This window comes from Boleophthalmus pectinirostris, unplaced genomic scaffold, assembly GCF_026225935.1.
Source record: "Boleophthalmus pectinirostris isolate CB_2022bp ecotype Guang Dong unplaced genomic scaffold, ASM2622593v1 HiC_scaffold_19, whole genome shotgun sequence".
Taxonomy (NCBI): domain Eukaryota; kingdom Metazoa; phylum Chordata; class Actinopteri; order Gobiiformes; family Gobiidae; genus Boleophthalmus; species Boleophthalmus pectinirostris.
In genome coordinates, this window is record NW_026571140.1 from 23,615,949 (window position 1) to 23,756,490 (window position 140,542).

Consider the following 140,542-nt stretch of genomic DNA (forward strand, 5'->3'; position numbering starts at 1 on the left):
ACTGTTTGCAACCCAAAATTAAGAATATTTGCATTTTCTATTTTGTGTTGTGACATTTCATGAATTAATTTTGTACCTTCCAAATGATTATTATTAGAAAAACAACCACTGACATCAATAACCATAAAGGCCACTTGGATCTCCTCATTTCAGCAGGTCTCACACAATAATAAATGTAGTGGAGTAGAAAATGCAAATACCTGCTCTAAAATGTAGTGAAGTAAAAGTTAAATGTACTTAATTAAAGAACAGATACCTAAAATGTATACTTCATTACTTTTACTTTGTTGCGGTTCACTGCCATGTTTCAGACCCACAATTGCATGCATTTTGTATTCCTTTAACAATTGCCCATAAGCTTTCTTACTCAAATGTATTGTTGTAGAAGGTCATAAAAATAAAGCATTCAAAACCATACATTTATGGCTGCCTACTCCGCTCAGTGTGAGAGTAAATCTGCTGCAGACTTAGCCCTTTTTGCATGAGCCACAGCGATGAATACATTTAGCAGATAATGAGCACTATACTCATGGTGAACGCTGTTACTGTGCACCATACCACAGCCTCTTCAATCAGCCTGGGTGCAGAGGTAATGCCGACTAAAAACACATATGCTGTACAGAATAAAGCATAGTTTCTAATTGAGCAAAAGTGCAGGGTTAAGATAATTGTGTTCTTATTTACTGGAGGGGAAGCCCACAGGAACACAGCCTGAGCCATCACTGGAGCAGAGTCGGCCCAAAAGTAATTAGACTTCTCCCTGAGAGACTCCACATTAATTGGAATTATTCAAGGGTGTCATTTGAGTACCAGGTCAACACTGGAGCTGAGGAAAAGACAGTCAAAATGACTACAGACATAAGTCCAAGTCAGGATTCAGGAAAACTACAGTCATGCAACAATAATTGGTTGTAAGAAAGTTGATGGAGTAAAACTTGTCCTGCAGTCTTTTTAAAATGGTTTATGATAATCACTGTCAAGAGCAGAGAAAAGGGCAAACTGAGTCCAAAAGTAATTTTCTGCGTCTTCTGTAAAGCCTAAAGAGCTATTAAGGCATTTTAATCCAGTCTTTCCCTCCAGGGTGAACCCAGTTAACTTTAAGAAGGAATACAAAGTGACATTTATTTTATAACAATGCAGTTATATAAAATGAAAGTAAACAGCCCTCTAGTAGTTCAGAGCCTCTCCTTGACAGCTGACTGGTTCACCTTTTGGACACAACAGAAGGGTTCTGTAGTGTGACTCATTTCTTTGACACAGTCCTGAAACCTGGTTTTAGCATTCTGCAGTAACTAAAGGTGAATAGTTAGGCTTTCCTCTTTTTCAGTTTCATTTAGTGTGGTGATATCTGGCTGATGGGCCCCAATAGGTTTTGGTCCTGGTTGTACAAAAGTTATAAATACATTAAACGCACCAACTTAAGAAATAAATTTTGGTGTGGAATTATGGATATATGCCACAGTGGCAATTCATGAATGCTTTCAATACTGTAAATAGTTCACAGAGTAGCCAAACTATTCATTTGTTTATAGATGCAATTATGAAAAGAGTTATGACTCTGCATGGTGAGAGCATTTACCTCCAAACTAGAAGAGACTCATTACAGTTCAATAAAACTGCTTGGTCTCAGAGTCTCTTTTGTTATGACACAACGTCACCATTAGCAACAGTGGCAGAGACATGCTGGCTCAGTGACAGTGTGAGGGTGAGGGATGGCTTTGATACCAGCTCTGACATTAGTTTCTGTTTTGCTTTGACATAAATTGCCTCTTTGATGCTTTTTCAAAGTCTCTGTCTTCTTTATCTATATGTCTAGACATATAGACATGGTGAGTTCACTGTCTGTTAAATGCTGTGGTCGTCCATCCTGAGCTGATCCCACATCGCTTAATCACATTTTATTTGTAGACTATAACCTACAATGGAAATCATGTTTATACATGTCAGTGTTTACCTATTTGAAGAACAGGGAACAGATTTGTATATTTGACATGTCTGATAAAATTAGCTCCCACCATCAGACAGCTGAGGGCCACATGATGGATAGGAAGCCTGATGCCGTGTCAGTCATTTACAGTATTCCAGTATTGTGTGTGACTATATGTGCACACTGTTAACCTGTGGGCCTGTGTGTGGCTGAGGCAGCACTTTGTTGTGACAGATCTCAGTAACAACAACATGGAGGTTTGACAGGAGGCACTTAGCACTATAGTCTGCAGCAGTGACTTTAAAGCTCAGCCACATTCAATGCTTTCAGAAGCCAAAGTGTTGTTCATTACATTAACCTATGTGGCAAAGAGCTAATACTTATAGTCCAGTCCACTTTGCTAATGCTGGAGTCTACACTAAGTCCTGCAGAGATACAAACAGTCTGACATGAGCGATGGTTGAATAAAACATGTTTGGAGACTGGAGACCTTTTTGCAGCTCTTAGACAATTATGGTGTCACCTCGCTCGTGTAGTGATGCTTGGTCACTTGAGCTCTGGCTTTTCTCTAAAGGTCTGTGCAACATTTTACACACTCACAATGAGTGTGCTCATGTTTGTAGAGGACATTTTGGGTTTGAAAATGAAAACACAATACATTGGTGGTATGAGTGCTTTTTTTAACTGGAGTGATTTAACAGTAATTAACATGTGTTAACTGTGTTCAGCGCTGCAATACCAAGGCTGTTGATGTGAAGGTCTTCATAGTTTTCATTCACCTTCACGTGAGGCACTCTTTTGAAATTGACAAGATAAAAATATCTTTACCAACACCAACTCTTTCAAAGGCATGCACAATGATTTGAGGCTACAGATTCTTAAAACGTGACATACGTATGCCAGTGGAGCTGCTGTCTAGCTTGTTCTTGTTGACAGTGTAATTTAAGTAGTCTAAAAGTGCTATATCAAATATCTGAACTTTTTCTACCCCTTTTTTATGCCAAGTCACAGATTCATTTTTCCAGTGAGGGATATGACTGAAAATGCTCTGTAAGCAGGTACAGCACAGCCCCATATAAAACCCCAATCAAACTGCTCATTAATACATTGGGCCTATTCACACTCAAGCTAACGTACAGTACTGAACAAGATGGCAGATGGTGACCTCGTGCAGACAGTGCAGTTTTGTAACTTTATGCAAACAATAATTAAACAATTTTACACGAGCACAGTCCCTTCTGCTCTCCATGGCTGCAGTACAGTATGAAGGCATTACATCAAAGTGATGGAGGCAGCTTTAGAGAAGAGCTGAAGATCAGCAGATGTTAAAGCTTACTTTAACATTTTTCACTGAATTGAAAAATTGGGATCCTTTAATAAGAAAGATATTTATACCATTCATTTTAGTTGAGTAATTAGTTGTTTTTTAATCACACTTTTTACTTTCAAGTCACAAAAGCATATACATGGAAAAAAAATGGCTTCTTGGACCATCAGAATATATTTGTCTTTATTTAAATATCATCTGTATCACTACTAAACTACATACACATATGCATTTATTCTTAATTTTATTTAAAATCTAATTCAAAACACTAATCTGATTTTTTTTTTACTTTTAGTGAATTCTCTTTAAAAATGTCAAGGTTTTTGACTGCATCTGACTATTAATAATCACAGTCAGAGTTTTTATTTTGGGTGCTGTTAATTGAACACTGATCTGTCATATTGGTTTTACAGGTCCTATTCAGTGTCATTTATACAGGCTTGGGTCTGACCCAAGCTGGGTAATTGTACAGACAGAACGTTACTGACCCACAAGGGAAATTAGCTCACAGTAGCTCATGCATTACAGTATAAATATAATATGTAAAAATACATCTAGACTATACACTGAAAAAACGGTCCGAGAGGGGTTGCTCAAATTGCAAAAACAAATTTGACAACAATAACATCACTTTTTTACGTTTCTCTGTCAAGCATGTTTAAATCTTACAAACATCGCTTGATTGTGGCCGATGTGAGACCTGCATGTTTTAATCAGGTTGAGGAAACATGACTTTATTATAATCTCTGGTGAGGCTCCTCCCTCTGGAATTCTCCTCCCCAAAACTTTTGGAGGGAAAATTCAAATGTAACAGGACAAAGGACAGTTAGATGAGCAGAGGACATGCAGTGTGGAGCAGAAAGATTATGAGAGCTGATCTGGAGGTAAGACTTTTCAAAGATTTTATTATGTGCTTCTCCGGCCTAGAATGTCGTCATTGTTAAAACATGTTTGTGGTGTTTTATTTGAAATTAGAGTTAATGTAAGGACAGCGTCAAACAAATTGTTTTTGACTGTCCATCTACAAGAGTGTGACACTTGTACTAAGATTTGAATGTGTTGCTTCCAGAGTCGTCTACAAAGAGTGACATCCAGAGCTCTGCTGAAGCTGTGGGGAAGTTCATGAATGTTATAGTTGATGTGTCAGAAAAAAGAAAGATGTTTGAGAACCAACAAAACACAGACCACAGATGAACAAAGTAAGTAAACCAACTAAAATTATTTTAAAATTTTTCAAAATGAACTTCCTATTGAAACTGTTATCGTACTTGTACAAGGTGATGTGGCATTAGGAAGACTTTATACCAAATGCCCTACCTCTTACTGTGTTTAAGAAAAGCAGCACATGGTGAGTTTTGTTTCTGCAGATACAGTTTTAATGTTCTTGTGATTCTGTTCTGGTCCATTATTGTAGTAATAATTGCTATAAGTGTATTTAAACATGTACAACAGAGTAGATCATCAGAATGTGATCATCATGTGTTATTCATGTGTCTACAGGCAGAGACCAGAGCTTCTTCACTGGAATAAATCTTCACACTGTCCAGCTCCAAACTGTGTGTCTCTGTCCCTGTGCTCTCTTTGTGTTTGATTCTGTTTAAGACAATACAGAACTGTGGAAAACTAAAGACTGTTTTTGTATTCTTTTACAGAATTAGATCAATTAAATTACATTATACATACTTACATTTCATGATAAGGTACCATAAGATAAATATGCATATTCAGCATGATTTGTTCAAATTTCATCAACATGAAAAAGTGATGTTCATGTTCCGAGAAAAATATGTGTAGAGGGGTTCGAAAAAAGTTTCAAAGCCTAAACATAATTTTATTGCGTGCAACCGCTGTCCATAACTTTTTTACGCAAATCCAGCAACCTTTTTTTTTCAGTGTACTTTTATGTAAAGGTGAGTTTTTGTACAGTTGTATGTGACCTTTATGTATATGGATGAGCTATACTTCACATAGAGTAAAAGTATAGCATGTAAGAATGTTGCAGTAGCTGTGACTGGGCAGTAGTGAAGCAGCAGGTGGCTGGGAGATGTCTCCATGACCACAGTGCTGTCTCTCACTCCTGACAAGCAGCAGCTGTACCAGGAAGTTAAGAGACTGTTGACGTTAATATTATTTGTAGTGAATTTTTCATGTTTCTGAAGATTCTGAAAATTAAAGGAAGAAAATTGGCTCTGATGTTACTGTGAAACTTGGCAGGAAAACTGCAGTGCTTGCTTCTGCTGTTGATGCCTTTATTTTTCTTGCTAAGGATTCTTGAAACACTAAGAAAAATGTCATCCTGCAGAGTAGAGAGGCGCACGGTCCCCAGGGAAGCTAAGAGGGCAGGTAAATAGGTTAGCGAGCACATGCAATGATTTAGGCTCGCACTAAAAAGTCAATTCACTCAAAAGCAATTAATTTCCAAGGGGAGAGAGTGCAAGAAGGGGTGGTAAAAAAATAGATGTAAGGGTTGTTCTGTGGAGAGACTATTGAAAAACAGGTTTCCTCTGAATGAATTCTGGGGGGGAGGGTATTTCTGCAAAGTCCAAAGCCATTCAAGCCTGACAAGTTGTTTATATTTAGACCAAGAGACAGACAGGCTGACACAAAGAAAGGGTATGTGCTGGAAATGCACATTGACTCATATGTGTAAGCAATATTCAAATTTAGACAAGACATTTTTAACATCATTAATATGACTCAAAATACTGTAAAAAAGACAAATTAGTTGCACTGAGACATACATTGGAAGGAGTCATGATTTGAGCTGAAAAGTGTGAATAGATTTTATATGCGTTCCCTATGGCGCAGCAGCATGAATGGCAATGACAAATTAACATACATTAAATTCAGAACTGTTGGCGCAGGAAGGAAAAAAACATAAAATATACTTCAAAATCTGTACTCAAGAAGTTTACAAGGAAAATGTGTATATTAAACTGTTCACTAAAGCAACCTGGAGAATTCCCATGCATGTCACTGTTAAATGAGACATAGAGTGCTGTGTCATTCTTTAATATAAAAGTAGCACCCCAAATAAAAACAAAAAAACATAAAAAAATTAAGCACCCTACAAAATTGATTGGGGTCCATGATCAACCTGCCTCCTATGAAGCAAAACCACTATCTTAGCTTTACTTAAAGTGGAACTAAACACTAGATTGAGAACTAGAACACTAATTGGGCAGGACCTGGAGGATTAAAGGGGAGAGTGAGGGGGGAGGAGAGGCAAGATCCAGAGGTATATGGAACAGTGTGATTGGTCCATGCTTCAAACTCTACCTCTGCAGCCGGGTGTTTGTAAGCAAAAACACGGGGCTGTAATCAGGGCAGTCCTGAGTGATGTCACGTACTACTTGAAATTACAATAGCAGCAGCATATATGACCAGAAAGCTATAAACTTACCTAGTTTGCACTGAAATTACCAAAAAACTATACTATTAAAACTCCATGCACACAGTTTAGTGGCAAAAAGATTGATTTAGAGTTTAGTTCCACTTTAAATGTGCCTTTGCAGATATGAATCCCTTTCTTTGCTGAAGCTGACACAGCATCCCTTTGAGTCATTGTGATGGCCGGCACAAGCAGGGCTAAGCCTGGCTTTGGCTCCCTAACCTCCTAATCCTGCTCACAGAGAAAGACCCTTGACTAAAATCTTCATGTCAGATCTAATCCCACTGCTGCTGTCTTTCCTCTTCTCAAAGTCGACCCATTTAGTAACATGTGGGGAAGATTCTGCAGCATCGTATGTTTAGCAGATGAATATTTTCAGTTAGAACATGATTAAAACAAAGTCAAGTAAACATGATTATAGTTAGAGTGGAGGAAGTAACTACAACTTTCAAAGATTAAGTACTTCCGAGTCTGAGTTTCTTCATCATTATACTTTCCCGTGACATTAAGTTTGTTTTATTTTGTTGTTTCTCACTACATCAACTAAATATACAGCAAAACTCACACTACAGACCCAAGTAGAAATCCCATCATCCTCTCAGACTCTCCGCACTGCAGACAAAGTGTCCTTTATATGCAGCTCAGAGTGTGTCCTCATTAACATACCAAAGACATATGAGCTCGACCTGTGCAACTCTAATCCCACACTGCACAGGTGAAGGAACAAGGCCCATACACAACTTCAACACCACCCATGTACAATTTATACACCCATGTAACTAAACCTAATTAGCCTTCACAATGCATGAAGAAAGACTTAATTCAAAAAGAATAACTACTTTAGTAAGAATGATCAGGCTTAGTAACTACTGAATTAATAGCCTAAATCATTATTGTTATCACTTAAATTTTTATAATCCAGTTTTGACCCAGTTCTAATTTTTTACAGATTATGGCAAAGTTAATAAAATAGTTGTGACTAGCCCAGGATGAAAAACCAAGAGAAAGGTTCAGATAATCTAGCTACATCATTTTAACATTTCTTGGGCCAGTCCAAATTCTATGAAAAATAGGTAAATGCTATTCCTGATATGCTATTCACTTGTCACGATTATTTATGCTGACTAAATGTAAAAATGAAAATACAGTTAATTATGAGTCGATTTATTACAACCTTTCTTGTGTCCACTGCGCTCATAGCCTAATCCAGGACAGCCCTTGCTCTCCTGAGGCAGGCCAGGTATAAATCCATGCTCCTCTCTGCAGCATCCTGACCTGGAAAACCTGTTTTCTGGAAAGATGACAATGCCTCTTCCCTGTGCTTCTGACTGAGCCCATGTTTAATCCTCTTTCTCCTCTTCCACCTCTTCTTCCTCTCTTTTAGCTGTCACTCTGCTTCCCTCTGACCGATAACTACCCGTCCTCACCTCTGTCTAATTGTGTCTCTTAAGCTCAAGTTTGTCATAACGTATTGATGCGTGCAGCGGTGGCGGTTATAGGCACAGACAGCTGACTGGTCTGACAGCATGATGGGTGCCAAGTGGGTGCCTCAAAAGCCTGGGCTGGTGGATTGGTTTTGATTCCTGTCCATAATGAGGCTGAGAGAGAGTACGTCCTGTGTCGCTGTGGTGGAGGTGGACTGTTTGTGCAGCAGTCTTTATGTGAGCAGAGGATGAAATTGGAAATAACCTGCTGTCACAAGATGATTAGCAACAGCTTGAAAGCTGTATGTCATTTACGAAGCAAGGAGAAAAGGTATATGGCTAATTGTTTAAATTCAGTGATCCTATATTACGCAAACTTTACTCTTAAGAGCTTTAAGGCATGTTAAAATGTTTAGTTCAGCAGAGGTCAGCAATTCCAAGGCTAAAATCATCTAAATTATTCTAGTAAAGGTGTATGGAGTTCAAAAATACAGTTCAGCACTTCCTGTATTACCACATGACATCACAACTCCAGGTATTTTTTTGGTGAGGAGACAACATTATAACATAGATTAAAAAAAATAGTGCAATATGAGCCCTTTAAGGTAAACTTTTTTTTGTCCCCAAAGGTAAAGTTGTCCTTTGTATTTGAGCTATTCTTCAATAAGACCTGTCAAGACAAGCAATGCTGCAGTCAGGGACCCATCTCCAGATCTCAAGAAGGACCTCGGTTTGGAGTTCTTTAGCTGAAGGAGGCCTATTGTGAATATGTCAGATACACGGGGAAACCCAGAGTATCCAGAGGAAACCCACCATGGCAGAGCATGCAGGTCACACAAAAAGCTAGAATCCACAAATTGAACATGAGACCATCTTGCTGAGACAGGAGTGTTTGCCACAGAGACATGCCCTCTTTGCTGCAGCTCAATCTCATTCCACAATTACAATTCTGCCTGCACTGAATATCATTATTGTAACAGCCAAACCTGTTTCGTGCAGTGTAGGCTATGGCTGAAATGTTTGTGGCGTCTCTCGAAAACTCAGTAAAGATTGCCTCCACACTGCAACACCCGAGTGCACCTTGTCCCTCTACTTATAGAGGTTGAGTAATTACATATGAAATTAAAAATATCATGCAGTGGCAGGAGCAACAGAGAAAAAATATAACCAAAATCTCTCAGGTAATTTTTTGATGCTCTAACAAAATGTTTAAAGGGCACATATTATGCTTTTTTTCTTATTTATGTTATAATGTTGTTTCCTCCTCAAAAACATACCTGGAGTTGTGTTTTGTTTTACTCACACATGTTAAACACACAAACCCTGCAAATTTGATCAAAGTTCTTCCCTCAAAAAGTAAACACTCTTTTCTACCTTGTGATGTCATGTGGTAACACAGGAAGAGCTCCACTGTGTTTTTAAACTCCTCACACCTTCACTAGAATCATTTTGATCATTTTAACCCTGTAATTGCCAGTCTCTACTAAACGAAAGGTAAAGGGTAAAGGGGTTCACTTGAAAACTACAACCATGTGACATCACAAGAGGAATAAAGCATTTTGAGCAGTGGAGATGTAAAGACAGACTAATAAAGCAGGGTTATCAAATATGTGTGAATGAAACAATACACAACTCCAGGTATGTTTTTATAACAGCATTATAACATGGCTTAAAAGAGTCTATTTTCTGTAATATAGGTCCTTTAATATATGAGAATAAGGTCTGTTCGTCCCAAATATTTTCTTGCTAATATTTAAAGCAAGGCTAGGAAGACTTCCCATATCTCCTGTCTGTCTCCTGCCCATCTGTCCTCTCTCTTTCTCATTCTGCTAAACTTCAGCAACTGATTATTCCAGACCTCCTCTTCCCAGCCATCTCCAGAGTCAGGATCCTTCATAATGTGCTCAGTGCCGTTCCCTGCACACACTCACACACCCCCTGTCTCTGCAGAAAGCACAGGAAAATAACTTCAGCATCTTGCAAAAGTTTAGACCTTGAAAGCCCCTCACCTCCAAGAGCACAAACTCTGTGAGATCCTGACACTGGGTTCACTCAGGCTGACTCATGGTTTACCGCTGCTGCGATGGAACAGTTGTATATGAACATTTTAGGGGAAACAAGTGCAAGTACTTTCTATCTGGTTCAAATGGCAAAAACAGATAAGCCATAAGTGTAAACACAGCAATTTAATGCTATTTCCAACATAAAACTTTCCAGGCTTGTACCTCGTGCAGAGGATACCCTGACTGTACCTGTGTTCACATTTGAATAAAAGACACATTGAGAAAGTACTGGCAGCTGAAGTGGCCAAGTTGTTCCATGGAATTTATGATGGGGCCCTGTACTGAATAAATGTATGACTACAGTGACCACATAGTCCATATATAGTTTGGAAAAAGTGACCAAAACTTGTTTAACTTGTTGTTAAAAAAAACTTTAAGGAGAAGTAGTAACTCACTAGAAGTTTACTAGATTCTGGTTCACATGCTGATTGTTGTGTATGGATTATATAATCTACATATATTTAGTCAAGAATCTTTTGCATTATATTGTAGGGGTAAAGGAAATGTACACAAACACAACAAAAAATAGGTACTGAAGCTTAAAATGAAATCATTAAAGTCATTTCTTTTTGAGTTATTTTTGCAAACTACAACTTTATAGAAAACTTTCAGGAACACAAATAATGCCTTAATCTTGAGATTAATGGAGGAAGTATGTCAAACTGAGTCAGCAATCAATCTGGGTTATTTAGATAAAAATCAATCAATCAACTATAATAATGCATCATAATTTATTGTTGTTTTATTAGAGAAAGTCCAATTGCAAAACTTGTGTAGAGTCAGCACTTCTTGTGGTTAATACTGAGGGTCACTCATATGAAAATCAATTTTCACTAATCTACATATCACTATCAAATCACTCTGACAAGTTCATCAATTTTTATTACGACTGCACCAACTGTATTTATTCTTCTCGTTAATTAGCTTTATTGAAGTACAAATTGTGGCGTTTTAGTCTCTGTACAGCACACAGTGTGAATAGAAAAAGCTTTTGGGATTGAAAAGCTCACAGATAAAAGTGAACAATAGAATCCCTCAATGCAATTAAGCAGCAGAAGTAAAAGGCTTTGGCAGAGGCAGTGTGAGAGGCTGCAGCTCATTCTGGCTCGTCTATAACGACTTTAGTCCTGAGATAAGACTTGGTTTCTCCTCCTCTCGTGGTCTCTCCTGGACTCCACAAAGTGAGGGGGCATCACACACTTCATTCTCGTGCTGCTGCTGTGAACCCAGTGTGCATGATATTAAGAACACCACCTCCCTCAGCCTGTCAGAATGCACCGTCTTCTCAAAACAGCAGGCGTCCAGTCGTAGAAAATAAAATCGATTTTACAAGCTGTTCCGCATGAATGGAAGGATATACGGACTCGTTCATCCCATGTATCTCATTGTTATTTTGCTGATAGTGCTGCAGCATGTGTGTCCAGTTTGACAATAAAAATCGATTGTAATAGATGAAATGATATGGGACTGTCATATTAAAAGTGTTTTGTACTAAAATATTATTTTTTACATGTTGTTCATTGTGGAGCTAGAGAACGATATTGAAAGTGCTTTAATAATACACAGGTCCATTGACTCCCTGTTTAAAACTGCAGATCTACAGCCCCCACTTCTTCGTAGTGGCATCTTCCCTGCAGGTTTTCATTTAATTTTAAAGTCTACATGTTCATACGTTTAGACAGATTTTTGTGTGATGTTTTTTTTTTTTTTTTTTTTTTTTTTTATCAGGCCTTGAATGTAGGTTAATACAGGATTGTAGAGATGGGTACCTGGGTGCATTCATTGAAGGATGGGTTAAACGCATCAGACACATTTCTCTACAAGGACATTTAAGTCTACCTTCAACCTGCATTAATCAATCAAAACATAACTTTGAGTAAACAAATAGTGAGGGAACACCACTATAATAGGGTTAAAAGTACAGTTGATTTTATATACTCTGTCCACTTTAACTTTATGGCAGTTTTACACTAAAGCAACAAGTAGTCAAGCCAGTTTTGTCTCTCTTACTTTAACTCAAACATTGGATCAGCTGGCCATGTCATATAGTCACTTTAATTCTTTTGGCCATGCTCCCTGCAGGTCTGCCTTTGAAAGCTTAGCAGTTACCTTACAACGATTATGATAAATAAGCACAGCATACAAATTCTAAGTGAAAATTTTACTTCCCATGGCAGATTTGTCAATTTGCGATTGCTCTTGTCACAGTGGCTCGTCATGGTGCATTTGTCTTCCTTTCTTTCTCACTCTGAGCATGACATGCCTCACGCCGAGCGACAGATGCAGAGAGCTGATTCATGTGATGGGCTGAACAGAAGCCTGCTCGCCGTAAAACATTATATCAAGTGCTTTAGAGTAGTTAGTCACTCAGACGCTACAAGCAGCTGTTACGAGGACAGAGAGGATGATGGGACTTTTAAATGAAGGTACACTCACTTCAGAATGTAATGCTGGTCATGTCTTGCAGGTTTGATTTGTCTGGAATTCATTTTTTTCCTCAAGACTTAATTCTTTTGCTAAATTAATTGGAAATTAATAGCAACAATAACACATTAATAACCTACAATTTACATGACGCTTTATTTGCAGCTGATACAGTAAGCCTAACCTAACAGTAACCTAACAGTAAGCATGATCTGTCTGAAGCTAGTTAGAAGATCTTTATTTTAACGTAATCTGACCATAAAAAACTGACTTAGTTAGAATGATAACAGTGTTAACAAGTGAGTTATTTTGTGCTGGTAAACAAGTCCCTTTCCTATAAAATTACAGTCACAAACTAGCACTGGTGCACTAGCTCAGACAGACAGATTCAGTAACTTTATTGCTTGGGGAAAGAAGGAAAACTTTGAACTCTAGAGGCCAAAGTGACAATGGAGAGGGGAAAACGCTTGCTCTAAGTCACTTCTTGCACTATCTTGCTATGACTCACATTGTATTAAATGTTGAAAAATAAAATTTTATACAAATATTTGGATCCAACTCCTGTGGATTTATCTGATCTATATTCCGTTATACTCAATATTACACAACAAAAGCTATTATTACGCTGTAAAAAAGGAAAAAAGACAAATAAATCAGCACGAATTTGAAACAGTGAACTCAAAAGTGTCATTTGCATCTATATTTATTTGTTTGTCTGTGTGTTTGTATAATATATTTGCCAGGGGCTCTGCTTGACTGCGTGCATGAGGAAGAACAGTTCATCATCTTCTGTTTTTGGATTGTCTCTTCAGTGACAGCCTGCCATATACAAGCCACCCAAAACAGCTTTGTTCTTGCTTTTTTTCTGATGTGCCGTGACATAGAAATTTGTATTTCCCCAGATGCACAAAACATTACATCATAGACACAAAGAGCACAATCGGAGTTGGTTGACTAAGCCCATTATATTGCTCCAGTCAGCACTAAAACTTCTATTAGTGAATGCAGCATCTCTGACTGTATCCATGTGCTGTAGTGCTGATAACAAACTGAAACCACACAATAAGGATGCCAACAACTCTGGATCTGCTCTGGAAAATGTAAAATAGATTATAGTTTTCAGTCTAGTAGAACTGACAGGTTTACTGTGTAATTTTTCTGGTGGAGGGTCTGCTGTCTGCTTGTCACCATGGATGTTGTTATTATGTTATTATTATTTTCCTGGAATATTCTGTAGTAATTGGTTACACTTTATAATAACTACACTTTAATTGACCTTTAAGTGTGAAAAAATGTTTAATTTATAATGAGTTTATTAAAAGGTCCAGTGTGTAACTTTCTGGTGGAGGGTCTGCCACCTGCTTGTCCACATGGAAATGTTATGGCTTTTTCTAGAATGTTCCACAGTATGGCATTAAACTGATCTATTTCCATGGAGACAAGCCCACAATGCCTCCAGGTCAGATCTGTGGAAAGGTGTATCCATCAATTTTCTTCCACGTATCCAGTGCCAGGTCATGGGGACAGCAGTCTAAGCAGAGACTCCCAGACTTCCTCACCCCAGACACTTCCTCCAGCTTCTTTGGGAGGATCCTTAGGGGTTCCCAGGCCAGCCGAGAGACATAGTCCCTCCAGCGTGTCCTGGGTCTTCCCTGGGGCCTCCTTCCTACCTACCGAGGGAGGTGCCCAGGAGGCATCTGGAACAGACATGGAGGAGCAGCGGCTCTACTCCGAGTTCCTCCCGTGTGACTGAGCTCCTCACCCCATCTCTAAGGGAGCGTACATCCACTCTGCGGAGGAAACTCATTTCAGTCGCTTGTATCCATGATCTGGTTCTGTGGAAATATGAGCTCACTCACTGTAGGCATACATGTTTTTCCTGGTAAAACATTTGTAACTGAATAAATGCAACACAGATAATTAAAGCCATACAGTGAAACCTTTCTGGCAAACAATGGTAAGCAATAAGATCTCCATGGACACAAGCTTGTGGCAGACCCCCTTCTCCTTTAAGAATGATTAAGGCTTTGTAACTACTTAATTAAAGAGTTAGAGTCAGGACTTTTTTCATTATCTTTCTTCATGCTTTTTAAGGCCAATTCGGTGTAGTTATTAAACCAACGTATCTCATAGAATATCTGAGCAATTTATGTACTAAATGTCATAAAATTAATGGACCTATCTCCTCTATGAGCTTAAAAAAAAAAAAAAAAAAAAAGAAATTAAATGCATCAAACATAAAGCATTCATGTACAGGTGAAAAAAATCAACACATTTACAACTTGGCTTAGAAATCTCTTAAACCACAAAAGAGATGAGAGTGCAGCCGCTACATTTTTCAGCTGCTGTCATGAACGCGCGGCCATTCATCACAACAGCTAAAGGACGTTCTTTGTTGAAGTGTAGAGTCCTAATACCCTTCAGTTAGAGGAGGATTAAGGTGCAGTGCCAGCGTGTGTGTGCGTGTGTCGGGGTGTGTGTGTCTGTGTGTGTGTCTGTGTGTAAGGTAAGAGGTACTGCTCAATCCAGGAAGGTCCACACCGGAACAAAACCCCACCTGGTCACACACAGGCTCCTGGGTGGTCATGAGAGGCTGGTGAATGGGGTCAGATGAAGGATTGGTAAACACTGGAATGACCCTTGGTTTTGTTAGTCTCCTACTTGGCTCTGTATTACCAGAGTATTGAATATCCTTTTGCGTTAGTGAAAAGGATGTGAGCTGAATGGAAGGTGATATGTTGCTTGGTATGTTTGCCTGTTACCAAGATAACCTAACAATGTTTATACTTAGTTCTCAGATCTTGTCTCTGGATCCAAGAATTTTAACATTTATCATGTCAAGTCCTACCCAAGTGGCCAGGCTGTGTGTGCTGCTGGGGGAAAGGAGCGTTTCAAAACAAAACTGCCTTTTGAGAGCTGAGGACTGGACTGATGACCTGTGCGAGACTGATTTTGATGATGTGGAAAGAACAATACAACTGTGAAGGGGAGAATAGTGGAAAATGTTGTGTTTCTTTGTTGTTATACATTTAAGTATTTGAATTTTTATCTTTATTTTTTACAATTTTGAATCCTCACCGTTTTTGTTCTTAATTTTTGTTTTGTTTTGATTACTGTTTCTATTGCTGACATAGACTATTTTCTGTTCAGTTTTATGTAGGTCTTAGTACTATATGATTGCAGGAGCAATCCAATGCCTTGGTGGAGGTCTCAGTGAAACATAATACCGGAAAAGAACATCACAAATCACTCAGCCCTCAGTGACCATAGAAATGAACTTACATTCATACCTATAGCAGCCGTGCAGTGAATTGAAGTGCTTGAACCTCAGCACATTTGAGTGAATAAGTGCCCACACTGCAGTACTACAGAGGCCAGTGTATGATCTAATTCTCACTGTGCCATTGATTGAAATTTAGATTTCTTTTAATGTGGGCTCTTGGTTTATGAAATATCGATCTTTTATATAATAAGGTGAAGAATAGTTTGAGGAATGGCTGAAGGGGTGCTTTTCGACACTTAATCTTGATGGTGGGCTGAAGTGTAAATCAATGAATAATCACTTCACCACAAACGATGTTGCTGAGACGTAGAGTTGAAAGCAGCTAAAATTCCCTGTGCTTATCAGCCTCTGCCGCTCCCTCATCCATGTCAACATAATAGTTTTTGTAGCAGCAAGCAGACAAGAATATAATAGATAGTGGACTGTCTTCTACATCTGCTGCCAGTTGAATAGCGACAGGTTGATTTATGGCACTTTGAGGAGCAGAATAATGAATTAATTAGCTGGAGAAAATACACTTCTCAAGGTCACTGTCCGCCGATCCTTTCTGCAGTCACCAAGAGCAAATCTGATGAGGACAATAACAGTCTGAAGATGACTGGTCCTGCCTGACATCAGCTCATCGTTGTGTGGGCTCTGAGACAAACTGTGCGGAACATGGGAAATGACACCCACTGATAACTGTTGTCTGCATACAGGCTATGTATTATATTATATTATATAATTGCATGTGCTGTCTATCAGTTTTGGAGACCATCCATGAAATTCATTGGCAAGATTAGTTTGGAAGTAATTTCGTTTTACTCAAACTCACACTTGGATGTGGAGTTTTGATAAACAGCTATCGTATGTTTGGCCAAATTTGACTGGGAGCTGGCACTCTGAAATAAGCGCCTATATGAGACCAGAATGATAGAAATAATTAAAGGTCCTATATTACATAAAATTTCATGTGATGTTATAATGCTGTTACCTCATCAAAAACATACCTGGAGTTGTGTTTGATTCACACATGTTTAAGTAACTCTTTATTATTAGTCTGTGTACATCTCCAAAATTCAAAATGCTCTTGTGATGTCATGTAGAGGTAGTTTTCAAGTTATCTTTAAAAACCCAGTGGAGCACTTCCTGTATTCCCACATGACATCACAAGGTGGAACAGAGTGTTTAGTCTGGCTGAAAGAAGAACTCATCTTAAATATGCAGGGTTTGTGTGTTAATGTTTGAATGAAACAAAACACAACTCGGGTATGTTTTTGATGAGTAAACAACATTATAATAGATCAGAAAATAATATAATATGGCCCTTTTAAGTATGCAATTGCAAGGTCTGCTAAAGAATACTCATGCTTATTTTTAGATATTGAATTACGATTTAAAAAAGGCTACCAGAGAGCACCCATGTTTTATGTTCATTTAGTCTGAATATAAGTGAGGTGGATGTCGCATGCCTTCCTCTTATAGCCAGTCTCTGTACATTAACCGCAGACGCAGCAGGTGAAGAAACCCCAATGATCAGTGGCAGGAAACTAAAAATGTGCATTGATCAATGAAAAGCTCCAAACCTGTTCCTGCAGAGGCCATTAAAGCTGTGATCAAAAGAGCGAATCAGGGTTTACAGCAGCAGCCCGTGAGCCCAGGCGTCATTAACGAAACTACTGAGCGCGCTCAGTGAGGAGCACCTGTAGTGACCCAGCAGGACGCACACAGAAACTATCAGCAGCAGTATCCACTGTTCAATCCCATTAGTAGCATACAGAGCACTGATGGCTGTAGTGGCAAACAATATTGTTGCTATATCATTCAAAATTGTAACGCAGTTTTCAGCATTTTATCAAGTTCACTTTCTTTAAAGGTGTACTCTCTTTTCTTTTGCAGGGTCCACTACCTGCTTTTTCTGGTGATGTTATGTTACTTTGGAATGTTCAACAGAATGGCATTAAACCTATAATATATATCTCCGTGCAGATAAGCAATCGAACCCACTAAACCAAGTTACTGGTATGGTCTCTGGAGAAGATGTTTATTGTTTACCTTTATAAATAAAACACCTGTGTTGAATAAGTATCATATAGATATGTTTAATGTATTCATTTTTTTTATATATTTAGAACTGAATAATGCATTTATCTAGGGACTTGCCCTAAGATATAGACACTTTATAATACAATGGCAGCATCAGATTATCACTCGTCTATCTATGTTTGTTGAATCTGTCCACCGGGGCCCCTGAGAGCCTGACTTTATATTCAGTATCTGTCCTCATAAAATAAACAATAAATAAGTAACAGATAGGCCTGAACATGAAAATGTTTTTCTCTGCATGTGTCAATCTTTTCAAATGACCACCTTACAGAATGTTAAAGGCAAGTTACATTTTGTATCCACTTTAATAGACTTACAAAGATGCTGTGTAGGTAGTTGGTTGTGACAGAGGAGGTCAAGGTGGAGTAGGGCCTTCCTCAAGGGTCATTGCTGAGGGATGAGGCTGACAGATGAGACATGGAGCCCAGGAACTCTGCAGGTATGGTGTGCTAAGGAGAGGAATAAAGAGTAGTTGCTAAAGGACAGAATATATGTGTGTGAATGAGAGACCTCAGTGCAGTGGTGAGGGTACAGAAGGAAAGGTACTGGGGGGGTCAATGGTCCAGAGCAAGAGTGAGTGTGGCAAAGAGGTAATGAGGCTAGTGAATGTAGGTTGGAATGGGTGAAGAAAAGTCTATAGTGCAATAGAGAGAATAGGTGTGTAAGACAGACAGTAGTAAGACCAGTTTTGTAATAGAGACCGTAGCTAAAGGGAACATGAAAGATAGTCCATGAGGGCTTATTGTGCAACGGATAAGAAATCATTCATTTTTGAACCAAAGACACATTTGAGTGAGCTTTTAAATGTCAGCTATTTCAATTTTCTGGACCAGCCGACATCATGTCCCAAAAAGTCACACCATATAAATTGTATATTAGATCTTGGAAATCTTACATCTTCCCTTGACATTGAGAGGGAACTGTAATGGCCCCCACAATATAATTATCTGCATGTTCTGGCATCAAAGTGGTTATAGATTCAGTAAGTGGCCATTATGTGAGACATGTGAGTGTCAGGTTTCTTCTGCTATAAGTGGAGCTTGGGGCAATTTATGAGTGGTGATGCAGTATATGATCAATATTGTATGAGAATACTGCCTATAGTTTTGCAGGGCATGGAGCTCTTGTGATGCGTTCCCTGTCACCTTGCACCAGTGTGTTTTATTGTGTTCCTTTGCCACTTTTACTCATGTAACTCATTTGTCTTGTCTATTTAATTCTTGCAGTACATTTTTCAATGATCTGGCTCACTGCGTAGAGCTCATGCCATGTTTTGGGGAGAGTTTAGGTTGGATTTATGCTTTTGCAATTATGAATACCCCAATAAATAAAGAATCTTTCATAGAGCCTGAATTATATTACATACAAAATATTGTAAGTACGACTTTAATACTTGATGGAAGTTTTACATTTCAGACACTTTGTGTATTACATATGAAATAGACAGTGAAAATCATCTTAAAGTTGTGTTATAGAAGCATACAAATTTTCCAAAACCAGTGTAGATTACATGACCAGTGGTGGAATTTTTAGGTATCTGTTAGGGATGTAACAATAACCGAAATATCATGATATCATATAGCCAAAGTTCTCACGATAATATCATGGACCCTCACAATATATCAAACTAGAAAAGCACTCAGAGAGCGCAGACCTCCGCCAAGGACTACCCCTATTTTTTATATAAATTGCAATAAAATCAGTCTTCTGGATCAGATCCGGATCAGCCTTTGGAATATTAAAGAGGATCCCATTGTCCATCCCTGAGTCAAATTTCATGGGGTTTGGTCAATAATTAACCGAGATATTGAGAAACAAAATTTTTGGCCCCATTTACCACAATGTTAACTAAAATTTCAAAGTGATCCAGAATCCAGGATTTCGTTCGGATCACCCTCAAAATGAAATCAGTTCTTCCTTTTCACATTTCCAACAAATCCAGAAAATTTAATCAAAATCGGTCCATAACTTTTTGAGTTATGTTGCTAACAGACAAACAAACAAACAGACAAACGCCGGCAAAAACATAACCTCCTTGGCGGAGGTAATTACAAATTCCTTTGCTTTTGCTGAGTTATATCGCAGCATAACTAAAAAAAAAAAAAAAAAAGACAGAGAGAACTACATAGACCACGACCCTTTGCTCCATTTCAGTGTAGACCGCATGAAGAAATTACAGTTGTAAGCACTTTCAAGTCTTAGTTCTTCGGATTAAGTCTTGTCCAGGCGTTTTAAGAGGAAAAAGTGGCATATTAACAGTGGGTACTTAAATACTTTTACTTAAGTATAATTTTTTTCATGTGATACTTACTCTGATACTAGTTTTACTTGCATCTGTACTTTTACTTAAGTAACAAAATTGAGTACTTCCTCCGCTACTGTACATACCCAGCTGTAAATAAATACATTGGTCTGGCTCTGGCTCACAGCAGAAGTGTGACCAACAGTTTCACAGATGGTGGTTATGATTGCTATTTCAGGCATGTTCACACCTTATAACACTTATCATGTATCACAGGGGGCCTATTTACAGCACAGGCACAGTGTTTTTCCATCCGCTGCATACAGTTGTGAGGTTAAAAAAGCTGTTTTGACACTGCTGATGTTGTACCAGAACTACAAAGCACAGAGTCAAGGGAGCGCACAGGTGGAGGCAGAAACTTTAGAAAAACATGTTTGTGAGCAATGCCGTGTTTGTCAGCTCTCCTGGCTGAGAGCAGGATGCACCAGGCTCTCGAGAGCTTTTAGGAAACATGTCTTCAATCAAAAGAGGAAGTATAAATGTAAGGCCTGACGACAGCATGGAGAGAGGACACGTTCAAAACAACACTGTTCCAACACAGCAATAAGTGCTATGATTTGAACAGATTGAATTTTGTTGAGAGTTCACATTCAATAGATATCTAAAATAAACAGAATTATTCTATCTACACACTATTGAATAAACCAAAAAGGCAAACAGCACACAGATCTTGCGCTCTCAAACTTCCTAGTTGGTTTGATTCTATTATATTGACGTTAGCTTGGGCCAAATGGAAAGCAACACATTTCAGTTTCAACCAGTACAGCAAATGAATGACCAGTTATTTGTTTGTCCCTTTTCTGACCCCTAGTAACAGGAGTTAGCAGGCACTGAAATATTTCTTTTTTATATCCAGCAGCAAGCGGAGGTTGTGGTGGTCTTAATTGCATGGGCAAGTGTTTGACTCTTCACTGTGGCTTGACTTTTACTGAAATCTTACCACTAAAATAAATAAATAAATAAATGTCTTTCAATGTTCAGCAAAGCAGACACAAATAAATGTGCAACAAATATGTAATTTCATGTGTCAAAGTGAATTGAATTAATTAATTAGATTAGATTAAAATACAATGTGAAGAAAAATGTGTGTTAAGATTTCATATGGAGCAGCCAGGTTTTAACAACCTCTTAAACATTATAAGGAAGTGACTGCTCAGACTGTAACTATGGGCTCTCCATAACCTTTACCTGATCTATAAACAAAACCTTATAGAGGAAATGAGGTTAAATGTTGGCTTACTAACCTTTCCTTCACCCATGCCCGTCTCTCTTTCTCTGCTAAGGAACGACATTGAATTTGATTGTGCAGTAAAACAGCATATGGTCAGCTTCTGTTATAACGCAAGAGGAGTCTCCATATCTGAGGTGTGCGCTGAAAAGGCAGAATAAAATCTGAGTCAGTTCCTGGCTATAAACCTTCATCCAAGGGCATCATCAGAGTAGCTCACTGATTTATAATAGACCCTGGTGCTCAGGTGATGGGGATATTAGCACATGAACTTTCAAAAGGGCTGTTTTCATCTGTAGTCACTAGTGTGTTGTGAAAAAAGGAAAAAAAATCTTATTATTATTCATGTGGATTCAGCCCTGCAACTCCACAATACATGAACCTCTAGAGACGGCAGAGTACATGATCCAGTTAATATAAAGTAAATGATGGCAGCTATTTTAAGTGAATAAAATAAGGTCAGAGTTATTTAAAGCTGCTGCATCGTGGACTCCTGTTGAACAACACACAAGGCAGTGTCTACAACTGGCTGATAGCTGGAGGATGCCATGTGGTGATTTGTGTAGAAGTAAAGGTTAGTTGTGCTTTGTATCTATCAATAACCAAGAGAGGAAAGGCTGACGTGAACAGTAATGGAGTAGCCATTGGTCTTGAATTTTAAATCAGATTTAGCTTCAGCAGCACTATCAAAACAGACAACTTATACACAGTGAAATTAAAATACTAACTTAATTTAACAAATGTTCTTAAAACACACACAATTGTTTGATGATCTTGCCTGATCTTGGTCTTTTCCTCTTGTCTTTTTTTTTTTTTTGGACTTAAGTCTTTGATTTGGACTGCCAATACAAATAGATATTACAGGTCTGTTGTGGTAAGCTCTGTCCGTCTTGACTCGAAATCGCTTAGGAGGAGGAGGAACTGTCAGCAGAGTATTGGCAGCTGACTGGATCAAGTGTATCTTGTTTTTGCCACACACAAGAACAAGCTTAGCATGTAGTTGTTCAGCTATATTAAAAATGATAACAAAATGTCAACAAAAAAAGAATGAATACCTTCCATTTTTTTTATGATTTAAATGATTTTTTCAAACCAGCATCAATAGACCCCAAAAGAGGGAGCCTCATAAGATGAGTCTGAAGTCTGAATAGAAACAGCAATAAAAAAAAAACATCAAGTAAAGCTGCCTTGGCTTTAATGCTCCTTATTCATGAACCCTGACACCTGATTGCTGGTGACACATCCTGGTTAAAGTAAGATGAACAGAGTCTTAGAGGTGCACTATGTAACTTTTCTGATGGAGGGTCTGCTACCTACTTGCATCCAGTGAGGTTAATGCTTTGCCCTAAATGTTCCTCGGTATGGCATTTAAGTTCTTGCATTCATAAAATGAAAGTGTTTTCCTTTTTCAAAGAGCACTTGGAAAAACATGCACATGCAACATTTTATTGTGAGCGATCTTGCCTCTCCACAGATCTGGCCTGTAGCATGACCCTAGTGTTGTCACCTACATCTCAAAGAAGGTATGTTTAATGTCATACTACGGAACATTGCAGGGAAAGCAATGACATTACATGGTGGCGAACACTATGTAACAGAAAGGTTACATGGTACATCTTCAATAATCACAGCAGGATGCAGACCATAGAATTTTTTGTTTTGGTTGGTTGCTTGATTTAAAATTGCACTCCAGAGCCGACTCCCCCTTGTACTTCAATAGCCAATGACTCAACTGAACTCTACTTGAAATGAAATGAAACTTGGACTAACTTTGAAATCTAATGGCTTCACATGGATGTTAGGGAATAAGATTGGAGGATTGAGGTGTTTACAGCTACTATAAACAGTGGGCTTCTGGCACTGCTAGTGACATGGTGTGAAAAGCACTTCTCTGAGTCACTCACACTTCCTGCTGTGACCAGTCGATGCAAAAAAGACCCCATTTTAACAGATTTGGCTTTTATGTTCTTTATTAAAAATCACATCTAAACCAATGCCAGCAGCCCCTCCGTCTCTCCTTCTTCTCCCTGTCCCTCGCTAGGAGCGCCTTTGAAGTGCAAATCAGACGCCACTGATGTAAAAGTGAAGTGCAGCCTGTACACCAGAGAGCGTTTACAGCGATGGGGCAAGTATGACAAGTACAGGCACGTAGTGAGTGTGCCTTCTTTAAACCAAATGTGTAGGTCAATGACACACTGACCTGGAGTGTGTGAGAGACTGAGGGCACTTTAAAACAAGCTGCTCGGGAAGATTTATGGAGAAGCCACACAAGAGGTTTTTACTAAAGCTGTTTTGGTTACGTACTTTGGTGGATCTATTTTGACAGAAATTGTCAAGTTTTCCGACTGGAGTTTTCCCTTTTTCGCTGCCAACGTAGCTTCCTCTGGGTCTTCTGGTTTTGGTTCAACTTCAGCCCAAAGGATACTAAGATCATACTCCAATATGGTATTCCTTGCCAGAATCTGCACATGTAGAGAAAAGACAAAATGTGTATAAACAAGTATTCTCTAATAACTTGGAAAAAATAACACATTTTTTAAGGGCCCATATTAGGCTATTTTTAGGTCTGTGCTACCGTATAATGTATCCTCATCAACATGATGTCACTATCATTTGGAAAATTTCAGCCCTATAATCCCCAATCTTTACTAAACTAAAGGTAAAAAGGTTACTGCTACCACTACATGAGGTGGAACAGAGCATATTGAGCTTTGGAGATCCAGACTAATAATGCAGGGATACTTAAACATGTGTGGATGAAACAAAACACAACTTCAGGTATGTTTTTGATGAGGTACCTAACATTATGGCATGTTTTAAAGATCACAAGAGTTAATTTTGCACAATATAGGATGTTTAAGGAACAGTTTCTGCACACACTTGCAGCCTTACAATATGTCTTAAGTGGATGTTTAATTCCTTTCATAAAACTTTTATAACTACTTGTTCCTTATATTTATACAATCCAGAGCAAAGTTATGTATTGGTGCTGCTGCTTCAACAACACCACAGAGAGTACTTTTTGCAATACATATTTTTATCTCTATATGCTTGTCGCTTGCTTTAAGAACAACTGTAAACATGCAGAGGTCTAAATATAGCCTAGTGGTTATACAAGAATTATGAAAGGATTTGATTGTAACTGAATAGGCTGTTTCTAGGAGCTATATTTTATCAGCGTTGTTTGGTTTGGTGCATGGTTTATTGGAAAAATGACTTAAAGGGCCCATATTACTCTATTTTCTGATCTATGTTATAATGTTGTTTCCTCATCAAAAACATACCTGGAGTCGTGTTTTGTTTCATTCACTCATGTTTAACACACAAACCCTGCATATTTAGGCTGAGTTCTTCCCTCAAACACTTTATTCCACTTTATGTAGTGATACAGGAAGTGTGCCACTATGTTTTTAAACTCCATACACCTTCATTAAAATCATTTGGATAATTTCTTTCCTGGAATTTCTACTGAACTAAAGGGAAAAGGTGGCTTTTAACTTGAAAACTACCATGAGATCACAAGGTAGTACAGAGAATTTTTAGAGATGTAGACAGACTATTAAATCAGGATTACTCAAACTTGTGGATGAAACAAAACAGAACTCCAGGTATGTTTTTGAGGAATTAGCAACATTATAACATTACTAAAATAAATTCCCTTGTGGCTCAATAAAGTTTGTCTAAGTCTAAAAGCCCATGAGTCAATTTAGCATAATATAGAACCTTTTACATAGCTACTGTGCTTTAACTGTTGATATTACTAAAAGCAAAAACACTAGAAAGAAATGGTTACACTGTGTGCGTGGGAATAAATGATCCGACTTAGGGAATTTAGTATGGAAGAAAAAATATGAAACATTTTCACCATAGAATCCCTGGTTTTGTTCAAGCACTATGAACTAAGACTTTACCAAGCTTACTTTGTATGGTAATTGTGCTTTAAAAGTGCATTGCGTGACTTTTCTAGTGGAGAGTCCATCACCTGCTTGTCTTCATGGAGATGCTATTGCTTTGTCTAGAATGTTCCATGGTAGTGATTAAAACTATCTTTCTCAAGAAATACAACTATAAGCTACAGGTCAGATCTGTGGAGAGGCAACCCTATTCACAGAGAGAATTATTGTATTTTTGAGTAAGTAAGTTTTTATTTATATAGACCTTTTCACAGACATATGTCACAAAGACACTTTACAGAGCATTATTCATTCACTCCATACTTGGTGGTGGTAAGCTACTATTGTAGCCACAGCTGCCCAGGGGCAGACTGACCAAAGCACAGCTGCCAGTCTGTGCCATCGGACCATCTGACCACCAACATCACTCACGCACACACCACTTTCATATTAGGCAATGTGGGTGAAGTGCCTTACCTAAGGACAGAACATCAGTTTTTGCAACTGGTGCCACATTGTGGCACCTCATTTTCCCATCAAAGTACTACCCAGGCCCGGCCTTGCTTAGCTTCCAAGATCTGATTGGATCAGGCTTTGACAAGCCAGTATGGCCACATAAAACCCATAATGGATAAATACTAGATGTATGTGTTTAATGTCATTCCATGGAACTTTCCAGACAAAGCAATAACATGGAGACAAGCAGGTGACGAACCCTCCACCAGAAAAGTTGTGAAAACCATCTTTGAAAACATTACAGGCAAATAAGAGATGATCAGGTATTATAGATTCATATTAACTAAATTTGTTCAATTAAATGCATTTTCCATGAGCTATATGTCTCTGACAAACATTGAAATATTATCACCTTAAGAGCTTTAAAAGTGGACACTATTTGCTTTCCTGCTGATTTAGTGAAATTGCAGTTATCCATCAATCGCCATTTGACAGGAATTCATACACCAAGTCAAGACAAACAAAGACAAATGGTTCAGATAGTCAGTTACAATGATTTGGAGGTTGTGGCTCTAAAGTCTTGTCAATTTGTTCAATGCAAGGTAATAAAAGAAAGAAACACGTTGTAAAAGCACTGCACCCTCTTTTCACAGCTTCAAAAGTGGTGGAAATTAATCATTTTTATACGTGGCTAAAGCAAGAAACTCTGAAAAATACTTTAATGCACAAATGTCCCTGTTTATTTCTCAAGTGGCAGAAGAGCTGGGGGTTAGTGTCTCAGCCAAGGACAATTTTGCATATTACCATCAAACAGCGCAGATTTAGAGAAGCCATTTCATCCTGTGCACACCAGAGCCATACAAAAACCTATTATTAAAAATGTGCATCGATGTTTGCAATTACAGTCTAATAGGGAGAGGCTAGGAAGGGCAGCAGGTATAATCACTCGTTAAGTAAGTCACAAGTCCAATGATTCAGCATTGTGACTTGCAAAAGAATGGGAGGATGACATTTTGTGACAGGGCCATACGCACTCATGTGCTTGGTTGAGAGGGCTGAATTCACACATGAATGAATAGCACTTAGAGAAAATTGTCCTTGTAAATGGACAGAAATTCTGTTCATCTCCAGTCAAAGTCTCTTTTCAAATGATGGCACCCTGATATCGGTCTGGTTATGCTTCTACGATTTGACTGTATATATAAATGGACATAGCTAACCCATAAGCCGTCCTGTTCCAAATTGGAAGTGAACAATTGACTTTACATAAAAAAAAAAAAACTCTCACTCCTCTTTCTGTAACTGCAATGAGCCTTGTCATTTTGGTCATCAAATGTTCATATTAACCCACTCTACATGATCTCGGCTTTAATTTCACTATTTTGTTTGTAACTAAATTCCTAATATAGATCTCGGCTCCAAATTTGCTCCTATAACTACAGCCTCGTGAGCTTCATTTGACTGGAGCCAAACGCTATGGGTGACATCGCACTCCCTTAGTCCACTTATACACTTTTATACAGTCTATGGATCTAACCTTTAACTAAAAAGGGACCAAACACATAATCTCTGCCCACAGCCACATTTGAAGAAGCTGCTAAACTGTGCGGTGCCCATGGACTAAAGAAGAGAGTGAGGGGGGAGGAGGGGGATTACTCTGTAATTGGTCTAACAGATATCCATACTTCAAACTCTGCTTTAATGGTGATGTTTGTACTGAATGTCTCTTGAGCAAATAGTCAGATTTAGGGTTTGGTCCCAGTCTGATTTCTAATGTAGAGTTGGTTTGGTTCTGTTCTAATCCTGCTCTAGTTCTGGTCTAGTCAAAATTTTGATGGTGGTGTTTTAGTAGTGATTGTGTAAGCATCTATCAGCACACCCTTATACTTCACTAAATCCACTTTTCACCACATAATGGCCCAAAATCACATCTCCTCCCCTTTCAAAACAAATTGATTGCAAATTATCACATGTAGCGCTTTACACTTTTAAGGCACTCAGAGCTCTTTACATGAAAGAACCACTCACCCATTCACACACACATTCATACACTAATGTACACAGTCACTGGGGGCAAGATGGGTTAAGGACACAATGACAGCGTTCATGTGGGACCTGGAATCGCACCACCAACCTGTAGGTCAGTGGATCGACCCGCCAACCTCCATCATCAGTGGGCACTCTAATAACTTGCTACTGCACAACCTTCATTTGAACTGTATGAGATATGTGAGGTAATGTGCTTTTGACAGTACTACAGCAATAACTTGAAAGAGTTTAAAAAATGTTTAAAAAAAAATTGCTATCCACTGATTATTGTTGGTTCATGGGTAAGGCTACCTTCTCCATCGCTATGTTATTTATATTGGTTTGCTCAAACTTGAAAGCCTCATCCTTGAATTACCTCTAGTTTTTGAGTGGGCATAGCAACAGTGACAGTACAGTAGCAGGGTTCAAACTATTACTATTACTTTGACACACAAATCTGATCTAACATGTTTTATCATGTCCTTGAACCAAACTCATATTGTCCATTTCCTCTTCAAAACCCATGCGAGCTCACTGATATCGTTCTAACCCAGCCTCTCCTCAAACTCAGCTGCCACCGCTGCCTCTTGCATCAGCTCCTTTCTCATCTCCTCACAGGCTTGCACTGTTCTTCCTCCCTGACTGGCAAATTAAATACACTCCCAGTGTATTAGCTATGCTCCATTGTTAGGATTTTGGTTTCATCCATTTTCTGAGCTCATTTACTCTGCAAATTTGAAATGCAACTTCCTGTTCTAGGTTAATTAATGCTGTGTGCACTCCAGGCTCCAAACATGTTTATGGGTGTTTTTGAAGAGGAGATTAGTTTGTGTCATGTTACTGAAATCAAAAGCGGACACCAAATGAATACTGGTCTGCACTGACAATATATTAGTGTTCATGATACTGCAGGGGGTTTACATTAATTTATAAGTGCACTGTTTCACTTTTATGGTGGACAATCGGCCATCTGCTTGTCTCCATGGAGTGGCTATTGATTTTCCTGGCAGCTGTCTCCATAGTCACAAAGAATTGACACCACCAGGCCATTTACAGGTCAGATCTGTGGAGAGGTTACCTGGCTAAGTATTTTGAGCAGTAAAGACACCTGTATTTCAATAAATGCAGGATTGATAAATTTAATTCCATTTATGAAATATTCCATGCAAGTGGCAGATGCTCCCTCAGAAAAGTTACATATGGCATCTTTAAGCAATTTTACATATTACAGATTCACTGTCAATGCTGTTAAAATGATTCACTAACCACCATCCAGGGTTGTTTGTTGTAACACTCACTAAGTGTGGGGCTTCTAACGTTTGTGAATCAGGTAAGGGGTCATTCCATCTCAATTCACCCAAAAGAATATATACACTGAATGGATATTTGGCATGTCTTAAGATGGGGGTAAGCCAACTTCTAAGTAAATTTGTGTGAAAATAAAAAAGAAAAACCCCTCCAGATTTTTTTTATGTTGTAGTAGGCATATAGGGCTAAATTTTTTTTATTGTGTCATTGAGGTCGGACTTGTCCCTTATAGTCAGTTTCAAGGTCAAATTATACATCAAAAAGCAATTAATCTCAAAAGTACTAAAATGCAAAAATAGAAATTTGCATTCCTTACGATTTCCCCTTTCCAGAGATACTTTGTTTTTTGATATCGGACCAGTAGATGCTGAGTAAATACAATTTAAAATTCGGTGACCAGGCAAAAAAAGTGAAAAAATTAAACTGCTATATCTCAGGAACCGATCATATTTTCTAGCTAAGATTTACCTATGTACTAAGTTTCATCAAAATTTGACAAAGTAGGGTTTAACTCACTGGATGAACTGAGGTGGACTGACCCTAAGGTGGACCACCATATTTCCGTAATGTCCACAATAATTCTTTTGACAGTATTCACTTCCAAGAACCACAACCTCAGAATGCAGTGAAATATGAACTATATTTATTGCATGAAGATAATTATGTCCTTGGCGATTTAGATCATGTTTTTAACCTTAACCGTTTATTTCACATACTAAACAATCTCGATTATTTTATAGATTTTTTGGACATAGTTTCTAGTTGTAGGTAATGTTTGAGTAGTGCGCACACAGAAAATGACTATTACATATACATATCTGAAGCGTGTTCAGTCAGTCACTTAAATTTATAATTTACTGATTTTAAAATGTGAATTCCTTTGCTGGAGGCTTGTATAAATGCATGTTATTGAAAACCTCAATGCTGACCCCAGAAGACAGTCAGGGATGGGATTATTCAAATGGTGCAGAGTGAGAGGGACCATACTGTGAATGAGGTTTGAGCCGGCCGACTCTGACTGTGCCGCCTGGAGGAGGGAGGTTTACTGTTTATTGTTTACTGAGGTGGTTCAAGGTTATCCATGTCAAAACACAATATTAAAATGTATGCTTCTGTCTCATTGTGAGGCTGACACTCACTGACTGTTAAACCAGGGGCTCCAAACATGACGTGCTCCTCAAAGTAACCTGGGATCACCTGTTTAAAGTGTAACTGATGCTTCAGAATTTCAAACAACAAACTATTTAAATGCTGGTAACATAATTTCTTATTTCACCTAATTTCATTTAAATCTTGGTCCCTACTCAACTACCTCACTCTTCTAAACAAGCTTCTAGAAAAAGCTTAATCATTTGGAAACCTTGTGGCTATATAGTACCTGGTATTGCAGTGTAATTCACTAGTGTAAGGTTCAATGAGAGAATTTAAACCTGAAATATGAGACCTTGTTTGAGCCCATGCATGTCTGAAAAGTATAGATTCTTTCCAATGCAAATTTATCCATTTATTCTTTTAGAATTACAGAGTTCTATCTGCGTTCTACATGCTCTGAAGTATTACGGTTTAAAGCTTTGACCGCTCGTGGAGCACAGTGGAAACGGAAAATGGATTTTTGCTCATAAAGAAATTCACCAAACCCAATGAAAGTATACAATGTGCTTTACAGGTTATATAGAAATAAAACTGAAAATATATTTGACAAATTAATAACACAGCATTTGAAACAACAAAAAATACATTTTTAATAATGTTTCATAAGACATTGCTCTGTTTACTGTTTAGAGTTGGTTCAAGATCATCGGTGTCATACAGTAACACTAGACGGTCCATCTCATTTATTATTCATACAGTGCACACTATAGAAGAAACCCTACCTTTATTTATTGTTTCATATATTCGTTTCATAGTGTTTTCCCTTAGGACATTTCTATATTAGTATTGTGGTTTTATTTGGGTTGCTATGACCTTTTTACCTTAACACAAGCAGAGGCCATGGCAAAGTAGTGACAAAAGTAAAATGCCTATAGCTTCTTTTAAGCTTCTGCAGTGGTGTGTCTCGCTTCCTTCTAAAATGTTTTCGGGGGTAAAACTATTTTGTTTCTATCCTGCAGCCGTATGTAATAACTAATGGTTATGCCAGAGAAAGTTGCAGGGGGTCCTCTTTGTGCTGGGTTGCATAATGTAACAGCAGCCTGAAAGGAAACGAGAAAGTTAAGATAATGCTTCAGGTTGTTGAGCGGGCATTTAGGGTGCAACATCACTACATATAACTTTTCTTATGCTTTTATATAATATTTTCTCAAATACATAAAGCAGTTTGACCATCTATATTGGCAACTAAGTATTGATAGTTTTCAGATGCTATAATATCATGATACCATACTTCCAGAGAGGCAAGACAAAGTTTTCCCAATAGATTACATTGTACTTTGCCATGAAATATCTAAAATTCACAAATGTTAAACCTGATCATTTCTACTTGACCTCACTGTGTTACTGTGATGGAGATTTAGATTGTGGAAAGATTTCTCTCAGTCTGTCTTTGTGTAAATGAATGTGATTTCTACCTGGGACCCAGACCAGTCATTAACATGTTTAACGGCTCAGCAGACACAACTGTCTCCACCCTCAGAAAACTGTGTCTTACCTGTCCTCAAATGTTTGCTAACACTTTGACACTGCTTTGATATGTATGTAACTTGCATTTCTGTATAAATACTCAGAGGTCAAATGCTCTGGGGGAGAGACTCAGAGCTCAGATGCTCTGGAGGAGATCTTCTGGGCGAGATGCTGGGGGGGAGATACTGAGGAGATGGAGAGAAGGAATGACTGGAGACTCTGGGGAGGCTGTTGGTCTGTGGCCAGGGCAGGCCTAGGCCCTGTCCATATCTGCTGTAACAATAAGAATAAACTTTTGTCTGTATTCCAAAAGCTCACTGGGCTTCGCAGCTGGATTCATTATTTAAGAGAAACATAATTTTTTCCTCAGCATTATTCATTTTTGCTGCCCCCCATCTGCATTAAAGATGCAATGTGTAGCTTTTCTGGTGGAGGATCCACCACCCGCTTGTCTCCGTGAAGATATTTTTTTTTCTGGACTGTCCTGATATGGCTTTTGACATATCCAGCTTGCATTTACCCAATAACATGGGTTTTTATTGATCTAAAAATGAATTCTTACTGTGAGTCGGCTCGCCTCTTCACAGATGTAACTTGACCCTGTGATGTCACCTGTTGTCCCCGTAGGATAAATAAGTGTAATGCCATAGTGTGGAACATTTCAGGCGATATCTCTATAAAGAGAAGCAGAAAAGTTACACAATGCACCTTTAAATATTATTAACCTATAGAAAGTTGTGATGTCAGCTGAAATCCAGCAATGGTAATGGGCAACTCTTAGTTTATCCTGGTTTGGCATTCTGCACACACACTCCGATTTGGATTTAACTGGGATTAAACCTGGACTAGAACAGAACCAAACCAAATCTACATCAGGAGGACTCGACAGTGCTCAAACCAAGATCAGACTAGGACAAGTGCGATCGTAATGAGTTCTTATTCGTTTTACATTATTCTTTTGATCTCTTTAAAGGTCATGAGTGGATCTGGTAAAGGATAACCAATGCCAGTTGCTACAGCCATGCCTTTGCCCAGCTACAGGAGGAATGAGATGGAGAGAATATTAAAGGTTAAAGCTTATTATGTTTTTTTTTTTTTTTGTTTTTTTTCTGATCTGTTATAGTTATTTCTCTTATACTGTTGTTTCCTCATCAAAAACATATCTGTTGTGTTTTGTTTCACTCACACAAGTTTAACACATAAACCCTGTATATTTTGGCTTAGTTCTTTTCTCAAACACAAAACACTCTTGATGTCATGTAGTGATACAGGAAGTGCTCCACTATGTTTTTAAACTCCATACACCATCACTAGCATCATCTGGATAATTTTAGTGCTGGAACTGATAATTTAATTTCTGATCATTCCTGAATTAAAGATAAAATTTAGCTGTTAACTTGAAAACTGTCACTACTGTAAATGACATCACAAGGTGGAACAGGACATTTTCAGCTTTGGAAAGGCAGACAGACTAATAATAAAGGATTACTCAAATGTGAATGAAACAAAACACTACTCCAGGTATGTTTATGATTGAGTAACAACATTTTAACATGACTAAAAGCTCACAGGAGTAAATTCTGCATAATAGGAAGTTTAAAACAAAAGAAGACTGTGCAGTAGTTTCTGTATCTTTGTTATCACTGTTCTCTTTTACATTTTTTCACAGTAACAGTCATGCCTGTTCAAACCCAAGAAAAAAACAAAGCTACGCTGATGTATCTATGACAAGTGACAACCAAATCAAAAATGAACATTCACAAAGCCAATTACGTTAACACGACTATACCAACCTGCTGTACATTGTGGCACTCAACTTTGCCATACACAACTACACAGAGACCTTACATAACACATTATAATTAGCAGAATAGAACCCTCTCAGTCTGAATGTAATTGTACACTGCATTCAAATGTAACAGTAATTGGCTTGGTGGTGTTCAGGTTGTGTTTACCTGCAGCTCCACAAGGACTAATTAAAGTGTATATGCTACATGTTGTGTTTCTTTGTTTCATCATGTATTTCATCCCACTTTGTCATGTTATTGATCAGAGCAGAGATTGTAGTTGCGTTTCCGTTCCCCCTCTGCGCCCTTGGAGACTTTTCCTTGTGATGAAGGTCACTATTAATAACGATGAGAGAAGTCACATGATACTGCTATATTACTGCTTTGTGCATTAACATACAGAAAATATACTTGTTTTTCTGCCTCCTGGTCTGACTGTAACAAATATTCAAAGCAATATAGACTCATTTGCATGTACATTTGCCTTTCAGCGATCGTGACTGAAAAACTGTAATCTTATTTAATTTGATTTCATATGAAACTGGTGAGAAAATCGGAAATGCTTTAGGGAATTGTAAATAAATTACCTCATATATAAGAATAAATGCTAAGATTCCATGCAAGAATAATTTAGCAAATGGCAATATGTGAAAAATGAAGTTACACTGTCCATGTGTACCCTTTACAAATCGCTGGTCTTGTAAAGCAATTGAAAGTGTCTAGCTGAGTTAATTGAAAGTGATCCAATCTCCCATGAGAAATTTGTGCTTCCTCGCAGCACCCAGCGAGAGTTCACGTTGTTGGGTCAGCCCACTTTCACATGTTATAGGTGAATTTCCACCATAAATGAAAAGATTGCAGCACATTCAGAGGGTCAGACAGAGAACAAGCTCCTTCTGTGGGCGGTAAATCCCTGAGCCTTGGCTAACAGCAATGCTCTCTTTATGGGCAAAATGTCTGTCTATAATTTGGATCAGTCAATTGATTTCCTCTGAAAATGTCAAAAGAAAGGGTTAGAAAAGAAATTTAAAAGAAAAAATGAAGACTTTGATTTGGGCAAAATATAGGCTTAGTTAGCGCATAGTGTGTGTTAATTAATGACTGTTGTCTCCGTTGGGGAGGGACATTGGCAGTGCCATTGTCTCAGTGCAGTTGTAGTGATGATTACAGGATAACCCCAATTAATCAAAGACCACAGAGAAGACCACTTTCAACAAGGCCAATTCACATTTGTACCTCCCTCCTTCACAAACTATTCATAATGCATGATCATGTCAGGAGAAGCAATTTAGTTTGAGAGCAAGGAACACACCACAAAGACTTTGTGGTAACATGGTAACAGTACAATGTTGTTGTGTTTTATTCATCATTATCATTAAGTTTTATGAGCAATGGCTGGTTACATTCATTTTTGCAGTTGTAACAATTCACAATTAGTGATCCAATCATAAAAGTAGTATTGGTGATTTTTACATTCCAGAAAGTGTACTTGTAGTCATACCATAGACTGTATGAAGAAGTGGACAAAGGGACTGTGACGTCACCTATGCTCTATGCTCATGCTGAGCTCATGAGGGCAGCAGCAGGAGAAAATCTGGAGTCGAGTTCCATATTCAGAAGACACATTTATTTATGGACATAATAGTGAAATAAATAATGAAATAAAAACACCAGGATCATGTAGAGCAGGTTAATACAAACATGACAATGCTCACTGCAGCAGTTACAGAGAGAGGGGTGACAGCACTGTTGGAGGTGTAAGCGCCCCCATGCACACTTGCTATTTGGAACGCGGCGGCCATTTATACACAGTCTATGAGTCATGCAGGAATTTAATTTTTTCTTCCTATATTCAACCTGAAGATATGCTTACTAATGCACTAATGTCACCAGTCAAAATGTCAAGAAGCAACTGAACATGCTTTTCTCAGGACGATGTGAGCCTGTTTCCTGTTTCTACACCTACCACCAACAGACTAATTAAAATTTGTTTATGCCACTGTAACAATAGTACAAGAGAGTTCAAAATAAAAGTCTTCAGCTCCTAAAAGTGATCTGACTGATTTATTTGACAGGAAGCAAGACAGGTGCTGGATCCCATGAAGATCATAAAACAAGTCATAGCAACCTCAAAGTGTCCCCTATATACTGGCTCCCATTCAAAGGAAATCAATAAAAGTTTCAGCGCACAAGCTGGACTGCACCGCATGTCAATAAAATGTGCATATGGCATCACAGTCCTCCTCATGTTATCAGGACATCTCAAAGTAAACACAAGGACAAATAGAGTGTCAACAATCCAGGCTTATTTCTCAGCTCTACTCATAGATCATGGAGCAGCACTTAACAAGCTAATCTGTGATTCGCCATTGGCCAGGGCTCGGGGTGGCCGTCTGCTGCCAAGATATCATTTACTCATTATAATTTCAATCTGCTTTAATTGTACTCGCCTCGACACTGTGCACAGTTTGATGTCTGGCGAGCGCACAACATTTGAACTCAGCAGAGGCATTAGGCCAAGATTTGATAAGGATGATAATGAAATCTGGTCCTCTGAATGCTCAATAGATGATAATTTTAGATTTTTATTTGGTAATGAAATTGAGTACATAAGGTCACAAGCCAGGATATTCTATAGGTCATTCTACATTTTATTTTTTTAAAGTAATGTTTGGTTGGATTGGACAGTTTAAAGGTCCTATATTACACAAAATATATTCCTGTGAGCTTTAAGACATGTTATAATGCTGTTACATCCTCAAAAACGTACATACAACTGGAGCTGTATTTCGTTTCATTCATTCATTCACAAATATTTGAGCAACCCTCTGTCTACATCTGCAAACCTCAAAATGCTGTTCCATTTTGAGATGAATCACGAATCACTAGTTTTCAAGTTAAAAGTGTATTTTCACATTTAGTTTTGCAGAAAAGAGTTTAAAAACACAGTCAACCACTTTCTGTATTACCACATGGCATGGCAACACAAAGTGGAGTGTTTTCTGTTAAGCCTACATATACAGGGTTTGTGTGTTATACATGTGTGAATGAAACAAAACACAACTGCACATATGTTTTTAATGAGGAAACAAAATTATAACATACTGTAGATCAGAAAATCGCATAACACGGGCTCTTTAATCATGACATGGAGATAAAGAGAGAAAGAGAAATAAACTGCATATTGGACAACTACTACTGTGCAGCTATGTTGCATTAAAAAGAATATAGGCTGGGTGTCTGGCATAAACCCAACTGTGTGAAGAAAATATGTGCAAATCACTGCACTATTAGGAAGAAAAGGTATGAGCCAAAAATGAAAGTTAAATTAGGTTGTGAAGCCTAGTGGTGCTTAAATATTTCAAGTGAGTGATTGATAAGACTTTATGATAAAGCGACACAGGGTAATTAGAAGAAATGCAGACTCAGTGAATGATAAATTTCATAACTAAAAGCCCTGTTCATTTGCATATTCTTAAATTACATCTTCTCTTTCATCAAAGTGAGCATCTAAAGGCCATTATCTACAAGAGGTGCAAAGCCATTCAGTAGGCTACACTCTTGAATTTGGAAGAGGGATTAAGGAGAAAAGACGCCAGAGTGTTTTTGTTATCACCAGTGTAGTGGCAAATAGAAAAAACAAGTTAGATGAGAAGAAAATAAGTTTCTGTGGCCATGGCAGGTGTGTTAGCGGAGATGAATGAGTAGCATGGTCCAGCACTGATCATAGCCCTAAGTGTTAGCAACTACAACAAAAAGAGAGCATTCATATACTAAGGTTATATGGGGTAACTCTCTCAATCTTTGATAAGCTAAACAAATAACTGATTTACATAAGAGCCTGCCTTGAATAAAAAGAGAATTTGCCAATTCTCAATTTTGGTTTGGCTTTGTTAGGATATGTAATCAAACCATCTGAAGGAGAAATAGAGAGCCATTGCAAACAGGATTCATTTTGCTTTGTTCAAAGCCGTTCAGTGGAACCACCTGCCCTATTTTCTCCATCCCCACCTATAAATGATCACATGTAAAATGATTATTATATTATTGCATTTGTGAAATTATCCCTGTAAAAAGGAAAAAATTATTTTATTCATTATGCGTCTCCGGAAGCCCGCTGAGCTGAGCTGCTTGTGCTGACTGGCAGATTGGCTGACAAAGGCTATTATTATCAAATAATCATCTGGAGGATTTGATGCAAAAAACACGGTCAAAACAAACAGAAAATGTTGACAAAATCTGATTGAAACATTATGTATTTTGTGCAGACCACCCATATCCCTTATTGTCCAAAGATCCAAACATTATATGGATTGTTACATTTTTCCCCGTTATTGCCTAATTAGTCACAGGAGCAAGTACAGAGCAATGATGTTTTTTATCAAAGCCTATGCCCGTGCCTACGTCCCTTTAGTCATAAACATTTTAATCTCGTGGCTCTGAAAAGAAAAGATAAACTTAAAAACGTTTAACGATAACATTTCAAACTTATGACTAATTTGCAAATATGCGTTTTGAGTCACCGCCTACTTGTGCAACGGAGGTAAAGACGCATGGTTTGTTTGTTTGGCCGCAGATAAGTGATGTGTCAAGTCCCACTTTTGATGGCTAACCTGTGCGCGCCAGGGACGCCCGGAGCAGCGGCGGTGTGCAGTCAGTCAGTCCGCGCTCCTCTCCCATTGGTTGGCTCTAGATGCTCTCTATCTCCCGTGTTTCTCCGTCTTCATTCGCGAGTGGACTCATCTAAGGTGCACTACTACACTATGGAGCTACACGCGGACTCTTCACCTGTAGATGGACAAAGATGAAGCTACATTTTTCTTTCCAAATGCGCTTTTAAAGTTTAGCCTTGCATCGTTTCATCTTTGTGAGGAGATAACTTGCAGCCAGATCCGGGGCTCGCTTTACGCGCTTCTCTCGCCGTCTCCTCGGGTTTAAAAGCGGGATACTGCAGCCTGCATGGAGGGATATTGGCATGGCTTGCACCAGGAGAACCAAAACTTTGGTGTCCACTTGCGTGATCCTGAGTGGCATGACCAACATCGTTTGCTTGCTGTATGTCGGATGGGTTACTAATTACATTGCTAACATTTACATCAAAGTGCCCATGCCTTTGCCGGATAGAAAGTTTGAGGGGGACAAACGAGGAGACACGCTTCGGATTATTGAAAGACTGGACCGGCTGGAGAACGTGGTGAACCAGCATATTCAAGGTATAAACCACACATGAATTGATAATATATCCATGTCGCTTAAATGAGCATTGCATGTTGTGTAGCCTGCGCTGGAAAATGTTCAACCATGCTTCACTTTGTGCACTGTTTCTCTTGTTCATTTGTTCATCTTTCTTTATACCATTGATAAAATGCTAATTAATCTTTAAAAGGGGGTAATTTTACTCCTCTACTGAAAAGACAGTCTGAATGATTGAACGATTAAACGCAGACCATGCTTAGTCTTCACACAAGGAAGAGGTCAGACTCGTATCATCTAACATTTCTGCTCCAGGGAGATAAAGATGACATTACTCTTTTGGTCTACTCCTTTTGTGGCGTCCATAAAAGCAGTCATTTCCTCATATTCTGAGATATAATTGCACCTTATTGTGCACTTTCCAACAACTAAAACCTTTTTTTAATATCTTAATCAATATCTGAATAAAAGTGTCATAACAAAATTATGTGCCTGCAGGACTTGTATCTTGAGGCTAAGTTAATTAATCTGAAAAATTGTATTTGAAAAAAAAATCTGTCACTTGCTTTGTAAGAATGCTTGGAATTTTCTCTCTCCCAAATTCTATTTGAACCCTCACATAACTTCTAGCATTCAGTTTCTTTTATGCTTGATCACACTCAGTTAATTTGCTTCCACTGTGTGTTTCTAAAGGAGCTATTCTCGTCATTACTCTGAGGACAGAGGAGGGAGGGAGAGGAGGGAGTCGGGGGTCATTTTGGGCTGGTCCTGGTTTGAAATGGCACAGCGCTGGTGCAGAAATGAAGCGCACACAGGGAGCTATACACAGGCTGTCTGAAGCAGTGGGCTGTGCGCTAAGCCTGGGTAAACATTCCTCCTGGAGGGAAGTCTCCATTTCACTTTGGCACCTAATACCTTCTCCGTAAGGGGCGGAGCATCGTCCAGGTGCCTCTGCCTGTAGGGAACACGCAGTCCCACATCAGAGACTACGGATATTTTCCATTCTTGGGTTCACAAATCAACGTTATCAACGATATGTCCAGTGTGAGCATGTTGGTTTTATGTTTAGTTTTTTTGCTTTAAACTTTTATGATGATGATGATGACGACAGTTTGACAATGTGGGTTACATTGTTGACAGCTCTTGCTCTTGGTTTAAAAAAGAGTGGAGGTTATCCTAGAGTTGTCACGAATACTGAAATTTCAAACTCGATTTCAGTACTAAGGAGTAGAATCGATAGTATTGATTCTGATATCACAATGAAAAAAAAAAACAACATAGTCAAAATGTCATTTAACATTTAAATAATACATTTTATATTATTGTATGGTCTTATATCTGTGTAATCCCGCAGTCATCCAGGTATGTTCCATAGTGGGCCATGGCCGTTAACTAGTCTGGTGTATGTTTTCTGGATCTGATACAACTCAAGATCATTCTAAGGCAATTCAGGAAAGGTCTATTTCTGTCCTGTGGATGTGACTTTTTTAGTAGCGATACCAGCTCAAATAAGTATCAGGTTTCAGTTCCAGTTTTAGTATTGAATCTCTTTTCAATACATTCTGATTTTCAGTACTAACAACAACAACAGGGCAAGAGCATGTTTTTTTTTTCTTCTTTTTTTTGCTAATATTGTATTTTCCTAAGAAATATCTGAAATTGTTGTAATGTAATGAAAATGTTGAACTTTGTCATTTTATTTGTGACATTGACGCAGTCTGGTGTATAAAATTCTCCATATTAACAGTAGTGATTTTACTTGCCCACTACATCTCCATTAAATATTATAGACCTATAGAAGGTTGAGCTGCCAAACTCAGCAAACAGGGATGCATAAAACTAAAAAAGAGGGAGATCACTCACTGGATCTTAATATTGAAAATGTATCACAGCAGACAGCTCAATCAGTGCGGATAATTTATGGCATTGGAGTATAGCTGGACTGGGGGCACGTAGTGTATTTACATCCAGTATGTCAAATTGCATTAGGTCCTATGGCAGATCAGAATCATATAAACAGTATTTACATTTATTTATTATCCAATGAACCGTGGCACATGAAACATCCTTTGTGACAGCTTCAGAGTGCTTTTGTGGTTTCGCTTCATGATTCTGCAGCAAGGAATATAATCAGACGATATAGAAAAACAATATAGCATCATTTGTATTAGCTATTCTGTTAAAAAACATAAACAATTATATTTTAAATTAACTTTTTTGTAAAATGGGAAATTATAATTTTTGTTAGACACATGGCAAAACCACTGGATGGGTGTAGTTGCTAATGTAAGCAAATGTAGATTTTGAGCTTTCAGTCCTGAGATTGAAAGTCCTAAATTATACCAAACTGACTCTTGTGATCTTTGAGCCATGTTATTATGCTGTTACCTCATCAAAAACATACTCGGAGTTGTGTTTTGTTTCATTCATTCATGTTTGTGTAACCCTGCATTATTGGTCTATCCGCATTTCTAAAGCTTAAAACACTTTGTTCCACTTTGTGATGTCATGAAATTGTAGTTTTCAAGTTAACAGATTCCTTTTACCTTTAGTTCTGTAGACATTGGCAATTCCAGGGTGTAAATCATCTATGCCAGTCTTCTAATGAAGGTATATGGAGTTTAAAAACACAGTGGACCACATGACATCACTAGGTGGAACAGAATGTTTTTAGTGTGAGAGAAGAGCTCAGCCTAAATATGCAGCGGTTGTGTGTTAAACATGGGTGAATGAAACAAAACTCTGGGTATGTTTCTGATAAGGAAACAACATTATAACATAGATCAGAAAATAGCACAACATTGGGCCTTTAACAACTCTTGCTTCTTGGTATATTAATTTGTGAAAAAAAAAAAAATATATATATATATATAAAAGCCATTTGATGGATCCAGAATGGCACTGTCTGCTTCAATATCTGTGCTGGCCGCTCTGCTTGACATGAGATGGCAAAATTTGTGATGTATGAAATTGTTATATACTTTTCATTTCACAAAATATATCAAAACATCCAGTTTCTTATCCCCCACGGTAAGATAACATTGCATAAAATCATTGATATTGTCTAAATATACTCGTGCAAATGCGTTTTCGTACAATAGAGAAGTCCATTTACTGCCTCTAAGTGGCCAGAGGCATCAACAGACACTGAGCTGCAGGCAAAGTCACTGTCATGATGAGTGCTCTTGTTTCAGTATTATGCTTCCTACATTATACTCATAGTCAAGCACTCTTAAAGCCTCATATCTATACAGGATAAGACCACATGAGGTCAAACTAAGCTCCCACATATCAAGGCAGATCTGCACTGTCTGTAATGGAGGAGATGAGACAGAAATACACTGGACACTGTTACTATGTGATGTGGAGTTAAGTGGTCTGTTACCAGGACAATCAACATGGCAACACAGTGGGAGCTGGCTGAACCGGACTAAGTACTGACAGTGAGCCCATGAGGATTCAGTGAAAGCATTGGACAGAGCAGGTTCACACTCGCCCACAAACGTACAGTACTCCTCTTTTCAAGTATGGGTGTCAAGTTTCCAAAAGTCTGAGCATAAAACTGTGAAAGTAGTGTGTATTGTGAAAAACATATAAGGGGTAAGATGGCTTTTCAATCTATGAATTTGGGACTGGTCTTGATCAGCATTTTATATAAAAAAGAATATTGAATTATATTTTGATTGGGGATGATAGTGGTGCATAAGATGTGTTCATTCTAGTGCTGCTTTGTGCAAACACAGAATGGAGCTTGTTACACAATTTTATTTGTAGACAAGCTTTATTGATCTGCAAGGGAAATTACTTGGACGAAGTAGCTCAAATACAATATAAAAATATATTCTTCATAACAAAGAGCAACGGTGATTATGATAGAAACACATAGAAAACTGAATTGAATCTGAATATTTGCACAAGCTGTTTTGATTTGTGATTGAATTTGTGGCTTCTTTTAATCAGGCCTGTCTTTCTCAAGTGTCTTCTCTAGGACAATAATGTGATCAGGTGGGATACAAAGTGGAAACAGTTCCTAGATAATGACTTTAATCATAGCATCACAGCCACACCAAACCACTATTGTTGACTATTGGAAAAGCCTTTTGGGAGTTGTTGCTTTCTCTACCGCAGCAGAAGGATAATGGATTACATTGGTAGTCTTCCCCTGTAAAAGTCAGGTGGTCACTATTGGCCTTTAAGGTTAGTGCAGTGTGAGAGATTTCTTTGCTAAACATCAATCTAAAAAAGAGACAAAAATGAACAAAATATGGCATTACAGTGTAGACACAAGAGTCATATGAGAACCCTTTTAAAGCAGTGTATAATGGCCCAAGCATGTGGTTTTAAAGCTTACAACATCACATCTGAGCATTGTGATCAGCAGTAATCCCTTCTCATTGACCTCTGACAGTGAGTATTATGGGATTGCTGTGTTGCCTGATTGAGCGGACCATAAGGCCTCACAAAGCTAGTCATTAACAAATTGCTGATTTGGCTGTAAATGGTTGTGACAGTTCCCAAGATGGCTGCAAGCAAATCCACTTGTCAAGTCGATTCAACAGCTTCAGTAAATCAGCATTTCTGGTGATGCTCAGAGGACAGATACAGTCAACTCTTTATCTTCTGTAATTTCCCTGCATGATAACCAACGCAACATAGAAAGCTCAGAGAGAAAGAATGTTACGCATCTGTGCTTGTGCGTATTTGCAGGCTTGTGTGTTCCAACTGTCAACAATGTGACACCTATTTTTCAATAATCTGATGAATTTTGATGTTGTTTTGTCAGGCTGAGTAATGTGACAAAAATATTTATCACTTTATTTTTTCAAATCAATCAAATAATTTTAATTTATTTTGTTGAATTTAAAATGCTAATTTCCTGAACATAAAAAAAAACAAACAATTAATCAGTACAAAAACAAAACAAAATTATGAATTGTTTTGCTTCAGACTCCAAACCACATGCCTTTACTGACTGTTGACTTCTCTATTAAAGGCCCTGTATTACGCAAAATTGACTCTTGTGAGCTTTAAGCCATGTTATAATGTTGTTACATCAAAAAAAAAAAAAAAAAAAAAAAAAAAAAACATACCTGGAGGTGTAATTTGTTTGATTCACACATATTTGAGTTATTAATCTGTCTACATCTCCAAAGCTCAAAATGCTCTGTTCCACCTTTTTTGCCAACTCTAGGGCAGAGAACAGAGTGTTTTCAGTTTCAGAGAAGAACTCTAATGTTTTGTGTTTGTGTGATAAACCTGTGAGTGAAACAAAACAAAACTCCAGGTCTGTTTTTGATGAGTAAAAACAACATTATAACATATGGTAGATCAGAAAATAACATAATATGGGCCCTTTAAAAAAAGGTAGCTGCACTGCATTATTGTTATATATTAAGAATGTTGTCGTTTTAGCTTGTTCCTAGGTTGTTTTAGCTTCACTTTAGTCAAGTACGACCAATTATTTCTGAGGTGGTACCTGTGTTGAACATTTGAGAAACGCTGGTCTATTGCAAATGTTCATGGACATTTTAATTGTCCTCTGTAAATGCTTCTGCAATTGTTTCATTTGGCAGCTGTGTGTGCTCATTACCTCAGCAGGTATGGAGAAATGCTTTTGGCCCAGTGACTGAAAACTACTTTTTTGGATGCCTACATGACAGACAAGGACTACTACTTCATGTTTTAAAAGAGGGGTAATGGCTGAGTAAATGATGAGAGTATTAAAGTGCAGAGCCGTAGAAGCAGGTGTGCGGGCAGGTGAAGATCATGTGGTCTGGGAGTCTGGGAGAACACAAGGCGCCTGCTGCATCTCAAATAACAGGGCAAGTCCAAACGAGTGGGTCAGTGACTGCATGCTGCTAAACTAAGCATTATTACATAGTCAGGAAAGGAGCATACACACTTGTAGCTTGAAGACACTAACACTACAACTCTTCTAACATCTGGACTCCTTTTCTTACAAAACTTTAAACTTAACTGGACAAAGGACCATGCTGACATCTTGATAGACTAATAAAAACATATAGCCTATTCAGGATGATCCTTGATGGAAATGTTACTGCTTTGCCTTAAATGTAACACTGATATAGTTGATTTAATGACATCTGTTTTCATTGGTCAGAATTACCTGCATTCTTATTGTAAGTGGACTCGCCTCTTCACAGATCTATATCTGTATTGTGAAACTTTCTGGGCAAAGCATACCACCCCCATGGAGACACTTAGGTGATGGACCCTTTACCAGAAAAGTTACATTGTACATCTTTAATGTAGCGATATGTATTACATTGCATTTTATATACAACATATTTGCTGTTGATGTATACAATTAATCATATACATTAAAATTCACCCTGAATATAGTCTGACAATTTGGAGTCTGGAGCTAATTAAAATGCACATTTACACATAATACCCAATGAAGCAGAGGATTTACTGCAGCCTCAGTGAAGCAGCCATCTGTAAGTTTATTGTACCAGTGGATGACAGCTGTGAAACCTGTTCCCCCCTCCCTGCTCCCCTCACCTGGCCTTTGTTCAGGCTCACCTGTGCTCTCTGCTCTCCTCTCTTCTTCTGTAGGGCCAAAGCTGGCACACTATCAGACTGCAGCAGAGTAGATAGCATCTAGTGGTGTTATGTGAGAATATAACAGGGGCAGTTCAGACAGTCAAATTACAGAGGGTAGCTTTAAAGAGACAGTATTAAGCAAAATCTTTTTTTTAGTGCACTACTATGTTATAACATTGTTCCCTCTTTCACTTTTGAGTATTTTAGCAATCTCTTGCAGGCCCTATTCAAGCCCCCCTCACGGTTAGCTGTAAGATTCTGTGTAATGCACAGCTCACAAGCCTATGTCGCTCATTCTCCCTTACAACAATTCTCCGTAAATATACAAAAGCATGACACACATCAACATGACAAACCTGATGAGATGTGCAGCAGTTTCATTAGCAGGATGCATGCTGATTGTGTTGTGATGAAATTCTGAAGGGGGAGTGACTTAATGCATGGAGCAAAGTAAGGGGTGACTCAAAGTGTCAAAAACAAAAGTGAAAGTTATAAAACATGTTAATATGTTGTTTTCGGTGAATATAGCAGTAAAAGGTAACATGGTGATCTAAATATGTTATATGTTAGCAGCTAATACACCAATACCCCCTCTTTAAATGATGAAGAATGTTTTCAAATGTATATAAATTCAGAGTTTTAATGTATAAAAAACTCAACATAATTTCAAAGCCTGTTACAACAATTATGCAAAACAAAAATTCAAAGGAACCAGAAGATCTAAAACATCTGAGTTAGCTCCTACAACAAACAACTGCTTTAATCCTTTGGCACTGACAGCCTACAGTTTGTGCTTCAATGTCATTTGTTAACCTGTGTTTTTTCTGCTATTTCTTGCTTTCCTTCCAACAGAATTAAACTCTAATTTGACAACCAGGTCTGCCTTGGTACTTTAAAGGTCCTATTTTACGCAGAATTAAAGAAATTATGTTAATTAATTATTTATTTATTATGTTGTTATAATGTTGTTACCTCCTCAAAAACAAGCCCAAAGTTGTGTTTTGTTTCATTCACACATGTTTGAATCTGTCTACATCGCCAAAGCTCAAAATGCTCTGTTCCACCTTGTGATGTTATTAAGCCAACCTTTAATTCAGTAGACACTGGCAATTCCAGGGCTGAATTTATCCAAATAATTATAGAGAAAGTGTATGGAGTTTAAAATAGAGGGGAGAGCTTGGTGCATTGCCACATGACATCACAAAACATCACAAAACAAGTGTTTCCTGTTTGAGAGAAGAACTCAACCTAAATATAGAGACTTTGTGTGTTAAACATGTGAATGAAACAAAACACAGCTCCAGGTATAATTGTGATGAGGAAATAACATTAAAACATAGATCAGAAAATATCATAGTACGGTCCCTTTAAGGTTTATGTATAATTTCATGTGCAAAGATAAGAAAATATATCAGATAAGGGAGCATGGCCTCTGATAGAACATGAATTAACTAAAGGAGCTTTGCATTCTTTACAACATAAAAATGAAATGAATGCCAATGTGCTCTTTATAAACACTATTGGATTTATTACAAGTCTGATTCATCTGTCAGCATTTGCAGCCCATGGAGCAGATACAAAGCAGGGGACATTCTGAGTGGTAAGTCTGATAAATCAAGAACTTATTGAAATACAAGCCTATAAATGCACTGGAGAATGTTTAGTAATGAAAACAATTAATTATTCTGACTCTAGAGGGCAGAATCAGCACGAAGAGAATAAATTAGCAAAAAGCCTATAATTGTTGAAGATCGTCCCTCGACAATTCATAATATGTAGATCAATCGATGACGTGTTTTGCTTTCTACTGGTGGTAATTTGTAGGATTAGAGAAGAAAGAAGATTTGGCGACAAAGAGGCAGGAAAGAAATATGTTTTTTGGCTCGAGTACTAAGGAGTGCCTGTGAAAACTAAAGCAAACTATACTAAAAAGAAAGGGAACTTAAAAGCTTGTCACTGCTTTCATACAATTTACATTCCTGAATACACTGATTCACTTAATATATATATTTTTATATATACTTAAAGGGGCACATGTACCTTTTCAGTTTGGGGTCTGTCACCTTCTTGTTTCTATGGATGTGTCATTGCTCTGCCTGGATTGCTCCACAACATTAAACAGATCTACCTTACATTTATTGAATTACAGGTGGTTTTATCACCCCAAAATAACAAGAAAAACAGGCATTCTGACTGCGAGTGGGGTGGTCTCTCTGCAGAGCTGACCAGCAGCTTGGCCTGGTTTGATGTCCATGATGATAGGAAGGTTTAACCATACCGTAAAGCACACTATGAAGAAAAGCAGGTGGTGGACCATCTAACAGAAGAGTTACACAATGCACCTTTGAGCTTTAAACTACTTCTGTGTTGTTGCAAGATTGGGAAAACATCTCAACATAGGGTGCCTGTCTCTCTGCAGTTAAGATTTACCTTGTGTTTTTATAGAACTACCTCACAGAAAAACTGAAAAACATGTGAATTGTCTTTTCATCTTTCATTGTGCCTTCTGTTGTTTATGCTCCTGTGAACTGAATTCTGATTTTTAAAACATACATTGCAAGTCTTAACACATCTGTAATGCCTGTCAGAAAAAAAAAAGTTATTCGAATGCATTTTGAAGTGTCTGTTAAATAGAAAAAGTTCTGTGCATGTATTCTGTGAGTGGTGCCAACTGGAAGACACAGGTGTGAGTCCTCAGTGAGAGCCTCTTCAGTTTGTCACAGACACAGTGGAAAAGTTTGTCTCATTGTAAAAGTTGCGCTGCAGAAATCAGTTGGAGTCTTCATTTCTCTGTTGTTTGCTTTGCCGATCCCTAAAGCCCCTCTTGTTTAGTTTTGTAAGCGGTTCTCTCCCCAAAATGACTCTGGCTTTCAGCTAAACTAAATAGATCCTATTTGCTCTCAATATATTTATATCCCAGTTTCTAATTGAAGCAGCTATTAGGGAATAGTTTCAAATGCCTTGTTGTTCCCCATAAGACCTATACACATTTTTCCATAAGAGCTAGAGTAATGTGTCTGTTGGTTAAACATAGCCCCAGAAGCTCTGTTGATAGATACTGATCACTGCAGAGGAGAACTGCAGGTTTTAGGATCTCCCTCTCCAGTCTGGCCATCACAAACTCCTCTTACACTTGAACATTTTGGTGTTTCCATGGCACTTCAACCTAGAAAATTGAACATAGGAAAGAAATGATGATTTGCTGAATGACTACTTCACCTATCCACCTGAAAGTAACTTAGTCATGACATTTTATCTGATCAGTGAGCAGTGTTCATATGGGATTTATCACTAAATATTCATTGAGCTGATCGGTGGTTACAGCACGGGGAGCAAAGATCGGCAAATGCACTAGTGTTTTGGATCCTGGTAATTAGTAAATACTGCATATCAAAAACTAGTTATTTGTACTGAATTTGTCTGGTGATGGGCCTGCTTCTTACTTGACCCCATGGAGATGTCATTGCTAATATTCCACTGTATGGCATTATACTTATCTTACATTTAGTTTTTAATGATTGAAAAATACATTGAAAAGCCCGCATTCTTAAGCCCACCACACACTACAGGATACTTTCCTGATTTAGGCCTCAATTTGCTTCTCCCTGAGTTCAGGGAGGCGTGACATGACTTTGGATCTTCATATGTGATGTTTAATCTGCCGCTTTTCTCTTCTCTGATATGAGTTGCTCTGTCATATCATAACCACAAAACACCAGTGCCAATTTTCCAATCAATAAAACAGAGCATCAGCACAAGATACAGAAACTCAGGAAATGGCAAAAATAATTAGGTGATTTGATTACTTACCTCTAGTAAAGTTGTAAATTTAAACTGCAGCATTCTCATCCATATTATCCAATGGGATGTGTTCTCTGCAAATAATGACACCCAGTCCACAAAACAGCGCCATTGATACAGTTTGAGATGTTGTTTTAAAGTAAAAAGGTAATCTCATATGATTCTCTTTGTGTCTGTGGTATTCACTGTTTGTTGCATGTTTAAAAATCGTTGAAAACTGAAAAAAAATGTGTATGTGAGGGACTTTACTGTGAGTAGGCTCGCTTCCTCACAAATCCAACTTGTAACTTGGCCTATAACCTGCTTGTCTCCTTGTAAATACAGTACATACATTTAATCCTGTACTGTGGAACATTTCAGGTCAAGCTGTTTGCAGTATAACATCTCCATGATGACAAGCGAGTGATGAACACTTGAGAAAATGTACAAAGTGCACCTTTAATTATTCCATGATTATGTAAGCTTCTTTTATTTTGTACTTCGAGATTTCTGTACAAAGCCTTCTAAGAGCATTACAGTGCACCGTGAACATCTCATCTCAAACTCACCATTCCCCATTAACAGGCACTTTTTGTTCATAACTGAATTATATATAGTCTGTCTATTGTCCAAACCGGACCATTCAAACACTTACTATCCACTTAACAGTTCCATGCAGACAATGTGCTGCCTGTGCCACTGTACAATTTGTCAGCACCTTTTCTGTTGTCTCATTTGTCTGTGCTCTGTCTTATTTATAATTAATGGCACTAAGAGAAGGATGTGCGCCTCGGACACACCCAGACCATTATGCACAAAGTGTTTTCACTGCCCTGGGTTTAAAACTACAAAACACTGATTTTTCAACTGTTCCATGTCAGTTTTTCTCTTCTGTATTTTACTACTGCCAAGAATGTTTTGTATTTGATTTGGTGACTTTGTTGTTGTTGTTGTGGTGGTGGTATTGTCATAAAACTTGAAAGGAGTTCAGAATACTTGAATCATTTAGATAATTACTAATTAATCGACAAAGATTTTTAAGTCACTCTTGTTGATTTGAATACTATAAAGACAGAGATATGAACTGAAAAATTACAAAATGTTTCAGAACATGTTTATAGATGTCTAAAATACAAGATTTGACATTTTTATTACCAGTATTTCGTTGTTTGCAGAGAAATTCCATTAGCTAAGTAAGTGTGCTGGATTTTCAGTTTGATCATTAAAACACCTCAATTTGATCCTTATAATTATTAAGTTGTAGTCATGTAGAAGATCATGGAAATAGAAAGACTGGCATTTGTCTCTGAACTAAGACATTGTACTTTTAAGCCTAAATTTGTGTATTGTATTCATTTTATTATTTTTATCAAGCAGGGACTTTTATTCAGTTCCCGGTATGGTGGATTTGTTTCCTTGAGCCACTCTCTCCTCTGCATGGTCGGTGTCCCTATACCCAGTCTTGTAAATTTCATGAAGTTTGTATGTGACTGAATTTTAAAAATAAGGATCCTGCAGGTTTACAAGGTGAGGGCTGTCCATTCCCCCTTCATCTGAAATAAATTCACCTTAGTTACCCTCTTATGTGACTTGTCCAAATGGGAATGTATTTTAATCTCACCTGCTTTGCCTTCATCATCTGTCTGATTGTGGTTTATCATTTGGGAAGGCTGAGACGGATTACTGGGTGAAACCAGACAAGCAGAGGTGAATTACTGTCCCCCTGAATCCGAATTCATCAAAGCAAACTATAATTGAGATCTGGCAGTGCGGTGGTTCAGGCTCTGTTTCAAAGGCCTCAGAGCTGTAGTACACGTCGCTCTTGCAGCGCATATGAAAGTATCCTCAGAGTTCGTGTGTGTTACTGTGGTCCTCGTGCGGTTCATTATAATTATGCAGTCTGCTAGCTTTATCCCGTCGCCTGCAGTCTGGACCATGTAGCGCTTTAATTTGGAAAAGGCCTTCACTCATTGATCGTGATTTTAATTTTACACCAAAAGGACCAGCTTCACAGTGTCTAGAAGTAAGTTTGCTCCAAGACCTTTTTGAAAAAATTTTGCTTGCAGTGAAAAATATACTATAGCTTTGGCAGGGATAATGCACAACACTTTTATTACATTAAAATACCTGTAGGACAAAACAAATTTGTTTTACCCATGGCTGATGTAACTGATCCTCACATAGTTAATTTACTTTATGCGATAATCATTCATGGATTATAAATTGTCTCCTGCTAATTCAATGTTCATAATTGTCTCACATTGTCTCTACCTTAGCTGCTGTTATGTCTCTGATCGACTCTACTCTTCTTTTTATGAACCTTATCCTTTTTTACTTGTTCTTCTGCCGCCTCTGTGTAATACATTATGAACCTCACAGCTGTGACAGAGAGGCCGAGCTGCTCAGGGCCAGAGAAAATGGCACTTAAGGGACACTGTTCTTAAATCCTCTTGATTCCTGCTGTGAACAGCCACATTAATAATGTACAAAATGTGCTCCTTTTGTTTAACGCTCCATTTTTCACAGCACAGCCTTGAATTTAGTCACAATCTATTCCCTTCTCTTGCATGCACGCATTTGGTGCATATGTTTTGAGCAGGCGTGAAAATATTGTTAAGAAATAATGCTTTAATAAATACAGAATTATATTTTGTAGTAAAAGAAAGACCCAAGGATAACCTCATTGACAAAAAAAATCTGATTATCTGGTGCAAACATTCAATCAAAGAGGCTTTTGAAATCATGCAGGAAATAGTCAACAGAGACACAGGAATATTCATCCTCATGCATGACTTGTTATTTTTTTAAATCTTTTTTACTCTCAAGACTCAACAGCGCAGTGGCTAACTACTCAAAGATAACTTTATTTAAATATTGTATATTTATGCAGCTATTTGTATATTTTATTATTCTGCTGTTTAATTATATTTTTATTGTGTGAAATTGTTGAATTTATTTCACTGTGTGCAGCCATTTTTTAAATGCCCCTTGTTTGTAAAATGTGCTATATAGAAATAAAGTGGACTGGAAGCCTACATTAGGATTAAAATAGACTCAACTTAGAACCAAATAATGCACCCTGAAAAAGAAAACAGTAGTTGTGCCCACATTGTCAGAGACTGTAGATCCCTCTGTATGTGTGAGTGTGCATGTGTGTAAAGGGCTACAGACACTTGTTAGATTCTTGTCAGGTTTGTTCTCCTGACCAGATCTTACATATTCTGCATTTGTCTTGCAGTGAAAAATACACTCTGAAATCACCCCTATGTCTCTCGCGCTCCAGCTCCAATATTAAATCTGCTCTAAACACAAACAGCTTTTGTCAGTATGTTTTTTGTTGGAACAAAACTAGTTCCATGGACAATTTGTACAAAAACCTCAGCAATGCTTTTACCAAATAGTTTGAATGGATTTCTTGACCAAGGTCTCCACAGAGAAGTCGAATGTGCATACAATACATATTGTGTGTGCACTCATTTATGCATAAATTGTAGTTCACCTTGATAAACAACACACATATAGCTATTACTTGGATATGCAAGTGTGCCATGCTGTTTCTGTAGCAATATTTTCAAACCCAGAGTGATAGACTCTATGGTCATTTTCCATTACCAGGGCGCTGATCCATGTGCTTTGGTCTTTTCTGCGAGACCTGCCTCTTTTAATATTGAGGTGTTTTATGGTCCAGTTGAGATGTAAATCACTATGGTGAAAACCTAAAATCATACGCATGAAATGAAGAGGTAGTAAAAGTATTTTATTTGCTGGCACTTAAATCACTCACCCTTCTAGCTCATAGCCAGACAGGCCTGGAGCGGGCAAACACAATACATGGTTTATATATGATATTAGCTGATGTGCACACATCTAGGGCCAGAGTCAGATTTGTCTGGTTAATGAGTAATATTCATTGTTTTTAAGCATGTGTAAACTTTTGATTGGAATGAACCCAATAAAGCATGTGTGCAGATTTGTGAGCTGGACACAATGATGCAAAACAAGCATCTATCTAATAAAAAAAGGTTCTCTAGCACCCTCTAAAAGTTTTATTTTGAAAAATTCATTTTAAAAAATCAAATTACAGAGAGCGTATTTGTGATGGAGAACAATTTGACTAAGTCTTGTCTTTCTAGATTTGACTTTTAAGAAAGGCGAATAAAGGGTGGAAAATCAGTATCCATAATTATTATTATGGACACTAACCCTTGTTTTTTCATTAATAAAGTAATGGCCATATGAAGGACTATTTTAAAACCCTGATTTGATGATTAGTTTGCCCAGGGTAGGGGCTAAAGAGGTTTTTAAGGTAATTCTGTGTTGTTAAGTTCATGGACAACCTCCTGTTCCACATAGTTGGAGGACCTGAGCTTGGGTGAACTGCTGTGAATCAGCATCACACAATACTTATTATTCAAACAGCATTTAATAACAAGTTCAGATTAAACCCTAAATGAACATTCATGTTTAGTTGCTTCACAGATGGAAAGCTAATGGTACACTGAAATGGTAAACTGCAATTATGTATCAATTATAGTCTAGGAGAAAAGGCGGGAGAAGAAATAGTTTAACACCACAACAACGTGTTTTGAAGATAACATGATGATGCATCACACCAAAATATTGCACAAGCTATTTAATGTATAGGGATAGGGAGCTATTGGAGCATGAGCTCCTCTACTGTTGGGATTCTCCTCAGGTCCCGGGGTCTCCTGAAGAGCAGGGGGCTTCGCAGGAGCAGAATGAGTGAGCTCCACAGGCTGTAGGTCACACAGGACTACAGTGGAGGTTACCTCAAGGAGGACAGTCTCTGTGAGGAAGTCTGAAGTCACATTGAGGGTAAGCACATCTGCTTTGGGTTCCTTTGTTGATTCCTCTGAGGCTTCTTGAATGATGTCCTCAGGAGGAGGAAGAGCAGGAACAACAGAGTCCAGGGCTGTGCTGGGGTCTTCATGCTCCTCAGTTTCACGAGGGAAGAGCGCACAGATCTCTTCCACAGTGAGGTCAGTGATGGCTTCCAGCAGGTTGAGGCAGAAGGACTCTACATGCTCCTCCAGTTATTCATGGTGAAACATTTAGAAGAGGAGGTCTGGCTTCCTCTTCCTCTTTTCCAACAGTTCAAAGTCCCACAGCTAGACATGGAAGAACCTCTTGGCGCACTCCTGCGCTGCCCTGGTCATGTGGTCATTTATGAGTGCAGAGAACAGCAGGCCCTCCTGCTTCTGTCTTAAGAGGTGCTGGACCATCGCAATCTGAGCGACACCAGCAAGCAAACACACTTTAGTGTTCACTGGTCAACTTTTTTTCTAAAAAATGCAAAAAGAGTGATACTTATGCTGACTTTATATGAGGGTGATGTTGAAAAGACGATTGTGTTAAATACCTCACTTTACTAGTCAGCATATTTTGTTTGAAAATGTGCTCTAAAAACAGAAATGGTATCTTACCCTGATTGGTCAATAGAGACCCTTGATTTGCGCAAAAGAATCCACCACAAAAGCAGTAACAACAATGAAAACAGAGACCTTAAAGTGTCCGCACACGACTGAGCTCAGCTCACAAATGACTGTATCTAATGCAGTACACTGCAGTGCAAGAACATTTGAGAGTGAAAATATGGATAATTGACTGCTTTTAACAGTTTTTTTATATTCATATATTATTAATATAAACTATTAGACATATGTGATGTGCATAATATCCGCATTGAACAGTTAAACACCTTTTTAAATCTCACTGTTCATTATTAAAGTGCATTGATCCACATTTTTATAGACCATTTTTAAGTATAGATGTGAACCAGCATCGCATTGCACTGTACATGAAGAGATATGGATTCTGTTTTAAATCATCCCTCGCCTACATTCCTTACATGTTGTTACAAAAATACACTGTGTGACTTTTTAATAGGCTTGTTTGTTGAAGAGTAACTAAAATAAAAAGTTACAGTTTAATAGCATAATTATTCATGGTTACAAAAGTAATCCAGTAAGTAAAAAAAGTATAATCTCAAAATGTTTACAAGTCTACAACAACATAAATCAGAGCATGAAAAAAGTATGCAGATATTAGCCATAATATAATGATTACTGAGCTCATTAAAAGTATATCTCCTGATTACTGCATTATGTTTCTTTTGGGGTGTACACAACACAGCATACTATGTTATGTTATGTATTATGTTATGTCAGGAAGTTGCTGAGGACCTCACAGTTGCCTTATCGTCTGTGCATAGCTGGCTCAAGGATTCGTGCCTTCTGTTAAACACCAAAAAAACTGTCTGTATGTACTTCTCAAAACGTCACACCGATTTGAAGCAATCAAACGTTTTTCTTAATGGAGTTGAACTTGATCTGGTCTCAGAATTTAAATACCTTGGAGTAATTCTAGATTCAACACTATCTTTCAAAAGTCATGTTAAAAAGTATCCTAGGTTATCCAATTTAACATTCAGAACTTCCGTCATATCAGGAATAACTTAAACATGAATGCTGCAAAAACTTATTTCTATTCAATGATTATCTCTCACATCGATTACTGCTTAACTACTTGGTCTCTTGCCTGCCCCACAACACTTAAAACCATTGAAAACCTCTATAAAAGAGGTCTAAAAATACTTGACAAAAAACCCATTTCCCACCACCACTGTCACATACTGAAAAAGCACAGGCTTCTGGATTTTAGCAACATGGTCAAACTCAAAAGGACTTGTCTAATTTATAAGGTTCTACACTCCTTGGCACCACCACCATTAAATAATTACATTAAATGTAAAGACATTTCAATAAGAACCACACGAGCCACCACCAGGGGTGACTTGGTCCTACCCCAGAGACGGACCACCTTTGGTCAGAATGTTTTATCTGTATAAGGTGGAAATCTGTGGAACAGTCTTCCACTGAACCTGAAAGAATGCCCTACATACAGCTCTTTTAAAGCTCAAACAAAAACTTGGTTATGGCCAAATCAAACATGTACACATGTATAACTGCACTGTGATTTTAATTGTTTTTCTATGTGCAATGAATGGGAACTGTGCAATAATGGGAACTGTGCAATGAATGGGACTATATAATGAGTGGAGTGTGCAATATTTTAGTGTCTGGCCCCCTGTGACCCTTGCCCTTGGGACAACGGATGGAAATTAGCCTTAGGCTACAATCCGGTGTGTTTACATTCATGCTGTCATGTTTGTTCATTAACATGCTCTGTCCCAATCAAATAAATAAATAAGTAAAATGTTTAAAGGGCATTTGCTGGAATAATGATGGACCAGCTTGCAACTTGCAGCCTCTTCTCACTTCACCTCTTTCAAACTATTTGAATGAAAAAAAGAGGGAAAACATAAGCTGGTAAAAACACATTTATGTTGAACATTCTTGGCCAACATGAGATTCAGTATTAAAATGGCATTTTGTTGTAGGCCTTTACAAAAAAAGATTCCTAAAATCTTTCACCTTCCCGTTTGCAGTCAGTTGAGCGAGAAGGTCTGGTTGTTTAATGTTTTGCCTCTCTTCACTCACATTTGTTCATTGATTTTTATCTGTCAACACAAAAAAATGACCTTTTCCACTTTAAACATCACCTTTATCACACATCCAAATATTAAGCCCTCTGCAATCTCCACACAGCCCTGGTCTAATTCTTCACTCCGCCTTTATTAAATGATTTATAGTGAGCGCGCACTGCTGAATCCAGTCACAATGTGCAGCGGTCGGTGCCTGAAGCAGTGCATCCCCTGACTGTCTGATTCTCTACACAACCGCACACCATCAAATATTCAAAAATGGCTCCAAATGCAAATGTTCAGAGTATAAATAGAAAAGCATGTGTTAACCAGACTTCCATATAATGTGAAATTTCAGTGATAATGTATGTTGTATAAAATGAAGCTCACACTTCAAAGTGTGTTTGCACAAGGAAGTCTCATGAGGAGGTGGAGTGTGGAGAACAGTTGGTGGAACTTTTTATAGTTTGTATGCTGTATGGTACAGTAGCAGGGAGGAAGCATCCTTTTTTATTGATCTGAATTATATTTGGTTTACTGTAATTAAGCATAGGTCCCATATAGTGCATAAAAATCCAGCTTATCAAATTTCCTACAGTAATAATTCAGTACAAATTGTGTAGCCAGAGCTGCCCCGATAGGTGTGGTTGTTATTCTGCATTGCCAAAACCACAAAGCAGTACGACTGTGAGTATTGACAGCTATGCATTTGTCTGTCATGGAAGAAAGAACAGTAACTTTTTATTGACTTTTCTGGTGGCGCCTGGATAAACAGCAATCAGACTTGACAACAGAAAGTTTTTCCTCTTATGAACCTACAGTATATATAAAACATAAACTATTCACCTAAACTCCCCTCTTTAGTCTCAGCTCAGAAGTTCCGTCTGAGACTTGAGTTACGATATCTTCTCTTTCATATAAAGCTTTGGGATCTGCTGACAGAACATGAAATGTGACAGGGCCTCTGGCGCTGCTTTGTACAGAGGCCACAGGCTGCCATCACTGTCCCTCCTCCTCCCTCACCCGAGTGCCAGACCCCTACTATATGTGCTGCACCAGGACATCTGCTCAGCACTGATAACTCTCACTTTTATGCAGACTTTTGGAATAATTATAAATGCATAAAAGCACAGATAAGCATAATTCCCCTTTATTCAGTGTATACTTTTTTGCAACTTATGCTTTTCATACCATAAGGCATCATCTCAGAAAATAAGGAATGAAGAAATTATGTTGACACCTTTAACTTTTACATCCAAATTTAAATAATAAGAATTATAATATATTAAATGATAATAATAGCGCCTGGAGAAACCCCACACAGACATGGTGAGAAACTGAAAAGCCCAACAGTGTGCAGGAGTTAAACCCAGAACAGTGTCATGTGAGGCAGGATAGTCTCTTAGCAATTATTATTAGCAGGTACAATTGTGCAGAAATCGTGTCCATATCAGTCTTAACCATGAAGGAATGGTCGTCTTCAATAACTGCATAAGTGCTCAAATTTATGTATAAACTGACTGCCTCCTCAACCTCAAAACAAGTTTGATGGGAAACCACTTTTTCCAGTGAAATGTCATTAACCTTGGTTCCATAAAATCCTCAAATTGACTCGGAGCAAAAACAGCCTGAGGTGGTCTGACTCCTCAGAAGCAGCTGGCTACAGTGCCACCTCCCTCTTTATAGTCTGGGCCAAAAGGAGAGATGCAGGCCATTAATGAGGCATCTGCAGCAATTCTATAAAGCTTGTATGATTTAAACAAGGAAAAAGAAACATCAAAATATCCATTGGCTTTCACTCTCTCTGAAAAAGACCTCATTTAAAAAGAGAAAACACTGAGTAGGTCAAAAGGCTGGAGAGCAGGTGCTTTGTTGCAGTTGATGTTTACTCATCTGAGGCGCACTAAGTGGTTTGGTGGATCACAGCTTGAGGGTAAGGTGCATTTGAAGAGCACATCCAAGATTATCTCATTGAGAAATAGTGAATATAGTTCATAGAAGACAGCCTTTAAGTGCGGTGTGTTGCTAGCTGGAGTCTTAGCATTCTCCAAGAGCTTGTTCAAGGGAGAAGTAAAGGCCTTTAAAGGTGCACTGTGCAACTTTTCTGGTGGAGGGTCCGTCACCTCCTTCTCTCCATGGAGATGGCATTACACTTATTTATCTCTATGGAGACAGCAGGTGACACCACAGGGTCAAGTTACATACAGATTTGTGCAGAGGCGAGCCCACTCACAGACATGTTATTAAGTAAATGCAAGATGGATACGTTTATGCCGAGAAATCGACTGATGTTTCTTGGCCGATGCTGATATCAGAGAATCCAGAGCAACCGATGGCCAGTTTGCAGTTACTGTATCTCTTCACAGTAAGTATTCAAATAAAGCTCTATGGGTATTTTTAGGCTGACAAAATATCGGCCACTTTTGGAGATTTAAGGCCGATAGCCGATATGGTAAAACAGTGTTTCCCAAACTTTTTTTCAAGGGACCCATATTTTAAAAGTCACAAATCTTCACAACCTAAATTAATGGACATTATTTGTACATCACAAAATAAAGGTGGATTTGAACATTACTAAACATGAGGATATTTTATTGTTGACTGAGTGATCGTGTCTCTTTGAACTTTGTATTACTCAAGTTTTAATCAATGAAAAACAGCAATTAAACCAGCAATAAAAGGTAGCCATAAGTTGCCTATTTTTTTTTCCAATATTCAATTGAACCAGCAATATTGGAACAAAATAGTTAATAAAATGATTACAAAAAGATTAGAAATTATACAAAACATTTCTAATGAGAGAGGTGAGGCTGTCTGTGTTTTTGTAGCGCGTTCCAGTCCGGGATGCAGGAGGAGAGCGCAACACGCATATCAGGTGACCCCCCAAAAAATCTCTTGTGACCCACCAGAGGTTCGCGACCCAATCTTTGGGAAACAGTGCACTAAAAAGACCAAATATCAGCCCAATATGTTGACTAACCTATACGGGTCTCTATGCCATACCAGGACATTCCAGATAAAACAAAAACATCCCCATGGAGACTAGCACCTCCACTAGAAAAGTTACACAGTGCAGCTTTAAAGTGTAAAACTCAAGATATGACTTCAGCATTATTTCTCTGGAGCAAACAACTTTAGTCTGCTCAGCAACACTCTTATAGGGATGGGCACATTTAAACTGAGAAAAGCTCATGTTAAAGCTAAATACAGCTCTTTCTGTTTGTTCTGCCCGGTGCTTTTAAGTGTTACCAATCATAGAGGGTTACAGTGGGCTATGTGCGTCATCACCATCAATGCTCGCCAATGCTTTCTCCCAGTTACTGCACCATCTCAGTTATTGATGTGTGAAGTGTCGTAGAGAACATACAAGAATAAAAACTGTTAAAAGACCTACAAAAAACATTGTAGAGCTTTCTTTTAGTGTCCCAGAGGCAGTTTTGTAACCTGTAAAACTAAACTACAAAATGTGCAATTTCCACACATTTTCAGAGCACTGTTTATCCCTGTGCCGATGTGATAAAAGGATGTGAAAATAAAAAACCTCGGGTGAGATGAAGAAACCTCTGTGGACTCATTAAAAGATCTCCCCAATAAAGAAAGGGCAAATACAAAACAAGGACACAAGCTACACTGGAGACACCTGTAGTCATCAAAGAGTATACTCGAAAATTATTAATAATGATCATTTTATCTGCAATAACTTATTTATTGGAAAACATAAACAAAACACTATTTTTGCACATCTTTCAGTATGGCCATGGAGATGTTATTCCTGTTTCAAAATATGGTGTTAAACCTTTTAATCTTCATGGAGATCAACCCTTCCAAGTTACAGGTCAGATCTGTGAAAAGGCAACCCCGTTCCCAGTCAGAATGCCTGTTTTTCTAGGTATTTGTGTGCTATAAAACCACCTGTAATTGAATTCGTGTAAGGTAGAACGGTTCAGTGTAATACTGTGGAAGCAGATTTACAAGTCAAAATCAAAAAGGAAATGGAAACTACTAGATATAGAGCCAATATTTGTACTTTCAGTCAGTTAACTGTGAAGAGGGTACAACAAAATGTGACTGAACAGTTCTTTTAGTTTGTAGATATATTTGTTGCAATTACAAATCATACTTTGGAGAAAATGTATCAAATCAGTCATGCATATTTGCTTAAAAAACTCACATTGGTCAATCTGTGGAAACCACATCAAACCTCCAAGAATAAATCTGGTCTTGAGAAGGTTTGGGTTTAGTTGGAATGGATCAGAAATTAGCCATGGATGTTAAACAAAGGCTTCTGTTACTGTATTGTATATTTACATTTGGATACAATCTAGCTTTACAAAAGGATTATTTATTGTAACTGATGAAAGGCCATGTGCATTTGTAGTTAACATTTTGAATTAGCTTATTATAGGAATAAACTTGGACTCTATTATAATGCAGCCCTATGTAAACAAGGATGGAAAGAAAAGAAAGTGGACATCACTGTTGCATTATGGGACTGACAGCAGGACCACTGTTGCTCTGGCATGCAGCTCTTATTTTACAGCGTCATTCACAGGTCAGTGCGCGTCTGCCGACCTCAAATGGAGACGTACTGATTGATTCGGTTGTCTTGAGCTGTCTAGTGGACTTGCAGATTTCAGATATGGATCGTGGGTTACCTCTAGGGATGGTCTATTTTTTTGTCAGTCTACAGCAGCTGAAACACCAGCATTTGTCTCACTTTTCTCACTTTTAACTTTCTTACTTGAGTGTTTTTGCTCTGTCTTTGCCATAGATTGGACATTAGAGTGCAGAGACAGAGGTACTGACTGAGGAAAAGAAAGGCAGAGAGAGAGAGATGTTGATGTTCTTTTTGTTGATGGCCAGGGTTAGTTGCCCAACAGCAGCAGGGCACCACGTGTCTGTTAAACGTATTGACTAGGTTAACATGGTTTTGACGTGTCAGATACAAGGAGGAGAGTACATTTCATGAAAGCTGAAGTTTGATACATCTAATTGCAATGTTTATAGTGTAGGCCTATCACAATAATTACTGTATCGACTGGAACAATATATGAAATCTGTAACAATATATTTTGATGTATTCAGATCAGTATTAATTGTGGGTACTTTTTCATAGCAAAATTGGAAAGATTTTCAATATTTTTGTTGTAATATTCTAAGATTTAAGCTGTAGGGCGTTGAATAAGTGACTTCTATAGCTGATTATTCGGTTACCGTAATTTCCGGACTATAAATCTCTACTTTTTTCTCACACTTTGAACCCTGTGGCTTATACAGCAATGCAGCTAATACATGGATGGATTCACATTGTCCATTCATATATACGGTCTATGACTTGGTAACACAGCAAATACACAGAGCCTAAGAGCAGAAAGCGCCGCTGTCTGTGCGGTTAATGTGCGATTAGAACCTGAAGGTGCAGAGTTTGCTAGGGATGTTATCAACGCACTAAAACAGTTTATCACCGTGTGATAAAAGAAGTTATGATGCTAATTGAACATTAGTGAGGGGGATATATCTTATCTGTATGCGTTAAATGGGTGCGTAGATGATGAGAAGAAATGTCTCAAACTTAACCAGACATCCACTCATACCTGAGTGACACAACTACTGTGACACTGACATGATACAGACAGGACAGTGGCTCTTTCTGCAGGAGACATTGTGCAGTAGAGCCCAGAGAGAGACGGGTGATGCGCTGAGGAAGATGCTAGTTTGATTGTGTTTTGAACAGTTATTTTGCACTTCATGCACACACCCTCCTCATGGAAAATACACAAAGAAATTCAGATGATGCAGCTTTTAAATTAACGGCAATTGATGTGGCTGTTGAAGAAGGAAACAGAACTGCTGCATGTGAGCTCGGCATCAATGAGTTGATGGTGAGACGTTGGCGACGGCAACTGACTCAATGCAAAATGCTTTTAGAGGCAATAAAAGCAGATCACCCAAACTTGAAAACGTTCTTGAAGACGTGGACACCTGCGGCTTATATTCAGGTGCAGCCTATATATGTACAATTTTAAAATATTGTTAAAATTTAGTTGATGGAGCTTATATTAAGGTGCAGTCAATAGTCCGGAAATTACAGTATTTATTTATTACAGGTCATGCCTTTTAATGATAATGTATATTTAAAATTTAGATTATTTTGCTTTATTTAAATTTTATCAGCAGCATAAAATAGTTTCGGTATTATCATTTATCGCAGAATATCTCTATAGCGATATATCGTGCTTCAAAATTTGTTACCGTGACGGTCCTATTATAGTGTAAAAATATTGTAAAATGCATGCACTGAAAGCGGGTCATCTGTGTAGCTTCGAAGTTCTTAAAAACAAGCTTCAAAACAAGTGGGTCTAACATGCTTTTGTATTTCAGGCTCATTAGATGCTAGACAAAATTGTAGTCCAAATTAAGCTTCATTATAGCATCAGTAAGAAAGGACGAATAAGACAAGTTGTGATATTTTACAACAAAACAAACCATTTTAGTTAACCAAAAGAGGATCTGCTGTAATTGTTTAGTAAATCAGCAATGGCAACATTAGAAAGAACGCCCCTAATTAAAAGCTTCACTGTCCTGGTTCCTGCTCCATATTTTATTATCATGAATTATTTTGTCTACATTAGTGCCTTGCATTGTAGTCTAAAGAAGCTAAAAAGTGGAGGTGTGCATTATTAATAGAGCTGACAAAGAAGTGGGGTTTTCTGTGTTTTTGAAATGCCCATTCACAAGGCAGCTGTATAAGAGTTTGTATCACGCTTCACAAACAAAAAGCTGCTGTACGTGTTTTGCCTTGAGATGTTTGGAAAGAAATGGGAAAAATGCCAAATCTGTGCAGTTGGGAGTTTGCTGGATTAAATAGTGATTTTGTAATTAATGTATAAAAACAATTACAAAACCTACAATAAATAAAAATAACTAGTTACTATAGAAAAGATGACAAACCTTTGACAATAAAAGGTGCCATATTACACAAAACTGACTCTTGTGACCTTTAAGCCATGTTAGAATACTGTTACTTCCTCAAAAACACGCTGAAAGTTGTGTTTAGTTTCATTCACACATGTTTGAATAATTATTATTAGTCTGTCTACATCTACAAAGCTCAGAATGCTCTGGAACTGCTGTTCTCAAATTACAAGGTGGAACACCTTGTAATTTGAGAACAGCAGTAGTTTTCAAGTTAAGAGCTACTTTTTATACATTTAGTTCAGTAGAAATAGGCAATTCCAGCGCTGAAATCATCCAGTTTAAAATCACAATGCCGCACATCTTACCACACGACATCACAAGGTTGAACAGAGTATTTTTGTTTGGCAGAAGAACTCAGCCTAAATATGCAGGGTTTGTGTGTTAAACGTGTGAATGAAACAAAACACAACTCCAACACATTAATAGCGTAATGTGTGCCCTTTAAATCAAAATCAAATATTATACCTTTGTAAAAGGACTTGTAAAAGTCTAACTCTTACAGTAATTGCTTAGAAAATTTATAGCAATAGCGCTTCATTTAGAAAATTTATAGCAATAGGACTTCATTTAGCTATCAAATTCAAAGCCATCAGTTATGTTGTATTAAAGCGTTAAAAATCTAAACGTTTGAATTGTGGTGGTCATTGAATTACTGGAGTTGTGCCTTGTTGATTGCTGCATTGAGAAGCAGATCAATTCAGTAATCACAACCACTCAAATTGCAGTTTTGATGGTATTAGGCAGACATCAAGTGAAGTTTATCTGTTCCTGTTTTCAGATGCTCATTCACAGGGAGGCACGCTTTATAAACAATGGAAACTTCTCTTGCCTTGAGATGTTTGGACGAGAGTGGGAAAACTGCCAGGTTTGAGCACTGTGAAGTTTTCTGAAACAAAGCTGCCGATTTTGTGATTATGAATAAAAGCGATTTGTGTAAAATATGACTGTGACCAAGTGTATGCAGATGCACACATCACAATAACTACTATATTCACAGCCCAAACAACAACAACTTAATCAAACCCTTGCCTGCTCATTTCCTATTCATAGCAGTGTAAAGGGGGTGAATGGTGCATTTTTCACTGAACTCAAGTGTTTGCTGGGAGGAGAGCCACAGGCCCCATGAGGTGAAATGCTTTATGAAAAGAGGTGCTACAAAGCCCAGTGGTAAAGTGACCTGCGCCCTTTTTACATCCACATTCCCGAGTGCGAAATCAAGGATCTCTTCATCTGAATAATTGACTTATGCTGGAGAACAGATCAACCAAAGCCATAATCAAAAGCAAAACACAAAAACCAGTTGGGGAATAAGAATGGAGTATTTTCAGATGGAAAAAGAATGTTGAATGAGTGTTTTATTATTCAAAGCTCAGCCCTTGATCTGTTTCAATAAAAAGAACAGATATAGTGCCACTGCTACTTACCATGACAGCAGCCAGTACACACAAGTGATTGTTGTAACTTGCCTAACCAAGCATTGATGTAATATTCATTTCTGTGTCAAATGCATTCACATGTTCCCCTATAACACAGAAGTCTCTGTTGAGCGGCATATTGAATATTAATATATATCTGATATTCTAGTGGGGCATTTAATTGTCTGTAATATGATGATTTTGACCTAGAACGTATCATAATGTTTTTATTATTATGTACTTTTAATCATATGAAGCTATTCAGTAGTCATGTAAATAATAATAAATAATAATAATAATAATAATAATAATGATAATAATAATATCGGTTAATATTAGGTATTGGCAGATACTTAAAGTAGTACTATATATAGTATATAGTATCTGTATCGGAACTGAAAAATCTGGATCAGTGCATGCCCAGTCATGTAGCTTGTGATATCACACAATAAAGCATACTTTAAATTGTTGCACATGCATACATTAGGAAGTAGGTTGTGGGTTCAGTCCACAACCCAAGAGTACAAATGTACACCCACGTTTATATTGCTACTGTAATCTCACAAGATGTGAGATGTAGGCGCAAATGAACTCAAACTGCAATTAGATGAAAATTAGATGAAAACTAATGAAAATAGGGTTATTTCTTTTCACTAGAGCTTCAAAAATATTTATTCAGTCATTCACAATGCCACTGTAGAAATGATTATGTGGAAACACAGGTGCCCAATTTTAATTAAATATCGACTGCCATGTTTTTGTTACTATGGCAGCCTAGAAAAGAACAAAAGATAACCTACTTCTACACTGATGGCTGCCCTTTGTTACATGTGCTTTTGTATAATTTGATTGCAGATGCTCACACCAAGAATAATTGTCATCTGTTTTCCATTAAAACACCTCTACCACTTGCTACACTTAGTTCAATTTCAGAGTGTTTGTTGACTCACTGTACAAATCTATGGCTCCTGTCTTCTTGTCACAACTGTTCCACTTCCATGTGTGCACACCAGCTCAGTGTTGCGATGCAGTGACTCCTCATCTGATCACTCTGCATGATCTGCACCGCTCTAGCCCTTAGCAGTGCTGAAAGAAGTCTACCAATAAAAGAGAGCATCAATAAGGTTAAAGTCATTTTGGAGAGGACCAACAGCAAGCTTAACCCAGTAACATCTTGTGCGATTGCCTCTGGAGTTTTGTACATGGACATTACTGTGCTTGTCAATGAACACAGCCAGATACAAACCGATACTACACCACCACGATCATTGTGAAGTATGGTAAAAGATTTGTTTTGGTTTTCAGGCTTTTTGCAATTGATGGATATAATGTCTTACAACACTGAATGAGAAACTGAGTCCATTTTTTTCTTTTTCTATATGAAGATATCTGAAGATATCTAAGATATATGAAGCAAGATATATGGAATTATTTAGTTATTTAATTTTTCTTTGCTACATAATTCCATACATCTGTCTTTTGTATGTGTATCAAATGTATAAAGTAAATATAAAGAACTGAACGAGAGGATGAGTTCAAACTTTTGACTAGTATGTAGTTGACGAAAAGGGGATAAATGCTCTCAAAACTATTCACTAGGGCTGAGCAATTAATGAAATTTGAAGATTCTGTCATTTCAAATAGCTTTTTTTTGTAAGTCAGTGCTTTATAGCCAGTCCTCTGCCAGTGAAAGCATGTAGAGCAGAGTTCAGGCTTTGGAGGAAAAAAAGGGGTGATCATTTGTGTTAAATGGTACTGATTAAAAGTCTCTTGTTTATGTTCATGAAATCAATACTGAAAGCCATTTTAATCAGACGCTCACACAAAGCCAGACTTACTTTTGTTCATCCCCAAGGTGAATTTTTTTTTTGCTACAGACATGCAACTCAAAAATAAAGTTTAAAATTGTTTTTTTTTTTTTTTTTTTTTAAGATAAAAATTAAAATAGACCTATTATACAAAATTGAGGACTTTTAACCATGCTATAGTATAGTATATCAGTTTACCCTCAACATTTACTACAAAACAAGAAATGAAATTGAATTGAGATTAATCAATATTAGTGATTGTGATTCGATACTATTCAGTATTTACGATCTGACCATGTATATCTGACCCAAACTCCATTTTTAATTATAGTATGTGCTGATTAAATTGGCTTTTTCATTTCCTTTGTAGGTTCAGATAACCTTCTCTCAATAACACGTTCTTTTTGGGGTGAAGTGATTAAATACCACTGTTTATTTCCATAACCTTGTCATTTTTACTTTTTTTTTTTTTTTTTTTCTTCCTGTGATCTGGTTCAAATATTTAATTTCACTTCATATAACAGCGTACAGCCCCAGTGTCAGGATGCGTGTAATAGGTACTGGCTCTGGAAAGACGGCTGCCCTAGAGATTGATTAAAGTCATTGCTTTTGTGTGTATTTCTCCACATGCTTTGGGCATGGCCATTTATTTCAGGCTTCAGGTGAACATTTTGAAATATCTATGATTTATATCCAATATTTAAGAGATTTCTGTGTAAAGGCAGTGCTCCCAGTCTGTGGTTTATGAAGAAAGGAAAATGGTGTAAAATGCAGGGCATGGCTACAGTATTAGTCGACAAAGAGTAAGAGGATGCGGACTCATAACATTTTTTTGCACTTTTTGAAGATGAAGATTGAAAATAAAACCCTTCAGACCAGCCAGAGTTTTACAGAGCATGACAGAGCACAAAAATAAGAATTTATTTATTTGTTTCATCCTATTATTTATATTATTGGCCAGGAAAGTTAAAGTGCCCATATTACGTGATTTTATGGTCTATGTTATAATGTTTCTTCATCACAGACAGTTTTGTTTTGATGCATATTTAACACACTGGCCCTGCATATTTAGACTAAGTTCTTCTTTCAAGCAGAAAACACTCTGATCCACCCTGTGATGTCATATAGTAATAAGTGCTCCACGTGTTTTTAACCTCCGTGCACCTTCATTAGAATCATTTGGATGATTTTAATCCTAGAACTGCAAATTTGTACTAAATTAAAGGTAAAAGGTAGGTGTTAGCTTGAGAACTACAGCTTCATGACATCACCAGGTGAATCAGAGCATTTTGAGCTTTGGAGATGTAGATGCACTAATCATAAAAGGTTCCTCAAACATCCATGAATGAAACAAAATGCAAATCCAGGTATGTTTTTGATGAGGTAACAACATTGTAGCATGGCCCAACGCTCACATGCATCATTTTTTGTAATAGGACCTTTAAGTATGTTTGCAGATAGTTTCTGTAAGGCAGCAGGGGGTACATTACATGGCAAGTAAAAATCAAATTACTAATAATCATTTATGTTTACATGCCCAAGAGAAATCTGATTAAAATCAAATCTGATCTCATCTCATCAAAAATACCCAGTGATACGTTTTCAGTTAATTTGTGGATTTTTACAGAAACTTGGATTTGGAAAACAGGTGTGAAGTTGTGGACTATCAGAAAGAAATCAGATTACTCACATCAGATGCAAGTGTTTAAATAGACACTTCAATAATCTGATCACTCCAGAAATCAGATTTTAGTGTGCATGTGAGTGACAGAAGATGGAGGTTCTCCCATCTCTAAAAGGGTGTTGGTTTAAATGTCACTTTTCCTTCTCTGTAGTATTGTTGTGCCCTTCGTGATGGCCAAAGCCGAGTAATTGCCTATAGATTTTAAAGTAGTGTGAGAGAGGAGTGAACGATAAAAGCATCAAAGTCTAGCAGCTTGTTGTGTTGAGTAAAGCTCTGTTCGATGTAATTATATTTTATCACCTGTAATATTAGCCTCACCATTTCAGTGGTCTCTTTTTGTGTCTGTGCACCTCAAGTACACCTGTTGCACCACAAACGGATTTCTCATTACTGTCAGTGCGTTTTTGGAGCAGCCCTGTCATGTTTAAAGGACACACAGAGGAGGGCCCTGTGTGCTTGGGAAGGGCATGGCTGATTTGAGCGCTTTAATGAGGACGAATGAACAAAAGGCGCCACAGCTGACAAAGGCCCATGTGACCTCTCTCCTAAATTCTGCCTCTGTGTGTGTGCCCCTTTGGGGAGTAAACAAAGAGGAGGTGCCCCCCTCTCCCCTCTCAAGTGGGAAGTGTCAGCGTGAAGTCCTGGGTACTGATGCGTTCTAATGAGCTTCTCCATACCTCACCTATACAGAGACAGCCATGAGTACTCTGAGCAGTAAACATACTAATTGGTTATTAGCTATGTTTACTGTCAAGAAAGAGCCGTGACAGAGACAGTATCAGTTATGTATGCTCTTTAAAGTGTGTGCTTATAGGCCCAATTATCAAAGGTATTTCATCTTCTGCTTGCAAGAGCTCAACCACATGTGTTACTCTTTATAATAGAGAACCATTTTCTTGTTTCTTGGTCAAATTGTTATATATAGTTGATATGACTAACTTGAAAATGTTGCTAGCTGTTTGCTTTGCACGAAAGACTGTTTGAAGTTGTGTTGTGATTTCAATTATTAAGTAAATGAAGTTACTACTGTTCAGAATATGTGTGTTCGCTCTAACCTGGAGCAAAACCTAAATCAATTACTTAAAACCTAAATCAATGAATTAATCAATTACTTCTGAGATTCTGATACACTTTGAAGGCAAATACAGCTAAATCTTCAGCATATCTAAATTTGGATGATTTGAAAAACATTTTCCATCCAGATTTTATATTGAGTTGGAATATTGATTAAATTATAAAGTAGGCAGTGGCCCCAGACATGTCTAAGCAGTCATTTAACTCCTCCAAAACATCTCTGACATTGGCCTCTGCTTTTAAAGACGTAAAATCTTTTGGAGCCTGTTGTTATCAATTAAAATGTGTAAATTGATTCCTAACCTCTGAGGCAGATGGAGTGAATAATGCCGTAGTGACATTTAGCTTGTGTTTGAGGCTGCCAGCGTGAATTCACTGCCCAAGGCCAAAATGTTAAAGAGATGAGCAGAGGGGCCCAGTCATAAAGCACACACTTTTTCTGATGCTCTGTGTGCGTGACTGATAAGAACGCTTTGATTTAACACTGTTTGGGACCTGAACATGTTATAACCACAATGTCACAGCTTATTAAAACCAACATAACATAGTTCAGCCTAAAATAATAAAAGGTTGTAATTGCTCTTTGAACTGACAAATGCCCTTAAAATAAAATGTTGACCCAAAATAAATGTCTTCATAATGTTCCATCGTAAGTTTTGTGTGTGTGTGTGTGTGTGAAAATAATGTAACTGAATAAATGTATGATGGATATGGTTAATGTCATAAGGTTGAATATTCCAGGCAAAGCAATAATGTGTCCATATGTGTCACAAGCAGTCACAGTTACATAGTGCGCCTTTAACATTAATATTGAAATAAACTTTTGAAGGGCCTATATTACCCTATTTTCTGATCTACATTATGTTTCTTCATCACAAACACAGCTATAGATGTGTTTTCGGCTGAGTTCTCTCAAACTGAAAACACAATAATGCAGGATTGCCTAAACATATGTGAATGAAATAAAACACAACTGCAGGTATGTTTTTGAAGAAGTAACATTATTATTACGTGGCTTAATGCTCACAAGAATCAATTTTATGTAATATAGGACCTTAAATTAACATAAAACCTTTAGGAATTTAAGATGAGGCAAGACTTTTTGAAATTCTGTATTTTTATATGACCTGGCACCATGACCAGTTGGATTTATTAAACATAGGAAATCCTCCATCTCAAACAGACTAGCTCAGTCTACAGTGAGACTTTTTCTGACTGCAGCAGTTGTTGGCCGTCCCAAATCTGTTGTTTAATGCACGCTGCTTTGATGTTCAGTTTTGCATATACATTTACACCCTGTAGTTTTACTTAAGACAAGCTTTAAGCGAGGTCCACTTCTCTTTGTCATGTAAAATGACTATATTTGACAGCGAAATCTCTTTTGATGCTCAGCTCTTGTTAGTTTGGGCGGAGAATGACAGACTGGCGGTGGAGCATTGTGAACTGTCGGCTTTAATTGGAGTCCCTTAAGCAGACGGAGAACAAAGACACACTTTAAAATGCTGTCTCATATCAAGGTCAAACCAGATCTCTACTATACTTTCCCTTTTCGCAGCTCTATTGGCTGTGCACTGTATTCAACTCGATATATTGCAAACAGAACCACAATCGTCAAAGCAGTTAGACAATGTTATTTTGAGACTCAATATGCTAACGACTAACTAAGACAATTTTAGGTTACAGTTTTGTTTGTTGTTTAAAATAGTGCAATCTCTTTCCTGTTTAAAGGTGCACTGTGTAACTTTTCTGGAGAAGGGTCCGCCACGTGCTTGTCTCCTTAGATGTTACAGCATTTCCTTGATTATTTCACAGAATGGAAATAAAGTTTTTAACACAATGAAGATGGAAGTTAATGGTCAGATCCATGGAGAAGGAAACCTGTACATTAGGGATGTAACAATAAACACAATACCGTGATATCATATCGTCAAAAGTCTCACAATAATATTGTGGACTGTCACGACATATCGAATTATAAGTTCCTTTGCTTAAATGTATGGTTTTATAGTAGCAACGGCTTATAAACACCAAGAACTACATATCCCATGATTCATTTCAGTGCAAAAAACATAAAGAGATTATGTTTTTTACTTGAATTCTTGGGATTATGATGGAAATAATTCACACCAAAATCTTGTCAGGGTATTTTAAAAGCAGAAACATGTCCTATCTACAATTATATAATCCTCTCCAAAATATCACAATAAATATCGTACCGTGAGATGTATATCATGATAATATCGTACCGGGAGATTTGGATATCATTACATCCCTACTGTATACATAGTAAAAGTCATATTTCTGAAGGTATTTTTGAGCTATAAAACACCTAATGCCATACTGTGGAACATTCTATGCAAAGAAATAACTTAACTCCATGGACACAAGCTTTGTTGTGGACCGTTTGCCTAGAAGTTACACAGTGCAGCTTTTAACAGAAAAAAAAGTTGGCAAATTGTCAACAAGTCTAATAGCATGCATGTGAAATGGTTGGCTCTTTTAAAAATAGGGGTTCTTTTATATTGTATTTATTTATACACCATTTCCTTTATTAAACTGTGCAGTGTGTATGAGTGGTCGACTGCTTTGTTAGAAAATACAGCAAATGAGAGCCTAATTTAGTATATAACATTGAGTTGATGCATTATAATGACAGATCTTCTATGTAGCGGCTGTAGCCTGCTCTCAACAAACGCCTGTGTGTTTTATTGATTTCCTCTATAATTGTTCAAACGCGCAGATGTTGCCTCCTCTTTATCGTGGTGAGGCAGAAAAACTCCTGCAGCATTTTTTATCAAACGCTCTGTGTAGTGTCATGAGTTAGCACAGCACACAGTATCTCTAAGGTGTCAAAATGATAATGATATCCCTTTGAAATTCTACACGTTTTCCTCAAGGGGTGCATAAACATGACCTGATAATATCTTATTGCGCATTCTTTGGCAACTTCCTCATCACGAGCGATCTTTGTGCCAGTCATATCTGATCATTTAACACAGAAAATAGTTCATGTAGGACTTAAAAGGCCTTTATTACACAAAATTGAATCTTGTGAGCTTTTAGTCATGTTATAATGTTGTTATCTATTCAAAAGCAATACCTGGAAGTTGTGTTTTGTTTCATTCACACATGTTTGAGTAGCCCTTTAGTTAGTCTGTCTACATCTCTACATCTCTACATCTCCAAAATGCTCTGTCCCACCTTGTGAGGTCATTAAGCGGTAATTTTCGAGTTAACGGCTACCTTTTACATTTAGTTCAGTAAATGGCAATTCCAGGGCTCAAATTATCCAAATGATTCTAATGAAGGAGTATGGAGTTTAAAAACACAGTGTAGCGCTTCCTGTATTACCACATCACATCACCGAGTGGAAGAGAGTGTTTTCTGAGAAGAGAGAAACTCAGACTAAATATGCAGGGTTTGTGCGTTAAACGTGTGTGCATGAAACAAAACACAACTCAGGAATGTTTTTGATGAGGAAACAACATAATAACAGAGATCAGAAATGTGCGCAATATGGGCTCTTTAAGTGTTATTTGTACCAATTTATGAAATGTCAACAAGTTGAGTTTGAACTTTAAAATTATTTTCAACTTAACTCTAAACAACATAAACTCCCACGTCCCCCTCTATTGACCCCTCAATACCTTTTGTTTTTGTGTTATTTGATCTGGTCTTAAATAACCTTTAAAAAACTAGAAAAGCAAGAATTTAAGGCTGTTTTGCTCCTTTCTGACAATGAGCAATTTTTCATCATTGATTTATTTTTTTTCTTGTGGTGTTGAGTCTTGATGGTCAAGTGATTGATTTAAGAAGCTTGTTTTGTGAGCTTTTGAGTTTGAAGCCATGTTATAATATTGTTATCTAATCAAAAACATACCTGTAGATGTGTTTTATTTCAGTCACACATGTTTGTGTGTTTCTATCCACAAATCTCCAAAAGCTCAACACGCTCTGTTCCACCAATGTCATGTAGTGGTAGTTTTCAAGTTAACAGCTACATGTAACCTTTAGTTCAATAGAAATGGCAATTCAAGTGCTGAAATTATCCAAATGATTCTAGTGAAGGTGTGTGGAGTTTAAAAAACACATCAAGGCACTTCCTTTATTACAGTCCTTCTCAAATAGTGGGGCGCGCTCCGATGCGTTGCTAGTGCGGGCGTGTGTGACCTCGAGGAACTAGAATAAAGTGTAATTGCACATCCACTACAGCAGTTGGCAGTGATGCTCTCATTGTCAGAGTGTGCCCTGGGAGTATTAGCAATATATGCCGGGTTTTCTGCACTGAGCAAACGCACACACAGCACAGAGCAGGTGATATGATGTGCAGAGAACAAACTGTATATAAAGCGTATGTAGCGCTCGGCTTCACTGTGACTACGGTGGGAAACGAGCAAAGACCGCTGTGTTTACTGTGTTTAAAAATGTTGGCAATGGACAGCATGAAGCCAAATAAATTACGTAGTCGTTTAAAGACATTACACTCCAATTACACTGATAAACCACTTGAGTTTTACAGAATATTACCAACAATCGTCCCCCCTTGTGAATGCTGCTTCAGTAAATCAGCGAGCACTGTTAGATATCATATAAGGTGGCGTACCAAATAGCAGAGGAGCTGATACTGCCTGCAGCATTACACATGGTTTCTGTCATGCTCGATAACATAAGTGTCCTGAACTATAACACGGACATGATCTTTAAAGACAAGGAGGACACAGGAGCATGTTTGGTAGTGGTTCTTTCGAGTGGGGGGGCACGAAATGTTTTCTTCTTCCTGGGGGGGCGTGACAGAAAATAATCAGAACAGAAACACTGCTGTATTACCACATGGCATCACAAGGTGGAACAGACATTTGTGTGTTAAATGTGAATGAAAGAAAACACAACTCCATGGATGTTTTTGATGAGGAAACAACATTATAACATACAGTAAATCAGAATACAGTGTGGGCCCTTTAACAGAAAGATGGCTGAAGTGTTTGTCTATCTACCATGTCTATGCACACAAACATCCATATGACCGCCTCTGACCTCTGGTATTTGCTGTTGCCTCGTGGAGTTAGCAACAAGGTGAGCAGACAGACTGTAGACTCTTGGGAATGCACTTTCAAAACACCAAGGTTACATTTTGTCATAACGTCTGTGCTATGCAGTGCCTGTTAGTAGTCTCCGTCAGAGCATAAAAAGCAAAAAATTGATTCTGTTTTAGAAGGTGCCAAGTTTTATGTTGGGTGTATCATCATTCGGCACAGGAGGTACGCATAAAGAACAGTGGAAAAACAGAATTGCTTCATTGAATGCATGTTACTAATAAAAATGTGTGTGCCTGTTAGTAGTCTCCATCAGAGCTTAAATTACAGTGACAATACAAGGTTTTTCATTTTTCCCTTCCCACTGTTTGTCCTGACAGGTGCTTAATAGATATAAGTGCTTGATAAGGCTTTTAAATGGTAAAATCATAATTAATGAATTCATCTTTTGTCCTCTTAGATAGTAGTTGAAGTTAGTGGTTTAGTCCCTAACCATTTTGTCGAAAGTCTCTAACTCCTCTCTCCCCATTTGAACCTCTCTACTCTCCTATCTAATAAAGCTTTTGGGCTAGTGACACCTTTTTTTTAGATATCTTGACAGGATTGGACTTGACGGTTAATGTTTGTATTGTTATGTTATGTTATGTTGTGTAATTTTGTGTCTGGAGAGAGGGATTTGTGGGGGGTTTTGTTTTGTTTTGTAAATGCTTCTTTTTGTCATGTATAATTAAAAAAAGAGCAACAAACAAAAAAAAAACCAAAAAAAAGACATGGGCTTGTAATAAAAGTGATAGATGATATAATGTGCATTCAAATTTTTACAATCATTTTATTCTTAGTTATCTGTGATTGTAGTTCTAAGTAGTAGCAGTACTAGCAATACATAGCAATAACATCTTAGGGGTAAAAAGTATATAGTAGCAGTATTAATAATGTAAACTCTTGACTCTACTTTTTCCCCCTTTACTTCTAGATGAAAGATTATTTGTAAACCTAATTAAAGCCTATCCCCAACACAAAGTGATCAGATATGTTCCTGTATAGTAATTGTAGCAGCTTTACCAGTTCACTGATAGTAGTAGTAGTAGCAATTGAAAAGTCTGTCTGAATACTTGAGGGCTGAGGAAAACCATCTTCATAGGCCTAATTAATGCCCATTACAAACACTGAAGTGACGAGGCCTTAAGGAGCCTTCAAGTCTTTTATACAAGACTCTGTTCTGTTCTTGCTTTTGTCTCATAGAGAAATTAGCCTTGCAGTCCATGATGCTGTTGAAGTTCTGTTGCCTCAAGCTTGTGCCAAATAGTTCACTGTCTTCTTACTGAATGTACAAAGTATTTGGAAAGATTTTCATTTTTCTTATTACTATGGGTTTTGTAGCGTTTTTGAAATGTTTTAAATGCCTCTCTTTTAGGTTACGCACGCAGACCACTTTATTTGGATTTATTGTTCAAATCTTGAATGCGGGCCAATATAGGATTACTTCAAAATACTATTTTGGGTAAACTAATGATAAGGGAATTGTTATAACAGGATTAACGCTTCATAAAAGTTCATTATGTCCCATTTAATCTCTCATATTGTAAATTAGGACATATGAGGACAAAAATATACTGCATATACTATAGAATTGTTAAACGTAGCACCTTTTTATAAACAGATGATTGAGTTTGAGTGAGTTGGGCTGGTTTGCATGGATCTCAGATGATAGTGCACCTGCTCCTGTGCTCCTGCTTACATTCCAGTGAAATTTAATCTGCACCTGCCACATTTTTTCTTCTAATAATTGTTATGACTTTTCACTTTCCTCCACATTCTAATTCATAGATGTCTTGCTATTACGTAAACCATAGCAAACCAGACAGAACTGAACTGCCACTATTGTCTTTGGTAATAGACAGAATAGCAAATATAAATAGTGACTTTTTTTTGTAATTGCAATTGGAAATCTCTTTAACCAGGCTTTTATCACATGGGTGTATATAAGTGATTTTCATTTGCAAAACTCTTGTCGATTTTCTGATCTTCTGTTGTTAATTCAAATGTCCCCATAAATCTGTACCCTCCTCGTGTATTCATGGTTTATGTTACAAAATGAGCAGGATATACTGTATATTGAGAATAATCTTTTTCCCACAATGCACTGGGGCCCACTCATCACTCTAGCTTACAGTCACTGAACCTTTTGCAGCTGAAGTGAACACAAAATGACACTCCTGAGCTTAAGCAGCAGTCTCTCACTCACACCTCCATGTTTCACCATCATAAATATCATCATGATCCTCTATACTTAGACTGCGTGAGCCCCTCTCATGCTGGTTTGTATAATTCCCTCCATTGGATTAGATCAGTTATTGCCTATATGAAGCACTACTACACTCCAGTGCCAAGGCTGCAATCATGTGGGTAGAACCTAGCTAAATGTTTGCATATGCCTTTTATGGCACACTCTCAAGGCCTTACAAAATGAAGCAAAAAATTGATTCTGTTTTAGAAGGTGCCAAGTTTTATGTCGGGTATATCATCATCCGGCACAGGAGGTACGCATAAAGAACAGTTGCTTCATTGAATGTATATTATTAATAAAAGTGAAAAAAACAAAAAAAAACATCTAAATATTGAAGCATGATATATTGCTGCAAAGAAATACTGTGATAATATTGGAACTACTTTATGCCACTTTCACAAAGCAGAAAAATCCCAGTAAACCAATTTTTGAATAGATAGAGTCATTAAAAGCCTGAGCAGCAACAAATAAAAAGCAGAAAATACCGAAAATTAGCCATAGAAATTATTTAATCAACCATCCACAGCTCAAATCTTATCATATTACATTAAAAATTGCTAAAATCTCTCCACTATTGCACAGGAAAAGATATTGTTCTATCGTATATTAAGTCGATAATTATTGTGACATAACTGTGTTATACTTTTTAAAAGATAAAATGTTATAGCTACCATAAAAAGACAGTAATTTCAATAAAGCCCTTTTTGACCCTCTTCTGCTAAGTGGTGGTTATAATTTAGCAGCAGTAGTAGTAGTGGGAGCAGCAGTAGTTGAAAAGGCTCTAGGCAAATAGGTACACATAACACACCATTACAAGTAATAAGCTATTTCAGGCTCTCTCAACTCAACGTTATCAGTAGTTAATGTTCACTTTACCCTTTGATTTTATTAATGTTTTATTTCATTTATTTTTAAAAAGTGCCCTTTTTTGTTTCCTTTTTCATTTTGTTGGTCTTCAAATGAGTCAATTCTCCTATTCTTATTTCATACTTTGTGAAATTAGTTATAATGTGTGTTCTTATTTGTGATGTGAGGAACAAAAGTCACTAGTGAATTATGGTCTTTCAAGGACATTTTGACTCATCACAATGTATATGAGTCGAATTGCTTTTAGTCCAAGGACAATTCTGCCGCCTCTCATACAGCAATAGCATACATTATAATGCAGTGCATTAAACACAGTGCCTCTATTAACTAGGACACTTTAAAGATGCACTTTGCTGGAGGAAAACGCTTTACTGTGGGACATACCAGGCAAAGCATGCGCATGACCACAGAGACAAGTTTATAGATGTCAGCTTATGTAAATAGACCTCTCATTAGTTGTCTCTTCTGTTGTACACAGAGACACCGGGCAGAGTGGAGGACAGCCAGGGGGACGCATCTTTCTCGGATTCGTCTCTCTTCGCTCACTGGGGGCAGGACCTGAGCCCGGAGAACCGCAGAGTGGCACTGAAGATGTTCCAGTACTACGGCTACAACAGCTACCTCAGTGACCGCCTCTCACTGGACAGGCCCATCCCAGACCTCAGGCCTGATGGGTAAGGCTCAGGTAGAATGGTGCTTCTGTATCTACTCTACACTGATTTAATATGTGTTGTGTGCTTGTGTATGCTAACCTACTCTGATAACACACAACACAAACGCAAACCAGCCTAACCAGTGCAGTCTGTTTGAAACATGTGAAGAATGAGGAACAAGGTCATTTTGTGCTATTGGATACTGTACTTAAAAGAGTAAGTCAAACAAGAGCAAGTCAGACAGCAAAGAACAGGAGGTGAATTTTATTGCTGTAAAGGATTATAGAGTGTTTACATTAAGCACATTTCACACATGCAATATGCTATTATTAGTTAAGTTTTATAATATGATAGACTTTTCTTACATCAAAAAGACTATATACATGTTTTAATTACAGAAAAAAATAATGCATCTAAAATATTGCTCTCCATTAAGGCTCAGTGTAATGACAAATTCAATATGACACTGCCTCTCACTGTACAGGTTAGTTCAATTTAGGAAAATAAGCAGTGGCACCATTATCCTTAGCATCAAACCTGACTCCAGCATGCAGAGGCTGAGTGAATGAGGTCTGGACTCTGTAGAGAAGGTTCATGCTTGTAGTAACGCTGTAAAAAGATAGAACCCCTGCACTGTGGTCCAGGTAAACCCCTATTCTGGATGAAAAGGGACCACAGACCTCAGTCTCATCTTCGTTAAAATAAAAAGTATAATCTTCATCCTTGTTACAATATAATGCCCAGGAATTTTCATTGAATCCAAATTTGCACTCTTCTGATTTGTCTTTTCTCTTGATATTATTATAACTCACTGCTATGGTAATGGCACAGTCACTCCATTTCGTGGCAGACGTGCTCCACTTCACCTCCCAGTAACAGCGGCCCGTCAGGCGCTGTTTGCTTAGGACCTGATAGTAGTAGTTGAACCTGTTAGGATTTCTGGGATACAGATTTGCATCTTCGTCAAATGTTACTCGTCGATTTTCATCTGACAGGGACAGTTGTCGATGAGCTGTATTTAAATCTAGAGTAATTTCCTTTGCATATTTTAAAAAGCCTTTCCTGGTGGTGGGCTCATTTGGGGGCAGTGGTCTCTCAGGCTGGGCCTCTAGCAGCAGTCTTTCAAGCTTAACCTGGGGCAATGATTTTTCAGGCTGGGCCTGGGTCAGTGGTGTTTCAGGCTGGGGCGGTAGTTGCTGGACGTGTGTTGGAGCCAGTGAGATGTTGTCCAGTCCTTCTTTCACAGTGTGCTGTAGCAGGTCAGAGAGTGTGGACAGAGCAAGTGTCACATGCTCAAAGGAGCCTGGGGGCTCTCTTTGAACTGTGAGGGCAGTTTCAGCGGGGGACAGCTCAGGATAGTCCTGTATGAAGCGGTTGTGGTCAGGAGTGAGAGACAGCGTGTTGAGCTGAGCTTGTGTCTTCTTCAGTTCACTGATTTCACTCTGCAGCAGCTGCTGATGCTCCTTGAGTCTGGCCTCTTCATTTTCCTGCTGGGTTCGGATCTGCTGCTCCACTTCAGCCTGTCTCTCCTTCATCACATGGATAAGCCTGGTGAAGATCTCCTCACTGGCCCTCACTGCTTCATCAGCAGAACATCTGAGGGACAGTGCCTCCTGGTGGAGTCTGTCCTGGTCTGTTTCCTTATTCTGAATCCTTTGGAGGATTTGGTCCACTCTGACCTCTAGCTCAGCCTGCTTCTCTGCTCTCTCTGCGGCGGCTGACACCGTGCGGTGGCCTGCGTGCTTGTCCATGCAGCAGACCACACAGAGGAGCTGCTGGTCACTGCGACAAAACATCTTCTTCACTTCATTGTGTTCAGGGCAGATGTTTTCCTGGAGTTTGTCAGAGGGCACCACCAGCTGGTGTTTCCTGAGTGCTGCAGACTGATAATGAGGCTCCAGATGTTTTTCACAGAAAGAGGCCAGACACTGAAGACAGGACTTAACAGCCGTTAACCTGCTCCCAGTACACACATCACAGCACACATGTGTATGTACCACAGAGCTGATGTCCACAGGAGGTCCACTCTTCTCCAGCTGTTCCGCCAAAAGTGCCAACATGGTGTTTTTGACCAGGACAGGCCTGGAGACGAAGCTCTGCCTACACTGAGGGCAGCTGTACTCTTGCTTCTCCTTCTCTTCATCCCAGTGATTATGAATGCAGTTCATGCAGTAGCTGTGCCCACAGGTCAGAGTGGCTGGATCCTTCAGTAGATCCAAACAGATCGCACAGGAAAAGGCTTCTCTGTCGAGTGCTACTGCTGACTGCGCCATTTCCCTGCTCAGAGTAAACACATAAGTTTCATTTTATGAGGAACTAGAGCCGTGTTTCTGTGTGTGTGAGCAGGAGGAGCAGGAGGTGGAGACATAATGGCTCCTCCCATCTGCACTGTGTCTGGCCAAAGTACAGACTCACAGAGATAGAGAAACCACATCTGGTCCTGATAGTTTTCTAACACAAGGTTACTAAACACACACTTGTACAAGGAGACATGTTGGAGCATGCAGAGTGAACATCTACACAACTAATGCGTCTATGAAGCATTTTTCAGCAGCTTGCCGTTAACCTGCCTCTGGAGTATCTATTCCCACTAAAAACCTGGACTACACACTCTTCCAGATGCTCTCAGGGCAACCGTTAATCACACACAACCCATTCACCATTAGAGCATCCAAAGTGCTTCTTAAATACAGTTGACTAAAGTAAAACATCTGATAATCTTTGAATATATTCCTTATTATTAAGTTGCTGAAATTGGTGTTATGGCTGGTGGATTATTTTGCTCAAAACCTATACTGTCAAAATTAACCTGTAGAGAAGATCTAAACCTGACGTAGTTAATTGGAAATGTTTTGTGATACTTTTTACCATATGGATATGAAATGTGCACATATTCTAAATATAAGGTCTTCTTAAATTCCCATCTTCTTTAATTCCCATTGTGATTTTGTGACAAAAACAGACTGTATGACAGTTGCCTAAAATTAGTACATTATTATATGTTCAGTCAAGTAGCAAAAACATATTTTTAAATGTTTTGTTTAACATATTCAAATATTGCAGCCATATATATTCTTGAACCAGTGTTATTTGTGTCAGACCCAAGTTTGATTTAATGTCACATCAATAACAGCACGTTGCATATGAACTAACCAAATATATGAGAAGAACATGAGGTGCTAAATTACTTAAAGAAACAAGGAAATAAGCTTTATGCAACAACAAACTTTGTATGGGGTATGGACACTAATAGATGTACATTGAAATGATGTCTTTCGCGGTAGCTGCAGGTGGTCTGACTGTTCTTTCTGTAACACAACATAAAAGATGACCTAGTGTGCCTCTGTTAAAAATAAGGTGAACAGTGAATATTTTATTGCAGACACTATAATAATGAAAAGCATCTCTATTGAAGACACCCTCTTCTGTGCCAAAGTGGTGCGTTCTGCTGCTCGGTTCTTTATATTTACAGTCTGCTTTTGCCTCTCCCACAAACACATCAGGTGCCTCTTGGGAAAGCAACTATATGCACCTCTTCCACTGTGAAAATGTCAGCGCATGTGAAGGCAGGCAACACTGTTTCAAAAGGAGGCAAAGAGAGGAGCGTGATTCATGTCAAACCCTGCCACAGTAAAGCTAATGTATTCTTATTGAAGCCTTCACAAACTCATAGAACTAGGGAAGGAAAAAAACTGACAAAATTGTATGTCACAATATGTATAATTTTTCATTCTCTTGATAGCAAAATAAAAATGAAGACAAAAATTGTAATCCATCAGAAAAACATGCTTGAAAGTTTAAACAATGGAATTCACCAACTCACCTAGCGTTTTGTTTTTCACTGATATCAATCTCCAATTGTTACACATGACACACAAACTAAAAGTTAGTTTAAAAAAAAGTATACATTCACCAAAACAGTGTTTTACAGCCTACAAACATTTCAGTGAGAGTTTGCTGGAGAAATAGGGCTCAGATTTTCTTTTGATAGGAACCACTATTGTGTCTGAACCAGCATGAAAGCAGTTTAAGGCACTGTAGCCTAGTGGATTTAACTAAAATCTTTACAATGGATAATCTATTCTCCTCATTTTCACCTTACCTTTATCTTTATTATGTAGAAGTTGGTGACATGCTCCTATTCTAGAGAACCAGTCTGACATTTAAATGGTAATCGCCATTGGAGCGCATTGTAATGGACTTGTCTTTGTTCACACAGGTGCAGAAACATCTCGTATCCATTCAACCTGCCACAAGTGAGCATTGTGTTCATCTTTGTGAATGAGGCACTGTCAGTCATCCTGCGCTCTATCCACTCTGCCATCAGCCGCACCCCCTCCCACCTGCTCAAAGAGATCATCCTGGTCGACGACAACAGCAATAACGGTAAACTCAAAAAAAAAAAAAAAAACGTCATCTGTAAGCTTGTAGTCATTTACTCACTTAATTTATCCAAGGATTTATAGTTGACCAGAATTTGTATTTGTTTAACGATTTATAGGGACTACCGTGAAAGGGAGACACAGGGTAAATTAGATGGATTTGGGGGAATACATTGTGATTTTAGTGTGCCTTTTTACACAAATATGATATTTTTATAATTGGAAGACAGTATCTCAATTGGTAAGGGTGTTTGTCCACTGATTCGAGGGTTGGCGGTTCGAATCCTCCTCTTGACATAAAACATCAGTGCCCTCAGTGTCTGTGTACATTGGTGTTTGAATGTGTGTGTGAATGGGTGAGTGGTCCCTTAATGTAAAGTCAAAGCTCTGTATAAAAATGTGACCAGTTGTGTGTGCAGTTTGTCAAATACATGGCTAAAGTGGCTATTTGATTAGGCAATGCAATTCATTCTTTAGTCTATATACATTATCTATATAACCTTAGCCAAGTACCACTGTTCAAAGCATGCCCCATAAAGGCTTAAAGTCACTGGGAAAGACAGAATAAAAATATGCAATGAATATGGACTACTTTGTTCCTTGAGTATAATCCTCTGTCTTGATTTACAATGTAAGGTCATGTTAGGTAAAAGTCACTCTAGTTATTGCCCCTTTACTGTTTTTAATTAGGGGTTGTGCTCAGATAGTCCAACAGTTATACTAATTAGCTCCAATACCGGGACACTGGCCTGGAGGCAGATAACGATCCTGCAAGGTGATGAAGTGTTTGTATATCATCTCGTCTGCATTTCCAAGCGTAATGCCAACATCTGTATGCATAGGAGGCTAAGACGTAAACAGAATAGAAAGTGCATCTTGTACAAATGGTAAATGGTAAGTGGTGACGTTGGAGATCACAAAATCCAGTGGAAGTCAATTGTGGACAGAGGACTTGGTAATTTACAGTGGAAGGATTTAACTACATTATTAAGACAGAAAGAGGGGCTATAAAAAGGTAATGATATGGTGCCAAGGTCATTTACAGGCATAGTACTCTTTAAAGGGCTGTGCCTCGTAACAAGGCATCGGACGAGTATTAGAGTGATCAGCATGGGAGAATTCTGGACAAGAGAAGACCATATTTAAATTGCAGTCAATAATGCAAACCCTGCTTGAAAATAGATGTAATATATTATCAGGACAGAGAGATAGGAACGGTCACTTACCGCCAGCTATTATTGATTCATAATGAAGAAATATTAAGTTAATTTTAAATACTGTGTAAAAGTTTGGTGAGACGTGAGGAAATTTCTAACCAAGAGTTTAATGGAGAATTAAGTTAAGTTCACTGTTTATATTTGGGAATGTGTATTTGAGAGATATTCCAGTGATACTAATTCACTAAAACTCTCTAAAATCTTTTACATTAATAAAAATAGTGACTAGTGTAAATACTTTTTTTGTCTTAAAGATGCATTAAGTAACTTTTTTGGTTGGAGGGTACATCATCTATTTGTCTTCATGGATTAAATATTCCTTTTAATGTGACATTTAATTTATCTTTTTATTTATTTATTTATTTATTTATTCAGAGCTTGTTTACACAAGAACGCTTGCGGGTAAAAATGACAAAATATTTTATTGGAAGTGCCATTCTTTTGGATGGTGACAGGCTTAAAAATGCAAAAATCTGAAATCACCCTCCAGAGTGGGAAAGTAGAATACGCTCCACCGTAGTGTTTCCGGTTACACTGCCCAAGATGCTAAACTCCAGTCAGATCTGCTCACGTACACACACGTCACATACATCACCACCTAGCGTTACCACCTAGCCGCCTGGCATCCATACCCAATCGAATTCCACACATTTCTGTGTCACCATATGCACCCAAATTTTCTCCCGAAAAAGCCTGTCTAAACGCAGAATAAAAAGTGAAGACACAACACCACTTTTGCGTCTTCTCTTCAGACCGTCATCATATAAACGCAGCCTAAATTAAAAACAAAAACATGAATGGGGCATCAATACAGGCAGCTGAGCTATAACTTGGCTTTGTGCCATAAGTCCTGTCTCGTTCAGTACTGTGGAACTTTCCAAACAAAGCATCTCCATAGAGACGAGAGGGTGGTCAACTCTCCACTTGAAAAGTTACATAGTGCCCCTTTAAACAGTACCTTTGTGTTTTGTAGATTTTTTTTTAATGTTACCTTTCTTGATTCACAGTTTACTAATCTGTATGAGAATCTTTCTCACTACTGTAAATAGTGTTAGGCAAAGTTTGTGCTCTTGCCCCAGGTTGGATTATCAGATGCGATCACCAGCCCCATTCAACCCGGTTAATTGAGCCAAGGAGCTGTTTCCTTCAGTTTCTTTAGGGACCCCAGTCACGCACTGACATTTTGCTGTTGGCATTTCACCCTGTTTGCTTGAGCACTCTGTCAGTGTTTCTGATAGGCTCGCCATTATCATTATCGCCCTTCCTCCCAATTCCAAAATGGTACACAAAATGCTATTAGCTCACTGACCTATTATGGCCACAACATCCCGATATGGTCACCGTCCAACACTAACCTTTGTTGACATCTGCAGTCCACATTATTCTTCCAGGCTTCACTTCCAAGAGACATTAGCATGCAAGAGAAATAGTGAGACATCAGAGGAGTAGGGCAAATTGACCTAGCTGATTCCTCTGTAATTGGATAATGTCCCAAGCCATGGCCCAAGAAACACTCATTTGTGTGAGATTGTTTTACAAAGGGTCTCCTCATTGGACAGGTGTCAGAGGATGAATGAACTTCTCCAAAATATTACATTACATTTTACATTGCTTCAGAAACAGATATAAAATCCATAAAGCTAACATTCTAAAAAAACAGAATTAAGTTTGTCAGTAGAGTCTAATCCTATTCATTCAGTGGTACAATAACATTACGAGTAGCCATTTTAACAGTCTGCTTTTACACAAAGTAATTGTAGACTGTGTCAGAATATCAAGTGATACAAGGGAAAATAGGACCTTGTGAGAATAGTTTTGCATAACACTGTGTGTAATGTGAACATGTTTTTAGACTACTATATTCAGTGGAGCTGTGCATGAACCTAACACATGAGCAGATCTTCGTGTGAATAGCAGATGGACTCAAATGAAAAACAAACAAATTACCATTTCTCACACCTGTCATGCACTCACGTTCAATAAGTGGTCATGTTCAGTTAGATAAAAGTACAACCTTTACATTTTAGGCACTATTTTTTGGAAATATACAAATTTTACATATTTCATAAACACTGGTATAAACTCATTAATATAATACTCAAGTAATAATGCAATAATAATAAAGACAATCATTGCAATGGATTGTTTCTATTATAAACACTGTACTGATGAGCCCAGTTTATGAATAGCATTTTTTTTGTTTTCAGTTTTTTTCTTTCTGAGTGTCACTCGCTCATAGAATCCATTGGTTTCTATCAAAGCTGCAGCCAGAGGGGTCCCCAGTGAAACAGATGAGTGTTGGCCTTTAGCCAGTGCAGAGTAATGACCTGTGTTTTATTATCATTTGTTGTGAGAAATAACACATCATCGCTCTCATTTTCTCTTTGCACAAACATTTAAAAGTCTCAATTACACATTCATTAAATATAATGTGATTAAGCTGGAGCAGCATTAAGCATTAAGAGATCAGGCTGGATCTGTGAAATGTAAAATGAATTTATTTGCTACATTAACTAAAAACTTTAAAATGTTTAATCATAAGCAGTACTCTCTGATCTAGGTTGTTGTGTTAACCAAGAGCACATACAGTACACACCAAGGCAGTTTGAAAATGTCAAAAATAAATTAATAAATAATCTATATAAAAAAATATATATGTTGTGTAATCTGAAGTTACAAGACAGTTCTTCCTTGTAAGTGGAGGTAAAATGTCTCCTGGAGAACTGTTGACTTTAAAAACATCAAGGAAAAGAGGCTCATTGCAGATGAACCAATAAGACTTTACTGATGAATGCATTTTAATTGAGCAGACACTCAGCAGTAGCAGGTATAACAGTAGCAGCAGGAACTATCAGTCCAAGCAGCTTAGGGTGGAGGGAAGATAAAGCCAAAATGGTCTGTTCAGTCTGACAAACGAAACACCAGTGGACTTGTTTGTCAACTCAGGTTCATGTTGCACAAATGTACTTGGAAAAAGCTGATATTATAACAGCATTTCTAATGAAAAAGCTTAAACATCTGCACTAGGCATTGTGGGTGTAGGACACAACAACAGTATAAACAATGTCCTGAAATGTAAGGGATTCTGTTAGCTTAGCAGTTAGCAGTTAATATTTCTGATTTCTCTATGTTCAAATGTGCCCTGAATTTTTTGAAAATACAAATCTAATCGCAATATTCACAGAAAAATCACGTTTTTCCCCAAATCATGAAGCACCAACATTTCTAGGGATGACGCGTGTATATTATTTTTGTGTGAGACGTCTCTCTGTCTGCAGTGCAGCCTGGCCCAGCATGCACCGCCTCTCTAACGACTCCGAACCCGCTCCACATTCACTTTCAAGTCAAAAGCCACAGAAATAGGAAGAGCAGAGCCTCAGGTGGATGATGAAATGTTCCAATGATAAAAGTTTTATTTTTCCAGCTATGTTCAGGAGATGTTTCAGTGTACAATACAGGCACGCTCTTCAGGGTAAAGCCTCATCAGTGTCTTCAGAGATGTGTTGAGCTACAGTCCGTTTTTATATTCGAATAAACTTGCACAGATGCGTAATGTGTCCAACAACTATACTAAATTTTTAGTACACTTATGTTTAAGTCCAATTAAAATTAATCACGTAGAATTGCAGTAACATTTTTATTTGCTACAACCCTCTGCTAACTAGTGCAAAAAGAAACAACATAAGTCCGGTTAAGAGAGAGGAAAATAAGATATGTGTAATATTTTTGACACCTTACCAAAACAAACTACAAAATCATACAATAAAAAAAAATTAACACTATAAAACACAAAACACTCTTCTACCATATTATTTTCCACATATTTTAATATAGGGCTGTGCAATTAATGTAGTTTTTTTAGATAGAGATTTCAATTATGGCTCTATCCAATTACAAATGATCACAATTACAATTAAAGACCTTCTGGTAATAAAAGTACGTTCCAAAACCAGGACCAAAGCTTTGAAACAAGTGTCATAAAACATTACTAATACAAATATATGAGCTCTAATCAATCAATTGAAATAATCATGATTTGAAGCAGTGAAAAGTATTGTGTAATTAATACTTTTTCTCACAGATAAACCATAGTACATGTGATTCAATGTTGAGCAAATTTGAGTTAGTAATTGTGTTCTGCTTTTCAAAGATATTGCATCTTTCAAGTTCAATATTACAAACAGTGTGGCCCAGGGGAGAATGCTGCTGCGTGTTTGCTTCACTCATCAAAGTTGTGAGACGTGAGGATCTTTTGGCTCAATTCCAAGCACCACCCACCTGATGCTATCTTACCATCACGTGGGTGGATGCTGTGTGCTCCCACTCTCACCTCAAACTCTTATTTGGTTTTCCAGTTTCAGAATGTGATGATGTCATGTGGGAGGCAAAAGTCAGTTTACTTTGCTGTGAAATATCTAAAAGGCGAATTCACAACTGTTGATCCTGATCTTTTATAGTAACTAGACTGTAAAACTAATATATTTCAATCTGGAGAGAAAACATTGAGATGTCTTCCCCCCCGGAGCTGGTACACTGGAGGTGGAAGTGGTGAGGCCGAAGAGAGTGAACGGGACGAAGAAATGATGAGAAGCCAGAAGGGGGAGGTGGGGTGTGGCACAAACCGAGACGGTGAGCAGCAGGTCGGAATATTTAGAGTGAGGTGGTAAGCCTGAGGAGGAGGTAAACGCTGGAGAAATGAGTGGAGTAGTGAGGTAGATAAGAGTAAAGTTGTGTTTACCAAACTGAATTCACGCTATCTCCAAAGCAACAAAAAGCTGCATTTTAAAGCTTAAGTACCTGATTTTCACACCACAGAAGGAGGAAGTAAGTAGTTAAATCTGACTAACTCATCTCTTCTCGTGCAAATGGCGAAGTGAAAGCCAATTTCAGTGCTTATTTTTAGATAAAAATAGTTTATTATTAGCTGCAGATAGGTGGCAGCAACATCAATGAAAACACAAAATGTATTCTTTTACAAAAAAAATAAAAAATCAGGTTCCCCAGTTTTAACGATATTGATATTAATTTTAACTGCTTCCTATCTGTATAAAATATTATATCCCTATAGAATTAATGCATCATATTATTTATTTGTTCCAGATGAGCTGAAGGAGAAGCTACAGGATTTCGTGACAGAGACGAACAGCCAGCGCCCAGGTTTTATAAAGATTGTGCGGCACTCGAAGCAGGAGGGGCTGATCCGGTCCCGAGTGAGTGGGTGGAGGGCTGCTTCTGCCCCTGTGGTCGCCCTGTTCGATGCCCATGTGGAGTTCAACGTTGGATGGTGAGTCAGACTTTCTGCTGCTCAGCCATGGCTAAATAATGCACAAGGCATAGCAGTCTGCGTGGGCCCATCTTCATCATTTGACTTTAAAAACAAAGACGCAACATTTGTTCTTGTTCCTACTGTGAGTGTGAAGACATGATGTGCAAAAGTAGAAAACACTTGACTCACTAGCAAACTGCAAAACCATCCTTAGCACTTTTCACTATTGGAGCTACAGTAAAAATATGAAACTACATCAGAACAAGAGATTAACCAGGCTACAGGCTGTACAATTAATCACATTTTAATCGAGATTCAGTCATCTCTAGTCGTCAAGGAGGTGCTTGGGTCTTTTTACTCAACAGGTCAGTTGAGGTTTGGAGCTGAATTTAGACTTTCCATGAATAAATTTGACCATTTTAGATTTCACAAGTTTATTTAGTTCGCGATTTTAATATTGAAAACTTTTTGTAATGAAATAAAATACATTTAAAAAGATCAATATGATTTTGATACATTTTTCTCAGCACTTTTTTACTAGCCTGATTCATCGGCCAGTTTCACTTCGTGGAAACCGTCTGACCTCACAGCATTAGAATTTGTTCACTTGGAGGTAGGCAGGCACTTTTTTTATTTAACCAATTGCTGCTATTTGGTCATGACGTAAGAAACGCAGAACGCTCAGTGGTGTTCAAGTAATTGCCAGCACAACAGCAAAGCAGAGAGTGAAAATTCTCGATCTCGGGAATTGTTGCCAACACAGAAGGTATGGCTTCATCTACATCAGGGTTGTCAAACATACGGCCCGGGGGCCGGATCCGGCCCTCTAAGACCTTTAATCTGGCCCTCGGCTGATTTTCTACTAAAATATTTTAATTATATTTTCTATTAAAATATTGGTAATTTTCTGCGCCGCTTAGCATAGCAGCGTCTCCAGCGCCTCTGTGCGTGGCCCCTCCCACCAGAGCAGCGCAAATGAAGACTTGCCTCTTTCCAAACACTCTTAAAGTACGTTAAGTCGTTTTGACTGTTGACTGTGACATCCTCATCAGCAAAATGTCAAAACTGAGTAAAGTGGATGCCGAGTGCAGGATTTTCCATGAAAAATTAACTTATTCCTATTTGCAAGAACATTGTGTTGAAATTGCATTTTTCTTAAAGTTTCAAGTTGTTCATAATATTATAATATTATGTAAAAGAAATAGTTCATCAATTAAAAAAGATTTCTGTAATAGATTTGCGTTTCTCTACACAAATATTTGAATTTTATTGCTATTTTTGGGTTATATATGTCATGAGTTTTCTGATCTGGCCCCTTTGGGATCAAAGTAGGTTGGATACGGCCCCCGGACCAAAATGAGTTTGACACCCCGGTCTACATCCATCTCGATCGCTTTACTGTTGTGTTGTACCACAAAAGGGACCCAGACAGGTGCTTGAGTTTAACATCATGGCTTCGCAGCTCTTCGCTGATTGGCCGGTACATGGTCTACAACTTCCGGGGTTCTTGTAAACCGTCTAATGTATTCTGATTCTTGACCTAGTCGCTGGAGCGAAGTGAAATTGAGTGGAGGCAGTAGGTGGTTTTTTAATATATGTGAAATGAACAAAGCCAGCATGGTTCAAGATCCTCCCTATTGACCCTGGACTGTGATCCTCTTATCCTGCTTATCTTGGCTACTATAAATGTTTACCCAACCAAGCCTTTAATAGCAACAGGATATATCCAAACATGTATCCACGCTGATAATAAGAGAAATAGAATGAATTAATAACATATGCATTGAAACAAATAAAATATAACTGTTTTTGTGAGTCTAAAAAGATAAAGAGAATACTTTTAGTGCAGTGCAAACCATTTCCATTTCATTTCCTTCCTTGTGACACAAAATAAATAAAAAAAAATGATCCCACCTATCACCCTGGTAATAATGTTTTACTGACTAATAATACATTCTATTCATCAAAACTGTTTGGCTGCAGTTGACAAGATGATGATTGAATGTCAAAAACAGCCAGCGAAAGCACCCATGACTTAAATTACTTTTCTCTTCTTGTATTCCCAGGGCTGAACCCATCCTCCAGAGAATTAAAGAAGACAGGAGGCGCATCATCTCGCCTTCCTTTGACAACATCAAGTATGACACGTTTGAGATCGAGGAGTATCCGCTGTCCGCTCAGGGCTTTGACTGGGAGCTGTGGTGTCGCTACCTCAACCCACCCAAGAACTGGTGGCACAAGGGAAACAAGAGCGCGCCTATACCGTAAGATCATATGAACAAATAAATATATCATAACAATTCTATTTTTACATCAAATATAAATATGAAAACTGTGCTGCAGGATTTAACACATGTGCTAGTGTCCATCATTTCCAATTGACTTTACATTGAAAAATGGTCACCCCTCTCTCTTTAACTATTGCATTGAGTCTTGTCATTTTAGTCTGAAAATTTTCATATTAACCTGCTCTAAATAATCCAGTGTTTTTATTTTGCTATTTTCTGTAAATAAATTCCTATTCCTAATATGGAACTTGGCTCCAAATTAGCCCCTATAACCTCTAGCAACATGAGCTTCATTTGACTCGAGCCAAACGCTACGGGTGAAGTCACACTTCCTTAGTCTACTTCTTTATGTTATAGAGCACAGGTGTCAAACATAAGGCCCGGGGGCCAGATCCGGCCCTCCAAGACCTTTAATCTGGCCCTCAGCTGATTTTCTACTAAAATATTTTAATCATATTTTCTATTAAAATATTGGTTATTTTCTGTTCCGCTTAGCATAGCAGTGTCTCCCATGCCTCTGTACGTGGCCCCTCCCACCAGAGCAGCACAAATGAAGACTTGCCTCTTTCCAAACGCTCTTAAAGAACGATCGTTTTGACTGTTGACCGTGACACCCTCATCAGAAAAATGTCAAAAATGAGAAAAGTTGAGCCGAGTGCTGGATTTTCCAAGAAAAATTGACTTATTCCTGTTTGCATTCAAGTTAATGTTAAAACATTGTGTTGATATAGCATTTTTTCCATAATATTATAATATTTTGTAAAAGAAAGAGTTCATCTATTAAAAAAGATTTCTGAAATAGATTTGCGTTTCTCTGCACAAATATTTTAACTTATTGCTGTTTTTGGGGTTTATATGTCATGAGTTTTCTGATCCGGCCCCTTTAGGATCAAAGTAGGCTGGATACGGCCCCCGGACCAAAATGAGTTTGACACCCCGTTATAGAGAGTTGAATTCTCTCCCCACTCTTCCTCTCCCTGTTCTGTTCAATAAACCGGGGGGTTGTGGGGCACTAAGCTGGGGGTAGTAAGAAGAATTAATGATACCATTTGAAAATTGTAATGTAAAAAATTAAAAATATTATTAAACTAAATGTAGTTTTGTTTAGCTTAGCACAACGGCAGTCACTTCAGAATGCTTTATTTCCATTTCTGAAAGCTTGTGTTCAGGCTTTCAGAGTTTTGTAGTGTCTACCACAAGTTTTTGTTGGAAGTACTAAGGCAACAAAGCAGCCTTGATCTGGATGTTTGTTCCCCCAGGAGCCCTGCTCTGATTGGCTGCTTCGTGGTGGACAGGCTGTACTTTGAAGAGATCGGTTTGCTGGACGAGGGCATGGAGGTGTACGGAGGAGAGAATGTGGAGCTGGGCATCAGGGTGAGTCATGCTGTCACCGCCTGTGGCCATTCTTCACTGGGATCATGTGTGGGAAATTATCTGTGATAATGAAGCCTAATGAAGGGAGGAGGACTGTTAGCAGCAGGATGTATATCTACAGCTTTGAGAAAATACAAGTTCAGTATTACAATCTGATTTCTTGGAGATTGTTCACTTCTGTGAAGGTTTTGACAAGGAAATATGCAAAAATAAAAACTAATGTGACAAAGATAAAAATGAAAGACAAAATGTTAACAACTTCGTCTACTAAATACGGTGGTTACACTAAAAATACATGATCAGATTTCTTTTGTGCACGTAAACAAACAACAACAACTGGATCTAATTATTAGGCTATCCTGATTATTCTAGATGTCTGTTTTGTCTGGCCATGTAAATGAACTCATGTATTAGTTTAAGCATTATATAGCCTTTATGTTACAATGTAAGTGTGCTTCATAGGAATCCCTTTATCATGACCAATATTTTATCTTGCTTGGAACTAGCACAAGTTATCAATTGCATGTGTTTTGTATTGTCTTCATTGGTTTCAGTATTCTATCACAATTAGATTTTACGTCTATATGCACTGTACAATTTATTTCTCTCAAATATTGATGAGCCCTCAGAAAGCGTTTCCCACACCAAGCAAAGATGGATGATGTGTTTCTTGTAAATGTATAAGACCATGGTATAAATAAGAGTATTCAAAACAGGGATGACAGAATAACAGACCATAAAATTACTCTTATCGACAAAGCTATGGTGTATAATTGAATGTGTCTGGTATGCTACAGCAGATACAAGCCAGCGGCATTCGAACTATGGAGCTATGAACTGTTGGTACGCTGTTTATTCTTATCAGGAAATGGCAGACGAGTTTGAATGTGGCTATAAAGCTGCAGGTTAAAATGGTGGGACCTTATTTATTGTTGCAGGCAGTATGGGGTGTGAGAAAGACTCTTACTCATCTGGTTAAGCAATGGATTAAAGTGCAGTATATCAAAGCAGGGTGCAATAGGAGTGAATTTTAATCACATTCAGGAATAACAAAGCATTACAAATGACTATATTTATACACAAGATGTATTTTGTGGGAGTAGCACTATGGAGAATTGTCGTTGGTGATTTAAGAAGCTTGTTGTTAAACATAATACGTATTTTCTGTTCTTTAGGTATTTGTATTTTAACCCTGCTTTAGTGCAGAGATCGCATAGACGTAAGATCATTTACTGGCCCACGAGACAATTTCAAATTTCTATTCATATTGGCCCACCGATAAAACGCATAACACAATTCTGCCCCTTCCCTTCAGAAACAAGCGGGAGTGACTGTCAAAGCCAGAGGAGCAGCCTAATTAACTAAGGCTACAGTAGATGTGGAAAGAAGTATGAATATCTACTCAAAGGTTGAGTACCTACATACATCAGAAGATGACGCCCACCTCTACGATGAGAACTTTGACCTGGAGGCTCTGCTCAGCCCCATAATAAAAGGGGCATTTAAGAACCAGAGGACAATTGGTGTCTCTCAATTGGTGTCCAGGACTCCTCAATTCCTGAGGAAAGAAGTCTCGTCCAGGAACTTCCATCCCTGGAGGACAGAGCTCTGGTCAAGAATTTGAGCGAAGAGTTGGAGCGGTCAAGGGCCAAGTTTGCAGAACAGGTCTAAAGAAGCTTTGTTTTGGACTGCAAGCGTAAAACTGAGAAGATGGTCAAAAAGGCCTTGAAGTTCACTGCTACTCTTCAGAAGGGGGACAAAGGAAAATGTGCAACTAAAACAAGAGCTTGCTGACTCCAAAGAAGTCATGGAAAAAGCAAATGAAAAAGACTTGGAGTTGCATAAACTCACTGATACTCTTCAGAAGAAGGACAAGAAACTACAAGACCAAGTTAACACTCATAAGGAAATCCTAAGGAAATGTGCATCTAAAACAAGAGCTTGACATCACAAAAAAAGTCACTAATGAATCACCAAAAATGACTAATGAAAAAGACTTGTAGTTGAAAGAGCTCAAGCTCTCCAGAAGAAAGACAAAGAGCTGGAAAAGCAAGTTAGTGCGTACAATGCATAACAATACAGTGAGAGACAATGTCCAGCTGGACATGGCGGCTCTTGCAACTCCTTGGCTTCTTTAACTGCTGCAGTGAGCCTCGTCATTTTGGTCAACACCAATAAAGTTCATGAGAAGATGAAAAAAAAAACTCAAAGCACCTATAATGGACACTCAAACCACTTGTATTGATGTTGGTGGAGATCTATCTAACAAAGAAAATGAAAAACTGTCCGTTAAGGTGCAAAAACTGTCTTCTGAACTGCCCAAAAGGAGCAGCCATAGTGGAGGAGGAGCAGAGCAGGGGGCCAGGTGTCAACAGTGCTAAAGCACCTCCAGCTTTTACCCTTTATACTTGCATTATTTAAAAAGAAAAAAGAAAAAAAAAGTGCATTGGCCTTTAATTAGTACTTATTAATTTTTTTAATAGTTTTTCACATTTTTTAATTCACATGCTAGCCACATAGCATACTGTAGTGGCTTGTTTTTTATGCAGAAATAGGTAAATTGAATGTGCCAAAAATTATATAATACATATTTCTCTCATATCATATGGTCCATATGAAATGTCTTAAAATAAACCCCAAGCCTTTTCAGCTGGCCTCAAACTAAAAATACTTTCACTTTTCAGTCCTGTTCAAAAATGTAGTTGAGTAGAAAGTACAGATACCTGCTCTCAAATGTAGTGAAATAAAAGTAAAAAGTATCCACTTTAAAATGCACTTAAGTAAAGTACAGATACTTAAAATGTACCAGTATACTTAAGTACAGTACTTAACTTCTTTGTTACGTTCCCCAACAGATTAATTATCAGTTAATTAAAGTGTAATTTTAGATGACACTGCCCACTTGTTGCTAGTGAAAAAATATGAAACGAATGCAATCTTATTTATCTGCCAGTGTACCTGTATGCTATGAGTGTACACCGCTTAAAGCCCATAGTTAAACATGTGCCAGCCACTTTCTACATCAACAACAGTAAGTCTGCAAAGAAGAATAATTGACTTAGATGTTGGCTTGCACTCAAAGTTCCCATTTGAAGTTGTTCCTTGGCACTGTTGAAGTGACCAGATTTTGATAAATTTTTCATGTCAGTTGTAGACTTAAGTCCTTGTTACGAAATGGGTGAATCTTTGAGGTCATTTGTATATTTATGTGACATATTTGAATTAAAAGAGATTTGTTATTATGAAATGGGCAATGTTTTGACTTTATCCTCACTTTTTCTTTGAGGTAGAATCATTTTTTCGTTCACCTGTATTGCTATTGGCTTCTTAATGGCTTGTAAATTGTGCGTGCCCATGAACGCAAGTGCACTCTTGAATTAAATTGCAGCCCAGGAAACACAAGGCGACATGCTGTCTCTAGTGTGGCTCTTACTACAATGGTTAATCACTACTAATTCATTCTGAAGTCTGAGAGATCACCAGGGCTTTCTCCCCACCACATGTGAGACGCCATTGTTCCTGTTCTCCGACACTGTTCAAAGCCGATAAATATACTTTGAGTTAATTCATGATTCGATTCAACAGCACAGTAGCAGATGGGTTACACAAAGATGGCTCCTATGGGGACACCAGTTGATCATACACACACACATTTCTGGTTTCTTTGTGGGGAACGTTGCATTGACTTTGATATTATGTTGATATTAATTTCCTAGAGACTGATCCTAACCTTAAAGGGTCCATATTACTCATACAGTTATTGATCTGTTATAATGTTGTTTCCACATTACAAACATACCTGGAGATGTGTTTTGTTTCATTCACACATGTTTAACACACAAATCCTGCATATTTAGGCTTAGGAGTTTTTCTTTCAAATCGAAAACACTGTGTTCTACTTTGTGGTGTCATATGGTAATACAGGTACAGCTCCACTGTGTTTTTAAACTCCATACACCTTCTTTCGAATCATTTGGATAATTTCAGCCCCTGAATTCTCCAGTCTCTACTGAACTAAAGGTAAAATGTAGCTGTTAACTTGAAAACTACCACTTCATGACATCACAAGGTGGAAAAGAGCATTTTGAGCTTTGAAGATGTAGACAGGCTTATAATTCAGGGTTGCTCACACGTGTGGATGAAACAAAACAACATTAACAACAGTTAACAACATCGTAACAGGGGTTAAAGCTCAGAAGAGTCAATTTTGTGTTTAGGACTGTTAAAGGTTGTATAGAGGATTTTCCAAGGAATGAGAAATCCAGTGACTGTCGTTTTTCAAATGTTGCGCATGCGTGAAACCACCCCCCCTGCCCCACAGCTCCATATGTAGAAACGCCTCCTCCCGCCTCCTCCTTACGCCAGAAACAGGTTTGTTTCTAGAAAACAAGTCCTCATCGCTGCACATGACTTGTAAAAAACTAACTACAGTGTTGGTTAGGCAAAGCGGAGAAGTGAGGAGCGGGGGGAGGGGGTGTGCGGAGATTCCGTGCCCGGAGAAGAAGTGAGGAGCAGGGAGAAGAACGGAACGGGGAGCAGGGAGAGGAGAGGGGAGCGGTGCAGAGAAGGGTGCGTGGAGATGCCATGCGAATGAACTAGCTACAACACGCAGCAGCAAGCGGCCTCTTTCTTTGCATTGAAAATTACGTTTTCAGGCATAGGATATCGCATTTGTGTCCTGAAAAACGTTTGTCTAGCTCTTGGAAATAAAGTAAGTTTTAATAATAAGCAGAAGTGACCTGTCCAGGAGTAATTTGTCGACCAATGCGTCAGTCTTTAGACCCTGCGTCTGCTTCAGTTGCGTTATCGCTGGAATGAATCTCTAAGAATCACCTTAGTTTGGCTTCGCTGCTTTTTCCCTTGTCTTCTTCTTTCTGCAACCTCAAAAAAAGGACTTTCTTTTGCGGCTAACTGCTCCTGGATTCTTGTCGCCATTGCAACAAACTTTGTGCAAACTGCGAGGAAGATATAGGTCAAAAAAGCCGCTAAGAACTGTTGCGTTGGTGGAGTAAACAGCGTTTGTGTGTCTTGCGTCTGTGGACTGCGTGACAGGCGTATGTAAACCATGTAATGGCAGCGTGCAGGCAAGTCAGTTACGCTAGAAATGTAGGGAGTTTGATTGACAGCCTATCAGCTAACAGATAACGAGGCAGTGTCGTTATCTATTGGCAAATGTTTAGCCCCACCACGTCCAGAGTTGATGAATTTTTATTCTCTTTTTTTTGGTCATCATAATTACAAGGCTACTGCATCTCTATAATGCTATCACTGACAATCTGAAAGAAAAAAAATCCTCCATACAACCTTTAACTAAAGTTACTACTTACTTCCCCAACATTTACCAGTTTCAGCCCATAACTGAACATTAAATAAAAATTTTGATCTAATAAAAAGTAATTCTATCAGGGGTACCTTTTTTCCACAAAAGGGAGACAGTCCCCATGATGTATATACAGTTTTTGGTCCCCATAAAGTGATATAAAATTCGTCCACATGCATATACATGCACAGATCATTAATGCAGTCTTGTCAGGAGACTTTAACTGGAGGAAGCGAGGGAGAGCTCCGCCTAAAGTGGAAGATGGAAAAGTATCCTCGCTAATGGTGGAGATGCAATCATGAGCGCAGTGGAGAAATTAATGTTATGAGTCATTTTGGACCATGGATTTCCGATTATCACTTTGCTGGGTACTTTAGATGAAAAGCTATCTCATATATACGAAAAAGTTAACTTGGCACACTCTGCGCAAATGTATATGTATATCAATAGATTTTTGTTTAGACTATACTCTAAATTAGGATAATAAGACTAGCTAAACTTTTTTGTTTGTTTGTTTGTTTGTTTGTTTCAGTTTGTTTGCATGAACTCGTTTTTTCTAATCGAATTGAAATGTGAGAGATCCATCAATTTACTTCAACAGTTTGATGAAGTCATTTTGTGATTTGACTGCAGGATGGCTCAGCGTGTTGTTTACTCGCCTGGTTTGATTGAACAGAACTTGCCCTTGCCCGGAGGTTAATGTAGTTTAGAGTAATGGTTTTGAAACTCAGGCTGACACTCCGACTTAGAGCTATAAGTCTGGAGGACACTGGCTCGGCCACAGCTTGGCTCTCCCACAGAGGAGGCAGAGGGCTCTCTGTTTGTCTGTTGGTTTGTTGGTCTGTTGGTATGGTCTCCTCTGAGACTAACTCTGCTCCAGCAGCTAGCAGCTTTGGCAGGCCTTGAAAGCCAAGTTCAGGGAGGGGTGAGAGTGAATTGGACCCCTGCACCTTGTTCATTCTTGCTCAAAATGTGGATATTGATTTTGAATATCAATTAATCAATTTGCATTAAAATCAGACATAATAAGAAAAAAATGTATTTATTTATGCATTTGATTTGCACAATTAACTCTGCAGGCCAGTGGTATTTTAAAGTTTTTTGATCTGAGAGGGTTTCAGATTTGAGAGGTGGACAATCTTTGTCTAAACATAACAGCCTTGTTGCTCCAAAAATATGTTACACTGTCTTTGTGCACTTGCGCAAGACACCCACTTCCCCAGTGTTCATGGCTCTGCTGTATGAATAGGTGACTGGTTATTGTTAATATAATAATAATAATTTGGAGGGTGTTAATGTTATTGTGTACTTAGGCAAGACACTTCAACCACACTGAAACAGATTGGCAGCACCACTACTGTCAGTCTACACTGAGGCAGCTGTGGCCATAGTAATAATAAATGAATAATAACTACAGTGTAGCGCTCTGAGACATTTTGTTGAGCCTTTAAAGCACAGTACACACATAAGGCATTATTCATCTTTCTGCTACTAAAATCTTTATAAAATTCAAGTAAAACCAGAAGTAGAGCCGCTTTAGTGGATTTATAGTTGAAGTTGTATAGCAAGTGCAGTATCTTGTTCCCCTTCTGCTGAGAGGTAATTGCACCAGTCAGCCTGTGTAACACGCTGCAAATTGGTGTGGACCCTGTAAAAAAGTTACAAAACAAAAGATTTCCCAAAACACTTGTGAATTCTGCACTACTGCGCCTGAACTGGAACAATACATGAGGCAAACGACCTAAGCACAGATCACAACTTTCAGTTTCAACCAGTCAAGTTTATAAACTTTATAAATGGTCCATTCCAATGCTTCAAATCACTATTAAAGTCATAATATTGTTCACTAACCAGCATGTTCTATTTCAGTACCTTATAATTATTGATGTATTTTCCAGTACCTTATCATTACTGAGGTATGACCATGTTGTGCTGATTTGGCCTCAGCTTTTGTCTGATTCTTTGTAAATGCTTAGAGTTTGATCCCCCAGTGTGTGAATAACAAAGCGGTGTACAGTAATGACTGGGCCGGTAAGAAGTTTGATTGAGTTTCATGACCCCGATGCTGCAGGAAATCCAATGAAGCTCACAGTGTAATCTCAGACCAATAGGACAATCGATGGAAAAGCCTTTTGTCAAACAGAGAGAAGGGAAATGTAGCTCAGTAACGGATTTGTGTAACAAGAAGACTGTGTTTTATTTGTTTGAATGTGTTTCTTCATATTTTTTTTTTTTATTAATAGTTTTACAGTCTAAGATCTAAATAAGATGGGACTCTAGATAAATTATATTTGACCAAGTTCCATAAATATTTGTTTGCCAATAGTAGCTTCTTGATTGTAGTTAGGTTTCATGAGGTGTGCTGACATGAGCAGGTGGCAAACTAACTCCAAACTAGTACTTTATATATATATATATATATATATATATATATATATATATATATATATATATATATATATATATATATATATATATATATATATATATATAGTAGTATATATAATATAGTTCTTCTGTCAACAATACAAAATGTTACAATATATTTTAATGTTCTATTGAGAATAAAATTTTGTTTGACAGAAATACATTTTTGATTTCCATAAGAGCTAAAAAAAAAAAAATAAAATAAATTAAGAACCACCACATAATGTTATATATTGTGAGCATAAGCCTCAACGTTTAGAAAAGCCAACATTGTTGTAATTATAAAATCCAAATAGCAATAGAGATTCTGTTTAATGCATTTACTGTATGCTAGATTCAGTTATACTGTAGAGAGGTAAAACTGCTTTGTTAAAAGTTGTTGTCTTCTTAACTTTATAGTAAAGAGTATTGACCTATTGCTTCAGGCTCGACCTCTCAGACTGGCTCTGCTCTGAAGATTTAAGGATTCACAGGAGATGCACTGTGGGGAGCTGGGGGCATTTTTTTGTCTTGGAGTAGCTTGGCCCTCTCTTATGTGTGCGTGTGTGTGTGCATGTGCGTATGCGTGCGTGGTGTGGAGAAACCGGGCTCTGGCTGAGCTCAGAACCAGGAGCTAAAGGCCTCCGGACACACCTCTGCTGCTCTGGCCCCTCGCGGTGAAGCTGAGGCTCAGAGGATGGACTGCACTGGACACAGATCATGGAACATAAAACCTGCTGGCTCAAGGGCTGGCAGCATGCTTAACTTTACACACCTTCTGAGAAAGTATTTCTCTCTGCTCTGTAGGATATAGGAGTACTTTTCAGCTGTATAACAAAATTCATCTTTTTTAGAGTAGTTTATTTAATTTGACTTTAACAATTAATCAATTGTCTCTGCATATTAATGTTGTTATGATACTGTAACATGCTCAAGACCGAAAAGGAAAACATAATTGACAAGACCAATTATGCCACCATCAAGTAAGAATAAGTTTACATTTTTTGAAACATTCTTAGTTTTTTGTGATTTTGTAATATGAATTGAGAGAAGACTGAAATATGAACTGATAACTAATATAAGAATCCTGAAGACAATCTATCTAAAAATAACTGCAGCCTGTGTGATTTGAGAACTGAGGCAAATCAAATTGCATTTTGATTGCAATATATTGTGCAGCCCTATAATGAAATGTCAGTAACAACAACAAAGATCTTGTTTTGTTCATTTTCCTTCGGTCAACTACAGTATAATCAGACACTAATCAATACTAAAACCGGTATGGAAAATACTCGATTTGGCAAGTATCCACTGAAGAAGTTAATAAAATGAATGAAGAAATATAACCAAATTTGACCCTTGAACAGTTTTAGAGTCATCTTGAACATCATCAGCAAAGAGCCACATGCTTGAAGAAAGCACTATTATGTAAGCCAGATCATTTTAAACTCTTGTCCTAGCTGTTAAACATTTTTATGATTTTATCTACATGGTACAAACATGAATAATGTACGATTATGCACCCACACATGCTTATCTGTATGGAATAATACAGTCTTCACTACACAAATTAGATAATAAGCATGTATTTCTTATTCATGAAGTTTGTCCAAGGGCAAACAGAGTCCAAAGTGTCAAGCAAAGTCAGCATTTAAAAAAGTCCTACTTACTTCCACAGTCATAACCAACCTTTTATGAGCTAGCAGTGGTTGATTAGTCTTTAAAATGCCAGCTTGATTCGGCCAAGTAGAACGTACGTGTTGGGTGGTTGTAGTCATTTCACACAGTGGCAATTCAGTGACAAATAATGATTACGTCAAGGCTTTTGAATATGAGTAACATGCAGACTCTTTGTATGGAACTAATAGGATTGAGATTGCGGCATGTACCAGTCACCAAACATGCTGTGCACCTCAGTGAGAACAGGCTGCTGAAGAGAGACACATCATCTGAGCTGTATAATTTTAGATCGGGAGCAACGTGTTCTCAACATGTCATATTACAGATGGCTTCTAACATATTTTAATGATCACTCCATGTTTATGCCCTGTGTTAACTTATCGTGCATAGTACTCCCATCTAAAAGGTCTAATCTGTTTTTTACAGTGGGTTTTGTTGAAAACTGATGTCTTCATTGCCACCAGTAAGAGCTCTTAGTGAGCTCTTAGTGATTTAACCAATCACAGTGATGTGTAAACTTTCAAAAGAAGCAAATGAGCAGAAAAAAATATGAATTGTACATGAATGATAAAATCAAAATAGTGATCAGTTGTGACTCAAGAAAACTGCCATATACATTTTTTGCCATATAGCCCATTGTCAATCTGAATTATAAATTATGATTGATCAATATATGGGAAATGTATTATATTGCTCATCTATAATGCTGGGGCAACAACCAAACATTTATGTACGGACAATAACATTAAACATCCATTCAAAACTGATGCAACTTCCTGCCTACTTAGAAGTGTGAATGTGATTTATTTGTGAATAGCACTACATTTCCTTTATTTGTCCCACCTGACCTTCTCCAGTGAATATGAAAGGCTCATTTGAAATATTGTCTTATTATTCACATTCACAGTCCACACTCGTTAATAAACGATTCTAATTTGATATACTTTATTACTCTGTCTATTCCTCATTAAGTGAACCTGTGTAGCCTTGGGGGAAACACATTTAGGTTAATATTATATCTTGGGTTTTACTTGGGGTACCTTTTATTTCTTGGTTTAGCATTTTAGTTGAAGTACCATAAATCTTTGATCACAAAAGCTTAAAACTTACTCTAAATTCCCTCATATTAATAAAATCCCCTCATATTAATAAAATCTGTCAGCGCATTATACATATTTAATACGTGTTGAATAACAGTTTACAAAAAAGTAATTAAAAGTAGTTACATAACAGTATTAGATTTTTTTTTTTTTTTAAATGACCTTTTTGTTGGCTGGCCTTATGTTGACATTTAGCTTGAAAATGGTCGGTTGGCTTTGAAGAGAAATTTATGGTAAGAGATTTCTTGGCCAAATATAAGAGACCAAGGGCCATACCTGTAATGAAAGAGAGCTAAAAATAATAATAAATAAATGTATATAGATAGATGTTAGCACAGCCATGGGGAATGTAGTTGTTTGGTATGTTTTTACTCACTTTGAGTTCTAAGTAAGATCTAAGTAAGTACTGGAGATCGGCCAGTATGTTTTTTCTATGGATGTTGCATATATTGATTGTTAAGAATCCAGAGTAATCAATGGATGAAATTTTGATTGATATATAGAAAAATTGTAGCCAAGCTGGCGCCACCTATTGCCTCCACTCAATTTCATTTCTCTCCAACGACTAGGTCAGGAATCAGATTACACTAGATGATTTGCCAAAACCTCAGAAGTTGTAGACCGCGCACAGGCCATTCAACGAAGAGCTGTGAAGCCATGACTGGGTCCACTTTGTGGACAGGACAACAGTAAACAAAGTGGTCGAGATGGATGTAGACGAAGCCATACATTCTGTGTTGACAACGATTCCTGAGATTGAGGATTTAAAGCCAGGACAAAGAGAATGTTTGGTGAATTTTATGAAGGGAAAGACGTAATTGCCCTTCTTCCTAAAGGATTTGGGAAAATATAATATACCAGTTAGCCCCGTTAGCGGCGCATTACATACATCACAAAAAAATAGCAGTGATTGGTTAAACAAATCGTAATGCTGCGAGGTCAGAGGGTTTCCATGAAGTTAAACCGTCTGATGAATCAGGCTAGACAGATTGATCATTTTCCCCAAAATACATAATGTGAAATTACAACAAATTCTCATTATTATCTACACATTGCACTGCTCTACATAGTACTGTAGTAAGAACAAATAGTATCTGTGGCTACGACATTGTGACACCCACAGCCGTGTTTCATTTCAACCCGTTAGAGAGCAGAGTCACATTTTGTGCAGTCACTTTTTTGCACTAAAGTGGTCAAATAAAGCTTTATGTCTTTTGTTTAATGAGGCGGTCAGCCCAGACAAAATATGGGCCTGTGCTGGAGGTTGAAGGCCGATAGCTGATGTGCTAAAAAGTGCAAATTAAAGCAAAGTAAGTTCTTTAAAGGGCCCATGTTACACTGTTCTCTGATCTATCTTATAATGTTTGTTTCCTTGTCACAAACATACCCATAGTTGTGCTTTGTTTAATTGTTGTTTAAAATGTTAAATACACAAACTCTGCATATTTAGGAGTTCTTTTCTCAAACAGAAAAGAAAAGGTAATACAGGAAGTGCTTCACTGTGTTTTTCCATATTTCCATCTTCACTAGAATCTTTTGGATAATTTCAACCCTAGACTTCCCAATCTCTACTAAACTAAAAGTAAAAGGCCATTTCATGACATCACAAGGTGGAACAGAGCATTTTGAGCTTCGGAAATTTAAACTAATAATAAAGGGTCATGCAAACGTGTGTGAATGAAACATATCACAACTCGAGGTATGTTGTTGAGGAAGTAACAACATTATAACATGACTTAAAGCTCACAAGAGTAGCGTTTGTGTAATATAGGACCTTTAAATGAGTGTATATGGTATTCTAATCAGCAGCCATGCCATTCAGCGATGGTTAAAACAGTGTGGGGGAAAGGCAATGATCAAAACAGCATCCTCCCATTTGTAAGACTTGTTTGTACAAAGCAAGGCACAATTTAACAAAGCAGTGTGCGTTCTTGCTTCTTCCACTTAGCCTCTGCATTCAATGAAATCTTTCCTTTGATGTGCATGGTGTCATTATACTCAGCTAATAAGAAAAAGTGACACAAATGCATTTGGAAATATTACGGTCTTGCTTAGAGCCAGCAGATTTAGTGAAAGAAATGAGGGCCCTGAATTGAGAGAAAACTCCTGGAGCAGAAATCACACAAGTGTTCCTCCGAGACCAAAACGTGTCAGAGAGATGAGATACTGTGGCGTTTGCTTAATTTGGTGTTACATGTATTTTAGGACATGAAATGACTTTCAAAGCATGTTTCAATAAAGACAGTTTTCCCCAAAGATTTTGTCAAGACTATGGTGCTACAAATATTTTCTATATTAAAGAGCCTATATTACACAAAATTGACTCTTGTAGGCTTTATGCCATACCTCAAAAAACATAAATATACCTGACATACACGTTTGAGCAATCCTTTATTATAAATCTCCAGTACTCAAAATGCTTTGTTCCACCTTGTCATGTCAAGCAGTAGTTTTCATGTTAACAGCTACCTTTTACTTTTTGTTCAGTAGAGATTTTCTATTCCAGGCTGAAATCGTCCAAATGATTCCAGTAAAGCTGAATGGAGTTTAAAACACAGTAGAGCACTTCCTGTATTACCACATGCCATCACAAGGAGGATCAAAGTGTTTTCAGTTTGAGAAGAACCTAAATACACAGGGTTTATGTATCAACATGTGTGAATGAAACAAAATACAACTCTAAATATGTTTTTGATGAGGAAAAATTATAACATAGATCAGAAAATAGTGTAATATGGGCTCTTTAATAATTCTCTTTGATACAATTTGTGGACTTTAAATGTTACTTACTGCCTCCATTTCATATTTAAGGGCTTTTTGAATAAATGTAACTTTACACAATACAAGGAGCAACAAAGTGAAAATTTGTTATCCCAATCTAGTCCACCACTCTATTTTATTAATGCGAAACACTGAAATATATACATTTTTAATTACTTCCTCATGTTAGTTACACATGGCAGGGTAGATTTTAATGATAACTGTATTCACAGTTTCTTCTAGTCTTCCCTGCTTGATCTGAATTGTGCAAGATGTACTCATACCTTGCAAGATCATGATTTTTCAATGGCAAGCCATCTTCAAAGTGCGTAAGCACACCATGGCTTGTGGTCATGGATTTGTATGGAATATGTGATATTTGTGCTTTCTTTATTGGTACGTTATGTAACCTATGTGCAAGAACTAGACCGCGAAAATAGGTTGACATTTTTAAACTCTCTGATCCCGTTTAAACTTTTTGGTTGTGTTGTTGCTGACACGACTCAAAGAGGCTCAAAGCTGTTTTTTTTTTTAAACCGAAACATGTAAGAAGATGCTTTAATGTCTGCAGGGTGCAGGACTCAAGCCTCTAAAGATAGCACTGGAAAGCCCAGACAGAGACGTGAAACTGAAAGTGAGCAAAAATTTGAAAGCCTGAAACAGTATGATGATGTCATGTCAACAGTAATGATTATGCACTGATGGAAAGGAATTAGGGAAATTTAGGGACAATTTGGTTGGCATTTTGGATGATGAACAATCTCAGGTATGTTCGAGATTTACTGGCAAACAACCCATCACTCTCACAGTGGGTGGGTTATACTGACAGAAATAAATATCTTTTTACTATTATTATCATCCCGGTGACAATATTATGACAGTCCATCAGTAATGTGTCAAAATATGCCTGTAAAACGTAAATGGACTGTTAAATCAACCCAAAAAATATCCTGTACTGCTCATTTATTCACTTCACTTGTGTGTATATGTGTGGTGATGACATTTTATTTTACCAGTAGTGTCACATTTGACACTAACTGCATTTTACATGTGCAAAATGTTGTGTTGAGCACATGCAGTGCATGTAAGGTAAAGGTGCACTATGTAACTTCGCTGGTTGAGGGTCGGCCAGCTACTTGTCTCCAGGGAGATGTTATTTCTTTGCCTAGAATGTTCCACAGCATGACAGTTAGCATTCATCTCCATGGAGACCAGCAGGCATAAAATTAGCTGTATTCCTGACACATCAAATTAAATAAACGTAATACAATTTCAATACTGCCATATTCATTCTCATAGAGTCCTGCGTACTTTGATGAGTAGCCACTAATGACAACTAACAAATAAAGCTGTTCTAGTTGTATCAAGCTATAGCTCACAGTGAAACGAAATGAGCTGATTTATCTATACAAGCAACTGCATCTGTTTGAAACTCTCAGCAAAATAACCCAACTGCAAAAGCAAAATCAGTCTTGAGAAATATTTGCAAAAAGGACTTGCTCAAAAGATTGAAATGTGATACAATTGGGAGCTCAGGGATGAGAGGCATTTTCTTCAAGATTAGTTTCAAGTTACAAGAAAAAGAGAAGTGCTGATGTCCCAGGTGAGATTGTTTCGATTAAGATTGTGAAGAAAGACCTGGAGGGTGAGGACCTGACTTTTAATAATGCCACTGCTGCAGAGGCTTTATGTATTTGTTTGTTTTGTGCACAAAGATGTTCTTTTCCACGGTTATCACAGCATTAATAACATAACATTATAAGAACTTTTGAGTTTTAGGCTATAGTCTTGTCATGATTCCAAGGAAAAGGTTTTGATAATCAACACCAATTTCCATATGGTGATAACAAAAACACTCTGTACAATGCATCCCTATAGCTGATGAATGAGGATGGACTGCTATGTTACAATGTTTATTTATCTTGCTGATGCAGAACTTTGAATTTCCTTTGTAATCAATAAAGTATTACTTGTATTTTTTCAATAGTAGATTTTAATTGTCAACACAAAATAATAGTTTCTTTAATATTAGGCTCAAGACATTCAGGAACAGTTCAATTTTGTCTTTTTTGTGTGATTTTTCTTCATTATCAATTCTTGGTCTAGTGAGTACAGTTTCGAGTATTGATTAGCATTTTGCTTAGAGTTAGGGTTATAATGGGAGTACAATGGGATTGTCATCATTTTTTTAAAGCTGCTAAATACTAAACATGGTTCATTCAAAATACTGATACTGTGGCAGTGTTCCCTGTCCCAGCAGCTTTATCCAAATCCTCTGATTTGTCCCAGTTTTATACAAGAAATATCCCAGGTGTCCCTATTTTTGACCAATCTGATACACGCCAACAGTAAAGCAGGCAATATATTTTGATTTGTTTAGATAAAATATACAAAATTGTAATTGAAAATGACCATAAGGCAAAAAATTACACTAACAGAAGTTCCTCAGATTACGACTGGGAGAATGGACAGTGTTACGTGCTCTTGTCACAGTTTTATTTATACCAACCAATCCAACTCGGCTGTGTCCTATTTTTTATTTTGAAAATCTGGCCACCATATACTAAAGTGTGTAGTATTGACCAAGCATCCTCTTGGGATATCCCACAGCTCTTTGTTTACTTTTTAAATTTGTTTTTGTCATTTGATCCCAAGCAATAAACTGAATATCAAAGCTTGTACCAGAATGTACTTTGTAAATGTGTTCCATATGGGCTTGTTTTGGAGACAGGTGAGCTTTACTGTTGTTTGATTAGTGCGCTTCATCTCGCCAGCTTTATATAAAAAAGTTCTTTGCCAGTTTTTAAAGCACATAGCAGTCTCTCATCCAAAGATAATATTGGTTTTATATTGCCACAGAGCTTTTGAGCCACACTTTCCACTTTATGAGTAATAGACAGTCTGCGTCGCAATATGCAAATGATCTGGAGGGTTTGATCGTCCATGAAAACGTATCTATTGTAGAAAATCCTACTTTCGAAAATGGATGCCTTTTCGAGCTAGATATAATGGGAGCTTTTTGTTTTGACAGCAACAGGCAATTCCTCATAATTAATTGAAAAAAACATCAGACAATTAAAACTCAGTGGGATTCTCAAAGTTGACAGTGATGAATGGAGAGAGGCTAGGAGCTTTAATACACCCAGAGTGCTTTGTAAAGTGCTGACACCGCTGACGACAATTCTCCAAAGTCATGTGTTTATTTTAATCAGCCTGGGGCCCATTACTGTCACATAAAGCGGCTAATGTCAGTGTTTCTATCCCAAGACAGACTCCTTTGGCCTGGTTCATGTTCTGCTTACTGTAAATCCAGGCCACAGTCCTTCCTGACCACCACGTGACCAATTTATAACCATTAAGATACAAATGTGGACAGTAAGTTAATCTTGTCTAAATGATCATGACAAATCATAAATGTGGAAAAAAGCCCAATACCACACACATTCAAAAGTAATAATTATACTGCAGAAGAATATCTAGATTAATGACTTTTTAGAAAGAAAAAAAAAAAAAACACTCCTGCAGACTCTATAGAATTAAAAATCTGAAACTTTGTTTTAGTGATTTCTGGAACTGAATTATTTAAAAGCATACTATGTAACTTTTTAGTGGAGGATCTGTCATCTGCTTGTGTCCGTGGACATGTTGGTGTGTCTAGAATATTCGACAATATGGCATTAATCTTGTCTAGCTTGCATTTATTCAGTTGCAGATGTTTTATTATTATTATTTTATTGTTTTATTATTGTAGTATTATTATTATCTGACCTGTAAATTAGCCTGCATGGTGGCTTCTCACCATGGAGGTAGAACAGTTTAATGCCATACTGCAGAACATTACAGGTAGGTTAATGATTTAATGACTTAATTTCCATGGAGACAACCAGATGGCAAATCCCCTACCAGACAAGTTTCATAGTGCACACGGAGAATAATAGATTTGCAATGAGCTTTACAGGCTTGTCAAAACTGTAAGCAGCGACAGAACTTGGTCCAAGTGGGATTTGACCCTTCGACCCTTAGGTCCGTGAACAAATTCTCTAAACATTGTCTCAACTTTGATTTTGGATTTTCCTTTTTTTAGTACATAGCACCTCATATCTCATGTTAAGATAATTTATTATAACTAACCATAGTAAATGATTTTAAACCATGGTAATAGTTGCTGAAAGTCTGTGAAGACAGTTTCTAATTAATTTTGGTCATATCTTATCGGAAGACCCAGAATACATACAGTAGTCTTTTTGTTCTACCTGCATGGCAAAATTACAAATACAGGTAATGAATTGAACCATAATTGTAGAAACACAATTACCGGTCTTTTCTGAAAACACAATCAAAACAAGACTTTTAATCTTGGTCGCTAACAAAGCAAGCAATGGTAGCAAAAACACAGGCTTTTTGATGGGGCTGTATGGGAACAAAATGGCATGATGTATGTACTGTAATTAAAATGTAACAAAACATTACATCCAGATAAAGATGATTAAAGACATGTTTTAAATACAGTATTTTTGTATTCATGACATGAATTATGTTGCTTCTGCTTAGACGTCAGCTGTGTTTTTAAGCTCCATACAAAAGCACAGCATGCCGATTTACAGCTCATTCAAACAGCAGCAAAGTGCAGTTTATTTCTGCATGCTCTCCCTCTCTGCTCATGACAGATCTTCTGGTGCTTTCTCACTGTGAACATGTAAACATGCTCTGTGCCGCTTTTCATTTGCTGTAATAGTTATTTGTTTACATCAGCATTACATATTTTACCATTTAGTATGTTGCGAGTCAGATTCTTTTAAATCAAATAAAGCTAAACTGTGTGGATCTGTTAGAGGAGCATTGTGTAACTTTTCTGGTGGAGGGTCCATCAAATGCTTTGATGTTATTGCTTTGTCTGGAATGTTTCACAGTATTGTATTAAAGCTTTCCATCTTCATGGAGACCAGACCAAGTTACAGGTTGGCTCTATGGAGTGGCAACACCGCTTACAGTCAGAATTTTTGAACTGTAAAACCACATGTAACTAAAATAAAACGTAAGCTAGAGCTGTTTAATGTCATACTGTGAAACAATACAGGCAGAGCAGGAACATATCCATAGAAACAAGCAGGTGACGGACCCCCAACAAGTGCACTTTTATATTTGTCTGTATAATTATCAAGTACAAATTTAAAAATTAAAGCAAAGACGTAGACACTGCAATGTATGCCAAGGTGCTGTATTGTTGATGGTGCATATTTCTTCTCTCCAGTCATACCTGCACGATTCCAAGTTGGTTAGGTTCCCAGAGGTCTTCATTATGTGGGGACTTACAGCCAGTAGCTTTTTGTCATTAAGACTCAGGTTCCCTCTTGGCAGCAGGACCTTGACATTTTTCACTATAGGGACATAGCACACTGCAGGAAGAGCATTGCGTGACTTGTTGATACTGATAACAGTCCAATGGCATCACGACTGACTGAGCTTGTACCATGGAGATTTTTAACACTCCATTTCTCAAAATTTTGGATCAGGTTGTAACAGTTTTGTGATAATTTTGAAAAAGAACAAAAAAGTGCACACATTTAACTATAAAACTTGGCAGAGGATATCTAAAAGTGGAGCATTCTGTTGATTGTTGTATTGTTAAAGGTCCTATATTATGTATTGCTGTTACCTCATCAAAAACATACTTGGAGTTGTGTTTTGGTTCATTCTCTTATGTTTGAGTAATTTATTTTTAGTCTGTCTATATCTCCAAAGCTTAAACTACTCTTTTTTCACCTTGTGATGTCATGAAGCAGTAGTTTTCAAGTTAACAACTACCTTTCACCTTTTTGTTCAGTAGAGATCGGCGATTCCAGGGCTGAAATCATCCAAATAATTCCAGTGAAGATGTATGGAGTTTAAAAACATAGTGGAGCACATCCTCTATCACATGACATCATAAGATGAAAGGAGTGGAGGGAGTGGTTTCTGTGTGTGAATGAAACAAAACACTCCAGGTATGTTTTTTTTTTATGAAACAACATTATAACATAGATCAGAAAATAGCGTTATACGAGACCTTTAAGATTAATGTCACAGGAATAACCATAGTCCGTCCATTGCATTTTCCCTACATTGTACAGCCATTTATGCACACTAGGGCTGCACAATATGAAAAACAATCTGATATTCAATAACAAGCAATATTTTCAGACTTGTCTTGATTTACTAGTAAACTATTACAAAATAAAAACCTAAACTGAGACCAAAACATAACAAAAGGGCTAATTATGACTTTTTTTTTTACATTTTACTCAAGCAAGCACATGTTTTTATCTGATTTTAATCTTTACCTACAACACTGCAGTTTCTCTAATGCAATGATCATTTTTAAACTCAACTTCAACATCAGATCTACCTCCAGTCTACCTCAAATGCTCTCCTCTCTTAACAGCATTGCTGGTCTCACCACTGGGATGCACAGCTTTCATTTTTTAAAACTATTTTATCACACTTGACACTTATTTCCACCCTTTCCACCTGCTGCCCGTGCCTCCTCACGTCCAGTTCACACTCTCCTCTGCACTGGACTATTGACCCCAAGTACCCGCTCTATTCCCTGTAACCTCACCACTCCTCTTGGGTCTCTCTTATTCTTGCTCATGTATTCTGTCTTGTGTGCGCTTATCTTCCATGCTTTCAGGCCAGACATATCTGCAATTGTATTTTGTATGAAAAATAATGTATTGTGTTTATATTGTTAGTATAGAACCAAGGCCACGCTTTATATAGTTGAGCTCATTTACCCTGTGTTTGCGCTTACTTTGTTTGGCCCTATAACCTACCTTGTTTAATAATGTCAGTTCTGCTTATAGTGAATAAATCATCAGTACAACTAATAAATTCACCTTAATTTGACTTAATAAAGCATTAATAAATACAGTTCATAATGAACAAATAGCTTAGTAAGAATGATTTAGGCTTGGTAACTAGGTTAGGAGCTAGTGTTCAGGTACCAATTAAGTATACACAAAGCAGGAATCTTTCTTAATTATGTGTTCATTATGAAGTCTTCATTCCTGTTTTGCTGATTAATGTGTTGCTTAACAAATAACAAATCAGCTTCCAAATGTTAATATTCTCATTAAATTACAGAGTAGAGTAAAGAGACTTAACATTATTTGGCTTACAGCTGAGTAACCTTATACAATATTTGTCTTTCTGCTTGTCAGGTGTGGCAGTGTGGGGGCAGTGTGGAGGTCCTGCCTTGCTCCCGTATCGCGCACATTGAGCGCGCTCACAAACCGTACACAGAGGACCTGACGTCACACGTGGCGAAATGCACTGAGAGTGGCTGAGGTTTGGATGGACGAGTTCAAGAGCCACGTGTACATGGCCTGGAACATACCACAGGAGGTCAGACAGTGTACACAGACTCTACTGCTATGAATTATGTATTATTTACAATTTAACTTTTATGCAAGTAAAACAAATTAGCTAAATGCTAATATGATCCCTTGTGTTTTCTAATGGAGCTGCATGCATTTAATTTATTAAATGTCAGTTGCCCTAAATTATATTGATTATTCATAATATGAAAAATGTGGGCTGTGATGGCCTTAGTAAGAGTATTATTCTTTTGAACAGCCAATTTTTTATGAATAATTTGCCCTCAGAACTTTTAGTTAAAAATTACGAAAAGTTTGTGCAATGTAGATTATTGCAGCATTCGACCTCCAGACTTGTGCCTATATTGTTGAAAAGAAAGCACTGTCGAGAAACAGTATGTGAAAATGTTGCACAAAAGCCTATATTAAAATACAACAGACACAGCAGCATGGCTCATAAATCTGCAGGATTAAAAATCTAAATGTTAGGAGGTCCAGTGTCAGCCGCTCTCATCTGTTCTTCTTGTCAGAGACGTTTAGTGAAATCAGGCCTCCGGGCCACCACCAGACACAAAATCATTTCTCAACACTTTCTGGCCTCAATTAAAAACGTGCACTGGAATAAATACATACTTTATAAGGCTAAAAAAAGGCTTAAACCAAGATAAAGATAATGAAACCATAATCTTTAAAAAACAGATTAATTTCAATGCCTCATTGATTATTTTTCAGCAGTTGAATAAATCAAATAGGAGAAGTATTTTTACTATAAACTATATTTGATTTGATTCCACTGCCTTCCTGAGCTAAGGGATTTAATAACATGGAAATGATCTTGTTGTTTTATGTAAAACGTTGCATACCTCAAAGGCTAAATCAAATGTTTTTCCTGCCTTCCCGCATAATCTGTTTGAATATGTAAATCCAGGTTATGAATAGTTGAACATCTGCAGGCGATTCATTCAGTCAATAATGAGGCGTTTAACAGGGTCTGTACTCAAGAAGCATGAAATTTAGCCTCACCCTCATAAAGCAAAAGTAAGAGAAAATTGTCCGTGCTCACCTTAGAGAGAGATTTTTCAGGTAAGTGGTAAATTTGGCATTTGAAGTTCTGAAGAGGGTTGAGGGTTCACCTTCCATCCAGAAGAAACTCTTGTGGTTGGTGGGCAATTGATTTATCACTAGCAGAAAATGATCTGTCAACATAACTACTACAATGCTAAATAATTCTGGCCATAACTGTGCCACTTTACTTCTATCTGTGTAAATACTTTCATTTGAAAAAATAAAATACAAAGTGGTTTGAAGTACATTCAGTTATGCCAATGCAGTATGTCTTGTCCTCCTTTTACTCTCCTCCCCTCTGTGTGCGGTGGCTCTCAGGACTCGGGGATAGATATCGGGGACATCTCAGAGAGGAAAGCCCTGAGGAAGAGGCTGCAGTGTAAAACCTTCCGATGGTATCTGGTCAACATCTACCCTGAGATGAGAATGTACAGTGACACCATTGCGTACGGAGTGGTGAGTAAACCCTCATTATATAGATAAAAAAAATGTAGCTGAACCACAGTCTATATTCTATATCTCAATATAAAACAAATTTGATGGTAGAAAGATGGTCTGGAACATCAAATCAAATCACATAAAATCATGGAAAGACAGAAAGCATTCCAAGAATTTGAAGTTAAATTATTCATGGATAACTTCTACTAGAACTGTTTATAACATATACTCAACCACAAAAATAACACACACACACACAAAAAGCCAATTATGCCAGACACTGTTTGCTACCCCATACCGCAATTTTCAAAACTGGTAGAGATCTGTATTACACATATTTAGCATACTGACAGGCCCAAAACAGAGAAGATTCTTGGTGGTTGAGTTGTACCACATTGATTCTGATTTCACAAGTTGTTTTAGAAATTGCCTGATATGGTTCAAGTCCTTGTTCAATACCATTTTAATAATATTATTTTAAAAACTTCACATGTTATTCACCTTACCTGTCTGGAGCTTAAAGGTCCTATATTACACAGAATTTAGTCTTGTGAGCTTTAAGCCATGTTAGAATGTTGTTACCTCCTCAAAACATACCTGGCATTGTGTTTTGTGTCATTCATACATGTCTGAGTAATCTGTTATTATTAGTTTGTTTACATCTCCAAAGCTCAAAATGATCTGTTCCAACGTGTGACATCATGAAGCGATAGTTTTCAAGTTAACAGCTACCTTTAACCTTTTATTCAGTAGAGACTGGTAATTCCAGGACTAAAATAATTCAAATGATCCTAGTTTGGAGTTTAACACAGTGGAGCACTTTCTGTATTGACACATGACATCACAAGGTGCAGCAGAGTGTTGAGAGAAGAACACAGCCTAAATATACAGGGTTTGTGTGTTAGACATGTGTGAATGAAACAAAACACAACTCCAGGTATGTTTGTGATGAGGAAACAACATTATAACAGATCAGAAAGTAGCATAATATGGGCCCTTTAAAGTTACGACAGCATATTTATTGACATTTGTCTCGTAGTAGCCCCACCAGCGCCTCACTCTAAACATATGTATTGTGGTCCGCTTTGGAGCTTTTGTGCTGTAGTGCATTAGTCAGTGGAGGTGACAGCCAACGGCCTTCGTGCCAGTGCCTGTATTTGCCCACTCCTGTTCTTCATTTCCAGGTCCTCCTACCTCTCATCACGCAGACACACACTAATACACAGAGACACACTGCAGTATCATCCGGCACAGCTTTGCAAAGGCTGATCACAAACTCTCAAAGAGCAGAGGGATGCAGAGGAGAAATAGGCCAGGCTCATTACATTCACTTTCCGAGGTGTTTGACCTCATTATTCTATATTTACTGCATGAGTTTGAGGGCTGTGAGCTGGTTAGTTTTAGAGGTCATCGCGCCGTCACTTCTGCTAAACAAACACAAGGCATTTATTGTTTGTGGAAGTGTTTTCATTATGGGAATAGCAGTGTGTGTTTTTTTTTAATAACAGTTCATATTTAGTCAAGTTGATATGCTGCTATAGTGAGAACACGCAGCATTAGACAGACATGTTTGGAGACAACAGAGAGCTGAATGAACCCCTGCTGTGCTCTTCTAAATTCAACATTTCACCTCAGTCTCACCCCAATCCAACAGAGTTCCTAAAGGGCATAGCACTTCTAACAATCAGAAATTAATCTCTCCTAACAACTGTGCCTTTACATTTTTTTAACAGAAGTTTTCATTTTAAGATGCAATAAGCAAGGAAACTTTTAACACAGCAATTTACTAAAACACTTTTGACTCTTTTGAAAAAATACGTCTATTATGTCTTCAGTTTTTTACTTGGTACTTGTCATATACTTCACTTGAGACTGATTGCTCTTGTGAATTGATGGACTGATTCAGCCTCCTTCATTATTTAATCAGACAAAATGTGATTGCTCTGAGCCAACAACTTTCTCCTTTTGTATTTTACTAATTGCTTTGACTTTGATTATGACTTTAATTCTCACTTTTTTTTAACAATCTGAAGAAAATATTTGTTAACATTTTGTCAAATACGTAGAAACAATATAATAAAAGCTACACACACACGCACGCACACACACACACACACACACACAAAGAAACCAATCTAAACCAATTTGAATCATATCTTGCTCTTATTTTTGTGTTCCAGCTGAAAAACTCTCTGAAGATCGATTTGTGCCTGGACCAAGGTCCTGACAATGACAACGTGCCCATCCTGTATCTGTGTCATGGGATGACACCGCAGGTGAGAGACAGCTCTCTCTGGAGTTATTCTGAAGGGCACTCTTCATATATCACTGGGTTTGTCCTGTGGCCTTTTACTCCAGGATAAAATAACTCATCTCTGTTGCTCTGGACTAAGAAAAGTCTGCATTGTTTCACAATAAAAGTGACTTTATTTATGATACAGCACTTTTTGTCTCAGAGATCTTAAAATATCTCACTGTGATTTTTCTGACAACACATTGGATTTGCAGTTTGTTTTAAAATCAAGACTCAGTTCCCAGTGCACATTAAAAATGTGTTAATCATTTGAAAGCAGAGTGAAAAATGATATGCTGAACTACATCTATATTTTCATGTTTGTAGAGATACACTGCAAACTACAGGTTTTGTACTTAATAACACCTTGTGGAGATGAGATCTTTTGTTCTCTGCCTATAAGTATTGTCTATAATTGCAGCCTTGGTGATTTGCAAACATTTAAATCACAATTTTGGTTTGATTTCTCCTAATCTTGCAGCACTACTCACATTTTCTCCAGTAAAAGTCATAATTAGTATTTGAAACTCTCTTTCAGAAGTTCAGTGTGTGTCTTCAACTTTAGCCAGTTAACAACCCACTTTATAAAAAGTGTTGTTGTTATGTTTATGCCATAGTTTTGCTTTTAATTTAAACAGAATATTTAAGGCGTAACAGAGTGAACGATTCAGCTGTCGCCACACTGCCAACTGCTGCTCTACTTTCATTAAGTGTGTCACTTTGAGCAGCCACATTAAACAGAGCTTTTAAAGGCCGATCTGCCTCTGCTGCTCTAGGATATGTCTCAGCCACAATAACAGGCTGTTTAAAGGCTGCAGCATCAGAGGGGCTTGATTATCATTTACTTCGCTGCACGGCCTCTTCCCACTCCGATCGATCCCTCATCCTGTTATGTCGCAGACTGTTGTTTTCACACATTGTTTAACCTTGCTTTGACAGTTGTAAACTTGTTTTATAGACTAAATGCATAATCTGGTTTAATCCTTCTAAATTCAAATCGGTCTTCACACTGCTAATATTTACCTATAAATGTAAATTCATGGTAAGCATATATGGGAAATTTGGATCAACACACTTTCCTCAATAAGAGATTTTGCCTTGATCCAAACAATATGAAAAAATGTAATTATAATATGGTTATGCTTTGATCTAGTAAATCCAGGAAAATCAAACAAAGGATTTGTGTAGAACCAGCATCTAACAAGATTATGGAGGTCCTCTGCATTTCCTTTCTATTATTATTTTTAGTTTTCTGTGGCGTTGTCAATAAACCCTGGATCCTTGCACATATCAAAGAAATATGCCTTGTCACATCCTCACAGAAATAGAAATGAAAAACACATCTGATCCCACAGCAGCAGATTTTTATTACAGTGCAGACTAGTGCAACATACAGTAAGCTATGTATACCCAAACACAACCTTCTGATATAGGCTTTACAGCTGAAAGCCAAACCACCGTCTACGTGCACAGCTCCAGAAATGAGCATTGTGCTGAAAAATCACACTTGTCACAGTTAAAGGTCTGCTGTGAGGGAGGTGAGAAGAATTATGGCTATGCTTAACAAAAGAAGAAAGACTGCAGCCAATAAATAACTATCCAGTCCAATTGAAATGACAAAATCCATAATTTGTCAGTTTGGATAAGTGCTCTGTGAGTCACATATATATATATATATATATATATATATATATATATATATATATATATATATATATATATATATATAATATATAAAACAGTTTTATTGAAAACAAAATGTCATTCCACCCCAGGGTAGCTGGGGCCAGAAAAGTAGTCTACCATAACCGAGAGTGGAGAGAAAATGAATAATACTTGAGCAATAACACTAATTCATCATTGTTGTTGCTGAAGACTGCCAATAAGGTCAAGGGTGGTTTTGAAACCAAGAAGCCTGAATACAAAAAATACAAAATACAAAATAAGTAATTGCCTGTGAGGCTACATATTAAGCAGCTATGCAGGTGGTGATGATGCCTGATTGGTGCATGTAGTCATTGTTTTGTACACCTTGTTCTCCACTTATTCCTGATCCCTACCTTGTGTGTCTATACTGATCCATGCATATAATGAGCATAAATCAGCCTAATGTATTTGTAATGCGTGTCTGTTCCTCGAGACAAGCCCTGAGCTCATATTAGAGACATGCTTTATTACCTGCAGCTGCACGGGGTCATTATCTAAATGTCAGTCCCTGCGGCTAACCCGTTCATTTGTGCTGTTTTTTTCAGAATGTGTATTACACGAGTGCGCACCAGCTCCACGTGGGGCTGCTCAGTCCCACCGTAGATGATGACGACAACAAGTGCCTGGTGGACGTGAACGGAAGAGCACGTCTCATTGAATGCAGCTACGCCGCATCCAAACGCATGAAGCTGCACTGGCTCTTCACTCAGGTAACTTCATTTTCAAATATGAGATTTTTTTTCCTTTTGTTTATGTCAAAAATTTAAATGTAAATGAGCTTCTGCTTATCAGGTACTTTACTTCACTCAAGAGTCACTAAACAAAATGGTTTACTTCATTAGTGCTCAGTGCCAGCAGGTTTTATCCATTTTGTGATATACCCTGTGACAGTGGCTGAAATGAATTAACAACATTCGATAAAGAACTTCAATGCTGTTGTCAATAATGGTGTCCTTTTGGTAATTAATTATATGTTTAATTTGGGGAAACATGACATGAAAGGTTAGGCACTTAACGCTGTGTGTGGCAAAGGAAATCCCCTTATTATGCTCTCAGCATAAGACAACCATATTCCTCATCCATCTACACCTTTATTAAAAAAGTATTGTTGACGGTATTTATAAGAGACCAAAAGAAAAGCCCTAGACACGAATACCTAAATCATTTCAAACAACTATACAGCTGTGTCTCACAAAAGCAACAGCTACAAACAAAATCAACAGAGAGGCTTAATCCTCTCAGTCTTATATGCGCTTCATGGAAAGGTGCGCCGAGCCAGTGGGAGCTATAATAAAACCATCAGCACATATCGGATTTTATCCTTCAACCATCAATAGAGCTAATTTGTCTGGCTTCTGCCATGTCGTGTGGTCTCATCAAGAGTTAACGATGTGTTATCTATACGGAAAATAAAGATCATTTTTCTGTCTCAGCTGACCAGCCCCTCCAATGAGAAAGGATTACTTTTATTTCTTATATGCCTGCACTTTCGAGATTGTAAGAACAGATGGCATACCAGAGTTTTTCTTTTAGATGTGTTTCTTACCTTGTAATAGTTGTGCAAGTTCTTTGATCTCCTTCAAATCAAAGAATTCTTGTCTCCTTAATAATGCATTGTGAATGTACACTGGAAGATTTACCAGCATTCCAAATCTCTCTAAAAGCACTTTCACTTAGAAGCACAACACACCCCATTGGCTATTTTCACATTTGTTTTGTTCAGATTTTGTTTATGTTTGCGGTTTTCTTTGAAACAGTGTTAAAGCTATCCGTTTGTCCCTGGGAGGATGCTGTATGACTTCCCCTAAAATGCAGTGTGTAAATTGAGGAGCTCACTGCCTTATCCACCTGCTCTGCTGTGGATTTAAAAATGCACAAATTGTTCTGCAGGATCTAGTCCATTCCTAACCTGCGTCTCTGCTCTTTTCAGGGAGGACCCATTCAGAACAGGAAATCAAAGAGATGCCTGGAGCTCGTCGCCGGCAGCGACAATGAGTTTGGCTACCAGCTGGCTCTACAGAAATGCACTGGACAGAAATGGTTCATCACAAATGTGCTGTTTAGCAATTCTTCATGATGGACTGCCAAAGGGACAAAGGAGCTGTGCCCGTCCTGGCTGCACACGACTGCACAAGTGTTTGTGTGAGAGTGAAAGAGGCCCAAAGCAAAGCACCCGGATGTCTCCTGAAGAGCATCATCATTAAGCAGTTTACTTTGCCTACTCAGCCATAATAGGCAGACATTTTATCGCCATATTTGAAATGGTGGTCTCTTATAGTTAGTCAGATTATTGTTGGCGCTTTAAAGGGTCCAATAAGATTTTGTACTTTTTTATATTTGCTACTGTGTAGCAAGCTCTCTGACACTATCTGCTGTAATATTTTCATAGTGTCTCAGGTTTATAGGGTGTAATAAAATGGGAAAGTGTTGGAATATACCAGAAAACAAAATATTATTTTCTAAATGTACCTGTACAGACTTCAGGTTTGTAAAATATAAAAATCAAAAATCAAAACCCCTGAGTACATGTGATTTTTCCGCTGTCACTTGTGATGTATGCATGCTAGACAAAGAGTCAGAAAGGTGATGTATCCAGTTTGTTGAGACAAACACAGGGCACCAGCTGAGCTCCTATTTGAGTGCTGACTGCACCTGGGAGGAGACAAGTGCAGCAGCCTGTTTTCAACATGCCAGTCCTCATTACCATCCACAATCTGCACCACACCATGGCATTAAAAATACATGCCAACCCACTTTCATCAAAAGGACATCCCACACCAACTCATTTTAATATATGCAAAAAGAAAGCCCTCAAAGAAGCATGTGCCTTAACTTTTGGATGAAGCAAATTCAACCAAACACTGGTGACGTGTGCATTATTTACAATGCCTTTTAAGTCTTTTGGCAGATTTCTCTTGCCACATGTGTGTGTATGTACATGGGCTTAGCGTACCACATCTACATTAATCATCCATGGTTTGTTCTGCTCAGCTTGTGCAAAACAATGAGTAGAAAAGGCTTAAATGGTTTTGGCTTCGCTTTGAGGCATTAAATTCTGTAACAAATGTGCACAGATAACAAATCCAGCTGTACCCATACGATGATGGAGCTGTGGAGCTTTTTCTGTCAGCAAATGAGTCACATGCAATATCTCTGCGAGGTGCTGGCCTGATTTAGACGCCGATAATATGTCTGCTTCTGCTAGCATTTGCGAAATGACTGCCATTTTCCTCACCATGGAAATGAGACACAGACGATAACAGGGACATCTTCAGACCAGCTCGCCACAAATGTCACCACAATAAACATGCTTTTTGCAAATGTATCAAAGCAAAATTATCTTGCAAACATCCCTAGCTAAATAGGGTATTTGGAGCTTTCCAGTAAAAGTCAATATACGAGTACATTCTTCTATTTTGCAAACCAGTCCACGAACTTCAATTCATTTTTATCTATTTCAGCAAAACACTTTCTTGGGTTGACTGCAAATTTTCTCTCTCCTGGTGTTCTGTTATTTGCCTATATTGATTGGCATTAATATCACCTCAGACTTTGTCCATCCTACCAGTACCATGATTACTACTACATAACTACTTTGATCACTGTTATTAGTAGCAAGCAAAATGCCTCCAATTCATTATCAGAATTCAATAGGTAAACAGTACATAGGGGTACTTTAAATGTAACGTTTTGGTTTGGGATGCATCACCTGCTTGTTTCTATGGATATGTTGTTCATTGCTCTGCCTGGAATATTCCACAATATGCCTCTGCCTTACTTTTTTTTTTTTAATAAAGGTGTTTTTATAGCTAAAAAATACCTAGAAAAACAGGCATTCTGACGGTGAGCGGGGTTGCCTCTCCATAGATCTGATCTGTAACTTGGTCTGGTTTGGTCTCCATGAAAACAGAAAGGTTTAATACCATACTGTGAAACATTCCAGACAAAGCAATAACATCTCCTTGGAGAAAAGCATTTGACAGTCCCTTCACCAGAAAAGTTACACAATGTTCCTTTACTAGTAACCTATCATCTTAGTTATTTTTGTTCCCCTCTTGCCCTTTCTGTGTGTACTTGTATTATTCATTCTCACTTCTTATGGAAAAAGGATCTGAGAGGCAACTTATCACATCCCATCATATTCTGCCCCTGTCACCACAACATGAAACATTAAGGCACATATTCTTGGCATGAGCAGCGGAGCGATGGAGGGAATAAGTGGAGGTTTGAACACCATATGGCAGAGGCAGAGGCTTGTCTGGAGTGATGCTCGGTGAGATGTCTGAGATCCAGAGAAGACTTTGTACCTGTTGTGTCTGCTGTAGGGGAGCCACAGGTAACACCACACAAACAGGCACGGAGCCAGAGGAGGAAGTGCCGCAGACTTGTACTAAAGAAAAGGTCATTCAAAATAAAACTTAAGTAATGATTTTATTCTTTTTATTATTGCAATGATTACTTAAGAAGTAATATTATTACAATGATCCTACCACTACTTAATGAATATATTAACCAACCCAAAACATGCACAGTAGCAAAAATCTTTCAGCTAAGAGAGTCCTGACCAAGCCAACTCAAGATGTGAAGATGGGTGCCTAGGCACTGAAATGTTTCAGAGTGGATAATACTCATGTCAGCTTTGAAAGAAACTGTACTTGTTTCCTGTTGTTTCCTGACTGCATACTTGAGTAATATTACACTGTAACAGTGTAACTCTTACTTGAGTAAAAGGTTTGGTTACACTTAACATTAACTAACATTCTTAAGTGCACTGTGTTCCTGTCTCCACATTATTAATGTGCTCAGAATGTTCCACAGTGTGTTATTAAACTTAGTTATCTCTAAGTAGACAAGATTAGACCAAGTTACAAGTCAGATCTGTGGAAAGGAGAATTTTTGAGTAATACAATCAATTTAAGATGGGTACCTTTAATAGCATAGTTGTGAACATTCCAGGTGAAGCAATAACATATCCATGGAGACTGACACTCCATTAGAGAAGATACATAGTGCACCTTTAACATTACCTTAACTGCAAAAAGGACTACTTATACTACTTCTGCTCCCATTTTCATTATATTTGTTTACATAACAAAAATAGGAACATAATAAAAGAATATACAGTTATATTCATCCAAAAAGTCTTACTTGTGTAATATGCCACCTCCACCTCAGCAGGGAGCCGTGTAAGGGTCTCCTACTCAACAACTGAACATAACCCTTGCCTAATCTGCTCTGTCTGGTTGCTCATATCTCCAGTTCAAGCAGGAAGCAGATTTACCAGAACAATGCGAGTGGGTGTGCAATCCTTGTTCCCCGCTAAGCCCAAATGCTTCACATGTGGATAAATGTCACTTCTAATTGTTTTCCAGCAGGGTGAAATTTCACGCGTGGCTGTGCGTTGCTATGGTTACGTATGTCCCAAAAAATAAAGTACATTTTCGACATCTCCCCTAATTGTCTACAGTATATAGGTGAGTATATGAACCCAGAAAGACCTAAAATATATATATATATATATATATGTATGTAATTGCTACAGGATGCGAATGTAATTTTAATCTTTGGCCTTTTTCTTTTCTTGCTTGAATGCTTCCACCTATGCAAATGAGGATGACAGATCTACTCATGTTTGCGCACATCAGACCGTGGTCTATGGAGATGGGGGTAGAACAATGATGAAAAGGAGATTAAGGGGATCAGATTTAGCCATGTGATAATAATGTTAGGTGCAGTTACAGAGACAAATGTAATGAGCTAGCAATCTCCATAATGAAATTAAAAACCTCTAAAAATCAGTCATTACAAAAGTTCACAGTGAAGACCCCCTGTTGTGTCTGATGGTTTCTGCTGATGAGAAAAACCACTCAGTCGAAAGTCTTGTTGCTTTCCGAAGACAGTCACATGGGGTAGTTTTACATTTGCAAATTTTTATCTTGCAAATCTGAAATTAACTAAGAAAATAGTCCTTGTTATTTGTTTGATTAAACTAAACTACATGGCCAAATGTATTTAATATGCAAATCTATGCATATGTGTTAATTTAAATATAATTTAATGAGAAGGTCTTATGCAAAATTGACTTTCTAGAGCTCTCTACTGTGTTATAATGTTGTTCCCTCATCTTTTTTATTTATTTATTTTTTTTTATGTCGTCCATGCTTGAGTAATCTTGCAATCTCTTCCAGGCACTATTTGAACCCTCCTTTTTGTTGGCAGTATAGCACACGTCTCTTGTACAAGGCTCAGACCATAAGCCATCACCAATGCTCCAGCACGGCCATTTTTCATAAATATATAAAGCGGGAAACAAAGCAATACACTACAACTTCACAAACTTGGTGCAATGTGCAGTTCAGTAGCAGAATGCACGCTGATTGTGTTGCGATAGCACTCTAGAGGGGAGTAAGAACTCAGCATTAAAAACTGAAACTAATAAAACATTTTAATATGTTGTTTTCTGTGAACATCAAAACAACATGGTGATCTAAATATGTTATATGTTAATAAATCAATACCACTTAGAATATTATTATAATAACATTATAACTATAGGTGGGAGCAATATTGACAAAAATCTTGAAACTTTAATGAAACCATTCAGAACATTTTGGCAATCCAATAGAAATGTGCTATACATACCTTTCAATTTGGTAATAGAGGTTAAAGTGTAAGAGGATTGTAAAATTACCCATAAAAGTGCAAAGACGTCACTTTATATGCTATATTGCCCACTTCTAATTAGGGCTGGGCAATTTTGTCTAAAAATAAAATTGTCAGTCTTTCCCCCAGAAATTAGATTTTCAGTTTCCCTTTTCTGGTGTCTGGGTCACCTTCTGGATCCAGGTTGACTTTAAATAATTCTAACATCATCTTTAGGGCGCAATTAACCACCAAAATACATTATATTATGAGTGATAACACTAATGCTCTTGAGAAGAACTGCAAACTCCTCCAACCATATCTCATCTTGACTCAGCATAATATTGTAAATCATTGTCCATCACAAACTAATCTTTGTAAATTCAATCAACGTTAACAAGCGAGACTCCATCAGCTGTGACACTTTCTCCATTGCAATTTGTGTGATTTGTGACAGTGATGGATGACTCTGCAGGAGCCAGAGTCCCCATAGATCAGATCAGATACTGACAATAGGCATAAACTATATTTTCTGCAGCATGTTTAAGCATTTAATCTGTTTTCACTCACATTAAATTCCCTTCTTTCCTATCACATTGTATTTGTCATATTCCTCTTGAGTCAAACTATGCAGCATCACTATTGTTTTTTCACAGACATAAGGCCAGAGTTGGCAAAAGACAGACATTCATTTTAGTGCCACTATAATTGCCATCCCCTGTCCACTGCAACTCTGAGTTATAAACAACTCCTCTGATATAAGCCTACAGAGATTGGAGGATTCTAGGACACTGGTTCACGCTTTGGTCCTGTCTAAAAGCTTGATGTAAGTTTAGAACATTGCTTTTGTAGTGTAATGGTTTGCTCTATTGGGTGAAATTCTGGTTGATTGGTATAGCCTTGAATACAGTATGGTTAAAGGTGCACTATGTAACTTTTCTGGTGTAGTGGAGGGTCCATCACTTGCTGTCCTGGTTCCCACAGTGATTTTAGAGGTAAAATAACAAAAGCAAAAATTTAAATCTGTGGGACAGCTCGTCCTTCCACAAATCTGACCTGTAACTTGGCCTGCTGCCATTACTTATTTGATTCCATGGGCATAAATGTGTTAAATGGCAGTCAAACATTCTAAGCCAGACAATATGCATGTCTCCAAGGAGACATGCAGATGGCGGACCTTCTACCAGAAATGCTGTTTGGTGTTCATTTACAATACAAACACATTTTACTTCATCATCATCAGACACAAATATTTTAAAATGCCTTGTGCAATGCTATGTTCTGTACTGATAGAAGATGAGCACTGCACCAGTGTTACACTTCTATATTTATCCTGCCTCACACTGAGCGATTTGACACATTCTGCCAACATGTGACTCCATCTCCATGACTTCAGTTCCTGTGTTACTAGTTATGAGGGGCTTTGTTACTTTAGTTGTTTAATCAGTCATAAATATAGGACACTCACCTTGTTCTGAGAGCTGCCTGTGACACACTGGAGAAGTGTGGCTCTGCTCTTGACTCACACACAGTCTGTCAATCATGTCTCCTGCCGCCCACTCCCCAGCTTTTATTAGGCTCCATGTAAAACCATCAGCTGGCCTACATTTTATAGCATATATAAACTGTAAATGAGTATCTGCAGTGGTAGCTGTTTTAGCACCACGCTCCTAGCCTGGTGCAGAAATTACTTTCACTTAGCTCTTAGCTCTGTGTTTTGGCTTCTCTCTCTCAGAGAGAGAGGCGCCAAGAGATCTTATCAACTGACTTTTAAGACGTTGATTGATACTTTTGTTTTCCAAAGTTGATATCGGCAAACCCAAGGGCTGCAGTCAAGCTGGTGCACTACCCACTTTTATTTTTTTCTTCACAAAACTGTGGCAAGAGTTGGCTTAAGGCAAGATAAACTGTACATGCCTAAAGTTAACAAAATAATAAGACAAAAAAAAATAAAATAACATATAAAAGGCCAGAGGAGCCAAAGGCATTAACCATCCTGAACATGTTGATGTGAACAAATGTCTGATGGTATCACTTCAGTTTAACATATCTGATGACAGGGATTGTGCCATTTCAGTCATATTTTTTTATTATTATTATATTATTATTTTCTTTTTCTTTATAAAGCGATTCCCTTTTTTTTTCAATGCAAAAAGACCACTCCAAATGATAAATACAGAAATTATTATTACATTTAGCTTAGCCAGTACATTCAGCCCCCAACTGCCCCCCTTCAAAAAGAGATGATGCATCTTAGGGGCTATCCAAAATAAATAAATAAAATAAATAAACAACTGTGCCTGTGCCAAACCTCAATAGTTTGCATCTGGTAGGGCACCCAACATAAAACCATTGCTTAATTGCTGCAAAATTTAACACAATCTAGGAGCCAAAGATTTTCTGTGGCGCCCCCAGGAGGAAAGAAAGAGCTGTAACAGTCGAACTAATCCAACATTTGGACGTTACAGGTGCTGGCTTTAAGCTTAGCACTACCTCAGAGAAAATTCATTTTGCTGATTTAAACCACAGATAAACAGCGGCCGATGCAGAATATATCCAACAATCATGGCTCAGGGCAGATGGAGAGCTGTAATCTAAGGGTAGACTCTGAACACCTGGTGCTATCATATTAGAAGGTAGAGTATACACAGCGCAATATGCAATAATCCTGTGTATATTGGAGCGGAAGATCCATCAATAGTCTATTTCTGAGTGTCCTCACAATACCTCGTTAGACAAGAAACACACTTATTAAACACTCTCTGGACCTGGAAACCCATAGGCAAGACCACTCTAAGCAGGACAATCTGATTTATTTTATTTTTTTCATCTCAGTGTTTCTTTAACGAAGTACCACTGAAAAGTAAGTAAGCAATTAGAAAACATCTGTGCACTAGGGACAGAGGATACAAATACACTCAAAGCACAGAACATCTTGTTGAAAGTGCTTTGTTTGTTTAGGAAAAATCTATCTATTTAATACCACTCTGCTTTGTGGTACTTAGATTTAAAATGTTTATCAGTAGAATTGACAGATTTCACAGCTAATCCATGATCCCTAGATACATTTCATCTCTATACTCGATTCTTAGGATGTTAAAATAATTATCTTCATCTTAAGTTTAATCTTCAATTTTGTAAACTACATCATTAAATAGTGAGTAGAAAACAAACAAAATGTACTTTACCCTGGTATATACAAATTCTGGTATAGCTGCTGCACTGCTAAAATAGCATGTATATGAAGTATGTATATTTAGCATTGCTGAGTGGGTGTTTCTATCCAATTCAAATGCTGGTACAATAAGATTGACTCATACACAAGTTAAAAGGACCCCACAACTCCAAATATTAATGCATTTTTCACCTCTACAATAACAGAATTACAATTCAGAAGAAAGTATATATTCACATGCACTTATCGTTCAATATATGATATTATATTATAATATTTTATCAGGCTTAACAATTATTATGTGTACTTTTTAATGTGTACACTCTACCTTTTTTTGTAGTATTAAGTCTCTACTCTAACATTTGAGCTGTAGTTGGTTGAATAATTAAACTATATGACACTTTATAGATAGTAGAATTAACTACCTTAGTGTTTTAATAGTTTTTTACTGGCATAAGTCACTGGCATAATTCTGGTTTGGAGTTATTTTGTCAGTGGTATTAAAAAGTTCCAGTATTAACGTTTATTGGGATATTTTTTTGTAGCAATATATCATAAGTTTGAAATTCGTTATCGTGACAGGCCTACACTTCAGTAATAGGTATTTACTGGACTGGATGACATTAATCTCAGCAAACAAAACTCTGCCATTTCTTTACAGTAGGATTCTTATTAGCCATTATCAAAGAAGATAAAATACATCAAAGTGAGAACCAGGGACACACAACCAAGCCTTCTGCAATAAGAGATGATTTGTGCAAAAGGAGTCATTATGAGAAGAATTACTGGGTGTTAGAATGAACATTAAGTCAAATGTCAAAGATGGTCACTGCAGATTTTGTGACTCACATTGCAGCTGTGGCCTGGTGGTCAGTTTATACTGCTGCTCCCAAGACCTCCCAAAGTTGTCAAGGGTTGTTCAGGGCCACGAGAACATATGCAAAGTTAAATAGATACATTATTTCACCCAGTTTGGACCTCTACATCAGTCCTTGGTCTAAAGCCACAAATCTAAAAGACTTTGATTTTGTCAGCCATCACCTGTGGAAGGTCCAGAAGAGATCTCCGAGCACAGCGGACGGCTGGAGTTTGACTGACAGCATGAAGGATTTCCAATTTCAGCAGGACCTTGGCAACGGGCCATGAGCTACGCCACGCAGAGATAAACCAATGTGTCCTGTGCTCCACCCTGGAGTTTTCGAGGAGCAGAAGATGGTAGGGCTGTCTCGGTCAGATTGAGGTGGTGGTACTTTCTATGTTTTTTAATCATTGAACAAGGTCAGCGTGGTTATTCAGGGTCTATAAATCTCTAGTCACATAGGTTCAAATTATGATATAGCTCCAAATCTAGATGGAGGGTATGGATAGATGAGCAATTTCAATTCTGACACTAAAAAGGTTCAATAGTTCATATATTTTTTATATACTGTATTGATATTAAAATAAAATAAAATATATTTTAGAGAATATACTGTAATTATCAACACAGTAATAGTAATAGTAAGTAATAGTATATTATCATGTGGTCTCATGTTATAAGGCTAGTTTTGATATCAATTCTAGACTTCTAATACTGCTCAGGAATGGTCCAGTTCTGCCCTGGTCATGATTTTTCAATATTAAGTTCTTAATTTATTGCACAAGATAATTTGCTTGGGGAACTGCAAAGACAAAAACTAACTAAACAGTCACGTCAAAAGTCAAGCAGCTTATTAAAAATAACATCTATTTTTCTTACATGGTTTATAATTCTTATATATACAAATGCAGTATTTGTAGGTGACAGCTGGTCACTACAGGGCATTTATGGAAAAGAGATTGATGAAACTGTACAAAAAGTTGCAAAAGTATCTGAGGTCAATAATGCACAGAAAGGAGATAAGGGAGAGAGGGTTAGAAGGTGAAGGCAAGCTGGAGTGAGAAAAGAATGAAATTTGGCAAAAATTATAGGAATGTTACTTCATATAAAAGGAATAGTGATAGTGACCAATTAGAATGGACCTGAGACAGATCTGAAGATACCGAGGCTGTCTTTGAGGAGAGGAGTCAGAGGACACATTTGGTGAATCAGAAAGATATGTTTTGATATTGTATGGTTGTACTTTCTACACAACAAACAATCTAAGTATATACAGTATACAAAGTACATATACAGGAGGGTAATGGCTCCATACTGAATCTCAGTTGGGAGTGTGTTATTGTTTTGAGCCTCTGTGGCTTCAGGACACTGGGGTACTTCATAAAATAGATGGCATTACAACGAAAGAAAATTATTTTGAAATCACATCCACTGGCCAACATCAAGGGACAACACAAGACATACAAGGGAGGATAGACAAAGGTAATGCAGCTTTTGGACTTCAGTACTTCTTGATGTAACATAACTCAGACAAACAGAACTTAGATGTTTTGCTACTCAGCAGTATTAGATTTTAAATGGTTCACAATCTCTCTCTTGCTCTTAATAGAACTTGCTACAAAAATGTGCAAAATGAAAAGTAAGTGTCATTAGTGGCACAGCCTTTGACTCAACTCTGCAAATAATTATCTATTAGAACCAATAGAGAGGAGACCAAACATTAGTCACTACATTTACAAGTGGTATTTTTATAATTTCACCAAAGCAGCCCGCCTTGTAATGTTAAAGTGATGCTTGCTCATTATCAGCAAGATGCCTGAAGCTTTGTGAGCTAATTTTAATTATTTATCCCCCAGGTAGGACATATTGTTTTGGTTTGCACTCCTTTCATAATTAACATTTTTGGAGGGAGGAAGCCAGCTACTACCCGCAGTTCTTCTGATGTGTATCATGAAGAATGATGCAAATATTAGCAGCTATATGTAATATGTGTTTCTCGCTTTGAACTGACTTTTCTTCCCTTTTGGACTGTTCCCTTCAGGGGTAGCTACAGAGAATAATCTACTCCTACCTAACTGTATCATCTGCATTCTGTCTCTGTTCTACATACTGTAAAATAGTGTTCTCATGATACTAAACTCAGTTTGAAATAAAAGGGGAAAGCCTCAATACTTGATACAGAATTAAATACCACAATGATGATTGAAAAAAAAAATCTTTTGGTCACAGATGTTCTAAAAATATTCAGTCTTGTATAGTTTTACAGAATGTCTCAAACAACATTTAGAGTTCAGACTTTGAAGGATAGATTAAAATAGATTCGTGACTATATGTTGGTGTTTTGTGTTAAATTGCACTCAAGTCTGTACTCCATACAAGCAATTGTGTTTAATGTTTGAGTGGAGTTATGCTGGTCAATATAGGCATATTTCCCAGCACAAATCCACTCATAACCGGATTATTGAACCACAGCACACATTGATTGCTTTGATTTAAACTTTTTTGTACAATTCCACAGAACAAAAACTCTAACTATGGTCAGAGTTTAATGGTTTGGATATGCACAGAAGATAAGTATTCAGTATACCGATAGTAGACCTGGAGGAAACCCAGCGAGAGGATTTTTGATGGTGAAAGTTGATAAGAGGGATGAGGATGCAGAGGGTTAGATGAAGGCTTTACTGTGGCAAACCCAAAAGTGAGCAGCCAAAAGGAAAAGGAGATTAAATTAACTAAAAGATCTTATTTCTGAATCTCTTTTCTTTAACCTTTTTCATCATCTGTCATTACACCCATGAGTGTAATGTGAATATGGATGTCTTATTAAAATTAGACATCTCATTGACTGGCTTAAATATTTTAATGGTAACATCTGTCTGCTAATGGACATAATATGTCTCAGTTTGGCGAGTCCCTCTTTGATAACTCCTCTCCTCTGTCCTTTTTTCTTCTTGCACCTTTGAGAGCTCTTTAATTTAAAGGTACTACAGTATATAACACCAAACTGATTATTGTGAGCCATGTTAAAATCTAGTTACTTAATCAAAAACATATCTGGAGTTGTGTTTTTATTTCATTCACAGTAAACCTTTACTGTTAGTCTGCCTACATCTCTAAAGCTTAAAAAGCATCGTGATGTCTTGTAGTGGTTTTTATTCATTTTGTCAGCTACCTTTTACTTTTAGTTCAGTAAAAATTGGCAAATCCAGGGCTGATATTATCCAAATGACTCTAGTGAAGGTATATGGAGTTTAAAAACACTTTCTGTGTTAGCACATGACATCACAACGTGGAACAGAACTCTCTCAAACAGGGTTTGTGTGTTAAACATGTGTGAATGAAACAAAACACAACTCCAAATGTGTTTTTGATGGGAAAACAACATTGTAACAGAGATCAGAAAATAGCATAACATGGGCCCTTTAAGCAGAGAATCATGCAAATTTACAAGAAATAAATAAGTTTGGATAATTTGGTAGACGGTAAGGCCACAAAGCTTAGAAAAAACTGGAACAAATACTACTATTCTAGTAACTAGAAATAACCACAGAAAAAGAAATGATAAACCAAAGAAGACAATTATCCAGACAATAGTTGGCAGCATAGCAGTGGGTGTAATATACAAGGACAAGACAATTTCTTTGTGCAACTATGACACAATATTTACAGCACTGTTACATTCTCTCTATGTGGCTGCTGTAAAGTGGGTTTGACTATTCGCAAGCCAAGATGTCCCACCAGATTTACCCCCCGCCTTCTCCATCCTCGACTCCACAAGGGAGGCATGAGTTTATTTTTATTTCACTAACAGCTTTTGCCATTTTTCTTTTTGAAAGAACACAATTTAGGGTCTGAATACTGCTAACAATGCTTTTCGACGGCTGTAATGTTCAGTGCAACCCGCTGCTGCAGAGTGAGAAGATGTAATGATGCTAGTGCAGGACCAGGAGCATTACACAGTTATTTAGGAGTCTTATTTTTCCTTTGCAGGAATACAAATTACATTGTCGTTTTTTCATTCAAACAGTAGCTTTTCTTGTTACCGCAAATACACCAAACAACAGTGACCTCAGGCCTTTGTCTGCTTTAGTGGAACACACTGCAATATTTGCTGCTAGAACAATAAAAACTAGGTAGCTGCAAAGTGAAGTGAATTGAATTCTATGACCTTGTTTTTTGTAAGTAGTATGTGGCATTTCTGATGTTATAATGTTACCTCATCAAAAACATACCAGGAGTTGTGTTTTGTTTCATTCACACATGTTTAACACACAAACCCTGCATATTTAGGCTTCGCTCTCAAACAGAAAACACTTTGTTTCAACTTGTGATGTCACATGGTAATACAGAAAGTGTTCCAATGTGTTTTTAAACTTCATACATCTTCATTAGAATCTTTTGAACAATTTCAACCCTGGAATTTCCGATCTCTATTGAGCAAAAGATTAAAGGTACCTGTTAACTATTGCTTCATGACATCACCTGGAGATGTAGACAGCCCCATAATCACGATTACTGACACAACTCCATGGTTTTGAGGAGGTAACAACATTCTAAAATGCCTTAACATTCACAATTTATGTAATATGGGACCTTTAACAGCTGTTGTTATTATGCAATAGACTTCAAATTACAAATTACAAAGTCTAATTCTTATTTTTGTATATCTCTTCAATCCAGTTATGTGGAAAAGTCAGAGCTACACAGGTGCCAAAAGAACACGACTCCGGGAAACACCAAAAGTACCTTCACAGTACACATGACTCAGGAGAGGCTGCACTTCACTGCCAACTCAAGCGACAAGACATTCTGCCCATGGTTAAATGAATAAACACATTATTAACTTGAAGCTATTCTGACAGAAAAACACCTTTAGCTTGTTTCAACTGCAAAAACTGAATGATGAGTATTTTCATTGACAAACATAATTCCAAAATGTTTTATTGGACTACACAACCTCTTCTTATTTACATCAAAGCCATATATAACAAATTTCGTAAGTATACCTTTTTCATTTGAATTTCTGTAGTGGAGCTTAATATATATTAGTTCAGTTAGTAGAGTGTTTGTCCACTAATTCAATGGTTGGTGGTGTGATTCCAGCTCCCACAAATGGGCCTTGACACTTAACCCCCCTCACTCCCAGTGTCTGTGTACACTGAAGTATGAATGTTTGTGTGAATGGGTGAGTGGTCCCGTGATGTAAAGCACAAAGTGTCTTAAGGGTGGAAAAACCCTATAGAGATAAGGATGTAGGAGCTCTTCCTATAAATCATGTCTGTATAGATGAGTGTTCATGTGTTCTATTGACTATTGATTATGTTAGTAACATGCTTGTTTTTAATTAAAGGTTGTTTGGAGGATTTTTTTTTTTGTTTCAAATTGTCAATGATAGCATTATAGAGATGCAGTAGCCTTGTAATTATGATGACCAAAAAAAAGAGAATAAAAATTCATCAACTCTGGACGTGGTGGGGCCAGCTAAACATTTGCCAATAGATAACGACACTGCCTCGTTATCTGTTTGCTGACAGGCTGTCAATCAATCTCCCTACGTTTCTAGCGTAACTGACTTGCCTGCGCGCCGCCGGTACGTGGCTTACGTACGCCTGTCACGCAGTCCACAGACGCAAGCCGCACAGACGCTGTTTACTCCACCAACGCAACAGTTCTTAGCGGCTTTTTTTGACCTATATCTTCCTCACAGTTAGCACAAAGTTTGTTGCAATGGCAGACAAGAATCCAGGAGCAGTTAGCCGCAAAAGAAAGTCCGTTTTTGAGATTGCTGAAAGAAGAAGACAAGGGGAAAAGCAGCGAAGCCAAACTAAGGTGATTCTTGAAGATTCATTCCAGCGATGGCGCAGGGGTTTCACGCATGCGCAACATTTGAAAAAGGACGCTGGATTTCTCGTTCCTTGGAAAATCCTCTATACAACCTTTAAGCCTTGAGACGTTCTGGGGGAAGCAAGATTGGTTGAGATTGTATTTTTTATTTCTTTCTATTTTTTGGACCTTCTGATTTATTTCTTTTATGTCATGTCTGTATGTAAATAAAATATTGAAGGTGTATATAAAATATGGAGAAGAACCATGTTTGACTTGACGTAAGGCCAGTTTTCCTGTCCTCCACGTTGCTAAATGTCAGACATGTCCAAATAGAACAATTGCGTTTCTCCCCTCCATCGAGACTGTCAGGTTGGAGCTAAGGATAAATCACCACAACTGCGGGTACAATTTGGGCATGGCTACAATCATAGTGACGTGTGCAGACAAGACAAGTCCCAGAAACACGAGCAGACTGGATTTAAAATGTGGTTCTATCTCACCTCACAATACTTACAGCTCAAGTGAGGAGTTTGTGTCCCAGCTGCTCCTTGTCCTTGTCACTCTGGTCCTGTGGGATCTATGGCTGCCTCAATCTGTTCTTGAAGACATCTGTCAACATGTGCGACGTGCCACAGGAACAAACCTCAAGGCAGCACCGCCCGGGAGTAAGACATCACCGCCAATATATGTCAACCTGTAAAAAAGGACAGACTAATGAAATTTCCTCATCTTTAATGGTGAACTACTGTATTTAATTTTTATCATGGGGGGTCCATCATATGCTTGTGTTTGTGGAGATGATGTTGCTTTGCCTGGAATATTTCACAGTATGACATCAACTTATCTTACATTTGTTCAACTATTTTTAAAGGATACCTAGAAAGACGTGAGTTCTTACAGTGAACAGGGTTGCATCTCCACAGATGCATCTGTGGCATCATTTCCTTGTCTCCACAGAGATAAGTTTAAGGATAAGCAAAAACTTCTCAATGGAGACAGAAAAAGAAAAGTTACAGAGAGAACCTTTAAATAAAAGTCTTTATATGTTAAATACATCATTACATAGATTTACAGGACTCTTTATCGTTGATTTTAAACTAAATATTTTGGTTTTAGTTGTATCATTATCACAACATGGTTTGAAACAAGACTAAAATGGGCCTAGATCAGAAATAAAACCGGTCTTAACCTTCACACCTAAAGTAGGATACAGTCAAATCAGGGTCAAAAATGCCAATAGAAAGACCTACACCATAATTTGAAAATTACTGCATTAAAAGAGGAGGACATTAAATAATTGCTACATCTGGGCACTTTTCTTCCTGAAAGTTCAGATTTTGTTCAAGCCTGGGGAGGAAAATGAAGCGTGACGCTCTATAAATTCACTTCAAAATCTAGGTCTATTTCTAAGCTGTCATAAACCAGCATAAACATTATTGATGTGTCTATGAATGAATATTCAGCAGTTGGGTCAAAGCAAGAAATGTCTTTGAACATGACAGGAGAGTGTGCAATTGACTGACCCTTTCAACAATGGGAAATTGCTGCACTTTTTTCACTGTATTATTAGTTAATGCAGAGTGGCTTCTATAAACTCATCCAGCAAACAACATAATAGTACACACAATGGTTAGTGGCTAGGGTTGGGTATCAAAAAGTTTTCGATACAATGCATACTTCGAAACATAGACCACAATACGATACATATCTTGATACAGTGTACTTTATGGTACACAGTGTACAATATGGTTCAAAAGAAAATAAAGGCTAAATCGTGGCTGTGATACTAAAAGTTTTTGTTAAACCAAATTTTGTGCAAAGTTAATATGAAACAACAATTTTAATAAACAAAACAGTGAATATGTCAAATGTGTGGCATAAATGAGTTTCCTTCCTCTAAACAATCAACAAAACTGTAGCGCTCTAACAAAATAATTTAGTAAAATATACTAAAAAATACTCCTGGTGATATATCAATATAGCAGCCCATGATATCGATACTGTATCATCACATTAAACGATACGATATATCGCTATTTCAATATTTTTGCACACCCCTGTTAGTATTGTGTGACATTTATACCCTTTTTTATTGGGTTAACAGAAACACCAAACTCAGTTATTGCCCCCCTTAAGGTTGGATTTGTCACAGTCTAAAAAAGGTTTGATATTGCACTACAGTACCAAAGACACCTCCAACTATGTCATCAGAGGTTATAAAACTCCCTACAATACTCCCTACAATAGCAGAGCAGACCACAATGTATTGAGTGTTCATGTCTCCAGATTATGTACGGTTAATAAACTTCAGTTATGTCAAACATCCAAAGTCTCCAGCCTTTCTTTATCACTCTCATGTTACTTCAATTATTTCTAAAAGGCTTACTTATATGACAGAGACATGAAACTGAATGTTGTCACCAAACAGGTAATCACTGCAGGCATCTGGTCACAAGCTAATTTGCAGACTCTTGATCATTATTAGTTTTTTAGATTAGTTTATTTGCATGTGGGGTCACTGGCAGTGTTGTTTCTTTTGTCAAGAATATAGTTTCATCTTCATAGTATACTGCTGTTTTGTCTATAGAGCTGAGACTGCTAGTGATTTTGATAAATAACTTTAATAGGTTTGTGAATGCTGAACCAAGATGTTTTTCAACCACCAACTGTGCCGTTATGGTGTTTTGAGAGAGAAACTCAAAGGTTCACCCAGAGCACAGTTTTTATTATGGCTCATTTGATACAAAATACACCTTATACCTGTTTTGTTTGTCCAGGTTCAAGAAAAGAATCTAATACTGCAGTGTTGTCAGCAGTCCATTTTAATCCCCTCAGTTTAGTCAGACAGTTCTTTAATATCCGAGTGTAGGATGGCTTGAAGGACATGGTGAAATGAAGAGGACAAAACAGCAACCAGATTTATTTATATATTATTTATACAGTCCTGATTACGGGTTAAATTCAGTGATGATTATAGAGTTTGAGTGTTGATTTAACACAGTTACATAAACAAAGTCCAGTTGCAGTTTAAATTATGTCAAAATCTTTTAAGTCTGTTCCCTTCAACTCTATGAATATATTGCTTCATTGTAATAAGTTTATGAATGGTGTTGCTGGCTGAGAGAACATTATTTTTTGCCAGACTTGTAGAATACTAGAATCTAAATTTCCAAAAACTGGGCCAACAATACAATTCACTGCACCTGGACTAGCACAAGTTCATTTACGTCAATTTGCTAAATAAATACTGTATTTGAGTGCACTTTGGCTCAAGGAACAACATAATGACATCCTTGTATATAAGTGGAGGTCATTACCAGGCAGCTTTATCCTGGGATGCTTCTCATGAATATGGACTTGCAGATATGGACAAATTAATTTTCTCTATAATATACAAAAAAGCCTTTAATGCACAAAAATGGATGTTCATTTGGGCTCTCTGTGCACTTTTAGCCTATTAGACTAAAAGACTTTAACTTTACCCCAGGGATTGTGTTTCGTTTCCAACAAATCTCCCTCTAATACGCACCACCGCAGCCCCCAGGTGGGCGAACGCAGTTGGAATCAGACCCGGGCCTTGTCACTGATGACTCAGACAGTCCCTCAAGCCCAACACAATTTGGCATACAGGACAGCACCGTGGCTCCACCTCAGTGTATTCATACACCGTGTGCTTCGAATATTAAACGCACAATCAGCACACACGGCTTTGGGAGTTTTCGTTGTCAAAGATACAGGCGGCCACACACCATCACAATGCCATATTAGTTAGATGTCAGGAATCAAATGAAATGAACAAGGCTGAAAGGTAATTTGCAGAAAAATAAGATTGGTTAGGGGAGTTTGATCCTATACTATACCAATGGATCTTTGGGGAGTGGATTCAACGGGCTAGTATTTATGAATAATTCAATCCAACTCTGGTTACTCCTAATGTGATTCATGTTGGGTTATGTAGAGACTTCAGTCAATTAAATTAGCATTCCAAAGATGAGATGTTTCTCCATAATGCATGTTATTTAATATATAGAGCACAAGGTTTGTATAGCGCTGAGGTGGTCTTGTCAGTGAGCAGTAATAGCTGAGTGAGGATGTTTGTCCTTAACCCAGATGTTTCTAGTTAGTTTTGGGCTACTTTGGATAAAATTTAGCTGTTTTCTTTGGACCAGACATTTACCCACCTTGCATGTTTGTATTGCATGGACTGCATGTGTGGACAAGAGAGGCCTCTGACTCACAATGGCAGCCACATCTCTATCAGACAGTTTCAGAGCAGCTAGGAAAAAAGAGTAACAGAGGAATGAATCATTGGTGGACTACAGAGCTTTGAATGTAATTCTGTATACATTCTGGTATATCACTGACACATAATAACTAAAATAACTGTCTTTTATGTCCACATATTTATATAAGCAATGAGAAATAATTTCACCTCAATCTATAGTAAGCGGTTACCTTTATTACTCTAGATATTGGAACTACAGCACCATCTGATGGCTTTAAATTAAATTGCAATTCCAATTTTCTAGAAATTGCTGGTGAATATTTTTTAATCTGGTTTTCGATTCTGCTAAACAGGTTTTGCTATAGTTAAGCGGAAACAAGCACAAAGCTATTTAGTGGAAATTAATAAATAGGAGCAATATATTGATAACATAAATGAAAAAGTAAGTTAATGAGACCTGTGTTTTCTAGGCTCAAGCTGAATCATCAGATTGCTGGAGGGGACTTCAAGGGGAATCAGCTGCAGAAATCAAATTAAGAGCAACTTTTCACCAGTTTAATTTGGCTGTGTGCTGTTTTAGTGGAGAGTAGCTGACTTTATCGGCACACTGGGCTTAATTAACTCAGAGAGGAGTGTTTACTGTCAGACAAGCGGCTTCAATTTGCTTTTGATGAATGATTGATGCTCCCCCCCGAAGGGTAAAGCCGGGAAGGACTGCAGGAGCAGAGATGCTTCTATCAAACAAATTATAAGTCAACTTAGACAGGCCACACAGC

At 37.7% G+C, this 140,542-nt stretch overlaps 2 protein-coding genes across 2 annotated transcripts; one reads left to right on the forward strand and one right to left on the reverse strand.

Annotated features, from left to right (window-relative positions):
• The first annotated feature begins 38,423 nt into the window (after window positions 1–38,423).
• galnt18b (UDP-N-acetyl-alpha-D-galactosamine:polypeptide N-acetylgalactosaminyltransferase 18b) lies at window positions 38,424–121,270 on the forward strand. The gene is given in 12 exon segments (XM_020938800.2): window positions 38,424–38,758; window positions 78,214–78,409; window positions 82,608–82,774; window positions 89,088–89,271; window positions 91,320–91,517; window positions 92,801–92,915; window positions 113,381–113,481; window positions 113,483–113,564; window positions 114,920–115,057; window positions 117,220–117,315; window positions 119,585–119,749; window positions 120,970–121,270. Coding segments are annotated over 12 exon segments (1,827 nt in total). The 5' UTR covers window positions 38,424–38,520; the 3' UTR covers window positions 121,117–121,270.
• LOC110172855 (tripartite motif-containing protein 16-like) lies at window positions 78,628–80,709 on the reverse strand. Its single transcript, XM_020938802.2, has one exon. The coding sequence runs from the start codon at window positions 80,659–80,661 to the stop codon at window positions 78,874–78,876; it is 1,788 nt and encodes a 595-aa protein (XP_020794461.2). The 5' UTR covers window positions 80,662–80,709; the 3' UTR covers window positions 78,628–78,873.
• Window positions 121,271–140,542: the final 19,272 nt, after the last annotated feature.

Excerpts from the sequence above, each read along its gene's own strand:
- LOC110172855 (XM_020938802.2), bottom strand. The coding sequence starts at position 80,661 with ATGGCGCAGTCAGCAGTAGCACTCGACAGAGAAGCCTTTTCCTGTGCG.